We start from the raw sequence: 110,000 nt of genomic DNA, 5'->3' as shown, positions 1-110,000 counted from the left end.
GGATCTAGGCGTCTGTTTTGCAGGGTTCCTTCCTGAACGTCGTTGAGGTTAGTAGGAAAGCGTGGCTATTTTGTGTGTAACGAGCAAATGGAGGTGAATTGGGTAATCATTGCTCGCTGCGTTGGATGATTGCAGGCTCTGTTCATGCTGAGATAATGAGCACTGCTGCACTGCTTATTGTCTCTGGGTGTGTGTGTGTGTGTGTGTGTGTGTGTGTGTGTGTGTGTGTGTGTTTCAGGAAGCCGGCTGTTTCCACTTCACCCAGCACCGTACGGCCGGTTCTCTCAGGAAAACGTGGAGCCGAGAGTTTTTGTTTTGTTTTGTTTCCCAAAAACAGATTCAAACCGTTTGCCTGAAAAGGCTCGGAGATGAAGCAGCAGGATGTTGAGAGACTTAGCATTCTGAGAATGATTGAAAGGTGGAGCGTAAAGGACCGGGTTCTATAAATAGCCTCAAATCTGAAGCCAGAGGTCATGATTGTGCATTTTTGGCATTTTTGTGCGGAACGTTGGGAATCCGAGAGGCTCTCCGGGGCTCGTAAACGCTCGCTCCCTTTTCAACTCCGTCCCACTTAGCATTCCTGCAGTGTGTCCTGTGAAGGAACAGATAAGCGCCGGGTTCCTCCCTCCCTCACTTGGAAGTAAATTTAGCGTTCCTCCATATCACCCTCGAGGCACGGCGCTCAGGCTGAAGCGGTCAGACTGGTTCAGAGTTTAAACTCCCTCTCAGTATTACAGCTCAGACACGCATCGACAGGTTCATTTAAAACCAATCATTATTTCTGTCAACAGTATTGCTACTGATTTCATCATATCTATAACGGCGTGCACCACGGCACTGCTGGATTCTGATTGGTCAGGAGGTGCTGATTAGTTTTCTATAACAGCAGCTCTGACAGTAGTGCAGCTGCACATCACAGGTTTATACTGGTGTGCTTGTTCTAACTCTATCGTTTCTATAGTAACGGCTCAGTCACTTTGTTATTTGATCCAAACTTCAAACTCTGATCCAAACTTCAAACTCTGATCCAAACTCTGATCCAAACTCTGATCCAAACTCTGATCCAAACACTGATCCAAACTTCAAACACTGATCCAAACACTGATCCAAACTTCAAACTCTGATCCAAACTCTGATCCAAACTCTGATCCAAACACTGATCCAAACTCTGATCCAAACACTGATCCAAACTCTGATCCAAACTCTGATCCAAACACCGATCCAAACTTCAAACTCTGATCCAAACTCTGATCCAAACTCTGATCCAAACTTCAAACTCTGATCCAAACACCGATCCAAACTTCAAACTCTGATCCAAACTCTGATCCAAACTCTGATCCAAACTTCAAACTCTGATCCAAACTTCAAACACTGATCCAAACACTGATCCAAACTCTGATCCAAACTTCAAACTCTGATCCAAACTTCAAACACTGATCCAAACTTCAAACTCTGATCCAAACTCTGATCCAAACTTCAAACTCTGATCCAAACTTCAAACTCTGATCCAAACTCTGATCCAAACTTCAAACACTGATCCAAACACTGATCCAAACTTCAAACTCTGATCCAAACTCTGATCCAAACTCTGATCCAAACTTCAAACTCTGATCCAAACTCTGATCCAAACTCTGATCCAAACTTCAAACACTGATCCAAACTTCAAACACTGATCCAAACACTGATCCAAACTTCAAACACTGATCCAAACACTGATCCAAACTTCAAACTCTGATCCAAACTCTGATCCAAACTTCAAACTCTGATCCAAACTCTGATCCAAACTCTGATCCAAACTCTGATCCAAACTCTGATCCAAACTTCAAACTCTGATCCAAACTCTGATCCAAACTCTGATCCAAACTTCAAACTCTGATCCAAACTTCAAACACTGATCCAAACACTGATCCAAACTTCAAACTCTGATCCAAACTCTGATCCAAACTTCAAACTCTGATCCAAACTCTGATCCAAACTCTGATCCAAACTTCAAACTCTGATCCAAACTTCAAACTCCGATCCAAACTCTGATCCTCCTGTGCTGGGATTGGCTAGTTCTTCCTGTTAAGCAGTCTGTTGATTGGACAGTTCAGAAGCCAGTGTGAGACGAATGTAGAGCAGTAATTTGGTTTACATGGATTTTACTACACTAAGTCACAGTTCTCACTTAAAATGTAACTTTAATAATTGACACTATTGAATATGATTACGTTGGTGTTTGTCGCCACACCCTTCATTATTTATCCAGATAATTCAACATTAAAAAAAGATCCAGAATGGCAAAAGGAACCAAAGTCCACAGTTCTGTCAGAGTTCCTTAAATAGCAGCAGTATAACTACGCTGGATGTATGACAGTAAATTGTTGGGCTTGTCCAGTCTTGTTACGGTGAGCTGTGTTTAATTTGACTGAAGAATGCTGATTAGCGTTGTTAGCTTCCTGTTAAATCACATTCCAGCCCTCAGCCCAAGTCTCTGGAAAAATAAACACAACTCGAAATAATCTAAAATGATCATGTTATCTGAGAGGAAGAGTGAGGGAGCTGAGGCTTTAAAGACTGATGACTATTTTCACTACTTTCTTTTCACATTTATTTTATTTCTCCCCGAGTTCATCACTGTTTGGTTTGGGTTTGTTTGAGGTTTGTTTGGGGTTTGTTTGAGGTTTGTTCGAGGTTTGTTCGGGGTTTGTTCGGGGTTTGTTCGGGGTTTGTTCGGGGTTTGTTCGGGGTTTGTTCGGGGTTTGTTCGAGGTTTGTTTGAGGTTTGTTCGGGGTTTGTTCGGGGTTTGTTCGGGGTTTGTTCGGGGTTTGTTCGGGGTTTGTTCGAGGTTTGTTTGAGGTTTGTTCGGGGTTTGTTCGAGGTTTGTTCGGGGTTTGTTCGAGGTTTATTCGAGGTTTGTTCGAGGTTTGTTCGGGGTTTGTTCGGGGTTTGGCTAATTTCATGTGTTTGCTCACTAGTTAAGGCATTGCCCTACTGATCAGAAAGTCGTGAATTCACTGCTAAGCTACCACTGCTGGGTCCTTCAGCAAGACTTAACCACTCAGTTGTAAAAATGTAAAAGTATAACGCTCTTTCACTTCTGTAAATCGCTCTGGATACGGGAATCTGCCAAATTCCATAAATATTTTGATCAGTGTTTGGTTTAGTCCCCCCAAACACTGAACACCACTTGAACACTGACCCCAACCCCCATACACTAGTGCAAAGATCCAAACGCTTATTCAAACATTAGAACACAAAACCAACCAAGACACAACCACTAATGTAAAGAATTATAAACCGAACACTGACCCACACACCTCAACATCAAACTGAACCCCGACCCACACACCTCAACATCTAACTGAACCCCGACCCACACACCTCAACATCAAACTGAACCCCGACCCGAACACCTCAACATCAAACTGAACCCCGACCCGAACACCTCAACATCAAACTGAACCCCGACCCGAACACCTCAACATCAAACTGAACCCCGACCCGAACACCTCAACATCAAACTGAACCCCGACCCACACACCTCAACATCTAACTGAACCCCGACCCACACACCTCAACATCAAACTGAACCCCGACCCACACACCTCAACATCTAACTGAACCCCGACCCACACACCTCAACATCAAACTGAACCCCGACCCACACACCTCAACATCAAACTGAACCCCGACCCGAACACCTCAACATCAAACTGAACCCCGACCCACACACCTCAACATCGAACTGAACCCCGACCCGAACACCTCAACATCAAACTGAACCCCGACCCACACACCTCAACATCTAACTGAACCCCGACCCACACACCTCAACATCGAACTGAACCCCGACCCGAACACCTCAACATCGAACTGAACCCCGACCCGAACACCTCAACATCGAACTGAACCCCGACCCACACACCTCAACATCGAACTGAACCCCGACCCACACACCTCAACATCAAACTGAACCCCGACCCGAACACCTCAACATCAAACTGAACCCCGACCCACACACCTCAACATCGAACTGAACCCCGACCCACACACCTCAACATCAAACTGAACCCCGACCCGAACACCTCAACATCAAACTGAACCCCGACCCGAACACCTCAACATCAAACTGAACCCCGACCCACACACCTCAACATCGAACTGAACCCCGACCCACACACCTCAACATCAAACTGAACCCCGACCCGAACACCTCAACATCGAACTGAACCCCGACCCGAACACCTCAACATCAAACTGAACCCCGACCCGAACACCTCAACATCGAACTGAACCCCGACCCGAACACCTCAACATCAAACTGAACCCCGACCCGAACACCTCAACATCAAACTGAACCCCGACCCACACACCTCAACATCTAACTGAACCCCGACCCACACACCTCAACATCAAACTGAACCCCGACCCGAACACCTCAACATCAAACTGAACCCCGACCCGAACACCTCAACATCAAACTGAACCCCGACCCGAACACCTCAACATCAAACTGAACCCCGACCCGAACACCTCAACATCAAACTGAACCCCGACCCACACACCTCAACATCTAACTGAACCCCGACCCACACACCTCAACATCTAACTGAACCCCGACCCACACACCTCAACATCAAACTGAACCCCGACCCACACACCTCAACATCAAACTGAACCCCGACCCGAACACCTCAACATCAAACTGAACCCCGACCCACACACCTCAACATCGAACTGAACCCCGACCCGAACACCTCAACATCAAACTGAACCCCGACCCACACACCTCAACATCTAACTGAACCCCGACCCACACACCTCAACATCGAACTGAACCCCGACCCGAACACCTCAACATCGAACTGAACCCCGACCCGAACACCTCAACATCGAACTGAACCCCGACCCACACACCTCAACATCGAACTGAACCCCGACCCACACACCTCAACATCAAACTGAACCCCGACCCGAACACCTCAACATCAAACTGAACCCCGACCCACACACCTCAACATCAAACTGAACCCCGACCCACACACCTCAACATCAAACTGAACCCCGACCCACACACCTCAACATCGAACTGAACCCCGACCCACACACCTCAACATCAAACTGAACCCCGACCCGAACACCTCAACATCGAACTGAACCCCGACCCGAACACCTCAACATCAAACTGAACCCCGACCCGAACACCTCAACATCAAACTGAACCCCGACCCACACACCTCAACATCTAACTGAACCCCGACCCACACACCTCAACATCAAACTGAACCCCGACCCACACACCTCAACATCTAACTGAACCCCGACCCACACACCTCAACATCAAACTGAACCCCGACCCACACACCTCAACATCAAACTGAACCCCGACCCGAACACCTCAACATCAAACTGAACCCCGACCCACACACCTCAACATCGAACTGAACCCCGACCCGAACACCTCAACATCAAACTGAACCCCGACCCACACACCTCAACATCTAACTGAACCCCGACCCACACACCTCAACATCGAACTGAACCCCGACCCGAACACCTCAACATCGAACTGAACCCCGACCCGAACACCTCAACATCGAACTGAACCCCGACCCACACACCTCAACATCGAACTGAACCCCGACCCACACACCTCAACATCAAACTGAACCCCGACCCGAACACCTCAACATCAAACTGAACCCCGACCCACACACCTCAACATCAAACTGAACCCCGACCCACACACCTCAACATCAAACTGAACCCCGACCCACACACCTCAACATCGAACTGAACCCCGACCCACACACCTCAACATCAAACTGAACCCCGACCCGAACACCTCAACATCGAACTGAACCCCGACCCGAACACCTCAACATCAAACTGAACCCCGACCCGAACACCTCAACATCGAACTGAACCCCGACCCGAACACCTCAACATCAAACTGAACCCCGACCCGAACACCTCAACATCAAACTGAACCCCGACCCACACACCTCAACATCTAACTGAACCCCGACCCACACACCTCAACATCAAACTGAACCCCGACCCGAACACCTCAACATCAAACTGAACCCCGACCCGAACACCTCAACATCAAACTGAACCCCGACCCGAACACCTCAACATCAAACTGAACCCCGACCCGAACACCTCAACATCAAACTGAACCCCGACCCACACACCTCAACATCTAACTGAACCCCGACCCACACACCTCAACATCAAACTGAACCCCGACCCACACACCTCAACATCTAACTGAACCCCGACCCACACACCTCAACATCAAACTGAACCCCGACCCACACACCTCAACATCAAACTGAACCCCGACCCGAACACCTCAACATCAAACTGAACCCCGACCCACACACCTCAACATCGAACTGAACCCCGACCCGAACACCTCAACATCAAACTGAACCCCGACCCACACACCTCAACATCTAACTGAACCCCGACCCACACACCTCAACATCGAACTGAACCCCGACCCGAACACCTCAACATCGAACTGAACCCCGACCCGAACACCTCAACATCGAACTGAACCCCGACCCACACACCTCAACATCGAACTGAACCCCGACCCACACACCTCAACATCAAACTGAACCCCGACCCGAACACCTCAACATCAAACTGAACCCCGACCCACACACCTCAACATCAAACTGAACCCCGACCCACACACCTCAACATCGAACTGAACCCCGACCCGAACACCTCAACATCAAACTGAACCCCGACCCACACACCTCAACATCTAACTGAACCCCGACCCACACACCTCAACATCGAACTGAACCCCGACCCACACACCTCAACATCTAACTGAACCCCGACCCACACACCTCAACATCGAACTGAACCCCGACCCGAACACCTCAACATCAAACTGAACCCCGACCCACACACCTCAACATCGAACTGAACCCCGACCCACACACCTCAACATCAAACTGAACCCCGACCCGAACACCTCAACATCGAACTGAACCCCGACCCGAACACCTCAACATCAAACTGAACCCCGACCCGAACACCTCAACATCGAACTGAACCCCGACCCGAACACCTCAACATCAAACTGAACCCCGACCCACACACCTCAACATCGAACTGAACCCCGACCCGAACACCTCAACATCGAACTGAACCCCGACCCGAACACCTCAACATCGAACTGAAGTCACAAACACTGAATAAATACACAATTCCTTAAACTGTATTAGTCACGTATCCGACACGTGATATCCACAACACTGTTTACTGCGTAAACAAAAAGAATATTAATTGGTGTATAGTGCGCGTCAGTGTATTAGTGTATGTTTGTACTGCAGTGGATTGTGGGTATTAATATTCATCTTAATGAGATGTTTTCACGTCTAACAGACGCAGAGACACATTTGACTGATTTACAGAACAGGTATTGAAGTATTTTGAGATGAAAGAGGAGAGATTTGTGCTGGAAAAGATTCCGATCCAAACCTCCTGCAGGTGTTTATGGGTTTATTAGATAAACACTCAGCAGGTGTTTAACTCTGAATCAGCTCCAGTGTGCGCTGATCCTAACAGAAAGTGACTCGTGGTACGGTGTTTGTACCGTTTAATACGACACAGCCGAAAAATCCCACATTCCTGAGGAAGTCTGAGAGCCGACTCCGAGGGTTTATCCTCCTCGCTTCCACAAACACGACCCGAATCAGAGTAATTAAATCCGTTCACTTCTGCGAGTTTTCCTCCCTGAAATCTGGGCCGAGGTCCAGCCGATATTCTGCACATTGTCGTCGGGTGGGATTTCGGAGTTAGAGAGCTGGAGGAATGCTTTTATTTATAAATGAGAAGAAGGAAAAAAAGAGGAAAATGGAAAAGAAGGAGAGAAAAAAAGAAGAAAAGAAAAAAAAGAAGCAAATTCTGTTGCAAGACAGTCTGAGATTTACAGCCTCGGACCACGAGACGAGCTTGGCCTGCATGAGCAGTACAATCAGAGCAGAAGATTGTTGATAAATGGGCTTGGCAGGCAGGCAGGCACACACGCACACACGCACACACACGCACACACACACAGCCAGCCAAAACTACACACACACACACACACACACACACACACACTAAACCACTTACAGTCTGTTCCATGTTACATTAGATTTACGGGGACAAATATTTTAGAGACATTTACGTTATGTATAAATTCTGAGATTGTTATTATTTATGCACGGATATGCGATTATTTTGTCTGTGTGGAATTTTCTGCACTATTTGTGGCTTTATATAAATATAAACATTCACAGCAACGTTTCCGTTCACCATAGACGTACTGCATCATCTGAGACCAAAAAAAAAAAAAAGAATAAGGAAAAAAATGTCCCGTGTTAGATAAAACGTAACAGAAATTCAATATTCGTGTATATAAAAAAAAGGTCAGGGGACTGGGATGGTCATGGCAGGACCTTGATTTTGTGACCTTAACTCCTGCAGTTCTCCAGCTGTGATCCTTGGAGATGTTTTATCCACTCGAACCGTCCTCTTCACAGTGCGTTGACGATATAGACACACGTCCAGTTCCAGGTCGATTCATAACATTTCCAGTGGACTGGAACTTCTTAATTATTGCCCTGATGGTGAAATGGGCGTTTTCAATGCTTGTGCTATTTTCTTATAGACACGCCCCATCGTGTGAAGCTCAACAACCTTTTGCCGCACATCACAGCTATATTCCTCGCTCTTACCCATTGTTATGAATGACTAAGGGAATTTGGCCCGTGTGTTACCTCATATTTATACCCCTGTGAAACAGGAAGTCATGCTTGAACTTCCTGTTCCTGGTCACCCAGGTGTACTAAAATTTTTTTTAAAATATCAATGGGAGTATACTTCAAATATATTTCTCAGATGAATTCATTCTTGCACTCCAATAATTGTTGCACACCTATATTTATCTTATTTTATCTTTATTTATAGTTTAAAAAAAAAAAAAAAACATGTTGTGCTTGCAAATGTTTGATATCCATAAGAGCAGAGTATGATTATGAACAAAAGATCAAAAGGTTCAACAATAAAGACAATTTTCCACACTCAAAGCACATCGGGTACGAACAGCCACGCCCCAGTTAAAATTCGCAGACATCAAGACTTTTTCCTCATTCTGATGTTTGATGTGAACATGAACTGAAGCTCTTCACCTGAATCTGCATGAGTTTATGCATTGTGCCGCTGACACATGATTGGCTGATTGGATAACTGCATTAGGTGTTCCGACTTTATTACATATCAATTTAAACCAATGGGGGTGTGGCCTAACGGGGCAGAGATCCAAGATGGCCACCCCATAAATAACATCTCCGTGTTCAGCTACACACGATTTAATCACTTAATCTCTTTATTTAGCATTATTTTATCCATCATGTTCATGTGTCTGCTCTACCGTTGATCTGAAAACTTACACAAACAAAACAATTCACATCAAGCTGAAATCTGACCACATTTTGACATTTCTTTTTCTCGCTCAACTTCCCACCTTTCTCTGTGAAGCTCCTCAGTGCAGCTTAAACCCTCCTTCACTGTTTCTCCTTCCGTCTCCGAGGAACGTCTGTGTCTTTAAAAGACCACGGAGTGAATTTAAACTTCATTCTTTAAAGTTTTAACATTCATACAAATGGAAAACCACACGTGTAAGTGTTGAGGTGTACACCATAACGTCCAGTGTTTTATACAGTATATACATATAATAAATGCAGTAAAAGTGTTAAGCATTGAATAAAATACTTAAATATAAAACATTAAACAAACCAAAAACAGCCAATAATAATAATCTACTACTAATAATAAATAAAAGATAAACCCAGAAAACTAAAACAAATTGGAGTGCTAGATAAAATATAAAATAGATGATAAAAATAAAACTAATATATGTAAATAAAAAGAAGCAAAACTCAATGAAACGGAACAGAAAAAGTAAATAAGTATATAAACAAGAAATAAAATGGTAAACACAAAGATAAATCAAATTAATTTGCAAATAGAATAGATTAAAAAAAAAAAAGAAATTGGAAAACAATAACTAAAAATAACTTTTTTTAAAAACCCAATTTAAAATGTATAAATTCAGAACAAAAATAATAAAGTACAATATTAACAAACAATAAAGTAGCAATATATTTCAAAATATGTTAAGAAATTTTTAAAAAGTACATACCTATAATTATATATTTTGCCTGTTTTATAAAAAGAAAAAAAAAAAAAGATTGTGTACAGTTGGAATAAAATCTGCTGAATAAATGTAAAATAAATAAATAAATGAAGTAAATAATAAATAAATCCAGGCAGGAGACTGAGAGGAGTTTTTACAATGTACAACTTTATTTGAACTCTCAGTGGTTGGTAGTCACAGCACAGCTCGCATGTAGGAAGCCACACATCTATTATACAATGATGGGATATTTAAAATAAAAAAAGGAGGAAAAATAAACATTTAAAAAAAAAAAAAAAAATTAAAAACCTAAACCAAAGAGGAGAGTCCAACAGTCTTTTCCCCGCTCTTCTCTTTAAACTACAGCATTTTCATTTTAAAAGGCCACTGAAATGCATAAAATCTCTGATTCGCTCTGACTCTCGATAAAAAATAATGGACACGAGACTCCAGCCATGGCGTGGACAGTGCATGTAGATGTTTTTATTTAAAATGTAAAAAAAAAAAAAAAAAAAAAAAAGAAGAAGAATAAAGGAAGGACTGGGGTTAGCGGTATCTAGGCTTTAATTTTTTAGTGACGACACCTCGGCTAATACTAACAGCACTGAGGAGGAGGAGGAAAACAAAATAAAATACAGAAGAGCACTCAACGCGTGTGAAAAGTAGTGAAGTCGTATTATATTATTCTTATGTCACAATTACGGTGAATATTTATTTCTCTTAAAACTGAAAAAAGGATGCACTGGAGCCCCTCCCCTTATACCATACGAGGGGCGGCGGCACTACCGTTATTCAACAGCACTATAAAATAAAAAAAACAAAAGAAAAACAACAAAATATTTAAAACACACTTTCGTCCGCTGGAGCCGCGATGTTCGAACAGTAACCGACGGAGAAAAGCATCAACGCATGCCATGTGCTCGTCTCAAATACGATACGTACAGGTATATATACAGCTTCACTCAGTACCTGCTAAAAACACCGTGAGGATTAATTAAACACCGCCGCCTAAACACTACACACACTACTGACGGCCTGGGGGATGTAGAGAGGAGGAAGAGGATGGAGAGAGGAGGAGGAAGAGGATGGAGAGAGGAGGAGGAAGAGGATGGAGAGAGGAGGAGGAAGAGGATGGAGAGAGGAGGAGGAAGAGGATGAGAGGAGGAAGAGAGGAGGAGGAAGAGGATGGAGAGAGGAGGAGGAAGAGGATGAGAGGATGGAGAGAGGAGGAGGAAGAGGATGAGAGGATGGAGAGAGGAGGAGGATGGAGAGAGGAGGAAGAGGATGGAGAGAGGAGGAATAAAAGTAAAGGAGGAAGGAGGAAAAAGGAAGTGTGGTGAGGAAGATGGAAGAAAGGAGGAAGGAGGGAGGAGAAAAACAGAACAAAAAAAATAAAACTTGGGATTTTAAAAATAATGTACAGAGGGGAAAAAAGAATGAAGAGGGAAAGATTAAGAGCAGAGAACTGAGAAGAAAGTGGAAGAACGAAAAAAGGGGGAGGGACAAGCACTGAATCGAAGGGAACAAAGGAAGGAGAGAAAGAAGTGAACTTTTCTTCCTGCTGCCAGTTCAAGCGTTGTTTATAAAGGAGGCGTATTGCACATTCAGTGAAAGCTCAACATTCCACCAGAACTCACACAGAGGAGAGTGTGTGTGTGAGTGTGAGTGTGTGTGTGTGAGTGTGTGTGAGTGTGTGTGTGTGTGTGTGTGTGAGAGAGGAGGGTTGGCGGGGGTTCAGGTTTCGTGCACCAACACTGCTGAATCCTGGGAAATCCGCTGCTGAGAAGCAGTACCACAGAGGGAGAACAAATGGGGCGGGGCTTCTACATGAAAGGGAGGATAAAAGAGGGAAAAAGTGAGAGAGGGAGAAGGTGGGCGAGAGAGATACACTCAGTGTGCAGGAAGGAGAAGGAAAATAAAGGAAAATTTGTGGCACCAATAAACTGTTTTTCTTTATTTCCTTTTTTTCTGTACAAACGAAGGCGTGTGGGTTAAAGCCTTCTCTCTGCCCTGTAAACTGCCGACGTGTGTGTGTGTGTGTGCGCGAGTGAGTGTGTGTGTGTGCGCGAGTGAGTGAGTGTACTGCAGCAGCCAGACCAAACATCAAGAAAAGAAGTGAGCCATTAGAGGACAAGTAGAGTGAGCGAGTGATAGAGAGATAGAGGAGGATGGATGTGTTTTGTTGTGTGTTTGCTGTAACACGGCTCTCAGCCTGTAATACCCCACACTGAACACAGGGGGCACTGCTCTACTTAGAAAGTTTACTAATGACTCGGATCAGAGCGCCGTTCTCGTCCTTTAGCCTCTGGTTGTCTGCCTTCAAGTCGGGTAGCGTCTGAAAGACAAAAGAAAAAAGAAGAAGAGAAGTTAGAGACGTGAGCTGGTCAGTTGAGTGACGTTCAACACGTTTCTGTTAGAGAGCGCCGGTTCCACGTGTAGAACACGTTCCTCATTAACATCACTCATCAGTGTGCCCAACAAATCCTCTCCAGAGACACACATGCTTTCTGCCAGTTCTCCCTCTCTACTCTGTTCATCTTCTCTTCTTCACCCCGAGCCTATTTGCCCTTTCTCTACTTCCTCTCTCACCTTGACCTATTTTCCCCATCCCCTCTATTTCCATCCTCCTTTTCCCTTCTCTCTCTCTTTTCTTTGCTACTCATTTTTCCATTACTTTCCTTTCTCTCTTCCTCAATCATCCCATCTCTTAATTTCATTTCCTTCCTTCCCATCCAGACCTCCTTTTCCCCCTTCATCCATTCCTCAATTCTTTTCTTTTCCCTCCATCCTTTTCCTTAATTCCTTTCTTTCCTCTTTTCCATTTCCTACATTCCCCCTCTTTCCCTCTATATTTCCTTCCCGACTTCACCTCATCCCTACTTACCTTCCCATCTTTTCATCCATACTTTTTTCCCTGTCTTCCCTTCCCCGTTTTCTTTTCTTCTATACATCCTTCCCCAGTGTCTGTTCCCCCCTTTCATTTCCTTACTCCTTTCCTCCATTTCATTTTCCCCTTGCATCCTTACTCTACCCCCTTTTTGCTTATTTCCCCTTTTCCATCACCTACTTCTTTCTGCCCCTCCTTCCTTTCCTCCTTCCCTTCCTAAGTCTGTACTTGTGTTAACTTCCTGTTTCCAAACTTGCACACTTCCTGTTTCCCTCTCTTTATGGTTTAATTTTGCTTCTTCACTCCTATACTTTTCTTTTTTTTGTTGTTCTGTCATAACCACCAAGTCTTTACTTTTTTATTTGTCTGGAAACAAACAGTGCACCGGGATGAGCTGTATTTGATCTGGCCGGGGAGTGGGAGGAGTCAGAGGTGCACACTGATGACAGTAGAGCGCAGTGATTGGTTAAACGATGTCGGATCTTGTTCCAGGAATGTGTTCTACTTAAAGAAATCATGCGTATCTGTGCTCCGTTACTGTTTACACCCTTGTCGACTCTGAAGCAACTCTGCTTCTTTGTACAGGCTCGTATCGGCTCGCTAAGAGCTGAGCATGCTAGCTAACTGTGTGTAAACCTGTAATCCCGGTTTGTTCATGGAGTGGCTGGCCGCTTTCCGTCCCAGGGAGTCCTCCATGTTACCTTCTGGCTCTCCCTTTTACTTATGGGGGTATAACTAGTCTTGCTGGTGTCCCTGCTTGCACTCATACAAAGTACATTGTCCTTAACCATTACAGGACAATAAGCATACCAAATAATCTCTCTCTCTCTTTCTGTCAAGCTACACGATACTCCTGAGATGCCAGTGACCCTGACCCCTTCTGCTCTCCGGACCTGCCGGATCCATCCTGATGACCTACTTCTGTTTGTTGTTCTCATCAGTTGGAGTCACATGCTGCTGCTGAGGACGTCCCCACATGGTGCAGCCTAAAGATCAGTGAGATTACTGAGGATGGTTCCACTTAAAAACCATAAAGATGGCTTTGGACCCAATTCATATGAACAGTTTTGCTATGATGGATTTAGGACTGCAATTGCCACAAACCATTTTACACTCGAGTCTCCATCAGTGAACAGTGGAGAAGTTCAACAAAACAGACTTAATATAGAAACTGTAATGAATTTCCCTGTGTACACAACTGCACTATTTGAGCATATAGTATTAGCACATTTATAGACGGGTGTATTTATTTATAATCGCACTATTCATTGTTACCCAGATGAGGACGGGTTCCTTCTGAGTCTGGTTCCTCTCAAGGTTTCTTCCTCGTATCATCTCAGGGAGTTTTTCCTCACCACCGTCGCCTCTGGCTGCTCATTAGGGATAAATTCATACATTTAACATCTATATCCTGAGTTTATATATTTCTGTACCGCTGCTCTGGGACAACATCCACTGTTAAACGCGCTGAGGAAGTCGACAAGAGCAGGACGGTCACGTGATCTTGAACGCCTAAGCTACAGAATCCTCTCACGGCAGGCCAAAACTCCAAAACACCAGCCATGCGTTGGAGAATTAGCAAACAAATGCTAAAATTCTTCTCACACACACATACTTACTTATGGTAGTCCATTGTGTCCGATGATGACATTCCTCCTGATTAATGCTGTGCTCTCTGATGGCTATAGAGTCCAATCCATGACCTACAAATTTTATTGCATGTTGGACATGTGAAGTCTGGGTTAGTGGGTTATGTTTATTCATGTTTCTCTTTGACTCAATCTGCTCTAATCCTGTGTGGCAGAGCTGCTGCCAGATGGAACAATAAACAGCAGCTTCTTCCAGTCGTGAGGGGTCGATTTGACATTTCCTCAGTGATTTTTTAGCTGGTCTTTGTACCATTTATTCTGACCCCCGGTGGACCACTGGCCCAGAAGAAGTTGTCCATACAGAACTTGCCCTTGCAGGTGATCTGGAGGCAACCTAATAACATGCCCAAGCCAGCTCAGTTGGTGTTCAGTGACCGTGGCCTCCATGCTCTTGCAGTTTGTCCTCCCAAGCACTTCGGAATGTGGTACACGATCACAGCACGTGACCCCCAAGATTCGCTGTAGGCATCTTATATGATGCATTCTAGCATAATTAGGTAGTGCTGTATGTGTTCCAGGCTTCACAGGTATATAGGACAGTAGTTATACAGATGGCTTTATAGATGGAAACTTTGGTGTGCAGATGAAGATGCTTGTTTTGAAAGACCTTTTGTTGGCATTTGCTGAAAGCTGCAGAGGCTTGTTTTATCCTGTTGTGGATTTCGTGGTGAAGACGGGCATAGTGGGTGGGGGACTGGACCTTCATTGGCCTATCACCGCAGTCTTGGTAATGTTGACTGACAAGCCCAGTCTGCTGTAGGCCTTCACGGCCATGGTAAGGATGGTTTGCAGTTCCTCTGGGAACAGGCAATCAGCAGCATACTGCAACTCAAGGGCCTGCACTGCTGAGGCCTTAGTGGCTGCCCAGAGCCTTCGGGCCCGGAGCCCGGGAGCCTTCGGAGCCATATTCAAATGGAGCCTTCGGAACCATTAAAAAGGTTTCCATCTAGTCTGAAGTCTATAGTGATTCCACTAATGTTTTTCAGCTGGTCATGAAGAAGCTTCGTGACACATAGGAGGATGTTGAAAAGCACCAGTGCCAACACACACCCTTGTCTTACTCCAGTGTGTATATTAAAAGCAACCAATTTCTGTCCCCCTAGGTTCACATGAGCCACCATCCTGTCATGGAACTGTGACAGGATGTTCACAAATTTTCCAGGGCAGCCAAATTTGATCAGGAAGTCCCAGAGTAGCAATTGATTCAGTGTAGAAAGCTTTGGAGAGAACAAAAATGCCATGAAAAGGTCCTGATGATGTTCATAACACTTTTCTTGTAGCTGTCTTATTGTGAAAATGATGTCCACAGTGTCTCCGGTTCTTCTCGTAACCACACTATAACTCTGGCAACAGATGTTCTGTTAGGTTCTCCACCAGCCTGCATAGCATGACTTTTGCCAGGACCTTGCAACAGCTAGCAGTGAAATGCCACGACTGTTGACACAGATGGATGTGTCACCCTTGTTTTTGTAAAGAGTGACAATCCCTCCATTGTTGAGGGATATTCTCCTGGTCCCAGACCTGCAGGGTCTATTGGTGAATTATCCTGGCACATAAGTGTGAGAAGCTCTGCTGAGATACTGTCATCTGCCAGGGGACTTGTTATTTTTCATGGAGTTGATAGCTGCCAACACCTCTTGAAACGTTGGTGGGTGGTCAATGACTTGAATGGGTGGCCAATTAGGCAGCTCCTCCAGGATGGAGATCAGTTGGGGAGTACTGGTTGAGAAGTGCTTCAAAATGTTCAGTCCACCGTGCCAAAACCTTTTTTTGATCTTTTAAGACCATCAATCCATCCACCACTTTTAGAGGTGTGATTGAGCAGCTCCTAGGGCCACATATGGTCTTTATGGAGTTGTAGACATTGTGCATGTCTTTTCTATCAGCACATGATTGGATTTCTTGAGCTTTCTTTATCCACCATGTATTTGTAAAGTACATAAGGTTGTTTGTACCTCCTTGCTTGCTGTTTGCCACTGTTGCCGGAGGATAGTGGATGCAGGGCAGTTAAGAGTAGCCCTGTGTGCTCTGCACATGATTTCCAGCAGGGATATGATGGTATTGAAGTTCTCGTTGAACCGGTCCTGATGTTTTCTGGTTTTATAGCCTAAAGAGTCAACAGCAACTATATATAGCACTGAGGTTCTGGAGGTCCATTTCTGATCCATGGTGTTATCAGAGCACAAGATGGTCTTAAACTCTGGTGCCTTCATACCTACAGAATGATGGAACATGTTCCTTGCTGGAGCTGACTTTAGTTTAGCACAGTTCAGCTGCTTTTTAGTGGATTTCCTGAGGCGCTGTGGGTGAGGGACTTTGATGTGGAGCTTGGTCATAATCAGGTGGTGATCCTTCCAGCATTCTGCACCACTCATGGCCTAGGCCAACAAGACATCACTGGTGTCAACACGACTTGTTATGACAGTCAATCGGGTGCCAATGTTTTGATTGTGGATGCATTCAAGATGTTTCGTATTTAATCTTCTGCTGAAACAGTCCATTTGTAATGCTGAGGTCATGCTCTGCACAGTGTTAGCAACCTCAAGCCACTCAAGCATTGACCTGCCGGACCCGGTGTCTAGCCATTACTCCACGGCATAAATTGCTGTTTCCTCCCACACTACCCAGAATAAAAATTCTGTCATTCCTGTTGACACAGTGAAGGCTGTCATCTAACAGTTGATAGAAGCTATCCTTCACACTGTTGTCTGATGGTAGTGTGGGTGCATATGCACTTAGAGTAGCATAGCTTGACTTTGCTAGGGGGATACGGAGGGTCATCAGCCTCTCACTTATTCCAGTTGGTGTTTCAGTAGAAGGCTGTTCCTGATTGCCAGTCCCACACCATGCTGATGTTGGCCACCAGGGGGGTAGCCTCTCTGGAAGAAGGTTTACCCACTTCCCTCTCCTTTCGGAGAACCCTCATGCAGGAGCCTTGCCTCGCTAAGAGCACGTCGTTGCACCTCAGTTCCTCAGCAATCAGTATGGTACTTCTATGAGGTCTACTGCAATCACTATCCTGGAGGGTCCTGACAGTCCATGTTGCCAGTTTGAAAGTAATCATCTTATTTTGACCACAAGATGGAATTCCCAGTAGGCACAATAACCTACCCAGGACATTGTAGAATGGACAATTTTAGGCCACCTTTTCTAGGCCCTTCCCCTATTGGAGTGAGCAGTTCGGTCCCTAAATAGGGCTGCTCAGTTGCACAGGGGTCTACGAAAGCAGCTGCCGGTCAACCCCAGCTGCTAGCGACCTTTACCCTGTGCCGCTGACATGCAGGGTTCTAAATTAGGAGCTCTCAGTCCATTCTCCCCTGCTCCTGTCGCCAGATGCCCCAGTGCCACCAGACTTCAACCAGATGTAAGGACAGATATTGTGCACCGTGGTCAGAGGTGGAGACCTACACACACAGTTTAAATTTTTTTTTTTTTTTTTTTTTTTCTAAAAGAGTGCCACAGGGGGTGTTCAGTCCCCAGTAGCTCTATCTTTGTGACGATGAGATAAATCTCAGCAGCAAGGCGGGAAACAAAGGATGACCAGTCCCCCATCATGGCTGCAGGAGGCTGCTGGAGCTCCAGTCTGTCCAAGGACCACCTAATGTGTGCCACCGACACATGCTTTTCTCTCAGGGTGTGCTCCCCTAGCCTTTGTCTTAATAGACTTACCCACAAGGCAGCAGGGCAGTGGCTGGTCATAGACAACCTCTAGGGACCACTGCAGCTCCAAGATCCCCCACCGAAGTTATCCACAAAGCACCCAGTTACCGTGTGTGGCCACAGGGAGGCCTGGCAGGAGTCTTAGTGAAGGAGAGGCTATGTACTGGGAGGGGCAGATTTACGCAAAATGCTGCTTCCGTGTTCACCACAAGGGCTAGCCAGAGGCAGCAAGCTATAAGCAAGAGGTTACCAAGCAGGCGGGAAGCAAGCATGCAACTTCCCTCTAACTACGGCACTGCCGCAGTAGTTGCATCACCTGACCCTGCGGGCTAGGTCTCTCTCACTCTCACACACACACACACACACACACACACACACACACACAGTCTGAAGTACAAAGCATTAATCAGTTTAATTATGATAAGTATTTAGCTAGCAAAAGTAATCAGGATTAAACAGAATGTGTATGATGTGCATCACTACACAGGGTAGATTGCTAGCAAACTTGACTAGCCACCAAGCGTCAGACATAACGTCAGTAGCCGGCTAGCTAAGATAATCTTACTGTGGTTATGTAACTAGTGTATGATTGATGGATCTTAAGCTCCACCCCTTGCTGACCCAGGGACAACAGGATGCAACACACACTTGTTAAACGACCATGATAATTAACACTACCACCCGATGATCACGCGGTTCTACAGTCCTCGGCTCACGTCCAATCAGAAAACATGGCCAAGTTTCTGTTAGCGAGAATACTTTTGGATTTATTGGCGTAATCGTGTTTTATTCGTCCGGCTCTGTCCCGCAGTTACACACCTCGTTTATCTTACGGACAGGAAACATGGCAATAAAACAGTCCATAAAATCCACACACACACACACACACACACACTAAACACGAGTCCCACTGACCAAAAGTGAAACTAATAAACCGAGACACGAAATAAAGGCGGATAAATAAAGTCCACCTATATAAATGAGGAAAGTGAATGAAGTAAGCTGTAGAAGTATAATTTCTTTTTAAATATATATTTTAAGAAAAAAATTAATTTAAAAGAAATAAAAACATAATTCTTAAGTAAAAAGTTATTCATCCTTTTATATGCATATACTTATTTTATTAAAAATCTCTTTTGAAATGTTATAAAGAACTATGCTATATCAGAATATAAAGAGAATATTTACTAATATAAATATATTATAGAAAATATAATAATTTTATTAACTTTTAAGAAAAGAAAATTAAGAGAATTAAGATATTTCCATCTTAAACATTTTGGGGGAATTTTGATAAAATGGTATAATTGTATATTTTTGTTACAACTTTTATTAAAAATGTTTCATAAAAATTGAGGATGAAAATGAAAATATCTACAACTACAATACATTTTTAGTACTTTTAGTATTTTAAAAGTAAAAGGAAAAATAGTGTTTTCGTAATAAATAGTAGGTTATGAAAAATGTCTTGCAATAAGACTTAAATGCGTGTGTGTGTGTGTGTGTGTGTGTGTATTAGGATGCATGAGTGCAGAAGCCATGCAGTCCAGTAAAACCTCAGGCAACAGAACCAGAACCGGGGAAAAAATAAAATAAAAATCACAGAATTATTAAGAGTAAAATATAAAGCTCTGAAATGAGCAGAGAGCTGAAAGGCAGATCAGTTCATGCAGGAAGCCAGTCAGTCCACACGGAGCTCCACGTCACACCAACACACTCCAAACCCAAATCTCTCCAACAGCACTCACATTTATTACTGAGAAACCCACAAATAAAAACACTCCTCAATTATCCACCTCCAATACTCAACAATAAATACACAATACACACGAATAACACACCCGTAACACTACAGTCTCCTGCTTTCCACTTCATCACAATGCACGGGTTTATAAGAGTTATAACTAATAATACAAATATGCTTGTTGGATAAAATATTAATAAACACATTACAATAACGAACACGTAATGTATAATGGAAAAATAGGGAAAATATTCTTTCATTTCGTTTGTAATCATTTTAATTCTTTATATTATAATTATTATTATTATTATTATTATTATTACTCCATTTTCAGACAAAGATCTCACAATATCTCAAAAGAATAGTGTGATATAATTTATCACTATATCACCACATCTCGCCCAGCTCTTGGTCCCTTATAGCCACTTAAAACATCAAAGTGTATTGTGTATTCGTGTTTTTGATTTTGAAAAATAAATAAATTCACCTAAATGTTTCTGACTCGGATTATTTGCGTCGTAACGGATTACGAGGCTGACACGCGAGAGATTTCTCAGTAATAACATCGCTGTGTCAAGAAATGCAGGGAAATTCTGAAAAGGGGCGGAGCAACAGCAGGCAGCACCTGCCTGTCTACAGGAGAGGGCGGAGCCAAAACGGAACGTGTAAAACCGAGTGGGCGGGGCTTATAGATCAGCAGCGGGCAGTTTGTAGAGAACGCGGGCCAAAGCTCTGTTCTCCGCCTGCAATCGCTCATTATACTGCCTCAGAGCCTGAACCTGCTTTATCTCCGGGAGGTTCTACACACACACACACACACACACACACACACACACACACGATGGGGGGAGAGAGAGAGACAGATGGAAAAGAGAGAGGCAAGTAGAGAAGAAGGAAAAGGGGGAAAAAGAATGAGGAACAGGCGGAAGAGAGATTAAAGGAAAGAATAGTGGGGGAAAAACAGGAAAAGAAAGGGGGATGAGAGAGAGAGAGAGAGAGAGAACAGAAATTAGAGCAACAGAAACAAGTGCTTACAACATGAAAGGGGAAAGAACGTGAGATCAAAGTGTGATGTCTAACAGTGTAAAACACGTGTGGCTTTGGTTTAAACAAGTGTCATTACAGTCATAAACACACACACACACACACAAATATTCCTGGTATTCTTCTTTTATTAAAAAAGCGCTTTGTCTTGTGATATTTTAGGAAAACAATACTTATGTTCAGAGAATTTACGAAGAAAAGCAAAAAAATAAAATTCTTAAAGGACTAGTTCACAAAAGTCGTTTTTGTGTATTATGCAAATGAGCCGAATGTCGAGCGGACGGCAGTGCTTGGACCCCTAATAAATACAATTTACACAAAGCTAGCTGGCATTCGAAAATATAAACAAATTAATCTACACACCGGAGACCATCACCTCTCGCTCCTCGCTGTCGTTATACCTCTTTTCTTCATTTCTTATTTTTTCCTTTGTTTTGTCTATCCATCACCGAATTCAGGAACATCGCCCACGTTACATACCCGTCTAGCTACTATTTACTGCCATTAATATGAGGAGAGTCTCATCATTTGTATTACAGTCGCACAGAAACACACACACGCACCAAAATAAAATCATATTAAATAGCTTCACTCAAGGAAGATAAAAATCGTTTTTTAAAGTGTTTCAGGTTTATACAGGTCACTGTGTGTGTGTGTGTGTGTGTGTGTGTGTGTATAAATAAAAGTACCTTAAGCTCCTCCTCCATCTCAGAGATCTTTCTTTCTAGAGCTCGTCTTTCCTGCAAAAAAAAGTAAAATAAATTTATGAGGCATACACACATTAACACACAGATATGATAGACTACAGTACACTCACACATGGACGCTCACACAAACACACTCGCACGCAAGTACACTCATTCGTGAACACACTTGCGTACACAAACACTCACATGCAAGGACACTCGCATTTAATTACACACACACACACACACACACACACACACACACATAGATATGCATGTTAGTACACTTACACAAACACTCGCATGCAAGTACACTCACACAGAAAACACCTACACTTGCATGCAAGCACACATATACTCACATGTAAGTACAAACACACTCACATGCAAGTAAACTCAAATACACATACACTTGCATGTAATTACACATACACAAACACTCCTGTAACTACACTCGCATGCAAGCACACTCCTACACAAACACTCATGCAAGTACACTCGTGCACACACACACGCGTTACAGTTGCATGAACAAAATGCACGTGTATTCGCACGCACATGTATGTATGTGCACCCAGAGACACACAGTCGCATGCACATACGCACATTCACCCGCACACACGCCTACACACACTTGTAAACACATACACATGAATGCGCACACAGGTATGTACGATTGCATGCACTCACGCACACACACGTAAAACACAGAGGTGAAAGTGAAACACAAGTTGCTGTGTGGAAACCAATCAAAGCCAAACTTCTGAAATAAACAGTGTTGTGTACAGACATACACACAATGAATAAACAACATGATACACACTGAGTGTCCAGTTTATTAGGTACATACCTCACCTAAACACTTAGAATGTACGATGGACCAAACCATCACTCCGCTAAATCTCGCAGCTGGCAGTCCTAATTGTGTTTACTGGATAAAATGCGCTAGCTAACTTACAGAACACGTACATTTCCACCACACTTTCTAAAACGTGATTCTCTCTCTCTCTCTCACGCGCACACACAGTGTTTACGTGTAAAACAATCAAACACACAGTGATTAGTGTTTACTTGATCAGACACAGTGAATGCAAAACTTTACAATACACACACAGATGTAAAGGTGACCACTCAAACACACACGCATGTGTAACACAGGGCTTTTCGTGATTGGCTGACAGAGCTGGCACACGACCACCCCCCCGTTTTTTTTTTCTGGCAGTGACAGGCGTGTGGATCGGCCAATAGCAGAGCTGGATAAAGTTAATTTATATGGACGTTACCGAAAGCACCGAGCCGGTACTGAGACCTGGCAGCAACCTTCAGATATAAACCAGTGGAAGGAGTTAAGGGTCTCAAACACACACACACACACACACACACACACACACATTTTTGTGTTAAACAGAGTAATGTGTGTGTAAAGTGTTTACCCTTTTCTCCATCTCCAGCTGTGATCTATCAGCGAAGCGCTCCTGTCTCTGTAAACACACACACACACAGAATTAACTCATCAGCAGTGTGTTATGGATGTTTTTGAAAGTGAGTTAAAAGACAAGTATAAGTGCATTCATTGGAATATAAGTGTATATGTGAAAGCAGAGCAAATAAAATTTAAAAAAAACTTTTTTTTTTTTTTAACATTTTTAAACAATTTAATATTTTATGATTGTATATTATTTATGTTTTAAATACATTAAAGTCACATATACAAGCACAATGAACATCAGCAGCCGTACTGAACTGGAGATCAGGTGACCATGAGCCGTGTTCTGAAACTGTTCAGTCAGGAAAAAGCTTTTTAACCTGATATTTAATAATAGAAGGTTTTTAAAAAAATAAATTCTAAATTAAACAAAGTTAGAAATGAAAATTTTAAAAGTATTGCATATAATAAACAGTATCATTGAGAAGAAAAACTTTATAGTACAGTATACTTGAAAAAGTACAGTAGGTACTGCTTATTTTGTGACCAAAAAATTAAATAAAATATAATAAAAATTTAATACATGATTTCTAAATATTTTCAGTAAATTTTATTTAACTATAAATTATAAAAGTTATTTCTTTTATAAACTTTTTTTTTTTTTTAAAGAATAGCACATGAACAAAAAGTTTCATCATGAAAAGATATATAATTTGCTAGTGTATTTACCTGTGACCCCGCTCCACCCTCTAAACCGCCCCTCCACCTCTAACCCCCCCCTCACCTCTAACCTGTAACCCCCCCTCACCTCTAACCCCCCTCCACCTCTAACCTGTAACCCCCCCCTCACCTGTGGCCTAATCCCCTGTAACAATCGCACCTGTAACCCCCACTCAGCTGTAACCTTTCCACCCCCTCACCTGTAACTATAACCCCCCACTCACCTCTAAACTATAACCCCCCCGCCCCACCTGTGACTAAATTGAAACCCTCTAACTTGTAACCCCCCCTCACCTAACCTGTAACACTCAAACCCCGCTCTAACCTGTAACCCCCCCGTAAACCTCTAACCTGTAACCCCCCCATTCACCTGTAACCCTCTAACCTGTAACCCTGTAACCCCCTCACCTGTAACCCTCTAACCCCTCTCACCTGTAACCCCCTCACCTGTAACCCTCTAACCTGTAACCCTCTAACCCCTCTCACCTGTAAACCTCTAACCTGTAACCCCCCCATTCACCTGTAACCCTCTAAAGCCCCTCACCTGTAACCCTCTAACCTGTAAACCTCTAACCCCCTCACCTGTAACCCTCTAACCCCTCTCACCTGTAAACCTCTAACCCCCTCATCTGTAACCCTCTAACCCCCTCACCTGTAAACCTCTAACCCTCTAACCCTCTCACCTGTAAACCTCTAACCCCCTCACCTGTAACCCTCTAACCCCTCTCACCTGTAAACCTCTAACCCCCTCACCTGTAACCCTCTAACCCCTCTCACCTGTAAACCTCTAACCCCCTCACCTGTAAACCTCTAACCTGTAACCCTCTAACCCCTCTCACCTGTAAACCTCTAACCCCCTCACCTGTAAACCTCTAACCTGTAACCCTCTAACCCCTCTCACCTGTAAACCTCTAACCTGTAACCCTCTAACCCCTCTCACCTGTAAACCTCTAACCCCCTCACCTGTAACCCTCTAACCCCTCTCACCTGTAAACCTCTAACCCCCTCACCTGTAACCCTCTAACCCCTCTCACCTGTAAACCTCTAACCCCCTCACCTGTAAACCTCTAACCCCCTCACCTGTAAACCTCTAACCTCTAACCCCTCTCACCTGTAAACCTCTAACCTTTAACCCTCTAACCCCTCTCACCTGTAAACCTCTAACCTTTAACCCTCTAACCCCTCTCACCTGTAAACCTCTAACCTTTAACCCTCTAACCCCTCTCACCTGTAAACCTCTAACCTGTAACCCTCTAACCCCTCTCACCTGTAAACCTCTAACGCCCCCTCATCTGTAACCCTCTAACCCCCTCACCTGTAACCCTCTAACGCCCTCACCTGTAAACCTCTAACCCCCTCACCTGTAACCCTCTAACCTGTAAACCTCTAACCCCCTCACCTGTAAACCTCTAACCCCCTCACCTGTAACCCTCTAACCCCCTCACCTGTAACCCTCTAACCCCCTCACCTGTAAACCTCTAACCCCCTCACCTGTAACCCTCTAACCCCCTCACCTGTAAACCTCTAACGCCCCCTCATCTGTAACCCTCTAACCCCTCTCACCTGTAAACCTCTAACGCCCCCTCACCTGTAACCCTCTAACCCCCTCATCTGTAACCCTCTAACCCCCTCATCTGTAACCCTCTAACCCCCTCACCTGTAACCCTCTAACCCCTCTCACCTGTAAACCTCTAACCCCCTCACCTGTAAACCTCTAACCTGTAACCCTCTAACCCCTCTCACCTGTAAACCTCTAACGCCCCCTCACCTGTAACCCTCTAACCCCCTCATCTGTAACCCTCTAACCCCCTCATCTGTAACCCTCTAACCCCCTCACCTGTAACCCTCTAACCCCTCTCACCTGTAAACCTCTAACCCCCTCACCTGTAACCCTCTAACCTGTAACCCCCTCACCTGTAATTCTCTAACCCCCCCCTTCAACTATAAACCTCTAACACCCCCTCATCTGTAACCCCCCCTTCACTTGTAAACATCTAACCTTCCCTTACCTGTAACCCTCTAACCTGTAACCCCCCCTCACCTGTAAACCTCTAACCCCCCTCACCTGTAACCCTCTAACCTGTAACGCCCCCACCGCTGTAACCTTCTCACCTGTGAACTTTCCACCCCCTCACCTGTAGCCTAAGCACCTGTAACCCTCTCAGCTGTACCCTTTCCACCCCCCCTCACCCGTGAACCTCTCACCTGTAATCCCCTCACCTGTGTGGCCTTCTCCAGCTGCCGCTTCAGATCATCCAACTCAAGATGTGTGTCACGTAACTGAGACTTGAGCTTCTCATTTTCAGCTTGTATCTGTTCATAAAGCTGCACACACACACACACACACACACACACACACACACACATCAAACAAATAGAAACACATCCTTTCCTGGGAAGCTCAGTTCAGTTGCCTCTGGAACAGTGTTGCTAGCATGATACTGATACTACATGATACTATCTCGGGTGTGTGTGAGTGAGAGAGAGTGTGTGTCTGATTGAGGATATCCTGCATCCAAACCCTTCCGGTCTATTTATGTCCCCATAAATTGTACATCAGAACTCTTTTCCTCTGATTTCTTCTCTAAAGCGAAACACATTCCCGTTCTACACTGGAAACCTTTCCTGAACTCTCTAAAAAGCCACGCCCACTTAAAAAAACAAAAACACCTCGGTACCTTCTTGTAGTCAGTGTTGTCCTCTCGGTCGAGGCGCGAGTAGGAACGGCGGCTCTCTCTGTGATCGTAACGATCTGTGAGGGATGAACCGGAGGACACGCCATCATTTCTGACGAGACAAGTCACACATGAACATCACAACTATGTTTAAACAATCATAATGCTCTGAAAGTAAAAACAGCACAAATATTGTTACCAAGTTATTAATATACAGGTAGAACCTGTCGCTATTGTGTGCCTGTGTGTATTTAAAAGGTCACATACCGTAAGAGTCTTTCACTCTGGGGAACAAAGAACACAACTGAAGGTTATCAATTAAACCAATCTGGGTGTACAAAGACTTTGTCACTACATTCAGACAAGAAACACAATTATGTATAAGATAATAGCTGATGTAAGGCTGTGTAATGTCACAGTCCCAGGCTTAAGAGTGCTGACTCTTGGTTAGTCCCAGTATTTAGAGCTCTGACTCTTGGTTAGTCCCAGTCTGTAGAGCTCTGACTCTCGGTTAGTCCCAGTCTGTAGAGCTCTGACTCTCGGTTAGTCCCAGTCTGTAGAGCTCTGACTCTTGGTTAGTCCCAGTCTGTAGAGCTCTGACTCTCGGTTAGTCCCAGTCTGTAGAGCTCTGACTCTCGGTTAGTCCCAGTCTGTAGAGCTCTGACTCTCGGTTAGTCCCAGTCTGTAGAGCTCTGACTCTTGGTTAGTCCCAGTCTGTAGAGCTCTGACTCTTGGTTAGTCCCAGTCTGTAGAGCTCTGACTGTTGGTTAGTCCCAGTCTGTAGAGCTCTGACTCTTGGTTAGTCCCAGTCTGTAGAGCTCTGACTGTTGGTTAGTCCCAGTCTGTAGAGCTCTGACTCTCAGTTAGTCCCAGTATTTAGAGACCTGACTCTTGGTTAGTCCCAGTCTGTAGAGCTCTGACTCTCGGTTAGGCCCAGTCTGTAGAGCTGTGACTCTCGGTTAGTCCCAGTCTGTAGAGCTGTGACTCTCGGTTAGGCCCAGTCTGTAGAGCTCTGACTCTTGGTTAGTCCCAGTCTGTAGAGCTCTGACTCTCGGTTAGTCCCAGTCTGTAGAGCTCTGACTGTTGGTTAGTCCCAGTCTGTAGAGCTCTGACTCTCAGTTAGTCCCAGTCTGTAGAGCTCTGACTCTCGGTTAGTCCCAGTCTGTAGAGCTCTGACTCTCGGTTAGTCCCAGTCAGTGTGAATGTAGGATGATGGTACCTGAGGTTCTGCTTTAGTGCTTCCTTCCTCAGAGTCCGAGTGCTGTTCTGGGTCATTCTCATCACTCTGTAACACATATACAGTTTTAGTGGTTTTATACTTTAACAATACACTGCTGCATGTTACGTGTATGTGTAAAGGGATCGTGTGTGTGTGTGTGTGTGTGTGTGTGTGTATTAATATAGGGATCTGTACATCTTGGGTCCAGAACGGGACTCCGGTAGAGCGTCGTTTCTCTCGAGGGCGTCTGCGATCACGTATAGAGCGAGGCTGAGTTTTATCCTCTCCCTCCTTCTCCTCCTCTTTCTTATCTGAAAACACACACACCCCATCATCTAACACCAAGCCGCATCATGTGACTAGATTGAGGTACAGACAGGTTTTGATGCTTAAAAATATATATATACATTTTAGGTTTACTCAGCCAGTCGGGGTTAAATTTTATTCACTAGGATGTTTTTTTCATGCCTCGACTACTGAAAATTCAATACTGTACTATAGAATAGTTTCATTATACAATACAAGCAGCAGCCATTCAGGGCTAGTGTTTTCACACAGTCAGATTTACGTATTTAATTTTTACACGTTCTTGATTCTTAAGCGGTGTTTTTAAGCACGTCACCTTTCTCAGTGTCGCGGGCGGAGCTCCTGTAGCTGGGCGTGATTCCACTCAGACTGTCAGGGCGGTTCAGCGAGGAAGAGGAGGAGGAAGTGTAGAGAGAGGAAGAAGTGACAGAGGACGTTGGCACAGTAGTGGAAGTGGACGAGCTGAAGGAGGGGGTGCGGAATCGCTACACACAGACACACACTACAGTCAGACGTCTGTCTCATAACTAGGGAACGAGTTATTTAGTCACACCGGAATAAATTCATTATTATTAATACAGTAACTATAAGTAAAACTTGTAAAATGTGTTTTATTTAGAAATGTTATTTAAAAAAAAAAAAAACAGTTTACTGTTGAATAAGCAACGACCAGGTTGTACTGTGTCATGAAATTTAGCAACCAATCAGATTCCATTATGCAAATGATGCACAGGTACTCAAAGTAACAGTATGAAGTCTAGCAGGTTTAAGGTTTAAGGCGCGTCGCCTATTTGCATAATCGTTGCATATAAATTTCTTGGGGAAAAAAAAAAGGATTGGCACCTTTGCGCTAATTTAAATATAAACACCGCTCTCGATGACAGATCCTCCTCACCTCCTCGAAGCGATAGCGTGACCGATAGTCGTCCTCCTTTGTCTCCGCCTCCTTCTTCTCCTTATCCTGTTTTTCCTTCTCTTCTTTTTCCTTCTCTTCCTCTCGGGACCGGATTGGACGATTGCGTCCAATGGTCTTCTCCGCCTCCTGGAGGTCAGTTAAGGTCACGCCCTGAAAAAGAGCAGAAGTAAGGGGTCAAATATAGGTTAATATATAAACATACAGTATCTCGCAAGAGTACACCCCTCACATTTATTTGATTATATCTTTTCATGTGACGACACTGAAGAAGTGACACTTTGCTACAATGCAAAGTAGTGAGTGTACAGCTTGTGTAACAGTGTAAATTTGCCGTCCCCTCAAAATAACTCAACACACAGACATTAATGTCCAAACCGCTGGCAACAATAGTGAGTACACCCCTAAGTGAAAATGTACAAATTTGGCCCAATTAGACATTTTCCCTCCCCGGTGTCATGTGACTTGTTAGTGTTACAAGGTTTCAGGTGTATGGGGAGCAGGTGTGTTAAATTTGGTGTCATCGCTCTCACACTCCCTCATACTGGTCACTGGAAGTTCAACATGGCACCTCATGGTAAAGAACTCTCTGAGGATCTGAAAAAAAAGAATTGTTGCTCTACATAAAGATGGCCCAGGCTATAAGAAGATTGCCAAGACGCTGACACTGAGCTGCAGCACGGTGGCCAAGACCATACAGCAGTTTAACAGGACAGGATCCACTCAGAAGAGGCCTCGCCATGGTCCACCAAAGAAGTTGAGTGCATGTGCTCAGCGTCATATCCAGAGGTTGTTTTTGGGAAATAGACGTATGAGTGCTGCCAGCATTGCTGCAGAGGTTGAAGGGGTGGGGGGTCAGCCTGTCAGTGCTCAGACCATACGCCGCACACGGCATCAAATTGGTCAGCATGGCTCTCGTCCCAGAAAGAAGCCTCTTCTAAAGATGATGCACAAGAAAGCCCGCAAACAGTTTGCTGAAGACAAGCAGACTAAGGACATGGATTACTGGGACCATGTCCTGTGGTCTGATGAGACCAAGATAAACTTATTTGGTTCAGATGGTGTCAAGCGTGTGTGGTGGCAACCAGGTGAGGAGTACAAAGACAAGTGTGTCTTGCCTACAGTCGAGCATGGTGGTGGGAGTGTCATGGTCTGGGGCTGCATGAGTGCTGCCGGCACTGGGGAGCTACAGTTCATTGAGGGAACCATGAATGCCAACGTGTACTGTGACATACTGAAGCAGAGCATGATCAGTATGCAGTATTCCAGCATGATAACGACCCCAAACACACCTCCAAGACGACCACTGCCTTGCTAAAGAGGCTGAGGGTGAAAGTGATGGACTAAACCCTATTGAGCATCTGTGGGGCATCCTCAAATGAGAGTGGAAGAGGACTCCAGGGGCAACCTGTGAAGCTCTGGTGAACTCCATGCCCAAGAGGGTTAAGGCAGTGCTGGAAAATAATGGTGTTCACACAAAATATTGACATTTTGGGCCCAATTTGGACATTTTCCCTTAGGGGTGTACTCACTTTTGTTGCCAGCGGTTTAGACATTAATGGCTGTGTGTTGAGTTATTATGAGGGGACAGCAAATTGACACTGTTACACAAGCTGTACACTCACTACTTTACATTGTAGCACAGTGTCATTTCTTCAGTGCTGTCACATGAAAAGATATCAAATATTTACAGAAATGTGAGGGGTGTACACACTTTTGTGAGATACTGTACGTGACGAGTCAAATACAGCGAGTTAAAGAAAGAGGTGGTGAGACAGATGAATACCTGTGTGGACCTTCTGGACTGTCGAGCCTGTCGAGATCGAGCTTTCCTCTGAGACTCTGACTCCTCATCACGCACAGGAGTGAGGTATGATCTACACACACAATCATAATTAATGAACTTAACAGTAATACAGTTACGTTTAAGGCATAAAAACAGCTTAGAAAAGCAAAAGTGTCTCTTCATGAGTGTACCTGCGTCTCTCTCTGCCATCTCCTGCAGTAGTGTGTGTGGTGGTGGTGGTGGTGGTGGCTGCAGTGTTAATGGTGGGGATTACAGTCGCTGACTCCTTCTCTTTCTCAGCACCATCCTCGGACCAATACCTAGTGAGAAACACGCATTACTTTAATCAGGTGGCTGAAGGAAAGTAAAATGTGTAACATAAAACATTTCTGTATGGAAAAAAATCTCCGTATTCTTCCTTTAAAAATGCCAAAAGCAGAAAGGTATAAGATTCTGGAATGTCACCCTCTCTGGTAGAAAAACGGCATTGCAAGCATCTTAGAGAAGAACATTTCATAACCTCTGGGTGTCATTTTTCCATCTTCTAGAAAAGTAGAGTGTAAATGTTTTCATGGCTAAACCAAACTAAAGATTTACGCACGCATAAATCACAGCACAGCTGGTTTAGAATTAGCCACACCCACGTAACTGCATTACAGTCGAAGAGAAACCTGAACATAACAAAATGACGATTAAAGAACACCTCATAAGCGTGGCAAGCTCCAAATGTTCCAATAATACAGCTCAGTTATTGCAGCGCGCCGGACAGCAGGGACCCATACTAACTGCTCCTCCTTTTATAGGGTGCCATTACTTGTCCTAACTGAACGGTAATCTTGATGAAAGTCATCAATATGAAGTGACAGAGTTTCTCAATATGTTCATTAAAATGGTGTGTAACTAAAATTAAAAAATATTTAAACTGGACAGTGAAATCTGTGTATAAATTCACAGAAACTCATCGATTTGAAAACGATAAGATTTGAAGCCGACCCATCAAGACACACATTAACGAGATTTACACATAAATTTACAAAAACTCAGGAGAGAAATGTAGAATTCCAACTAACTGTTTCATGAACAGCACATTTCATGTGTAACTGTTCAGTTTGTGTCAAGAATCTGTCAAGTATCCCTCTAGTGGGTTCCACTGTCCATCCAGTATTCCCTAGTTCCCTTTGTCTTTTTGGGGTTTCCCTAGCTGCCGGTATTCCTTTCACCGTCTCCCTAGTTCACACTGTTCCTTCAATTTCCCCCTAATTCCTTTTGTCTTTTCAGCATCCCCTCAAATTTACACTGTCCCTCCAGTATCCCTCTAGTTCCCACCGGCCTTCTAGTATCCCCTTAGATCCGTCTGGCCTTCCAATATCCCCCTAGTTCCCTCGGGCATTCCAGTATCCCCCTAGTTTCCTCCAGCCTTCCAGTATCCCCCAGTTCCTTCTGTCCTTCCAGTAACCCGCTAGTTCCCTCTGGCTTTCCAGTATCCCCCTACTTCCCTCTGACCTTCCAGTATCCCCCTAGTTCCTTCTGTGCTTCCAGTATCCCACTAGTTCCCTCTGGCCTTCCAGTGTCCTGCTAGCTCCCTCTGGCCTACCAGTATACCCTAGTTTCTTCTGTCCTTCCAGTATACCCTAGTTTCTTCTGTCCTTCCAGTATACCCCTAGTTTCTTCTGTCCTTCCAGTATCCCACTAGTTCCCTCTGACCTTCCAGTATCCCCCTACTTCCCTCTGACCTTCCAGTATCCCCCTACTTCCCTCTGACCTTCCAGTATCCCCCTACTTCCCTCTGACCTTCCAGTATCCCCCTAGTTCCTTCTGTCCTTCCAGTATACCCCTAGTTCCTTCTGTCCTTCCAGTATACCCCTAGTTCCTTCTGTTCTTCCAGTATACCCCTAGTTTCTTCTGCGCTTCCAGTATACCCCTAGTTCCCACGGTTCCTTCAATATCCTCCTAATTCCTTTTCCCTTTCCAGTATTCCCTCAAATATCCTTCTGTCCTTCCAGTATCCTTCTAATTCCTTCTGTCCTTTCAGTAAATTTTATCTGTATCCAGTGTGAAAAATAAAAATCAGCACACATTCAGAGTCTGTTCATTGAATCTTGGTTGTTCTATTATAAAAATATCATGTGTTTTAGAATTGAAAATATTTGTAAATACTATTTGGGAACACTGTTTTTTGCACATGCTGTTGACATGGAACAAAATTAATAAATACGTATAGATATAAAATGGGCCAAATGTCTTAACGCCTTTATACTTTCCCAAGCCATATACATATTTGCACTTAGTAGTGTAATGTGAGAAACCCTTAGTTTTGGAGGGGGAAAAAAAAAAAAGTATTCTTAGAATAATTTTTTTTACTGTACATATTAACGAGAGGTAAAATCGCAAAACCTCTTGGCTGCTGTGCCTGATGTGAGCTAGCTTACTAAGAATGAGCTGAATAGGGATTGCATGCTAGCTAACAAACAAAGTAGTAAATATATACACCAAGGATAACTCACTCTCGCCTAATATAACAGTTTCAAACAGAAAAATACAGAAAAACTAAAAGATACTGGGTAAAGAAATAAATTCCATAACAAGGATAAATCAGTGTGTATGCGTTTGTGAACGTGTGTGTGTGTACCTGGACACACTGCGATGCCCTGTAGGTGAGGTAATAGTGGTAGTGGAGGTGGAACTTGTCGTCGTGGAAACAGTGGAGGAAGTGGAGCTCACAGCGTCGTCTTGCCTCCTTCCAAACGATCCGCTACACACAGAGAATTAACTTATCGCAATCCTAACACACACTAATCCCCCCCCATTTTTTATTTTAACAAAAAAAGAAAAAAACTTGTGGATGTAAAACTAAACACATTAATGATGTTTAATATACTATCACAAATAACGCAACTCACAGCCATCTCCAACATTTAATCTTCTCCAAACTTACACACACAACAACCACAGCAGGAGCCACATCATGCAGTGAGAGCGTGCATTTGTGTGTAACAGAAGTGTGTATTTAAATTCATCTGTTGTTGGCTGTAACATCTAACTCTCGACAAACCCCTTTTCTGTGATTGGGCCTTACCAATAATCACAAAGTGGTTTGGCTAAGAGAGTCTGCTGTAATTTGGATTTCACCGAAAGTAGCCCATTTGGGACCCCTGTCCTTCCAGTATCACCCTAGGACTCCCTTTTCCATCCAGTATTCCTCTAGTTCCAGTTATCCTTCAACTACACTAGTAGTTCCCACCATCCTATCCGATACCCCTCTAGTTCCCACCATCCTATCCGATACCCCTCTAGTTCCCGCCGTCCTATCCGATACCCCTCTAGTTTCCGCCATCCTATCTGAGAACCCTCTAGTTCCCGCCATCCTATCCGATACCCCTCTAGTTCCCACCATCCTATCCGATACCCCTCTAGTTCCCGCCGTCCTATCCGATACCCCTCTAGTTCCCGCCGTCCTATCCGATACCCCTCTAGTTCCCGCCGTCCTATCCGATACCCCTCTAGTTCCCGCCATCCTATACGATACCCCTCTAGTTCCCACCATCCTATCCGATACCCCTCTAGTTCCCGCCGTCCTATACGATACCCCTCTAGTTTCCGCCATCCTATCTGAGAACTTACCAGTTCCCGCCATCATATCCGATACCTGTCTAGTTCCCGCCATCCTCAGAACCCTCCAGTTCCTGCCATCCTATCCGATACCTGTCTAGTTCCCGCCGTCCTATACGATACCCCTCTAGTTCCCGCCGTCCTATCCGATACCCCTCTAGTTTCTGCCATCCTATCTGATAACCCTCTAGTTTCTGCCATCCTATCTGAGAACCCTCCAGTTCCCACCATCCTATCCGATACCCCTCTAGTTCCCGCAGTCCTATACGATACCCCTCTAGTTCCCGCCGTCCTATACGATACCCTTCTAGTTCCCGCCGTCCTATATGATACCCCTCTAGTTCCTGCCGTCCTATACGATACCCTTCTAGTTCCCGCCATCCTATCTGAGAACCCTCGAGTTCCTGCCATCATATCCGATACCTGTCTAGTTCCCGCCATCCTGAGAACCCTCCAGTTCCTGCCATCCTATCCGATACCCGTGTAGTTCCAGCCGTCCTATACGATACCCCTCTAGTTCCCGCCATCCTATCCGATACCCGTCTAGTTCCCACCATCCTATCCGATACCCGTCTAGTTCCCGCCATCCTGAGAACCCTCTAGTTCCGGCCGCCCTATCCGATACCCCTCTAGTTCCCGCCGCCCTATCCAATACCCCTCTAGTTCTCACTGTCCTTCAAAAATTCCTCTAGTACTCGCCATCCTTCAAAAAGTCCTCAATTTCCTGCTGTCCTTCCAAAACACTTGTAGTTCCTACTGTCCCGAATTGAGCTGACCTGGTGGTATCTCCTCAGTTCCCATTGTTATTCCAGAATCCCCTTTAATTCCCACTGCCCTTCCAGGATCCCTCCAATTCCCGGTGTCCTCCTGTATCCCCTTTGTTCCTGCTGTCTTTCCAGTATCCCCCTAGTTGCCACTGTCCTTTCAGTGTCCCCTGGCACAAGCTTTAACATTAAACTCTCTACAAACCCCTTCACTATGATTGGGCCAAATAATTGCAGTGCTTTTGGGTAAGAAAGTCTGCTTTAATTTGGACTTCACCAAAGTAGGCAGTAACGGCACATAGAGGTTCTCTTGAGCACCCTATAAAAGCCGAAAAATATAAACGGGAAAGCCTTGCGGTACACAATTTGGGACAGGGCCACTATTGGTGAGGTCACTATTTTAGATGATGATTAGAAGCATGTAAAATCCTGACATTAAGCTTTACATGTGCAAAGTGCTACTATGGTTCCTGACAATTGTTTTTTTTTTTTTTAAAGTACGTGACATCAAAGCTTTTCAGCTGCGATTGTGAACTCAACAATCGCATGATCTCAGACAACTGCAATTACTATCAACTCCTATCATACTATCAAATAAACTAAATTATCATAAATAATTTTTCACTTTCTTTTGACAAATGTTATGAAAGAATTAGTGAAACATTTGCATGAAAACACACCTACAGAAATAAAGAGTGTGTGTGTGTGAGACGGTGTGTGTGTACCTGCGGTGTATGCTGTAAGACTGGTAGTAGGACGATGAGGCTTTAGTGCTGGTAGGATCCAGACTGGAAGCCGAAGATGATTTTGCAGGAAGATCGCGAGAGCTGCTGCTTCGGCCGAGTGTTAAAGTGTGTGACGTGCTGCAGAGTGCGTGACTGTTAGCAAGACGTGAAGACACACATATATACACACACACACACACACACACCTCTACAGCCGGGTCCTATGAGTCCGAGTCCACAGCTGAAAACTGAATTTTTCATATAATCATAGTGCGTGTTTGATAACTAATAAAATAGCTACATGTTTTAGCAGTGAACTCAGACTGTGTACACAAAACTATCCACCCACACACACACACACACACACACACACACACACACACACACACACACACACACGTATGCATACACAATTTCAAAGAAATAATCAAACACAAACTTTGGCTCCTTTTAATCGCCAACTCAGAATAAGGATCAAGAGCTCCATCCCAAATCACACACTACAGTCCAAAAGAGCATTTACAAGAGTAGCCCAGTTTACGCTTCCCCTTAGTTGACCAGGAAACATTACACTAGGAACCAAGAAAACCAGTGAACACTATGCTCACAAAATTTCACTGTCCATCCGTTATCCTCTCGATCCTGCTGTCCTTCTGGTATACCTCCAGTATTCCCCTAGTTCCCACCGTCCTTCCAGTATCCCCCTAGTTCCCACCGTCCTTCCAGTATCCCCCTAGTTCCCACCGTCCTTCCAGTATCCCCCTAGTTCCTTCGGTCCTTCCAGTATCCCCCTAGTTCCCACTGTCCTTCCAGAATCCCCTAGTTCCTTCTGTCCTTCTAGTATCCACGACTAGGTCCCACTGCCCTTCCAGTATCCACCATTAGTTCCTTCAGTCCTTCCAGTATCCCCATTATCCCCTTATTCTAGAGTCCTTACGGTATCCCTCTAGACACCGCAGTATCACCCTACTTCTTCCGTCCTAGTTCCCTCTATTCCTCTGTTCTTCCAGTACACCCCAGGTTCCAGCTGTGTTCCCAGTGTCCCCCTACTTTCTGTTGTACTTGCAGCATTCTGAATATTTTAGCGAGATTTTTTCAGAAAAAAATTCTACTGCAAGACAGAAAGCAGGCATCAGAGGTGCAGCTAATGAAGGACGGGTAGACATCTTGATTATCAACACATCCTCAGAGTAACACATTTAAAAACATAAGCACATGCATAGCACTGCTGTGAGCACAAGCAATGGTGAAGGTAAACTAGGTTTAAAATGCTATTAACTGCTTAAATAATAGCATTTAATGTTAGCGGAGCCTAAAATGCTTTTACTTAATTAGTTATGCAAGAGGTACTCACGTCAAAGCATAAAACAGAATTATGAACATATAATTTTTTGGATTGAATGATTTTAATGATTAAATGGATTAAATGGTTGTATTAGTAAGAGGGCGTTTGAATGAAAGCTTTGGGTCCAGCATAAAGGCTAATTCACACCCATCTCCAGACAAAAACACAGAGACTGGTAGCTACTTTGCACATGTTCATGTTGAGCTCATTTCCAGACAACTAACACCTAATCCATATCCGGTTCCAGAAAGATTTAGACAAAAGCTAGCCTATATCTGGTTCTATATAAGTTAGGCTTTCAGTTCTAGATAAAGACCGGTGTGTACATGGTTCTAGATAAAGGCCGAGCTCAGTTCAAGATAAAGGCCGCGGTGAACTCGGTTCTAGATAAAGGCCGGTGTGAGCTCGGTTCTAGATAAAGGCCGAGCTCAGTTCAAGATAAAGGCCGCGGTGAACTCGGTTCTAGATAAAGGCCGGTGTGAACACGGTTCTAGATAAAGGCCGAGCTCAGTTCTAGATAAAGGCCGGGGTGAACTCGGTTCTAGATAAAGGCCGGTGTGAACACGGTTCTAGATAAAGGCCGAGCTCAGTTCTAGATAAAGGCCAGTGTGAACGCGGTTGTAGATAAAGGCCGGGGTGAACTCGGTTCTAGATAAAGGCCGGACGAACGCGGTTCTAGATAAAGGCCGGGGTGAACTCGGTTCTAGATAAAGGCCGGGGTGAACTCGGTTCTAGATAAAGGCCGAGCTCGGTTCTAGATAAAGGCCGAGCTCGGTTCGAGATAAAGGCCGAGCTCGGTTCGAGATAAAGGCCGAGCTCGGTTTGAGATAAAGGCCGAGCTCGGTTCTAGATAAAGGCCGAGCTCAGTTCTAGATAAAGGCTAACCTGCGCTGGTAGCTGGACATTCGGTTCAAGGAGGTTGTGTCGTTGTTCTTCAGATCTTCATCCCAGCGTCTCCGTGTGTAAGAACCGCTGCGCACCAGAGTAGCAGCCGAGTCCCTGAGAACCAGAGACTACAATAGAACCATGGCATGTACACACGCACACACACACACGCACAGTGCTCTGTGTGTGTCTGTGTGTAACAGCCATCTTAAAAACTAGGGTTCCTTAAAAGATTGTGTAATTTAACGTAATTGTGATCTAAAAACTCAATTTTCTAATAAAATTGTAATAAAACGAAAACAAATATTTTCCTGGTTAAAGTAAATGGTCTAAAGTAAAAAGGCATTCTTAAATTCATTTTCTTCCTTTTTTTTTTACCTTAATTCTAATTTATGCCGTCACCAAATGACTGACAAATAAATGGAAATACAAATAAAATATTTGCGGGTTTTGTGCAAAATCATTAAGCACCGTTTTAAATATCGGAAATAATCTACAATAAAATCATGAATTATTTATAATTAATTATAATTCTTGATTGATACTTTACTAAGCTGTTAATAATGAGAATACAATATTGCATATTACATAACATTTAGGTTTTATAATGTAAAATATATCTAATTTCTTCTTCAAACACACTGCATGCTGAGCTGCATTTCCATCTCACACTGCAACACACAGCAGTGAACAGCAGGGGGTGTGCTCAGCAACACACAGACACACACAGACACACACAGACACACACAGACACACACAGACACACACAGACACACACAGACACACACAGACACACACAGACACACACAGACACACACCTGTTTTCCTTCTCGTCCATGTCTGATACACTCAGGTGTCTTCTTGGGAAAGTGGGAGCCACATACACTAGAGACTTCTCTTTCTCCTGACCAAAATAAATAAATAAATAAATAAATAAATAAATAGATAGTTATAATAATAAAAATTACTATTATTATTATTAGTAGAAGTAGTCTCAGCGAAAGAGGCGTGGCCAGTGTCAGGGACAGTGAAGGAGACATGGCTGACATTTTGGTGTCATGTCTGACTCCCCGTTACAGCGTCCCCTCATATACTGTCACCGGTCTCACTGAAAGTGGGCGTGGCCTCTGTGTCACACACCTTCTCCTTGTCCTTGTTATCCAGTGAGGAGGTGAGGCGAGGCGAGGAGGCAGAGCGCATCACCCCGCTAGGGTCTTTCTCCTTCTGAGCCTCTTTAGTGGCGCTGATCTCCGCCAGCGCACCGTAACTTCCTGTCTTCCTCAGGCCCAGTCTCCATGACGCCGGCGACTCGTCCTTCCTCTCCTCCTCTTTAGGGGACACTTTACCTGCAGGTACACTCACCTGGTGGGAGAGAGAAAGAGAGAGAGAAGGGAGTAAAAAAAAAAAAAAAAAATGAGTCTGGAGGTTAACCGTGACCTCATGATATACACACACACACACACACACACACACAAATACGTGTATTAGTGTGTGAGAGTCTTTGTGCTTTTTGAAGTACCTTTGGACTTCACAAAAGCGCTGTGTACATAAATAAATAAGTAAATAAATAAATGATCAGCTTGATGTTTTTAATGGGTTGATGATCTCATTAGGATAAATAAACACAGCGGGATTAAACAGATCTACAGGAGTAATACTGAATAAACCCGGTTTAGTGACACTACACATCACCATGCAGAGAGGTTACGGGCTCGGGTTAACCAGCTCGCATTCTGATTGGTTAGGAACGTGGGTATGGGAGGTTTATTAATTTTTGGGGGTAGGAGCACACTCGAAGCCTCACCAACACTTTATTGGGCACAAGCGAAATGCCCGTTTTTCTCAAGCCCTGACGCCACAACGCAGGACCGGCCTCGCCCGGAGCAGATATACACTCACACTACGGCGCGCGCACACACACACGGGGTGGGGGTGAGAGGAGAGAGGGGCAGGAGAGAGAGAGAAAGGGGGTGGGGGGGGGGGAGTGAGAGGACGGGGGGGGGAGGTAGAGAAAGAGAGAGGGGGGAGAAAGAGTGAGGGGGGGAAAGGGAGAGAAAGAGTGAGAGGACAGGGGAGAAAGAGAGAGAGTGAGAGATGGGGAGAAAGAGAGAAAACAGGAGTAGAAAAGAGTGAACAGTTTGTGTGTTTCATTATTTGAGTAGCAAATTCAAATCTTCTGAAGATACCTTAGAGGGCCACACACACTCACGCACACTCACGCACACTCACGCACACTCACGCACACTCACGCACACTCACGCACACTCACGCACACTCACGCACACTCACGCACACTCACGCACACTCCAGACAGTAAAGATTTCCAGAGTAGAAAATAAAACACTAGTTCTGTGAAGTGGCTCAACACAATGACATCAACCCCAATCCCACACCAGCCAATCACACACAGCCGTGGTGCATCAGAGAGCAGTGCAGATGCTAAGCGCTACATTAGCTCAGAGGCAGTGTAGTGCTGCGGCAGAGCTTTAATGTCTACATGTGCAGGGGTTTTTATTCCACTGCACCAGTCCAGCAGTGTGTTCAGTGTGTGTACCTTTTTGACTGGTGAGGTGGGCGTGACTGGAGTGTTGCTGGAGGCGGAGACTGGGATGGTGGTGGGGGCGGGGACAGAGCTGGTGGAGTTACTGACCGGAACGGCTGATTTGGTCTTATCTGGAATAGAGAGAGAGAGAGAGAGAGAGAGAGAGAGAGAGAGAGAGAGGGAGGGAGAGAGAGAGAGGGAGATGTATAATATATAACACAGCAATATAATACAAATAAAACTCAATAAAAATATCATTCATTTAAAAAATGAAATAAAAAAATAAGCACAAATTAAACAAATACAAATAAAATTTACAATACATGAAAAATCCAATAAATCAATGAACACACAGGGGAAAAAAACCCCAACAAAAATAAATATAATAAACAATTATAAAACAATAAATATAAGAAAAAAATTTATAAATACATACACACACATAAAATCATAAAATAAAGTACATAAATATAATTAAATACTGAAGGGCAAATCAAATTAACTATAACAAACGCAGAAAAAAAAAGAATAAATAAGAACGTAAATATAAAAAACAACCAGTAATGTTTATAAGAATGAATAAAAGTAATAAATACCCTTATAATTATATTTGTAATATATATAATCATAATGTACAACAAACAAATAAATTAATGAAGGAAATACGTCTAGTCAGTGTATGTTAAATAAAATTAGAATGATAAGTGAGATCACATACAGAGTGACGTGTGTGTGTGTGTGTGTGTGTGTGTGAGTGTGTGTGTGTGTGTGCATGCACACGCGCCCCCCCACCTGCTTCATTCTCAGACTCCGAGTCATCTTCGTCCTCATCCTCACTGGAGCAGCTCGACTCGTCCTTCTTCACCTCCTCCACATCATCAGCTTTCTCCGACTCCAGGTTCTCGATGCGAGGAGTGTTCTTCTCCACCTCCAGTAACAGTGTCTCCTTACTGCACAATAAATACACTCAAATCAAATACATTATCAAATGGAGTGTGTGTGTGTGTGTGTGAGTGAGAGAGAAAAGGGGGGGGGGGGGGGGGGGGGGTCCTCACCTCTTCACGGCCGGTTTAGTGGACTGGTTATTATCCGCTGTAGTGGTAGTCTCTATCAAAGGGGATTTCTTAGCGTCTTTCTTCTCACTCATCAGCTGGAGGACGAGAACATTATCACCACCATCAGACTTTACCAACATTACACAACTCCGCATTTACATTAAACATGATCATCTGTAGAATCTGTACCACCTCCATCATTTACAAACTCCATTTCATCTACACTCTCAGGCACTTTATTAGGAACACCTGTACACCTCCTTATTCATGCGATCACCTGACCAGAAAACCGTGTGGCAGCAGCACAAAGCAGAACATCATCGGTGCCAGACTGAGTTCAACGGAGAACGTCCAGATCGAGCCGGCGCTGACAGGAAGGCTATAGTGACTCAGATAGCCACGCTATACAATCGTGGTGAGCAGAAAAGCATCTCGAACACTGAGGTGGATGGGCTACAGCTGGAAGACTGGGAAAAACGTGGCCTGGGCTGACAAGTCTGGATTTCTTCTGAGGCACACAGTCATGAATCCAATCCAGTAGAACACCTTTGAGATGTGGTAGAACGAGGGATTCGCTGCAGGGAAGCGCACCAGAAACATCTTCAGGAACATCTGCAGGAACTGCGTGATGCCATCATGGACCAGACTCTCAAAGGAATGTTTCCAACATCATGTGGAATCCACGCCATCATCTCCATAATCTGTATCATCTACGATGTTCTACAATGATGCTCTTCTACATCACTCTCCATACCTGCATGTCATACTATTACATTCACACTGGAGTCCTCACCAGATTCTGTTTCTTCTGTAACTCTTCTAAATATCCCAAGACATCTTCATCCGACACGTCGAACGCCGTCTGACCCTGAACACACACACACACAGAGACAAACAAAAAAGTTAATCACTACATGTTGTAAACGTTTGTTGATGTAACTGTGATAAAGTGTAAATAAATTACAGTAAAGTAACAATCATTTACTCACCCTCCATCTCCTCATCCAATCATCCATCTCCTCAACCAATCATCTACTCACCCTCCATCTCCTCATCCAATCATCCATCTCCTCAACCAATCATCTACTCACCCTCCATCTCCTCATCCAATCATCCATCTTCTCAACCAATCATCTACTCACCCATCCATCTCCTCAACCAGTCATCTATTCACCCATCCATCCTTATCCAATCATCTACTCACCCTCCATCTCCTCATCCAATCATCTACTCACCCTCCATCTCCTCAACCAATCATGTACTCACCCTCCATCTCCTCATCCAATCATGTACTCACCCTCCATCTCCTCAACCAATCATCTACTCACCCTCCATCTCCTCATCCAATCATCCATCTCCTCAACCAATCATCTACTCACCCTCCATCTCCTCATCCAATCAGCCATCTCCTCAACCAATCATCTACTCACCCTCCATCTCCTCATCCAATCATCCATCTCCTCAACCAATCATCTACTCACCCTCCATCTCCTCATCCAATCATCCATCTCCTCAACCAATCTTCTACTCATCCTCCATCTCCTCATCCAATCATCCATCTCCTCAACCAATCATCTATTCACCCATCCATCATTATCCAATCATCTAATCACCCTCCATCTCCTCATCCAATCATCTACTCACCCTCCATCTCCTCATCCAATCATCCATCTCCTCAACCAATCATCTATTCACCCATCCATCCTCATCCAACCATCTACTCATCCTCCATCTCCTCATCCAATCATCTACTCACCCATCCATCCTCATCCAATCATCTACTCACCCTCCATCTCCTCATGCAATCATCTACTCACCCTCCATCTCCTCATCCAATCATCCATCTCCTTATCCAATCATCTATTCACCCATCCATCTCCTCATCCAATCATCTACTCACCCATCCATCTCCTCATCCAATCTACTCACCCATCCATCTCCTCATCCAATCATCTACTCACCCATCCATTTCCTTATCCAATCATCTATTCACCCATCCATCTCCTCATCCAATCATCTACTCACCCATCCATCTCCTCATCCAATCATCTACTCACCCATCCATCTCCTCATCCAATCATCTATTCACCCATCCATCTCCTCATCCAATCATCCATCTCCTCAACCTCAACACACAAAGATTAATTACCACTTTATTAACGACGTCCATGTCACAGAGGTTCTCCACCAGGATCCTGCAGGCTTCATCCTTCCCCCAGTGAGCAGCAGCATGAAGAGGAGTCCAGCCGTCATAATCTTTAATATTTACATCATAACCTGCCTGGATTAAAAGCCTGAAACACACAAACACACACAGAGCATTAGACTTAAAATAAATAAATACAACAGTGTGTGAGAATCCTCAGGGTCCTAAAGCCCACCATCACAGGTCCCATTCTCTCATGCACTACATCGTTCTCACTCTATAATTAAAACTTTAACTAGACCTAAGAACCGGAACTGTTACTCACTTTAAAACCTCCGTGTAGCCTTTAGCAGCGGCGACGTGCAGCGCCGTTCCTCCTGACTTGGCGTGTCTGACATCGTTTATTTGCCCGCTATTTAGCCACTGACGTGCGTCACGTAGCATGATGCGCTCCTCCTCCTTCCTCGCCGCCTCTATATCCACACCTTCAGCAAAAAATTCAACATCACAAAACATTTTACCTCTGAGGTGCGCGTTATTTTATAATACAACAACAACAATAAATAATCATACATAAATAAAGGTTATGCGTTTGGAATCTTGACAAAGAGAAAAATTCACAAAACTAATACAATGCCAGAGCGTTGTTTCACACATTTCAAAATCAACACCATGAGGAAAAAACCCCACATTATTCAAGGAAGATAAATATTTAAAAAAAAAAAAAAAAAAAAAAAAACAAGAGAAATGCTTATTTATGCTATACTTAAATTTATAAAGCCATTATTCCTACTCCAGACTGCAGGAAAGAAATTCTACCAATCTACTAAAATAATCCAAACACAAGACATCTCAAACACAAACATGCAAAGAAAAGACAACCAAAAGGGGGGAAAAGCTCAAAGAAATAAACAAAAAGCAAACAAAAATGAAACAAACTGAAGAAGCAGAAAAGAAAGAAAAACAAATCAATAAAATAAATGAAGCAATAACAAAAATACAACAAAACCAAACAACTATAACAAAAACCCCAAATTAAACAAGTTTCTATAAAACTTCCTTATTAGACTTTTCACTCCTTCTCTATTTTTAGATTTCTGTGCATTGTGCTCCCTTCTTCTTTTTCGCTCAGTTTATTGATGGTTTTATTTCCTGTCTCCGCTCCACCTGCTGGAGAAGAATGAAATATACTGAAGAGCACCTTGTCGGTTGATTTCGTTTTTCAGCAGCTCCTCCATGGGTTCTTCCTCAGCGATGTCCAGCGGCGTCTCTCCCTCACTGTTAACCACGCCTACATTCGCACCCTGATTGATCAAATACCTGCAAATACACACACAGACACACAGACACACATTATTATAGAGAAGACAAAGAAAAAGAGAACCAGTAAAGCACATTCTTCTATCCTTAATAATAATCAGAAAATATCATCATTATGACATTTCTATGATACACCATATATACACACACACACACACCCTGTTTGTGTGTAGCAAGAGAGAAGTAAATAAATTGATTAGACAAAGACTGAAAGAGAGAGACAGTCAAAAATAACAGGTAGGTGGCAGCACAGACAGACAAAGACATACAGGTATGTGTACAGGTAGACAGAGACAGGCAGGTACGTGTACTGGTGGACAGACAGGTATGTGAACAGGTAGACAGACCCGGAGACAGACAGGTATGTGTACAGGTAGACAGACCCGGAGACAGACAGGTATGTGTACAGGTAGACAGACCCGGAGACAGACAGGTATGTGTACAGGTAGACAGACCCGGAGACAGACAGGTATGTGTACAGGTAGACAGACCCGGAGACAGACAGGTATGTGTACAGGTAGACAGACACGGAGACAGACAGGTATGTGTACAGGTAGACAGACATGGAGACAGACAGGTATGTGTACAGGTAGACAGACACGGAGACAGACAGGTATGTGTACAGGTAGACAGACAGATGTGTGTACAGGTAGACAGACCCGGAGACAGACAGGTGTGTGTACAGGTAGACAGACCCGGAGACAGACAGGTGTGTGTACAGGTAGACAGACCCGGAGACAAACAGGTGTGTGTACAGGTGTGTGTACAGGTAGACAGACCCGGAGACAGACAGGTGTGTGTACAGGTGTGTGTACAGGTAGACAGACCCGGAGACAGACCCGGAGACAGACAGGTGTGTGTACAGGTGTGTGTACAGGTAGACAGACCCGGAGACAGACAGGTGTGTGTACAGGTGTGTGTACAGGTAGACAGACCCGGAGACAGACAGGTGTGTGTACAGGTAGACAGACCCGGAGACAGACAGGTGTGTGTACAGGTAGACAGACCCGGAGACAGACAGGTATGTGTACAGGTAGACAGACGGGTATGTGTACAGGTAGACAGACACGGAGACAGACAGGTATGTGTACAGGTAGACAGACACGGAGACAGACAGGTATGTGTACAGGTAGACAGACAGGTATGTGTACAGGTAGACAGACACGGAGACAGACAGGTATGTGTACAGGTAGACAGACGGGTATGTGTACAGGTAGACAGACAGGTATGTGTACAGGTAGACAGACGGGTATGTGTACAGGTAGACAGACAGGTATGTGTACAGGTAGACAGACACGGAGACAGACAGCTGCATGTCATTGTGATGAGCTGATATAAGGTTATATTATTATTACTTTCTACAGCAATGACACCAAACATTTATTACTTTTACTGAGTTAACATTATATAGTATCACAGAGTAGCAGTCACTCTCTGTGTGTGTGTGCGTATATGTGTGTGTGTGTAAGGACGGCGAGGACGTTTAACTAGGACAATCTGGGAGCAGATTCTGTCCTCAATAACACCACCAACACACACAGACCTGCTCCAGCAAACTGTGTGTGTGTACGCCCATTATTCTGATTATTAATGTGTTCAGACAGGTGATGAGACAGACAGAGAGACAGACAAGTGATGAGACAACGACTCATTTTGTCCTAAGGGTGTACAAACTTTTGCGCAGACTGTATGCACACTGTTGAAAAGTATATTATAGTGAAATTAATATATTTTATAATCTAATAATTATATGAAGGTGATTTAATCCCCAAAGTATTGGCACCCCAGCGGGGGATGGGGGTGGTTGACCGTACGGAGTAAAAGTATTGGCACCCCGGGTTGTCGGGGTGGCCGTGTACTCACTCTGCGATGTCCATGTATCCGCAGGAAGCGGCGGCGTGCAGGGGGATCCATCCCTCGTTATCTGGCTGATTGATGCAGGCACCGTGTTCCACCAAGAATGTCACCATGTCCACGTTATCATCTATACACGCCTGGAGATAACACACACACGGACGTCAGCTCAAGGAGAAGCTTTAAAGAGTGTGTTCCATAATGATGATACAGAAAGAGGGGAGATTAGAGCCAAACTGGTTATAACATTAAAATGACCACTCAGGCAAAAATGAGGAAGTCATATACACACCAGTGCCTATACTACTGCAGCCCAAATACATCTCACTGCCTATGGGGGGTGGGGGGGGGGGGGGGGGGGGGGGGGGAGTAACATGGTGTTACTGATATAATGATTAAAGAAAAAAAAGAAAACAAAGGAGGAAGAAAAAAAAATAAGTAGTGAGGGACAGATAAAAGATCTCTCTCGACGTCTGCACAACCTCATATCAGCGTATTCGGTTGCTGTGACGATGGTGCCAACAAAACCATGGAACACACACACACACACACACACACACACACACACACACACACACACACACACAGGTGCTTGGCTGGAATCGGTGTCCAAATTTGGACAATACAAACTGTGTGTGTGTAGTAGCAACAAGTGGCTATCAGTGCTGCTACAAAAGTTACTAAATATACACACGTCTGAGAATCACATGAACACACAGCAGCCCTACCTCACACACACACACACACACACACACACACACACACACACAACGACTGTAGGTCTGACACACTTCAGCTTCCTCTTACTACAAATCTAGCTGTGTGTGTGTGTGTGTGTGTGTGTGTGTGTGTGTGTGTGTGTGTGTGTGTGTGTGTGTGTGTAATGAATCTCTCCTCCACTAGAGAGCGTGTGAGTGATAAAGAGGAGCTGTTGGCCAGTGTGCTGTAAACTACATCAAACCCCATCAACATTTATCCCCATACACAACATAAACTACACACAGACCGGTCCCTGCACTAATCAACTACAGCACACACCGGACCGGACCCTGCACTAATCAACTACAGCACACACCGGACCGGTCCCTGCACTAATCAACTACAGCACACACCGGACCGGTCCCTGCACTAATCAACTACAGCACACACCGGACCGGTCCCTGCACTAATCAACTACAGCACACACCGGACCGGTCCCTGCACTAATCAACTACAGCACACACCGGACCGGACCCTGCACTAATCAACTACAGCACACACCGGACCAGACCCTGCACTAATCAACTACAGCACACACCGGACCGGTCCCTGCACTAATCAACTACAGCACACACCGGACCGGTCCCTGCACTAATCAACTACAGCACACACCGGACCGGACCGGTCCCTGCACTAATCAACTACAGCACACACCGGACCGGTCCCTGCACTAATCAACTACAGCACACACCGGACCGGTCCCTGCACTAATCAACTACAGCACACACCGGACCGGACCGGTCCCTGCACTAATCAACTACAGCACACACCGGACCGGTCCCTGCACTAATCAACTACAGCACACACCGTACCGGTCCCTGCACTAATCAACTACAGCACACACCGGACCGGACCGGTCCCTGCACTAATCAACTACAGCACACACCAGTCCAGACCCTGCACTAATCAACTACAGCACACACCGGACCGGACCGGACCCTGCACTAATCAACTACAGCACACACCGGTCCAGACCCTGCACTAATCAACTACAGCACACACCGGACCAGACCCTGCACTAATCAACTACAGCACACACCGGACCGGACCGGACCCTGCACTAATCAACTACAGCACACACTGGACCGGACCGGACCCTGCACTAATCAACTACAGCACACACTGGACCAGACCCTGCACTAATCAACTACAGCACACACCGGACCAGACCCTGCACTAATCAACTACAGCACACACTGGACCGGACCGGACCCTGCACTAATCAACTACAGCACACACTGGACCAGACCCTGCACTAATCAACTACAGCACACACCGGTCCAGACCCTGCACTAATCAACTACAGCACACACCGGACCAGACCCTGCACTAATCAACTACAGCACACACCGGACCGGACCGGACCCTGCACTAATCAACTACAGCACACACTGGACCGGACCGGACCCTGCACTAATCAACTACAGCACACACCGGACCGGACCGGACCCTGCACTAATCAACTACAGCACACACTGGACCGGACCGGACCCTGCACTAATCAACTACAGCACACACCGGCCCGGACCCTGCACTAATCAACTACAGCACACACTACTCCTCTCTTCACTCCTCCTCTCTTCTCTCCACTCCTCCTCTACTCCTCTCTCTTCTTCTACTCCTCCTCTACTCCTCTCTCTTCTTCTACTCCTCTCTTCCTCTGCTCTCTCCTACTCTTCTCCTCGACTCCTCTCTGTTCTCTCCACTCCTTCTCCCTCTTCCCTCTTCTCCTCTCCCCTCTTCTCTCCCCCCTCCGCTCTACTCCTCTCTCCTCCCCAGATCTGATGAAGAGCGCGGGGTATCCTCATTGAGCCAGGGTTCAGACTTTTTGGCATTTTTGGGAGACAGTGTTAAATATTAGTGGAGATGGCAATGGACTGATTAAGATCATCCGCACCATTCGGATCATCACGAAGTAAATCAGATGGACACGGACAGTCGGCGTGATCGTAGTGGGTCTTGTAATGTTAAAACAAGTGAGGACTCATAGTATAGCAGGCTGGAGATGAGATAACACGGTCAGGTAATGTGAAAACACCAGATCAAGAGCGTGAGCAGGAACATGAGGAGAGCATTCACAAGCTGTACCAAGTCAAGGCTCAACAATTAGCTGGACAAGACACGAGTCTGCTGAAATCTCCAAGGATTACGAGTCTATCAAAGTGAGGGATAATTACCCATAAAAACATCTGGAAACTCCTTAATTAAGTATTTGTGTGGTTTCGGTGGTCGATAAATGACTGAAATCGTCACTGGATTATCACAGAGCTTTATAACCGTTATATAAGTACAGCGGGTAAACAGATAGAGCTCCTCAGCCAATCAGCACTCGGAATTGCGTCGAACTCGATTATCAATCAGGTCTAATATGAAAAGATTTGAATATTAAATAGGTGAAGGTGGTGAAAACTAGCGGTTTACACGCGGACGGTTTCACTCGCTCGCTCACTTATCCGAGACGCACACACGCGGTTTGTTTACCAGAATTTTTCATCATGCAAGTGAACAATTCCAGGTAGTGATCTGATCAGACACGCTCTCACTATCTCACAACCTCAAATCTGTGCGTGTGTGTTGAGGTGCTGAGGGTTCAGGTGTGGGAAGTTACTGTGGACGATGCTTTTGGGAAAGATTCCGCATCAGTGCTGAAGTCCATTTTAAAATTCCTTCAAATAAATAAATAAATAAATAAAATCTGATTCAGAGGTTTACATTCAAAATGAGAGCGAGAAATACAGAAAGAGATAGAGAGAGAGAAAGACAGACAGACAGACAGCAAGAGAGAGAGAGACAGACAGAAGCTTTGCGGTAAGAGTGTTTAAAGTGGAATCAGGGCTCTACAGTGCGACCATTTGACTCGCATTTACGATTGAAAAGTACTTTGTGGCGATTGTGAATAAATATTTATTCGCACCAATGCGAGAGACCTGTTCGGAGTTGTATAATACAATTGGAATAAAAACTACATGTCCAAAATGCATCTACACCGCACAACAGTTACTTTCACACTGTTTTTCATCTCCTCGGTCAACCGAACAAGTGTGTAAATACTGCAGAGAAGCCATTACGATGACGAGTAACTCTGTACATCATCTGCTTCAACTTCCCGATCTCACAACCGCCATCTTTTACTGATCCCGCAAAATGACCTGAACCTGCAGACACCGCGCCATCGGGCGGAGTAAATTAATAATAATCCTATCGCTACAAGATGGGTTTAATTCAAACTTCTTTATTAAATAATTCCTCACTAATCACAATCAAGATTAGCAACTGTTCAGTCTGTAAACATACAGTATGCTGGTGCTCTTCTACACTAACTAGAATTCACTTCATTTAAACTCACAGTTGCCAGATATCAACAGAAACGCCAACTCCAGTTTCCATGTTCTGATTTAAACCGCTAAAAACGCAATATCAGCAGACATGGCAACACTGTACTGGCGTCACCGATTTAAAACTGAAACAAACAAAAATAAAACTAGTAAAATGTAAAGACAGAAAATGTGCTTAGTTATAAATCAATCATTTAATATGAAAATAGATAAGAACTTCATAAAGTATAAATAAAATGCAGTTTAGTTCGCTATTTCCTTAGGAAGTGATTAGCCTTTTTCCTAACATGGATCATGTTTGTGTTAATCTACTATTAATTAGGACTCTTTATTGTTTAAGATATTTAAAAATCAATATTTTGTGATTATCAATTAACCAACAGTATATCTCATTGCTATTATTTTAACTCAATTAACAGTGACCATGAGCAAAGAGCTTACATTTAACTGTTGATGACCTCCGGATTAAAGTTTAAACAATAAAAGATTGGTATCTGGATCGGTATCGGCTGTAAAAATCCTGATCGGTGCGTCCCTAACGAACACCATTAAACTAAAGCGCTGTGCATCTGACGGGTAAATAATCTCACCCAATCACATCCTATATGAGATTATTCAGATATATACAGGAACAGGTTAACAGTTGTTTTGTGCATACAGTCTGTAGAATGAACTGAAAATATTACATTTAGTTTATCAGAAAGTAAATTAACGTGTCATGGCTCACACTATGTTCCTAAATTCCGTCATAATTGACCAGCTCAAGTTTTCTCAAGCCTCCTTGTGTGTTGTATTGTGGCACGTTCACGTTACCATCTCTAAAAATAAAGAAGAAAACTAAAACTTCAACCGTACTCCTAAATGTTTGTAAATATACGTTACACTTTATGGTTTCTATAGTAACAGATGACTCAGCGGGACTCGGACCGAGGACGCTCCACATGAACGTGAACTGTAAGACAGAGCAGTTTACGCGTGTTTGCGGTTTCTCACCAACATGACGCTGATATTTATAGCTGCTCTAAACACAAGTGAGAACAGGAAGTATCCCGTGACTACAGATGGTAAAGCAGTGGTGGTGTAAGAGGAATAAAACACTCGGGGACGTAATGCTTTAGGAAACTAAACGCTTGTTTCTGTAATGATTCAGCAGAGTCTACAGCCGGACTGGAGGACTTCTGATAAAGTGCACACTTCCTTATAAAGGAAGAGGAGAGAGAGTGAGTGAGTGAGTGAGTGAGTGAGTGTGTGTGTGTGTGTGTGTGTGTGTGGCTGTGACCCGATCCCTCTCTTCTTCTGTTCTGTGTAGGCCACCTAGAGAGGCACTAGCAGGCTAACAGGAGCATTCCAGAGAGAAAATTCCCAGATAAGTAAGTGTGTGAAGCTCCCACCTCTTCCTCCTCCTCCAAGCCGAGGACGTCGGGGGGAGAACACCACTACTTCCACAAAAGGAATTCCTTCATGCTTGTGCGAGTGTGTGTGTGTACGCACGCGAGTGTGTGTATAGGACAGAGAATAGGATGAGAGAAGAGAATGTAGAAGTCTCCACTGACGGCCATATATGGACTTGGGATTCCCATGGAAAATGAAAAAGGGCACAACAGAGGGATATGAGAATAAGAGAGAGACAGAGAGAGGAAAATGAAATGAAAGAAAGAAACAAATACTAAAAGAATATAGCTGCAAGCAGCGATCTGCGGGGTCCAAGCACTCTTCCTGAACAGCTCCTGCAGTGCTGCACATAAAATAAAACTAGCACACATGCACGTGCACGCACACACACAGCTCAAGGTTTGTGATGATGGCTCAATGCCGGTTGTGTGAAATGCCTGCTGGAAGCTGATTGGCTGAAATGTTTTTTTTAGTAATTCAGTAATGATTAAAGATCCCGGTACGGATTAGCAGATAGATGCAGCACACCGTATTTCAGCTCAAACAGACTTTTACTCTCTGAGAAACAGCTATCTGGACTTAACTCCGCCCCATCAATGACCACACCACCTACAAAAGTAGGATTAGCATATTATGCAAATTACCTGAAGTTTTACAAAAAAGACAATATTGTATGGTTTGAGCAGATAGGAACACAAAATGTGACGAATATGAACAGAGCCCCCAGAGGCCAGGCTGAGTGAGACCACATCAATCAGACAGTAACCAGAGACTCGAACCTCCCATTCAATTCTCATGACAATAGCTCAATGTTAACACTGCTAAGTACCTGCTGAAATCTGATTGGCTGATGGCAGCCATGTTTTTCCCCCCCCCCTAAAGTAATTAGAGCTCATCAAAAATCCACATACAGATTTGCTCAGTGATGCAGCAGGTCAAACTTCTGGTTCCTAAGAAACAGGTGCCCGACACAACAGCTAGCCCCACCCAACACTGATGGCCACACCCCAAACTTTGCATATGTCCCCAGAAACTTCTCATGTAAGCTATGAAGCCTCTGAAACCTATGAAGTGAGTTATGGCTGTTTGAGTAAAATTAGGCTCCGCCTCCTTAAATCTGATTGACATGTGGTGGCCATATTGTTTATAAATCACGACATGGTTTTGAGGATTAGAGGTTCTCACTGACGAGTGGTTTGAAACCAAATTTATGCACATTGAGTAAAAATCCTAGTATCTATAACATCTATCTAATGACCAAGCTTCAGGTCTCTACGACTTTCATTTTTCAAGCGGAAGGAAGAAAGGAGGAGGAGGAAAAGAAGAAGGAGGACATGAGAACGAAGAAAGAAGAAGAATAAGGACGAAAAGATGAAGGAAAGAAGGATGAGGAGGAAAAGGAAGAAAAAAAGAAGAGGAAGCGTAGTAGGAGGAAAAGAAGAAGGAGGAGGAGGAGGAAGAGAAAAAGCAGTAAAATAAGCAGAAGAAGGAGGGGGAGGAAGAGATGGAGAAGAATGAAGAAGAAGCAAGAAAAGGAGGAAGACGACGACCAAGAGGAACATAGCGAGAAGGTGAGGAGCACAACGAGGAGGTGGGGCACACAGTTAGGAGAAGTGTAACGATAAGGAATGTAGCAAGAAGATTAGTAACACAGCGACAAGGTGAGGAACAAAGCAAAGAACATGGCAAATAGGTCTACACAGAGAGACAAACAATGAGGAACATTAGCAAGGAGGTAACATGGTGAGTGGACCAGAGAAGGTTCATCGATTCCAGGCAGAGCTGCGATGGTGCAATCACTAAACTTTATTTAAAATAAATAAATAAATAAATAAATAAAATTTTTAAAAATCCATTTCAGGTCCAGATTGTAACATTACAAAATGGTGGAAAGTTCACAGCCATGATAAATACTTATGCACAGAGGAGTGTGTGCCCTACAGAGTGTGGAGCAAGTGTGTACACAACTTAGTGAGAAATGTAAACACATCGGCGTGAGATCATCCAGCAAACATCTCACAGAGCCTCAGAACACAACATCCACTTCATTAGCCCCATTAACTCCTCAGGGATAATCAGGGGACACCGCGAAGAGGTGAGGAACACGGAGGAACACAGTGAGGAGACGTGAACACACAGTGAGAAACCGTGTGGAACCCAGAGAGGAACACTGAGGAATGTGACGAGGAACACTGCAAGGAACGCTGTGAGGAGACATGGTGAGCAGCACAGCGAGGAGACACCATGAGCGATGTTATGAGGAACAGCGTGAGGAATGTTATGAGGATCACTGCTTTCTCTTGTTTTCACCTGCTCATCCAGGAGGCGGGGTTTATTAGTCATGATCCCCTCATCCTGTCTTCTAGCCCGTCTACCCATTCATTATTCCAATCTACCATTCATCTGTCCATCCATTATATTAATACTGCTGTTTAAACTTTGTCCTCCGCTCATAGAAAACTCTGCTGCAGATCGAATCACACACTTCCTACACTTACAGCCAATCACCATACAGTTTACACCCCCGAATGGTTACAGTGAAACTGAACTCTCCCTTCACTGTGACAATTTATACGTGTGAACGTGTGTGCGCGTGTGTGTACCCATGTGTGTTTATGTGACATGTATTTTATTGGACAGATGTTGGGAAAGGTGGGTCCTCATAAACCATGCTGGTTATTAAATGTCCTGATAAACACTTCATACTGAATGTGTGTTTTCTTGAATCAGAGCATGGGTTTATTTCTGTGTGTGTGTGTGTGTGTGTGTGTGTGTGTGTGTTTGGGTGTGAGGAGAAAGTGTTTATGTAGTTTGTGTAGTGTTTAAGCCCTCGGGCATCACGTCAAATACTCTACATTCTCAACACACACACACACACGTTTTCTAGAACTCTGAACTCGGCTCTAACGCACACGGCTCGGGTCAGAAAATACATACATGAACAATATTTTAATATACGTTATAAATATAACGCAGGTCTGAGGTGATTTCTCAAGCGTAAAAACACGTCAGTGCATTAGTGTCTTGAAGTGCTATAAAAAATGTAAGGGTGAAAAAAGCAGCTCATCAAAATTATAAACAAAAATAAATAAATTATAAATTGAGTGCAAATTTACATTTAAAAAAAGAACTGTTCGGTGATGTTTACCAAACAGAATCAAAAAGAAAAACTTTTTTTTTTTAATTATTACATCATATAAGGATTTTTTTTCCTTATATGATGTAATAATTAAAAAAAAAGTTTTTCTTTTTGATGTTTGATATGATGTTAAAAATGTAGACAAAAAGGAGATTTAAAAAAAAAAAATTTACACTTTCAAAAATTCTGTACGAAATTATATACATTGTTTTTGTTGTTTATTTTTCAAACTTGATATAATTAAAAAAGTAAGAAAACGTTTCAAGTTAAACGGCATTTATTAATTGGCTACAAAAAAAAAAGTACTAAAAGGAGGGAAAAAATTAACTGTTGGAAAAACATTACACACATTGTAAAGACTCTGTAACGACAAAATCAAATAAACTCAGTTGAAAATTCGTTTTAAAAAAATTAAATACGAATTAAAAATAAATGTGAAATAAATTGACATTGCTCAGCTCTCGTCTGTTTTATGTCGAAAGGTGTGAAAGAAAACGCTGAAGTTTTTAAAAAAGTAATTTTACAGTAAAGTTTACAAAAAAGATGAGAAGACGATGACCAAAGTGTCCAAACTTCTTATTATATAAAACAAAGCCATAATCAGTATAAATATCTTATTATTACTATTATTAATATTAATATTATTATTAGTAGTAGTAGTAGTAATAATAATGTTGTGTTTAATTCTACCGGAAAGTGAATGAATTTGTTTATAAAGAAACCGTTTACGCTTACAGAAGGTTTGCACGAAGATTTGCACACTTCGTTAAGATCTCGTGTGCAAATAAATCTTTAAGACACAAACAAACAAACAAACAAACAAACAAATAATTAAAGTCGTACAGACTTAGTAATATTTCTGTACACCTTCCCTGCGTGTGGCGTGTGAACAGGGCAATGACGTGCTGCAGCGTTTCTGGGGTTAAAAATGTTGACACACTTCCTGCTGATGATTACAGGTTTAACACACACACACACACACACACACACACACACACACACACACACACACCTTTCAGGAGCAACGTGCCAATTACGTGTCGCACGCTCGGCTAGTTTCTAATACGAGCGCGTCACTCGACTAGCACGCACTCTGCGAACTGCTCACCACCGCGTTGATCCATTTCCTATAAAGTCCTGCAGCTGCACATCATCGCACTACTATGAACCGTTTCCATAGTAACAGCCGGCTCACAGAGACATTTATATTCGCCGCACCGCCCCCCGCCCTTCTACCCGCGCCGCCCCCGCCCCCCGCCCTTCTACCCGCGCCGCCCCCGCCCCCCGCCCTTCTACCCGCGCCGCCCCCCGTCCTTCTACCCGCGCCGCCCCCCCGCCCCTCTACCCGCACCGCCCCCCCGCCCCTCTACCCGCACCGCCCCCCCGCCCCTCTACCCGCACCGCCCCCCCGCCCCTCTACCCGATACTTCGGTACCAACATTCTTAGAGCGTGACGGTACTGGTTTTTCTGCAGTACAGTCGGTACCATTGGTAATGAATGTACCGAGGTTGCAATTCTTCCAGAACTGATGGGGGCAGCAAATACGCACAAGTGTTTTAGTTGGTGCACAAGTGGTGAACAACAACAACAACAACAAGCACACGGGAAACACTACAAAAGTTTAGCTCCGCCCCGACTCGTTGAGAGGAAAAGAGAGGAAAGCTAGTATCGGTTTCCGGTGTGTAACCGCTGCTAGCGTTCATCTCAAACGAATCGAGGAAACACCTGGAATCTGGCGAAGCACCTGAAAGACGGTGCTATATTATGTGTGTTTGAGGCAGCTGCATTGTGGGCGTGAAACCAGCTAACGCTACGCTCCGTGTAATGTTAGCGAAAGCCGGTTATTTGTTAACGACGCTAACGCATTGCAGTGTTATAAACTTCCTCCTGATGTTCCTCCGTGCATCGCCATTCAGCCCGGGTCCTGTCGGATACACGTAGCCTCATGTCACTAATAATTATTCACATGTTCATGCTTTTAATAAATCTTTTTGGTCGCCACCATATGAGTGAATTTAAATGAATGCATTCAGAGTATAAGGTGTGTGTGTGTGCGTTTGTGTGCGCACACATTTAGGAGTGCACCTTAGCACTTATTAGTCATTGTCAGACAGTGTTTGATAACTAAAACATCCCCCTCTCTCTGTGCCAGTATCAGCCAGAGGAGGATGTCCTCCAGGAGAGATTCTAATTTCAATATAAAAAATTATTTATTTGACCACACCCTGGTATCGACTTTGGTATCGTGTACCTTTGGTGGTATCGGTACCGATTACTAGATTTTTGGTACCGTGACATCCCTATTTCCAACCCCACTGTGGACTTCCACAAGCACAAGACAAACACACCCAGGTTAATCTCCTGTAGCGTGTGTGTGTGTGTGTGTGCAGGCGCACTGAAAACACACCTCAGTCACATTGTACCCACTTTACACAGGACAAACAACACACAATACAGACAACGAGGATCATTACACAGGTATGTATGAGTCAGAGACAGGCGTGTGTGTGTAGGGTGCCAGCTGAAGAGACTAATCCCACAACAACAGACAGCGGAACTGTTGCTTGAGTAGTGGAGTATACTGTGTGTGTGTGTGTGTGTGTGTGTGTGTGTGTGTGTGTTTGGGGGTGGTATTTTTCAGAAGAAAAACGTCTAACTGTTGTTTTCATGGTATGCGGCCCATACATGGCGTCTGGTTAAACGAGTACGGAGACGTTACGGAGAGATCTGGATCTAGTTAGGACGTAGTGGAGGTCGTCGGCGTGTCCGGAGGTGCGAGTGCGCGTAGCTAGAACTGTTAGATCACTGTGCCAATCTAATCGGAGGACGTGGCTAGTATCTAGTTTGCGTTTTAGAACACTGCAGCGCTGCACCTTTTGGTTTTAGAATAAAAAGCTTGACTTAACATAACGTATGGTACCGAGGGTTTACGTTGCTGTACGTAAATTAACTAAAACTGACAAACGTGCGTTCTGTAAAAAAAAAAAAAAGATGTAAATCTCGTTTCTACGCATCAGCTAGAACGTATCCGGAGAGCGCATCGTCGCCGGGTGAAGTGGTAGACCTTTGTACATTTTTGGTAGAAACTCGTCGGTGGGATAAATAACATAAATCTGAATAAACGATGTTAGCAATATAAACGTTTAATGCTAGCTACGCGGGATCGGTTTGATCTCACGTCAGGGAGCTGTCTCGAGACTTTCAAGCAGGAAAATCGAGTTTAAACGAGAGTGGAAACGTTATAAATATGCGATAGGAGTGAAGGGGGCGGAGCTTTTGGGAAGGGGGGGTGTACCAGTTCATATCAAATAGTTTAATGCTGGATTGGAATGAGCTAGATTCGTGTGAAGAGGGAACAGATACATCACACCTCCAGAGAAGACGGTCTCTCTCACTCTCTCTCACACACACAGCAAATTCTTTCCCGACTCCTGCCTGAACGCCGGTCCAAAAAAAGGCAAGAGTTCTTCTTCAAACACGGAGTCCAGCTGGTAAATAAAGTTTATCCAAAACCTAGGAAAAGGAGTGGGAGAAAGATCACGTGATGTACAAATCCGTCCAAAACCAGGATGGAGAACACGACTGATTTTTTTTTATTGTTCTTGCTGTATACTGGTTTCTAATTGGCTGTCAAGTTATTACATCATAACACGCATTAAAATTAGATTCAGTAAAAAAAATTTCGATCAAGTTTCCTGCTTTTGTAAACATTAAAACACGCAAACACGACATAACGTAAATGAACTACAACCACACTACGTTCCTGTTTTTTTTTTAACACCGTACCAGGATAAAGCTCGTACACATCCGATTGTTTCCCCGTTTCATGGCTAATTTCACGGCACTGATTAGTTTGTTTGCAAAACAAAATGGCCGCCAGTGACTCGGCGTTAAAGAGAAACAGAAATAAACAGTATGAAGGCAAAAAAGCAAGACGTCGTACAGTTTAACGCCACACTTCACCGTAAACAGCTGATTCTTACGAGGAAAAAAATCCAACAAAAAATGAAGACGATAAACTGAAAGCCGAAACACATTTATATCTCCGTTAACCACGGGGTAACACAATGGACGAGGAGTTAAACAGCTATTAATAAATCTACATTGGGAGTATTATTAATTTATTTTAGAAGTACAATGATTCAGAAATAATAAATTAAAAGTTAAATGAATCTAAAATCTCAGCTTCAATACTCAAAACACACAAAGGCACCTATTTTCATTTCAACAATTCAGAAAAGCTCTTGAATATTATAACTTGATTGTTTGAATAATTTAAAAACTCGCTGGTTGGTTAAATGTGTTATTTTTTATTAATATAATTAAATTATGCAAAATCGTAACTCAGAAGACGTTATATTAATCAAAACAAAGGCAAATTTATAAAAATGTATGAATTTTTTACTAAATAGTTCACAGATCAGCATTTTATTGAATTTTTTGTGCTAAACAAAACGTATATTTACATGAAACATTTCACCTCACTAAAAAAAACAAAAACAGATTTTCCATTAAAATTACGCAAAGACATATTTCCTAAAGTGTTCTAAACTAGAAATATTCAATAGAATTAAGTTAGTATTAAAGATTAAGTTTACAACTGTAGCATTTTTAAAAAATTCTTAATTTTTTTTTACATTTAATTAATTTAAATTTGAAAAAATTTATTTAAGATGTAAAAATCATAATGGTTTAAGAGTTTTTTTTTTTAATCAAACAAATTAGGAACATGAATTAGTATTAAAGAACATTTCATTTAATAGATTCTAAACAGCAAAACAATTCTATCAAAATGATTTTACTGAAAGGTTTTTATGAATTTGAAAGGATGGCATAACGTTAGCCAAGAAAAATAATCAAATTATTATATTTTTATAATACAAGATTAATATTCTATACTGTAATATTACAATCAAAATTGCAAAGCTGCAACTGAAATGATGCAGAAATGATTAAACCATGGTTGTAAATCAGGTTTAGTGTCAGAATGTACAGACTTCAAGCTGTTTGCGATGAACAACTCGGACGAAAGCAGCTGAAATAGTTCGACACGACGAACGCTTCAAGCGGTTTCCCCAAATTCAACTGAAAATGAAACTTATAATGATTTCTCCAGTCTCAAAATTATTCACCCCCCTGAACAGAATCCCTCACACCAGCACAGATATGCAGAACAGGTGTTTTCTCGAGCACACCTGATACAACTGATCAAGGGCTTCATTACTTACACCAGGTGCGCTTGAGCTGGAACACATGAAACACCTGAACTGGATTGGGGCAGAAATTATATGAAATACCTGGACGGGGCAGAAAAGGGAAACGATCGACAGCTGCAAGTGTGTGGAAGATGAGATGGAGTCAGTGAAGTATCAGGGAATCCCAGGAGAAAACCTCATGCCGTCTGTGAGGAAGCTGAAGCTCGGGCGTCATCGGACCTTCCACCAGGACAACGATCCCAAGCGTACCTCAAATTCCACCAAGGCTGGGTTACAGAAGAAGTTCTGGAAGATTCTACAGGGCCGTCACAGTCACCTGACTTGAACCCCGTAGAGAATCTCTGGTGGGATGTGAAGAAGGCGGCTGCAGCACAAACCCGAGAACATTACTGAACTGGAGGCCGCTGCTCATGAGGAACGGGAGAAGATTCCTCAGGAACGCTGCAGAAGATCTGCATCTCGTCTACAGCAGGTCAGAACAGTAAAAGGAGCTCTACTGAGTACTAAAGACGCTCATCATGAAGGGGGTGAATAATTCTGAAACTGGAGAAGTCATTATAAGTTTCATTTTCAGTTGAATTTGGGGAAAACACTTGAAGCATTCGTCGTGTCGAACTATTTCAATCACTTTTGTTTGATTTGTTCATCGCAAACAGCTGAAAGTCTGTAAAGTTAGACAATAAACCTCATTTGCACTGGGGGTGAATAATTTTTATTGCGACTGTATTTCAATGAAATATAATTTGCATATTTAAATAAGCACCTGTATTGTCAGTGTCACAACCGCAATTTCAGCCAAACTCCGAACGATTCAGTTTTCAGACACTAAACGCTGCTAATGAACGACTCGAGGGAAAGAATTTAACGTTTTAACGTCATTTCAGTGTTTAATTCTTTAAAAAATAAAAATCCTCAGGACTCTGACTGGCTGTAACTCCACTGCAGCGCACAGGCTAAAAATAAAACCGAGATATAACCGAACGCTCGCTAACCCATATGCAACACACAGGAAACCTATTCCTGACTGTGTGCGTGTGAGTGTACGGGTGTATACGGGGTGTGTGTACGGTGTGGAGGAGCCGGAGTGAAGCCCAGGCACCTACACGTTCAGCTCAGCGAGTGACGCATTCTTTACATTCCTGTGCATCTACACACGGAGCCGTCATTACCATTTGTAGACATATACACAGCTGAGGAGATTACAGAGCACTGCTACACACACACACTATACGCACACACACTATACACCACTCGCACACCATTTATTTACCCTGCCAGGACCCAAGGTTTCCCAGCAGAACATTGCCCAGAGCATCACACCGCCTCCTTCTTTCCCAGAGAGCATCCAGGTAAGCCACACACGCTGTCCCGTGTTAAAGTCACTCACATCCTTACACTCCAACACGTCAACTTACAGAACCGACTGTTCACTTGCTGCTTAATATCTCCCAGACCTCAACAGGTGCCACGGTAACGAGACAGTCAATGTTATTCACTTCACCGGTCAGTGGTCTTAATGTTATGGCTGATCGGTCTACAGGGTGGGTGTTAGAGTTTTGAGAAGAGGTGCTGTGGTGTCGTTTGTTCTGCGCAGAGCCGCACATTCATGCAGATGAACATTAGAATGGTCCAGGTGAGCTAGTCCGGTACAAATTCAGCACATTTAGAAAAAAAAAAAAGTCAGTCAATGAGTGAATCAGTGAATCATTCGGTCAGAAAATCATTCGGTCAGAGAGTCAGTGAATCAGTCAGTGAATTATTCAGTCAGAGAGTCAGTGAATCAGTCAGTGAATTATTCAGTCAGAGAGTCAGTGAATCAGTCAGTGAATTATTCAGTCAGAGAGTCAGTGAATCAGTCAGTCAGTCTATAGCACACACACACACTCCATATACAATCTATAGCACACTAACACACACACACACACTCCATATAGAATGTATAGCACACTAACACACACACACTCCATATACAATCTATAGCACACTAACACACACACACTCCATATACAATCTATAGCACACTAACACACACACACTCCATATAGAATCTATAGCACACTAACACACACACACTCCATATACAATCTATAGCACACTAACACACACACACACTCCATATAGAATCTATAGCACACTAACACACACACACTCCATATACAATCTATAGCACACTAACACACACACACACTCCACATACAATCTATAGCACACTAACACACACACACTCCATATACAATCTATAGCACACTAACACACACACACTCCATATACAATCTATAGCACACTAACACACACACACACTCCACATACAATCTATAGCACACTAACACACACACACTCCATATACAATCTATAGCACACTAACACACACACACACTCCATATACAATCTATAGCACACTAACACACACACACACACACTCCATATACAATCTATAGCACACTAACACACACACACTCCACATACAATCTATAGCACACTAACACACACACACTCCATATACAATCTATAGCACACTAACACACACACACACACTCCATACAGAATCTATAGCACACTAACACACACACACTCCATGTAGAATCTATAACACACTAACACACACACACACTCCATATACAATCTATAGCACACTAACACACACACACTCCATATAGAATCTATAGCACACTAACACACACACTCCATATACAATCTATAGCACACTAACACACACACACTCCATATAGAATCTATAGCACACTAACACACACACTCCATATAGAATCTATAGCACACTAACACACACACACTCCATATAGAATCTATAGCACACTAACACACTCCATATACAATCTATAACACACTAACACACACACACTCCATATAGAATCTAACACACACAAACCCCATATAGAATCTATATCACACACACACACACACTCCATATACAAACTATATCACACACACACCCCATATAGAATCTATATCACACACACACACACCATATAGAATCTATATCACACACACACACCCATATAGAATCTATATCACACACACACACACACACCCCATATACAAACTATATCACACACACCCCATATACAAACTATATCACACACACACACACCCCATATAGAATCTATATCACACACACACACACCCCATATAGAATCTATATCACACACACACCCCATATACAAACTATATCACACACACACACCCCATATAGAATCTATATCACACACACACCCCATATAGAATCTATATCACACACACACACACCCCATATAGAATCTATATCACACACACCCCATATACAAACTATATCACACACACACCCCATATAGAATCTATATCACACACACCCCATATACAAACTATATCACACACACACACACCCCATATACAAACTATATCACACACACCCCATATACAAACTATATCACACACACACACCTAATATAGAACCTATATCACACACACACACCCATATAGAATCTATATCACACACACACCCCATATAGAATCTATATCACACACACACACACCCCATATACAAACTATATCACACACACACACACACACCCCATATACAAACTATATCACACACACCCCATATAGAATCTAACACACACACCCCATATAGAATCTAACACACACACCCCATATAGAATCTATATCACACACACACTCCATGTAGAATCTATAGCACACTAACACACACTCCATATAGAATCTATAACACACTAACACACACACACACTCCATATAGAATCTATAGCACACTAACACACACTCCATATAGAATCTATAGCACACACACAAACCCCATATAGAATCTATATCACACACACACACACACACTCCATATAGAATCTAGATCACACACACACACCCCATATAGAATCTAGATCACACACACACACCCCATATAGAATCTAGATCACACACACACACCCCATATACAAACTATATCACACACACACACCCCATATACAAACTATATCACACACACACACACCCCATATAGAATCTATATCACACACACACACCCCATATAGAATCTATATCACACACACCCCCCATATACAAACTATATCACACACACACACACACACCTAATATAGAACCTATATCACACACACACACACCCCATATAGAATCTATATCACACACACACACCCCATATAGAATCTATATCACACACACCCCCCATATACAAACTATATCACACACACACACACACACCTAATATAGAACCTATATCACACACACACACACCCCATATAGAATCTATATCACACACACACCCCATATAGAATCTATATCACACACACACACCATATAGAATCTATATCACACACACACACCATATAGAATCTATATCACACACACACCCCATATACAAACTATATCACACACACACACCCCATATAGAATCTATATCACACACACACACCCCATATAGAATCTATATCACACACACACCCCATATACAAACTATATCACACACACACACACACCCCATATACAAACTATATCACACACACACACACACCCCATATACAAACTATATCACACACACACACCCCATATAGAATCTATATCACACACACACACCTAATATAGAACCTATATCACACACACACCCACCCCATATAGAATCTATATCACACACACACCTAATATAGAACCTATATCACACACACACCCACCCCATATAGAATCTATATCACACACACACACACACACACACCCCATATACAAACTATATCACACACACACACCTAATATAGAACCTATATCACACACACACACACCCCATATAGAACCTATATCACACACACACCCCATATAGAATCTATATCACACACACACCCCATATAGAATCTATATCACACACACACACCCCATATAGAATCTATATCACACACACACACCCCATATAGAATCTATATCACACACACCCCATATAGAATCTATATCACACACACCCCATATAGAATCTATATCACACACACACACACCCCATATAGAATCTATATCACACACACACACACCCCATATAGAATCTATATCACACACACCCCATATAGAATCTATATCACACACACACCCCATATAGAATCTATATCACACACACACCCCATATAGAATCTAACACACACACACACACCCCATATAGAATCTAACACACACACACACACCCCATATAGAATCTAACACACACACACACCCCATATAGAATCTAGATCACACACACACACCCCATATACAAACTATATCACACACACACACCCCATATACAAACTATATCACACACACACACACCCCATATAGAATCTATATCACACACACACACCCCATATAGAATCTATATCACACACACCCCCCATATACAAACTATATCACACACACACACACACACACCTAATATAGAACCTATATCACACACACACACACCCCATATAGAATCTATATCACACACACACACCCCATATAGAATCTATATCACACACACCCCCCATATACAAACTATATCACACACACACACCTAATATAGAACCTATATCACACACACACACACCCCATATAGAATCTATATCACACACACACCCCATATAGAATCTATATCACACACACACACCATATAGAATCTATATCACACACACACACCATATAGAATCTATATCACACACACACCCCATATACAAACTATATCACACACACACACCCCATATAGAATCTATATCACACACACACACCCCATATAGAATCTATATCACACACACACCCCATATACAAACTATATCACACACACACACACACCCCATATACAAACTATATCACACACACACACACACCCCATATACAAACTATATCACACACACACACCCCATATAGAATCTATATCACACACACACACCTAATATAGAACCTATATCACACACACACCCACCCCATATAGAATCTATATCACACACACACACCTAATATAGAACCTATATCACACACACACCCACCCCATATAGAATCTATATCACACACACACACACACACACACCCCATATACAAACTATATCACACACACACACCTAATATAGAACCTATATCACACACACACACACCCCATATAGAACCTATATCACACACACACCCCATATAGAATCTATATCACACACACACCCCATATAGAATCTATATCACACACACACACCCCATATAGAATCTATATCACACACACACACCCCATATAGAATCTATATCACACACACCCCATATAGAATCTATATCACACACACACCCCATATAGAATCTATATCACACACACACACCCCATATAGAATCTATATCACACACACACACCCCATATAGAATCTATATCACACACACCCCATATAGAATCTATATCACACACACCCCATATAGAATCTATATCACACACACACACACCCCATATAGAATCTATATCACACACACACACACCCCATATAGAATCTATATCACACACACCCCATATAGAATCTATATCACACACACACCCCATATAGAATCTATATCACACACACACCCCATATAGAATCTAACACACACACACCCCATATAGAATCTAACACACACACACACACCCCATATAGAATCTAACACACACACACACACACCCCATATAGAATCTATACCACACACACACACCCCATATAGAATCTATATCACACACACACCCCATATAGAATCTATATCACACACACACCCCATATAGAATCTAACACACACACACCCCATATAGAATCTAACACACACACACCCCATATAGAATCTATTTCACACACACCCCATATAGAATCTATATCTCACACACCCCATATAGAATCTATATCACACACACCCCATATAGAATCTATATCACACACACCCCCCATATAGAATCTATATCACACACACACACCCCATATAGAATCTATATCACACACACACCCCATATACAAACTATATCACACACACACACACCCCATATACAAACTATATCACACACACACACACACCCCATATACAAACTATATCACACACACACACCCCATATAGAATCTATATCACACACACACACCTAATATAGAACCTATATCACACACACACCCACCCCATATAGAATCTATATCACACACACACACACCTAATATAGAACCTATATCACACACACACCCACCCCATATAGAATCTATATCACACACACACACACACACACCCCATATACAAACTATATCACACACACATACCTAATATAGAACCTATATCACACACACACACACCCCATATAGAATCTATATCACACACACACCCCATATAGAATCTATATCACACACACACACCCCATATAGAATCTATATCACACACACACACCCCATATAGAATCTATATCACACACACACACCCCATATAGAATCTATATCACACACACACCCCATATACAAACTATATCACACACACACACCCCATATAGAATCTATATCACACACACACACCCCATATAGAATCTATATCACACACACACCCCATATACAAACTATATCACACACACACACACACCCCATATACAAACTATATCACACACACACACACACCCCATATACAAACTATATCACACACACACACCCCATATAGAATCTATATCACACACACACACCTAATATAGAACCTATATCACACACACACCCACCCCATATAGAATCTATATCACACACACACACCTAATATAGAACCTATATCACACACACACCCACCCCATATAGAATCTATATCACACACACACACACACACACCCCATATACAAACTATAATCACACACACACACCTAATATAGAACCTATATCACACACACACACACCCCATATACAAACTATATCACACACACACACCTAATATAGAACCTATATCACACACACACACACCCCATATAGAATCTATATCACACACACACCCCATATAGAATCTATATCACACACACACCCCATATAGAATCTATATCACACACACACACCCCATATAGAATCTATATCACACACACACACACCCCATATAGAATCTATATCACACACACACACACCCCATATAGAATCTATATCACACACACCCCATATAGAATCTATATCACACACACACCCCATATAGAATCTATATCACACACACACCCCATATAGAATCTAACACACACACACCCCATATAGAATCTAACACACACACACACACCCCATATAGAATCTAACACACACACACACACCCCATATAGAATCTATACCACACACACACACCCCATATAGAATCTATATCACACACACACCCCATATAGAATCTATATCACACACACACCCCATATAGAATCTAACACACACACACCCCATATAGAATCTAACACACACACACCCCATATAGAATCTATTTCACACACACCCCATATAGAATCTATATCTCACACACCCCATATAGAATCTATATCACACACACCCCATATAGAATCTATATCACACACACCCCCCATATAGAATCTATATCACACACACACACCCCATATACAAACTATATCACACACACACCCCATATACAAACTATATCACACACACACACACCCCATATACAAACTATATCACACACACACACACACCCCATATACAAACTATATCACACACACACACCTAATATAGAACCTATATCACACACACACCCACCCCATATAGAATCTATATCACACACACACACCTAATATAGAACCTATATCACACACACACCCACCCCATATAGAATCTATATCACACACACACACACACACACCCCATATACAAACTATATCACACACACACACCTAATATAGAACCTATATCACACACACACACACCCCATATAGAATCTATATCACACACACACCCCATATAGAATCTATATCACACACACACCCCATATAGAATCTATATCACACACACACACCCCATATAGAATCTATATCACACACACACACCCCATATAGAATCTATATCACACACACCCCATATAGAATCTATATCACACACACCCCATATAGAATCTATATCACACACACACCCCATATAGAATCTATATCACACACACCCCATATAGAATCTATATCACACACACACCCCATATAGAATCTATATCACACACACACCCCATATAGAATCTATATCACACACACACCCCATATAGAATCTAACACACACACACCCCATATAGAATCTAACACACACACACCCCATATAGAATCTATTTCACACACACCCCATATAGAATCTATATCACACACACACACCCCATATAGAATCTATATCACACACACACACCCCATATAGAATCTATATCACACACACCCCATATAGAATCTATATCACACACACCCCATATAGAATCTATATCACACACACACCCCATATAGAATCTATATCACACACACACACCCCATATAGAATCTATATCACACACACACCCCATATAGAATCTATATCACACACACACCCCATATAGAATCTATATCACACACACACCCCATATAGAATCTCTCACACACACCTCCATATAGAATCTATATCACACACACACACCCCATATAGAATCTATATCACACACACACACACCCCCATATAGAATCTATATCACACACACACCCCATATAGAATCTATATCACACACACACCCCATATACAAACTATATCACACACACACACCCCATATACAAACTATATCACACACACACCCCATATAGAATCTATATCACACACACACCCCATATACAAACTATATCACACACACACCCCATATAGAATCTATATCACACACACACACCCCATATAGAATCTATATCACACACACACACAAACCCCATATAGAATCTATATCACACACACACCCCATATACAAACTATATCACACACACCCCATATACAAACTATATCACACACACACACCCCATATACAAACTATATCACACACACACACACACCCCATATAGAATCTATATCACACACACACCCCATATACAAACTATATCACACACACACCCCATATACAAACTATATCACACACACACCCCATATACAAACTATATCACACACACACACCCCATATAGAATCTATATCACACACACACCCCATATACAAACTATATCACACACACACACACACCCCATATAGAATCTATATCACACACACACCCCATATACAAACTATATCACACACACACCCCATATACAAACTATATCACACACACACCCCATATACAAACTATATCACACACACACACCCCATATAGAATCTATATCACACACACACCCCATATACAAACTATATCACACACACACCCCATATAGAATCTATATCACACACACACACCCCATATAGAATCTATATCACACACACACACACCCCATATAGAATCTATATCACACACACACACCCCATATAGAATCTATATCACACACACACCCCATATACAAACTATATCACACACACACCCCCCATATACAAACTATATCACACACACACACACCCCATATACAAACTATATCACACACACACCCTCATATAGAATCTATATCACACACACACCCCATATAGAATCTATATCACACACACACACACACCCCATATAGAATCTATATCACACACACACACACACCCCATATAGAATCTATATCACACACACACACACACCCCATATAGAATCTATATCACACACACACACACCCCATATAGAATCTATATCACACACACACCCCATATACAAACTATATCACACACACACCCCATATAGAATCTATATCACACACACCCCATATAGAATCTATATCACACACACACCATATAGAATCTATATCACACACACACCATATAGAATCTATATCACACACACACACACCCCATATACAAACTATATCACACACACCCCATATAGAATCTATATCACACACACACACACCCCATATACAAACTATAATCACACACACCCCATATAGAATCTATATCACACACACACACACCCCATACAGAATATTACACACACACACACACACACTCCATATAGAATCTATATCACTAGAGCTGCACAATTAATTGAACATTGATCTTGATAAGGATTTTGACGGCCCGCGATTACGTGAACATGATGGACTGCGATACTGATATCGTTTAAAGTTTGTCCTCCGCTCAGAGAAAACATCACTGCAGATCAAATCACACGCTTCCTACACTTACAGCCAATCACCATGCAGTGGCGCAGGGACAACGTCATTGTGTACGCCAAAACTGAGTCGTCATCGCGCTGCCAGCTTCGCCGAGAGCTCCAGCACTTGAGCGAGGGGAAATCATGACACTAACATGTCACTAAACCTGACTACAGACGCTGTCAGGGACATTAAACATCACGCCAAACAGGAAAAGTCTGTGCAGATAAACTGGTTCAGGTGTGCAGTGCACAATTCCCCAAAAACGTGGATGAAGATTCATCCACAGAGTAAATCCGTATTCTGGAGAATGTTTTAAATAAAGTTTGGAGAGGTTGTGGGAAGCTCGGTGACGGAGACGTTGAAGTGGAGTGACCGTGGTGTAGAGCGTTTATAGCGTACGGTTAGATGTTTATTTCTGGAGATTGTATTCAGGCTTCAAACTTCATAAACGTTGTTGATTTGTGAAAATGATCTTGATGGACAGAACGTGTTAGTGTTGTACACTGGTGTTGATCACAGATTATTTTTTGCAATAATCCAAAAGTCTACGTGAAAATCCGACTGGGTTTTTGTGGAGGGAACCGGTGTGGTGCGAACTTCCGGGTTGCGGTACACCGTGACGTCGTCCCTGCACCGCTGTATTGGGAGATTTGTCTGCGTCTCTGCTCCTGTAAACACTGTTACTGACTTTTCTGCATTCGCCCGAATTGTTTTCATTTAGTTACACTTCGTATCATTTTATTGATATTTCGCTTCTACGAGGCGATGCACTTTAAGGATCAGTCTAATCTGATGTAAAGATTTGTACACAAGCAGGAGTGTAGCGCGACATGGAGGTGAAAGCAGCGGTCTGTTTATTTAAATGTGGAAGTGCAATAAAAATATGTTGTCACTAAAATCAATCAATAATCATGCGACCCTACCCCACACACTCCACCAACACACACTCCTCCACCGCCCCGGCACACGCTCCTCCTCCACCATCACCCCAACACGCGCTCCTCCTCCACCACCACCCCAAAACGTGCTCCTCCACCCCAACACGCGCTCCTCCACCACCCCGACCACCCCGGCACGCGCTCCTCCACCCAAACACATGCTCCTCCACCCCAACACGTGCTCCTCCACCCCAACACGCGCTCCTCCACCACCCCGACCACCCCGGCACGCGCTCCTCCACCCCAACACGCTCCTCCTCCACCACCACCACCCCCCCACCAAACGCTCCTCCACCCCAACACGCTCCTCCTCCACCACCACCACCCCCCCAACACGCGCTCCTCCACCTCGGCATGCGCTCCACCTCCACCCCAAAACGTGCTCCTCCACCCCAACACGTGCTCCTCCACCCTCACCACCCCAACACGCGCTCCTCCCTCACCACCCCAACACGCGCTCCTCCTCCTCCTCCACCCCAACACGCGCTCCTCCTCCTCCTCCACCCCAACACGCGCTCCTCCTCCTCCTCCACCCCAACACGCGCTCCTCCTCCTCCTCCACCCCAACACGCGCTCCTCCTCCTCTTCCACCCCAACACGCGCTCCTCCTCCTCCTCCACCCCAACACGCGCTCCTCCTCCTCCTCCACCCCAACACGCGCTCCTCCCTCACCACCCCAACACGCGCTCCACCCTCACCACCCCAACACGCGCTCCACCCTCACCACCCCAACACGCGCTCCTCCCTCACCACCCCAACACGCGCTCCACCCTCACCACCCCAACACGCGCTCCACCCTCACCACCCCAACACGCGCTCCTCCCTCACCACCCCAACACGCGCTCCTCCCTCACCACCCCAACACGCGCTCCACCCTCACCACCCCAACACGCGCTCCTCCCTCACCACCCCAACACGCGCTCCTCCCTCACCACCCCAACACGCGCTCCACCCTCACCACCCCAACACGCGCTCCACCCTCACCACCCCAACACGCGCTCCTCCCTCACCACCCCAACACGCGCTCCTCCTCCTCCTCCACCCCAACACACGCTCCTCCCTCACCACCCCAACACGCGCTCCTCCTCCTCCTCCACCCCAACACACACACACAATCATGTGTTAATAAGCTGAAGTAAGGAGGTAATATATGTAGTTATGTTACACAGTAATGTTAATGTATGAAATGAATAAACACCGGTCTACAGAAACACCCACGAATCTGCTGAATCAGGAACAAACCCTGTACTGAGTGAAGTGTGTAAAGTGTCACTCACTCACTCACTCACTCCTCCACCCCGAGTCTCTTCCTGTCTCTGCACTGCTAATATTAGCTAAATAACTCCACAAATAGGCCAGCTGCTGATGAGGGAGAGAGAGGGAGAGAGAGAGGGAGAGAGAGAGAGAGAGAGAGAGAGAGAGAGGGAGAGAGACTGATAGAGTCACATCACAAATTACTATTTAGTTCATTAAAAAGTGAACACTTCTTTAAACCGAGGCCTGTTTCAGTGCCTGTATATGTACACATATATACGTGTGTGTGTGTGTGTGTGTGTGTGTGTAAGCGTGTGTGTTTACAGACTCCAGGCTAAGCTAACCGAGCTAGCTGTGTTTTTCCCTCTAACACTGGACAGGAATGAGGTGATGATTAGGTGTGGTGCAGGAAAACACAGCCGGTTATAAGAGAAAGAGACAGAGGAAGTGAGGAGTGTAAATATATAAATACAGGTCTAAACATAAACATAAACACAAACATAAACATAAAGCAGGGAGAGACCTGGTGCAGAGCGGTTAGCCCGTCCACATTAGCGTAGTTGATGTCGGCTCCGCGCTCCAGCAGCCGCAGCACCTCCTCGGTGTCTCCGCTCGAGCAGGCGGCCAGGAACACGGCGCCCTCGTCGAACTTCACCTTCGTCTTCTTCTTCTTCAGTACCGGCGGCTCGAGGTCCGTCTCCGAACCCAGCCATCGCTTCAACTGCTCGTTCCGCTTCTGCTTGGCGTCCGCCATATCTTCATTCCCCCAAGAGTTTTTTTTCCCTGCCCTGCTTTATAATCTCTCTCTCTCTCCCTCTCTCTCTCTCAGTACTTTATACCGCCACTAAACGCACAACAGCGTCCCCCTCAAATTCTCGCGATATCTCCCTACAAACAACCCTCAAACTACCCTACATTCTCCGACATCTCGCGAGATTATGCCAAACGTCCTCATCGTCATCGTTCATCCAGACCCGTTTAACGCACACACACAATCTCGCGAGATCACATATAGAAACTGCAGTATAACTTTTTTTTAAAATGTATATTCTCGCGAGATTACAGTAGCAAACACCAAGACGGTAATCCTTCCCCGGTCCGGATCTGCAGTATGACGTAATCATCAACAACAACTGCCATTAAAGATGGGGGGGGTTATTCATAAAATATGTAAATATAAATATAAATAACCGTAAAATGTTTATATTGATCTATTTTAGGAACAGTCCCTATCCCTAACTTGGGAATTATTGTGCAATCACAGAGATTATTCGTAGATCTTGCATCAGATCACAACTGAGAATGATATAAATGAATAAATAGAATTTAACAAAGATTATCTTTTTATATTAAATATACAGCATATAAAAGTTCGTTTTATAGTTAGTATATATATATATATATATATATATATATATATATATATATATATATATATATATATATATATATATATAATGCTATCACTTATTATTTAATTTTAATGTATTGTATTTGACTAGAATATTTTCAGTTGTTAATATTTGGAATAAAATTAATGGAATGGGATTAAAAATTGAATTTTCTATTAATTCTATGTGAATTTATATATATATATATATATATATATATATATATATATATATATATATATATATATATATATATATATATATAGGTTAACATAACATGAATGTGTGACATATAAAAATATGTACATATAATTATGTGTATATCAAATTATATAATCTATTCTATATAAAAAAAATCATATAGTATGCAAAATTTCATATTATGTAATACATACTTGTAATACATACTTCTGTTCTACTGATCATTTTTTAAATGATAAAATGTTGTTTGAGGATATTTTTAGTTTATTTATATTTTTTATGTTTTTTGTATGTTCATGTGCATTTAATAATAGTTATTTTGCTTGTAGTTTCTCATTTGCAAGACGCTTTGGATAAAAGCGTCTGCTAAATGAATAAATGTAAATGTAGTTTTATTATTATTACTACTACTACTACTACTACTACTACTAATAATAATAATAATAATAATAATATATTAGTGTATGCACAGTTTAATAGTACAATTATTAATATAATTATCAATCTAAATTAAGTAAACAAACAAACACCATTTTTATTTTTTTATTATATCAATTTAATATCTCTACATTAATTATATATCATACAATAATTATATATAGTAAACGCCATCACTCTGTGCCCTGTGTATATTATGTAATACATGACAAAAAAATGTATGCAATATAATACATACTTATAACATATAATTCTGTTTAATTTATCATTTTTAAAATGATAAAATACTTGTTTAGGATCTTTTAAAATAATTATTAATATAATTATAAATCTATATTGGTAAACAAACAATTGTCATTTTAATTGTTTTATTGTTCTATAATGATTTAATTATGTATCATACAATAATTATATATATAGTAACCTCTATCACTCTGTGCATTGTGTACAGCAGGGGCGTCCAATCTTATCGGGAAAGGGCCGGTGTGGGTGCAGGTTTTCATTCCAACAGAGCAGGAGCCACACCTGAGTCCGCCTGTTTAATCAGTTGAATTTGGCTTTCAGTAGACTCGGGTGTGGCTTCTGCCTGGTTGGACTGAAAACCTGCACCCACACCGGCCCCGTCCGGATAAGACTGGACGCCCCTGGTGTATAGTATATAAAAACCTTATAAAAAGTATAATTTATTCATTTTGTATTCAGCAGTTACATTATACAGATATTGCAATCTATTCTATATTTAATATTTAATTATAAGAAATAAAAAGTATACATTATATATGTCATTACCGGGCACGTCGGTGGTGATTGTAGGATTTTTCTCAGTAAAGTCAGGATGATACGATCTCTTACAGGTCTGTATGGAAGTCAGACACTCGTTCAGTTTCATTTCCACTGTGCTCATTTAATTCACCACCGATTAGCTTATAGTCACGCCAGGTCTGTCCGTTACCTGCTGTAAGCCCCGCCCACACACTGAAGCATGATGGGACAGGTGTACATGGGTTCACCAATCATTTTCCTCCATTACATTTGTTCATGTTTCCGAGTTTGATCTTCTCACTCATTCAGTTAAACACACCGTATGAGATTTCTCTCACAGACCAAAATGTATATTTTCTTGTTTGTTTTTTTTTTTTTTTCTATTTCTGTCCTTTTCGTTAAAGCTTCTGTTGCGGTTCTGCACAGCTGGGTGGTCTCCCGTCCTGGTGAGTGTGTTTTGGCGTGTTGTTCTTGGCTCCAAATCAACGGTGTGTGTACAAGAGAGAGTTGTTTTTTTTCCATCAGCTGTCTGTAGCAGCTCGAACGTTTTACAGAAACAAGTGGGTTCTTGTTTCCATCAGGATTGGTTATATTGATGATTACGGGGATGAAGACATGACCGGCTGTGGATTTTAAAAATAAAAAGCAGAGTTCTGTAAAATACAGAATTAAACTGCGACAGTGAACATAAATGTTCCCAACGTTACCAAGCGCTCATCTGGATGTGTAGCTAATATAATGTTGAGACAGTTAAGTTCATAAATATATTGTATACAGCCCCCTGAGTGGCGATGTGAGGGGTCCAAGCACTCTTTACAATTAGAGCCCCAAGTGTTACAGGCAGAAAATATTTTCTGGAGTCTTTTATGCCCATGAAAAACAAGCTGGAACACACTAACACACATATTTCAACATTAATAACCTGCGTTTTCAGCGTTAGCTCCCCCAGCGGCTAGTCCTCGCCATGTTACATAGAACACTGAAGATAAAAATAGCTCAATATTCACAATAATTCAATTTGAAGTCTTCTGAAAGCTGACAGGTTTGGTGATGTCCATGTTCGATTCATTTACAAATGAGGACAATGATGCAGAACACCGAATTTGAGCTCAGTCAGACTTACCGTTCCTAAGAAACAAAGATCTGTTTCTAAGCTCCGCCTCCTATGGATGACCACACCCCAACCTGAGCAGACATCCTCAGAATATTATCCTAAACATCATATAAACATTTTTGTGCAAATTCATGCAACGATTCTCAAGTTATCGCTGTTTGAGTGAGTTAAGCTCTGGATTGATTGGCATGTGGCGGCCATATTGTTTATAGCATTTTTGTTAATTATTGAAGTTTAGACTCTTGAATAGTTTGAAACCAATTCTATAAAGACAGGACAAAAATCCTAGGAATATTTCGTAAAAGTAGGCTTAGCATATTATGCAAATTAACTTAGATTTAAGTGGGCGGAGCTAAATAATCCAAAAGGCAACTTTTTATGCCTTGAGCTTAAAGTGTAATTCTCCGTTATCTCATCATGTCCAGATTCAGCTGCTTGTGCTCATTTACACTATATCTAATCCAATCAAACTAAATCAAATGCTAATCGCTAATTAGCCCAGTAGCTAGCAACTTACAAATACCTTATGACAGTTAGCACACCAGATATTATGTCAGATACATTACAGCTATGTAAGTCGATAAGCATAAAGTTATGAACTCTTTGAACTTGTTTATGGATAAAACTACATACTATAAAACACTCACATTTAAGGCTAGCATTTGGAACACAGCCTTTGAAATCAAATGAGCCTCCTGTTTTTTCCAACTTGACCAATTTATGAAAATATACTTCTTATAAACACTCGGGTTGCTAATTAGCATGCTAGTTTTTCATCACAATGTGTCTTTCTTATACGCTTTTTCCTCATATGGAATTTTAACAATCAAAAATAACCCAAGTAGCATAATAAACAGTTTTATCCCAACAAAGCTAATCTATTCGGCTAATCAACAACAACTAGACATGAGTGTGATTTCAGTATGAGTCTCAAATTACTTTGTTATTTTCTCATTGATTTATTTAAACCGGTAAGAATATATCATCGCCATGACAACAGCCATCTGTTTCTCACTGAGATTAGCTAAGTTAGCAAGCTACCCATCTTAGCATGCAGGATTCATGGCTAAAAGTTCATCGCATTTTTATTCTCTGAAATGTGATTGGTTCTATTAGTGACATCACAGTCTGAGCTCACAGATAGCCCCACCCCCAAATATGACTTTTTATACAGAAATACAGAAAGAAGTCTGTTTTTAAATGGGAAAAATGTAACTTTAGCAGGTGTTAAGACTCAAAAAGAGACGTTTTTGAAGGTTATTTTAGCATGTCTTGGCTTTTTAATCATTACTTAATCATCACATTTTTCTCAAATTGGACAGAAACTCATTATCAGTTGTTCCGCTCGTCTGACGGTGTACTATCAGCACGCATCTGGTACAAATAACAGTTCACAGCTCGCTAACGCTAATGTGTGCTGTGATTACAGGCTTTTGAGCAAACCTTGACAGGAAGATGAGTGGGGGAAAAAATCACAGACGTAAACTGTAACACACGATTAACAACCTGACGTCAAAGAGGCTGAGAACGAACGAGAAGTCCACTTTTTCCCCTTTGTTTTGTAAAGTAGTTGGAGTGTGAAAAGGCGACTTTACATAAATAAAATGAAGAATCTTCCTCATCTCCATGCTGGACGTTTTCATTGCTGATGGATTTGCACCGAAGTCCATCCGTCAGGACGAGTGAGAGCGCTTACACTAATGGATTTCAGCACACTCAGCACATGAATCAGCTCCTGGCAACCGTGTGTGTGTGTGTGTGCGTGTGTGTGTGTGTGTGTGTGTGTGTGTGTGTGTGTTAGTAGGAGTATGATGGTAAATGATTGTTTTCTGGATCAGCCAAAATCAAAACATACACACAGGGCCGGATTAGTCAGATTTCTCAGATATGACGCATCTAGACTGACCGTATAAAAGACGTTATACACAATTCCTGCGTTCCAGCTCTGTTCCAGTACACATGTGACTTTCTAGTAGGTTCTATCTCCTGTAGGCCGACTATCATGCTAATAAGCTAACCTTTCTAACTTGCTAGCAGAGTCAATTTTAGCCGCTCAATACAGTATTTCAAATATTTTCAAAACCTTTCAACTCAAACGCAGAATAGTTTACGTACAGTGTACTTCTGTGTGTATAAAATTATAGAAAACAACGAATTATACATGGTTCTCATCAGAAAACTCAAAAGGTCTCACGTAATATAAGCATTAAAAGGTTCTCAGATATTGTAAAGCACATGTAACATGCACTATATCAACTAAAGCTGAATGCCAGATTATCACTTATGACTTCTTTTTTATCATTATACATTACCCTAGCTAGGATTGTTATGGTTGAACGTTACAATAACTGGGATTTTAATCGTTGTAAGTTACACTAACTACAACCCCGATTCCAAAAAAAGTTGGGACGCTGTGTAAGACGTAAATAAAAACAGAATGCAATGATTCGCGAATCTCATCAACCCTCGTAAATCATACATCTCACGTGTATGTTATTCAGAATAGAACATAGGAAACATATCGAATGTTTAAGCTGAGGAAGTGTAACGTTTTAAGCAAAAAAAAAAAAGGTAATTTTGAATTCAATGGCCGCAACACGTCTGAAAAAAGTTGGGACGGGGGCAACAAAAGGCTGTAAATGTAAGTGTTAGTAAAAAGAAACAGCTGGAGGAACATTTTGCAACTAATTAGTTTGACTGGCGACAGGTCAGTAAGATGATAGGGTATAAAAAGTATCTTAGAGAGGTGGAGTCTGAGAAGTAAAGATGGGATGGAACCTGGATGGAATCAGATGTTGCTCTAAAACCAGTATGTACCTTTCAGCACTGATGGGGCCTTTCCAGATGTGCAAGCTGCCCATTCCATAGACCCTAATGCACCCCATAGCTTCAGAGATGCAGGCTTCTGAACTGAGCGCTGATAAAAAGCCGGCCGGTCCCTCTCCTCTTTAGTCCTCTTTAGGTTACAGGACGCAGAATCCATGGTTTCTTTTTTATTGTCGAAATTTACATTAACTAGGATTTTATTAATTAACGTTCACTAATGAGGATGTTTATTAAATGGGACCTAGTTTCATTGTACTTGTGCAATGACAATAAAGATATTCTTTTCTATTCTATTTGTATTGTTTAAAGTTACACTCACTAGGATTTTTATTGTTGATACTTACAGTAATAATGAAATTTACATAACATAATCATAACAAAATAGAGAGCATTGTCTTGTTGAAACATCCATCTTCTCCCTACAGTCAGTTTATAGGATAAAACTTTTCTCTATTAAGTCTCGGTACATTGCTCCATTCATGTTTCCTTCAATGACGTGTAGTGCCCCAGTACTGTCTGCAGAGAAGCAGCCCCAAATCACCGTGCCTCTATCTGCATGCCTCCATCACCGTGCCTCCATCACCGTGCCTCCATCACCGTGCCTCCATCATCGTGCCTCCATCACCGTGCCTCCATCTGCATGCTTCCATCACCGTGCCTCCATCACCGTGCCTCCATCACCGTGCCTCCATCTGCATGCTTCCATCACGATGCCTTCATCACCGTGCCTCCATCAGCATGCTTCCATCACCGTGCCTCCATCACCGTGCCTCCTTCTGCGTGCCTCCATCAGCGTGCCTCCATCACCGTGCCTCCATCACCGTGCCTCCATCACCATGCCTCCATCACCGTGCCTCCATCTGCATGCCTCCATCACCGTGCCTCGATCACTGTGCCTCCATCTGCATGCTTCCATCACCATGCCTTCATCACCATGCCTCCATCACCGTGCCTCCATCTGTATGCTTCCATCACCATGCCTCCATCACCGTGCCTCCATCTGCATGCCTCCATCACCATGCCTCCATCACCATGCCTCCATCACCATGCCTCCATCAGCATGCTTCCATCACCGTGCCTCCATCACCGTGCCTCCATCACCGTGCCTCCATCACCATGCCTCCATCACCATGCCTCCATCTGCATGCCTCCATCACCGTGCCTCCATCACCGTGCCTCCATCACCGTGCCTCCATCACCGTGCCTCCATCTGCATGCCTCCATCACCGTGCCTCCATCACCGTGCCTCCATCACCGTGCCTCCATCACCGTGCCTCCATCAGCATGGCTCCATCACCGTGCCTCCATCTGCATGCCTCCATCAGCATGGCTCCATCACCGTGCCTCCATCACCATGCCTCCATCACCATGCCTCCATCTGCATGCCTCCATCAGCATGCCTCCATCTGCATGCCTCCATCACCATGCCTCCATCTGCATGCCTCCATCACCGTGCCTCCATCTGCATGCCTCCATCACCGTGCCTCCATCTGCATGCCTCCATCACCATGCCTCCATCTGCATGCCTCCATCACCGTGCCTCCATCTGCATGCCTCCATCACCGTGCCTCCATCACCGTGCCTCCATCTGCATGCTTCACTGTTGGTATGGGGGTATGCACAACCCTTCTTTCTCCACACAGGACGAGCTGAGTGTCACCTGAGCTGCGAGTGGGATGTAGGAACAGAGATGATTGTGAGCAGTTCATTGTTTATTGTTCTCTGTGTAACTGTTGTTCCTGCTGCTTTCAGGTCATCCTGCAACTCACTGAGTGACCGCTAGTTGTCCTGACTGGGCTGTTTAAGGTCTTTGCTATGACTCCGTAGCTTTCTCCACTCGACTGCTGTTTAATAACGTAGTCTCTGAGCTCCTTAACCTTCACCGTGATTACTACTCGTGTGAAATCTTCCCAACCAATAACAGCGTCTTTTCTAGAACTCAGTTTGATTTTTTAAATCATTTGTGCCAAAATACGTTTTCCCCTATCCGTTTTGTAATTATAAGAGGCGTATCAATTGATTGATATATCTTTGTTTATGCTTATGAATACGCACCTTCTTGGTCCTATTTATAAGTACAAAGTCAAAAGACATTGTGTGTGAAAATGTGAAGTGCATATGCACTAGAAGAATACTAAATAACAAAAACAAAAGTGTCTGAATATTTATTTCCCCTCACTGGAGAAAACCACAGGCTGGAACATGTAGTTAACATTTAGGACACATTAGTTACTGGAGTTGCCGAACAAACAAATTTGCATTAATTAACTAAGACTTTTTCCCCATCATCCAAATCATACATTCAGCCAGGTACGGGTTGATCGGTGCTGCATATAATAAAGATTCAGTTAAGCACTGCTGAACACATACAACACATACAACACATACAGCAAACCTCCAAGTGGTACAGACAATAAAATGGAATGAAATCATATTTCTAAAAATGAAATAAACAGATCATATATAACAAGACAACAACAATCTGCTTGCTACTATTCTGTCATTATTAAAGGCCGAGGTGAGAGGTCTCTTTTCATCCCAGTGTGGCCTCTTCTCTCCTCTCACACTGCCGGATAATTCCCTCGTTTCCTCAACAACCACCGCTTCACTGTTTGTCTAATAGCATCTCCCTTCCTCTCTCTCGCTCTCTCTCTCTCTCTCACTATCTCACACATTTTCCACTTCCAACTCTATCTTTCCTGTAAATGTTTGGGCAGATCTCCTTACAAATTTGTGGGCAGGATTTACAACATTGCGAGTGTAGTATAGTGTTTTCAGAGTAGCTCTGATCTTTATCTTAAAGGATAGCAATGAAAATGTCACGTGGATATCGCTACTCTTCCAATAAACTCAGTGGAAACTTAGCTGTGCGTTAAAGACGCTGCATGTGGACATATATTGAGTTACAGAAAGACAGCCTTAATACCTACAGTAAAGAAATCTTACAAATATTTGTAAAATAAAAAAAATAATAATAATGTAAAAAAATAATTATACATACTAATATTTTTAATATTTACACGCTCGCTGCTTGAATGACAAATTCTACATTCACATCCTTAAACTACAGGTCTTGCCTAGAGAAAGAAGGTATATGTCTTTGTAAGTTAATATTTTACAGTCACTGTCAATAATAATAATACATTCATAGTCCTGTCAGTAATAAACAGTCAATAATAAATAACTAAATAGGATTATTTTCAACAATATACTGTAAATAAAATAAATGATTAATGATGCCCAGTTTTTTAACAAACTTCTAGGTATAATTTTACTGATACAAAAATTCCAGTCATTATAACCTTTAATAATCAATCCTTTATAGTGTAACTTTCAATAATAAATGTAGATATAAAACTTAGTAAAAATACGTAGCCTTTAGCGATTCCAAACAGTAAACTTTAAATGATAGATACTGTCAAAACAAATGTAACTCTAAAAGTAACAGTTTATTAAGTTTCATTCTGTGGTTAAGCATTTTATTTATTGTTACAGTCAGCGTTACAAAAATCTAATGAGTATTACTTTAAATAAAAATTTAAAAAAAGAAAATTCTTGTAACTTTTAATAATAGAAAGATCTGTAAGTTGAATTTACACAATTTGACAAAAAAAAATCTAGATAATGTAACTTATAATGATTTTTAAAAAATTCTAGTTAGTTTTTATTTTCAATAAAATATTTTACTTTGTGTAACTTTCATGACTGAAATTGTTGTTGTTGTTGTTGTTTTTAAATAACAAACTTTCAATGATAATTTCCTCCTTAAATGCTTATGGTAAATTTCAATAAAAAGTTAACTGTAAAAGTAATACTTATATAGTTATAATAAACTTTCATTTGCCTGCAATTTTCAATGTTTTAATGTATGTTTAATTTCCAGTGACAAAAGCTTTAGTTACTGTAACTTTCTATGATCCAGATTCTAGTGTCATTTCCAATGATATTATATAAGTTATATAGGTTGGTGTGTATCCAGGGTCGGCAGGGTTACTGTAAAAATGTAATCCATTACAGTTGCAAATGACTTCATATCAAATGTCGTCAGTAACGTAATCCACATATCACAATATGAAAGGAATGTAATCGGATTATTTCTACTTTAAGGCCACATATGTAAATGAAGTCAAGAGAAAAGCAATGTGACCTAAAAGACTTTTACTGAGAGCTTATTTTAGAGCTTTAAAACATGTTCAGTGTTTGGATTTGTTTTAAAATAAATTAATAAGTTAAAGATCACTGTCCATGATGCGGGTAGCATTACATCAGGAAAGCTAGCGTGAACACGTTCTGGTTTTCTAAAAAAGAGGGACATGTTTTTAACACTGGTGGAAAAGACACACTATTAGCGTCACGTAAATATTTATAAATAAAATTTCACTCGGCCCACGTTTTACATTTTTTCCTACGTTCCTTTGAATGTCCGTGGAATAAAATTAAATATCAGATGCCACGAGTGAACCGTCTGCCATCATTTACACATCCGAATGGCGATGTAATGAAATTTAAAAATGACCTTATATGGTCATGGGCGTTGTTTCGACTCAGGACAGCTGGCGTCCGCTGCTATTTTCAGGAAACTGTTTAACACCGATCACAACATGGCTTCACCTTCACACGCTCGCTGACAGGAGGATAACGGTCCAGAGGCAGGAATTTAACCAATAGTTGCTACAGGCCTTTTATGATCGACCAATCGGTGTGTGAGGAGGCGGGACTTACAGAGAGGGGTTAAAGCAATGCAAACATGCGCACACATGACGCAGTATTAGACCATAAACACATCATGATGAAACTAAAGACGAACCCCTGATATTTACTCACATTTAGACGCTTTTTTAAGCTCCGAAAAAGAGGACGTATGGTCACCCTAACAAAAGCATTTCAGAGAACAATCTGTGTTCATTTCTACCAGATTAACTTTAATAAAGTTTTTTAAATTTTAGATTAGTTTTTTTTTTATTTTAAATTAAAATTGAAAAAAAAATTGAATCCTGACAGTACTCCCATTTTTTACAAAATGTACCCGTAATCTGATTACTTTGTTTTTACCAGTGTTTTGTATCCTGATCACGTAAGTTTTAATGATAAACACTGTTTAGTCAGTGTCATTTTTAATGCGAAGAAAGATCTACTTAGTATCATTTTAACATCCAGAATTAGAATCAGAGGAATGACCCGAGAACTGCTGAAGATGACTAAAGATGGTTTGAGAAAATCCAGATGCTCGATGCTGGTTACCATAGAGAGAGAGTGGAGCTTCAAACATTCTTAAACACACACACACACACACACACACACACACACACACACACACACACACACACACTCAGACTGTACAGTTATCACACAGATACACAGAGCCAGGCTTTGATCTTCTATAGGACATGAGAGAGAGCCAAGTGAAGACACACACGGATAAAATATACATATTATGTAACATATTAAAGCCTTCATGATGGATTCGAAACTCCCCGATACAGAATTTTCACAGATCTCTTTCCATGAAGTTTCGATCTGGTCCATAAGTTTGAGACAGCTTCAAAGAACTTTTATTTCCTGGAGTTACGAAAATACGAGGCGATGTTTACTGTAACAAATGTTTATTAGCGTTTATAACAGTGAAGTATTTAATAGCTGATGAATTAACGTACAGGAAAACTGTTCCATCTTGCGTCATTAAGAGATTTTTTTCTTCTGGTAAGTAAACCCTTAAAGGTTCCGTGTAGAACCCAAAACAGATCTTTAACCGTACGCGTAAGAACCCTTAACCAGCCAAAGAACACTTGAGGAACCGTGATTTCTAAGAAGGTAAATATAGGGATGAGTACTGCACACTGGTAGTGATTGAGCTTAGAGTGTGTGTGTGTGTGTGTGTGTGTGTGTGTGTGTGTGTGTGTGTGTGTGTGTGTGTGTGTTTCAATCAGTCACGGATTTCTGCTCTTCAGCAGTGGAGCAATAATAGAAACCTGATCTCTGCAGATCACATGCCTTGAGCATCACAGCTGTGAATTCAGATGCCTTTCTTCTGTGAGTGTGTGTGTGTGCGTGTGTGTGTGTGTGTGTGTGTGTGTGTGTGTGTGTGTGTGTGTGTGTGTGTGTTGGGTCAAGTTTGGTTCTCAATATTCATTTAAAAGATGCTCTTTCAAATCAAATCCTGAGATGATGATATTTACATTATGGCGATAATAATAATAATAATAATAATAATAATAATTATTATTATTATTATTATTATTATTATTATTGTTATTGATTGTTATTTTTGTGTTTATTTAATTTATTCAGCTTTTTATAGCCCATCCTTTGGCCTTTTTGGTATTTTTCCTGCACTCTACACACACATTAAAACTTATACCCGCTCGGCGTAAGTCCTAACTCCTGAAATAGTGTGTGAGAGAGACATGAGGGTTTAAATCTGACAGGCCGGGGTCAAAGGTCAAATAAATCCGTGTTAGCTTCCTCATCAAACCCACAGCTGTTCCCGAGACCCATCATTCTTCCCCAGAGTAGACCATACCATTACAACCATCCATAGGGGTTTCAAAAATGATTTTTACTATCAAGAAATGAAGTTCCCACAGTGGGCTGTACCATAACAACACATCATGGGGGAGTCAACGTACAGTATATTTCATCTTACTATTTATTATCATTTATTATATCATTACTTCTCATGAGATTCTTACTGGAAAGGCTCAACGGTGGACTGTACCATAGCAGAGATTTCAGAAGGGGATAATACTGCTATGTTGCTACATCTCCCTAGAAGTACTTGTTGTTATATTATTACATATTTTCTATAGTGGACCATACCATGATTACCATGAATGGGGGTGTCATTTTTCTTGGAAGAATTTCAGAACGCTCTCGCTAAAGGCTCTCCGGAATATCCCGATTCAGACATGCTAATGTGCGTCTAGCCATGTAAGCCCTCAAATGCTAATACATTATTTTACACCCAAAGCCAAAAGCAGAATAAATCCCACAGAGCGGAGGGAACGAGGGGACGACCCGCACTCAGACAACAGCTGGGCTACGACTGAAGCCAGAAATAGTGCAACAATTTTCACTATTTATATATGAGACTGAAGGTCCTGTCTGAGTGCGAGGCCTCGTTTAGGATTATTTTTAACGTTTAATCCCCAATCTGTCGTCTCTTCATCTCACTGATGATCAATATAAACAACCCTGATGAAAGCAGAGCCACAAAGTTCCTCCCCCGGGGTTACAGCCCTCCTGATGGCAGGTGGGAGTGGGAATGAGAGATGAAGGCAATTGAGACACCAACATTGGCTTCGTAGCTCATGTTTACAAACAGTTTGGGCCAAACTCACACCAACTCACCAACACACAGATACGATCTGAACTAGTGTCCTTAACATGCTAATATACTCATCTCATTACCAACATGGTTACTACAGATATCCGTCTTGGACAGTGTGGGTCTTGTCCTGGTTCTGATAAGTATGGTTGGTCTATTGTTTTGTCTTGTCTTAGTCTTGGTTAATATGGATCTTGTTATGTATTGGTCCTCGTTAGTATGGATCTCCAGTCTTGGTCTTTAGTCTGGGTCTTGGTTAGTATTGGCTTGTTTTTGTTTTGGCCTCTGGTCTTGGCTTGTTCTTGGTTAGTAAAAGTCTTGATATTATCTTGGTTGATGTGGGTTTTGGTCTTGTTTAATAAGAGTCTTGGCTTTGTTCTGGTTAGTGTATGTCTTGGTCTTGGTTTTGATTAGTCTTGATGTTTTATTGGTCTTGTTCTTGGTCAGTATGGGTCTTGGTTTTGGATAATGGTGTCTTCGCCTTTGTTGGTCTTGGTTTATGGATCATGGTCTTGGTTTTCATTAATATGGGTCTTGGTCTTGGTTTGGTTTTATCTCGGTCTCTGGTCCCATCTTGTTCTGGGTCCTGTATTGTTAGTAGGGGTCATTGTCTTGTCTAGCATGGGTCTTTGTCTTGTTTTGGTCTTTGGTCTTGGTCTTTAATCTTATCTTAATCTTAGTTATCTATTGTATGGGACTTGATGGTGTCCTGATTTTGGCCAGTATGGATCCTGGTCTTGTTTATTACAGATCTTGGTGTTGTCTTAGCCTTGGTATTGTTTAGTATTATTTTTGACGTCGTCTTGGTGGAACCTAAAACACTCCACACTAAACTGGAACAGAGCTGCTCAGCTTCACCCTTTGTTTTTGGTTTCACATCTGAATATCTAAAAGTCACATGTTCTTTCTATTGTTGTGAATTTCACGTTGGCATTAGAGCCGGAATGAACCAGGAACTACAGCCTTTCTGTTTCAGTTCCACACCACAGCTACATGGCAGAGGGAAAAAAACTATTTCTGAGCTGATTCTCACTTCCTTTATTATTTGGCTCCTGACACAGATGATGGTGTTTGGTAACAACAAGAGTTTAACAAAATAAGCTTCAACAAGAGTTTAACAAAAAGGGTAAAATAAACTGATTCTCCTTCTCGACTAGCATGAAAAACACACACACTTAGCAGTGTGTAAAAGCACATTCTGAGTGTGTAGGAGGACAATAGCTTATTTTTCGACACATTTCAGATGCAAGTCCCCACTCGTTACCATGGTAACTATGGTGAACCAGACAGTACAGCAGGTTATGTGAGATGCAAACACACTCAGTCGTATTGACCTTCTCCTTTATAGCCCACTTCGGAGTAAGCACATGCTAAAGCTAATGCTAAGCTTAATTTTTAAAAAGACACAGAGCGTTAAACAAACAGAGGTTTGACTATGGCTAGTTCAGCATGAACCAGTTTGTGCAAACCTTGATAGTATCGACCAATTACAGTCTTGGTGACATAGTATGTTGGCATGTGGAATACGTCCAGCTGCCGATGAGCAAAGGCCAAAGGTGAAATGTATCATCCTGGCCATTAGAGGGCGATAGAGAGAGTAAATGGTTTAAGAAGGTTTCCCATAATAGAGAGGAAAGTAAATTGTAAATTTACTAATCAGCAAATCTGATGACTTTTTAAGCATGCATTAGACTCTTACATTACTGTTAATGTGTATTATATGATGGAGGAGGGTGATGTGGTGAGAGGCAAAGAGAAAGAATGAAAGAGAGATGGAGGGAGGAAGAGCTAGAGAATGCTGGATTGATCGATATATAGAGAGAAAGCAGAGAGAAAGCTCTTTCCTTCGCAGATCAATCTGTATAAAGTGCTTTCTCCAACACACACACACACACACACACACACACACACACACACACACACACACACACAGAGAAAGAGATAAATCGAAATAGAATGAGAGTTGGACAGAGTTCTCTTTGCTTCTCAGACAGATTTCCGTCACATGTTTTCTTCCAACATGTACACTTTAACTCAACAAGTCCTGGTCATGCGTCACTAAGATGTACACTGTGTACATACACTGCGGTTAATGCGTTTCATCACTAACACCTTGTAATAATATACTGTAATAACATATGCATTCATTCACAGACAACAAACGACAGGAACATAAAAGCCATGGAAGTCTGTGTGGACAAGAATTAACGAGCTGTAAAGTGTGTAACTGCAATAATAATAAACAATGTGAGTCACTTGTCTGCAGTGTTACAGCCGGGCAATAGCAGGAATACAGTCAAGAGCGAGTAATGACGAAAAACAGATATAACATCAGCATTACGGTGAGGAATGGGATTGCGGTTGGGAACGGGGTTATGGGGAGAAACAGGATTGTGGTAAGGAACGGGATTATGGGGGAACAGGGTTATGGTTTGGAACAGGATTATGGGGGAACAGGGTTATGGTGAGGAGCAGGATTATGGTGAGGAATTGGATTATGGTGTGGAATGGGGTTATGGGGTGGATCAGGATTATGGTGGTGAACGGGGTTATGGGGTGGATCAGGATTATGGTGGTGAACGGGGTTATGGGGAGGAGCAGGATTATGGTGGTGAACGGGGTTATGGTGTGGAGCAGGATTATGGTGGTGAACGGGGTTATGGGGTGGAGCAGGATTATGGTGGTGAACGGGGTTATGGGGAGGAGCAGGATTATGGTGGGGAACAGGGTTATGGTGTGGAGCAGGATAATGGTGGGGAACGGGGTTATGGGGAGGAGCAGGATTATGATGGGGAATGGGGTTATGGTGTGGAGCAGGATAATGGTGGGGAACGGGGTTATGGGGAGGAGCAGGATTATGATGGGGAACGGGGTTATGGTGTGGAGCAGGATTATGGTGGTGAACGGGGTTATGGGGAGGAGCAGGATTATGATGGGGAATGGGGTTATGGTGTGGAACAGGATTATGGTGGTGAACGGGGTTATGGGGAGGAGCAGGATTATGATGGGGAATGGGGTTATGGTGTGGAACAGGATTATGGTGGTGAACGGGGTTATGGGGAGGAGCAGGATTATGGTGGTGAACGGGGTTATGGTGTGGAGCAGGATTATGGTGGTGAATGGGGTTATGGGGAGGAGCAGGATTATGGTGGTGAACGGGGTTATGGGGTGGAGCAGGATTATGGTGGTGAACGGGGTTATGGGGAGGAGCAGGATTATGGTGGGGAACGGGGTTATGGTGTGGAGCAGGATTATGGTGGGGAATGGGGTTATGGGGAGGAGCAGGATTATGGTGGGGAACGGGGTTATGGTTTGGAACAGGATTATGGTGGTGAACGGGGTTATGGGGTGGAGCAGGATTATGGTGGTGAACGGGGTTATGGGGTGGAGCAGGATTATGGTGGGGAACAGGGTTATGGTGTGGAGCAGGATTATGGTGGGGAATGGGGTTATGGGGAGGAGCAGGATTATGGTGGGGAACGGGGTTATGGTGTGGAACAGGATTATGGTGGTGAACGGGGTTATGGTGTGGAGCAGGATTATGGTGGTGAACGGGGTTATGGGGAGGAGCAGGATTATGGTGGTGAACGGGGTTATGGTGTGGAGCAGGATTATGGTGGTGAACGGGGTTATGGGGAGGAGCAGGATTATGGTGGTGAACGGGGTTATGGTGTGGAGCAGGATTATGGTGGTGAACGGGGTTATGGGGAGGAGCAGGATTATGGTGGTGAACGGGGTTATGGGGAGGAGCAGGATTATGGTGGTGAACGGGGTTATGGTGTGGAGCAGGATTATGGTGGTGAACGGGGTTATGGTGTGGAGCAGGATTATGGTGGTGAACGGGGTTATGGGGAGGAGCAGGATTATGGTGGTGAACGGGGTTATGGTGTGGAGCAGGATTATGGTGGTGAACGGGGTTATGGTGTGGAGCAGGATTATGGTGGTGAACGGGGTTATGGGGAGGAGCAGGATTATGGTGGTGAACGGGGTTATGGTGTGGAGCAGGATTATGGTGGTGAACGGGGTTATGGGGAGGAGCAGGATTATGGTGGTGAACGGGGTTATGGTGTGGAGCAGGATTATGGTGGTGAACGGGGTTATGGGGAGGAGCAGGATTATGGTGGTGAACGGGGTTATGGGGAGGAGCAGGATTATGGTGGTGAACGGGGTTATGGTTATGGTGGGGAACGGAGTTATGGTGTGGAGCAGGATTACGGTGGGGAACAGAGTTATGGTGTGGAGCAGGATTACGGTGGGGAACAGAGTTATGGTGTGGAACAGGATTATGGTGGGGAACAGGATTATGGGGAGGTTATGATAAGGAAAGGTGTTATAGTGATGAAAAGGAACGCGGTGAGTTAAAGGATTATGGTGAGTAACGAGAGTACTGTGGGATAAATTGGGTTAAAGCAAGAAAAGGGATTACAGTGAGGTGTTTATTACAGTGTGGAATGGGATTATGAGGGGAGGAATTACAGTGAAGAAAAGAATTATAGTGAGTGATGGGATAGCGGTGAAGATTATGGTAAGGAACGGAATCACGGTGAGGAACAGGATTACACATCGTCCTTCTTCGCTGTCTACTGACCATCTTCCTGCACCACTTGGTCATGCCTCCTTTAAACTGCTAATCCTTTCCATCTGTAGTCAGCCTAAGTATATGATTTGCGTTATATCCCGGGGGCACACATTCCCACCTTCAGTAGTTCAACTTCCCAAGCATTTCACCTGCACCACACTGTCACTCTGGGAGATACCTGCTGTTCTCCACAGAGGAGCTGACTGATGTGCTCCATCGTCCAACTCAGCGCTGTGATATTCTGTTCATCAATACATCATACCATCTGCAGGTAAGGGTTAACAACTACAGTCAGGGCAGTAGAGATCAACCACATCTGGTGTTGTGTTGAAGGGGTGTGTGTGTGTGTGTGTGTGTGTGTGTGTGTGTGTGTGTGTGTGTGTGTGTAGTCCAAGATATAACTTGAGATGACTGACAGAGCTCATCTTCTGTGGAATCTATTAGCAACCTCAGACAAGTCCTGATTCGCTCATCACTGATGCTCTGTATGTGTGTGTGTGTGTGTGTGTGTGTGTGTGTGTGTGTGTGTGTGTGTGTGTGTGAAACACACGTGTACAGCCAGTCGCAGCGTTACTCTTTTCCACCCTCAAGCACTTTCACTGTTAACACTGTAAATCAGATGTGCAAACTAAACACACACACACACACACACACACACACACACACACACACATTACATTACAATGGCCTATGTGATAGTTGTTCATCACACACATTCCAATATAAACAGACAGACACTTCTCATAGACACAACACACACACACACACACACACACACACACACACACACACACACACACCTGTATGTTTCTTACACTCAAGCTCATGATGTTACAGTTTTTTAAAAAACTGCTTACACAGTAAAAGGCGAAGTCGAGGCACACTCAGTGAAACCAGTCAATCATGTACCTAACGGGGCGGCTGTGGATCAGGTGGTAGCGCGGGTTGTCCACTAATCGTAGGGTTGGTGGTTCTATTCCCGGCCCACATGACTCCACATATCCAAGTGTTCTTGAGCAAGATGCCGCTCCCGAAGGCAAGTTAGCACCTTGCATGGCATCTCTGCTACCATTGGTATGTATGTGTGTGTGAGAGAGAGAATGAGTGAATGAGAACCAGTGTAAATCGCTTTGTAGAACCGCTAAAGTTTAAAAAGTGCTGTGTAATCTTCTGACCAAGTCTGCAAAACTGCTAGCATGTTATCTGCGTTACACTCAGTTTGGAATTGTAAGACAAAACCCTAAATCTACAATCATTCGACGAATCATTCAAAACACTGCCATTCAAAATGCCACGCTCATTTAGCGGTTCCCTGCACCCAGTGCTCACGCGTGGAAACACTTACAGATCATATGTTCACTTAGAAATCAGAGCTTGGGCACTGTAAATAGGCTTCCGGTTGGCTTTCTAGGTTTGGAAAACAGTGGAGGCCACATTTGGAGAGAGAGCAAGAGGGGGACGAGGACAAGGAAAAATAGGAGGAGGATTAGGGTGAGGATTGGGACAAGGATGAGGAGAAAGGAGAACAAGCACAGATCCGGGTCACCTTGGTCGACCGTGGTTTGAGTTTCAGGGAGGCTGGGCAGAAGGTCCAGCTTAATCTGAGTCACTACAGTGTAGCCAGTGTCATCTGGACATATCGAAATGAGAACGGGTAAGTAAACCTACCCTCTATACCACCCTCTTACATCACTGTACTTACAGTACATCACTGCAGTAACATTTCATTTCATACTGAAAGAAATCTTGCACCCTAACCATTCACATCATATTTTTTGCAGAGTTGCTAGACGGCCCTTCACTGGAGGAAGATAACGGCTGTTCACAGCGGAGCAGGAACTACACAAAGTGAATGTGGTCACAGCAAACAACAGCAACACCACATCATCAGTGACATCACAACATTCAGTAACGTAAATAGGGTGAGTTTATCCGCACTATCTCCTGAAACACCATCAGAGTCGTATGAAGCAGTTCTGCAGAGGACCATTTGAATCAAATTCTGACAGAGTGAAACAACATGTACATGTAAGCTGTACTGTCCTGTCATTGGTACTGTATTCCAGAGTTAGACGCTGCTGCAGAACATCATGGTTTTGTCTATGTTGATGTTTATCAACAATGTCCTTTGCTTTATCCTAGACAAAGCAAGACACAGGGGAAGAAACCTCATAGGACACAGCGGGATCATCAACGTCCCTGGACAGCATCACGTAACATCACAATGTTGTGCAGCCGTTAATCAGAATGGTGTCCTATATCATCATGCCACGCTTGGTCCTTATAATACTGCCTACATTATCACCTTCCTTGATACCCTAAATAATATCCTCATTCCCAGCCACCAGAGGAATGGGCCAGAACAGTCCCAGTTTGTTGTCATCTGGGACAACGCAAGTTTCCACCGGACTGCTCTGGTACACAATTGTTCACTGACCATCTGCAAATTTTGATGCTCAACCTGTCACCATATTCTCCATTTCTAACCCCAATAGAAGAGTGCTTTTCAGCATGAAGGTATATGATCGCCATCCCCACCAATGCGTACCCCAATACGTACTCCAGGCAATGGAGGAGGCCTTGGTGACGTAGATGGGGGGGCATGTCAGAGCTGGATACGCCACTCCAGACACGACTGTTGTGGCCAGACCCAAATAGGAGACAGGGTGCACCTTAATGTATTTCTTTACAGTATCTTAAAACGTATTTGTTTTGTCTCTTACTGTTCTCCCTGAAGTCGAATACAATGAAAATACAATGTTTTAAAAAAGAAAAAAATTCCCTCCGCCTTACGTCTCTGTCCCTAGTGTAAATAGATACAGAAGTACTTGTGTACGTACATGTACAAGCTGCTGTGCCCTCTGCTGCTCACTGAACGCGCTAAAGACACAGTAGTGTTTTACATTTGTCACATCCATGTGTAGTTGGCGTGTACATGGCTGCATACATGTTCTCACAGCTTGCCTTGGACCTCTGCCCAACTTTTCTAAAACATGATGAGACAAAGGATCTTCAGTGGCTCTCACCGGCCTCGGTGAATCATCTTCGTGGTAAAAACAAAACAAAAAAAGCAGAACAGTCATAAACAAAGGTGAGACCATATATGGGCATTTCCTCTGCCTTCCCCAGCGCTATGGAAACACACCACCTGATGATGCTGTTGACCTCGACCTGTTGTCACGACGATCTGTGCAGATTTATCCTCGCCCGCTCCATATCACCTCGTTTTACCATAATAGGCTCTGAGAGATGAGAAAAAGCGTGTCCTGGTACTGACGTTTCCCTGCATGTCCACATGGGCTGCCAAGTGTGGGAAACTGTGTGTGTGTGTGTGTGTGTGTCCCTTCTGTGATGGATATATTAATATGGTTGGCATGGTGACGGATTTGGGGCTTTGCTTAGTTAGCAGGATAATGCAGAGTAGGATTAACACATTACAGCATTAAACTCACTTCTGAAGAGTTACCAACACTTTTAAACTAGCCAGTGTATTTAACGCTTACAGTGTTTATTTGTGTTCAGTTGGACTTTTATGAACAGTGTAGTGCAAGAACGACGGCAACAGCCACGCCACATCATCGTTTATTCCACGTTACTTTCAGTCGGTCACTGAGCTACGGCTAAACCTGCGTACTTACACACTAAATAACGTGTCACGTCAACATCACCTGTTCTGCACAGTCTACAGCGAGCTCGTTAGCGCTCGGTCGGACTTTATTTGCATCTAAAAAAACACTCTTTCTGACTACAGTGTAGACTTTATATCTTCTGGACTTTATATCTTCTAGAATGGGAATTAGCAGACAGACATGCGCAAAGAAATCCCAGAGAAATCTCTTTAATACTTGGTTTAGAGCATCTTCTGTAAACTAGGTAAGACTGGGGATCAGGAAACAGTGGAAACTAGAGCACACTTTGAAAGTGTAAGAGACAGATTGGAGACTAGAGGAACACGAAGATCTACAGGACACACTGATAACAAGAGGAACATCAGCACCAATAAATTATTCATTCGTTTATCACATCTTCTGTTTATCCACGCCGAGCTCCCTCAGATATAAAGAAACTCTGCGCTGAGGGGTTTTACATGTTTACACGAATGTCCGGGGATTTTCCATTCAGAATTTCTTTTGAAAATAATTCAGCGGGTCTCGGTCTCTCTCTTTCACTCTCCCTCCCTCTCTTTCTTTCGATCTTTGTCCGCTTCTATCATTCTTTGTCATCGCTCTCTTTCTCTCTCTCTGTACGTGTGTCTCACTCTCTCTGTTTGTCTCTTTCTGTCTGTCTCACTCTCTGTCTCTCTCTCTGTCTTTGCCTCATACTGATTCACTCTCTCTTTTTTGGTGTCTCTCTCTTTCTCTCTCTCTGTATATCTTTATATTTATGTCTGTCCACATCTCTCATTCTTCGTCATTGCTCTCTTTCTCTCTCTCTCTCTGTACGTGTCTCACTCACTCTCTCTCTGTCTCTCTCTCTCTCTCTCTCTCTGTACATGTCTCACTCACTCTCTCTCTGTCTCTCTCTCTCTCTGTATGTCTTTCTCTGCTTCACTCTTTCTCTGTATATCTCTTTCTTTTGATCTCTGCCCCTTCTCTCATTCTTTCCATCACTCTCTCTCTCTGTCTCACTCTGTCTCATTCTTTATCTCTTTCTGACTCTCTCAATCTCTGTCTGTCTTTCTCTCTACCTTGGTATATCTCCCACTCTTTTGCTTTCTGTCATTCTTTCTTTCTTTCTCACTCTCTCTCTCTCTCTGTTTCATACTTTATCTCTTTCTGACTCTCTCTCACCTTCTCACTCTCTCTTTCTCTGTATATCTCTCTATCCCCCTCTCTTGCTTTACATCATTCTCTCTCTCTCTCTCTCTCTCTCTCTCTCTCTCTCTCTCTCTCTCTCTCTCTCTCTCTCTCTCTCTCTCTCTCTGTCTCTCTCTCTCTCTCTCTCTCTCTGTTCTTTATCTGATATGCAGTAGAACAGTAGAGGCTTTTGAGGTGATTCATGTGTTCCGTCACCTCAGTGTGAAAATCTGTAAATGAATCCTTCATAACAGCTGTAAAGAGAACAATAAGAGTGATTAAGGGGTCCAAGCATTTTCCAATGGACCGTGCTTGTGCACTAGTTGATCCTTTTCGTTTGGTTTCATGGTGAAACTCCGATTCATGCGATAGACCATTTCATTTAGTGATAAATATGTTTTCATGAAATGCTGTTTAAAATAAAGTTCTAGACAACATTCCCAGGTTACCACAATGCTAATCTCTGCTAGCGAATCCATGAGCGTTTCAGTGTTTTGTTTGCACCAAGCCAAGTGTAACAGTCCTGTAAAACACACGCAGGTAGGCTCATGGTAAATAATCAACAACTACATAACTGTCACTTCACTGTTTCAGTCAGAGAAAAAGTGTGTTATAGTCATGAAAATAGAGAACATGATGAGGTGTGTGTGTGTGTGTGTGTGTGTGTGTGTGTGTGTGAAACTAGGCCAGCTCCTCAGGAGAGCTCCTTAAAAGGCCAGGATGGATGATGTCGTGGAAGCGTCCTCTTTTTTCATTCCCCTCTCTCTCTTTTCTCCTTTCTGTTTTTCTCTCACTAAGCTGAAGCTTCACACACATCAGATGCACCAGATTAAAAAAGCAGACAGATATTAGATTAGATAAAACACAACTGTTATTAGAGCAATAATAATTAAAATAGAAAACTTTATGGATATAGTAGCATCATTTCCAATAAACTCTCAAAGTGCTGTGCATAGATGAATAAATAAAAATGTAAAGTAAATAACGGAAAGAATAATAATAACTATTATATTATGATGATGATTATGTTGATGATGATAATTATCAGTGAAACAATATAAACAATAATAATTGAAAAAAGCACAAGTGTGTGTGTGGTTAGAGTTGAATTTATTTAAGGTGATCTTAAGGAGAAGGAGGTTTAACGAGAACCACGGTAGAGTTCTCCACAGGGACAATCCATATTCAAAACACAGATCCCAGAATCGATAACAAATATACAAGACAAATATACAAGCCCACAGGACCACACCGAGATTATAAATACACAGAGGATTTAAGGGGAAGCTATGAGCAGGTCAATATAATAAGGGAATTTACAACAAAAGAAAAAAAAAAAAAAAGCAAAATTGTGAAACAAAAATTGGGGATTGTGAAACCAGGACGAAATACATGCATGTAAAAGAAAGAGATGAAGATGCTTTGTATAAATTCAAAGGTTAAAATGTTTTAATCTACAAACTAATCGACAGCCTGAAACTATCGTTTAACAATGACCCGAGACTCATGTTCAACTATGACATGAAACTCTCTTTTAACTATGACATCAAACTCTCTTTTAACTATGACATCAAACTCTCTTTTAACTATGACATCAAACTCTCTTTTAACTATGACATGAAACTCACTTTAAACTATGGCAAGGAACCAGAAACTAGACAGGACATGGAAACTTTACCGCGTGGCGCATTACACATTGAACTTCTTTACACCTAATACTGCCCAAAGTGTGCAGCAACATGAGGGGTTTAAATAACTCACATCATTTACCTTAAGCGCTGACAGCTGGTAACAATTGAGACGTGCCCTCGCATATCCACCAATAACTAAACAGGGAGGGGACATAGAGCATTACACAGTGTTACAGTTACAGTGATAGAGCATTACACAGTGTTACAGTTACAGTGATAGAGTATTACAGTGTTACAGTTACAGTGATAGAGTATTACACAGTGTTACAGTTACAGTGATAGAGTATTACAGTGTTACAGTTACAGTGATAGAGCATTAAACAGTGATACAGTTACAGTGATAGAGTATTACACAGTGTTACAGTTACAGTGATAGAGCATTACACAGTGTTACAGTTACAGTGATAGAGCATTACACAGTGTTACAGTTACAGTGATAGAGTATTACAGTGTTACAGTTACAGTGATAGAGTATTACAGTGTTACAGTTACAGTGATAGAGCATTAAACAGTGATACAGTTACAGTGATAGAGTATTACAGTGTTACAGTTACAGTGATAGAGTATTGCACAGTGTTACAGTTACAGTGATAGAGTATTACAGTGTTACAGTTACAGTGATAGAGTATTACAGTGCTACAGTTACAGTGATAGAGTATTACAGTGATACAGTTACAGTGATAGAGCATTACACAGTGTTACAGTTACAGTGATAGAGTATTACAGTGTTACAGTTACAGTGATAGAGTATTGCACAGTGTTACAGTTACAGTGATAGAGTATTACACAGTGTTACAGTTACAGTGATAGAGTATTACAGTCATACAGTTACAGTGATAGAGTATTACACAGTGATACAGTTACAGTGATAGAGTATTACAGTGTTACAGTTACAGTGATAGAGCATTACACAGTGTTACAGTTACAGTGATAGAGTATTACAGTGTTACAGTTACAGTGATAGAGTATTACAGTGTTACAGTATCAGTGATAGAGTATTACACAGTGTTACAGTTACAGTGATAGAGCATTACACAGTGTTACAGTTACAGTGATAGAGTATTACACAGTGTTACAGTTACAGTGATAGAGCATTACACAGTGTTACAGTTACAGTGATAGAGCATTACACAGTGTTACAGTTACAGTGATAGAGTATTACACAGTGTTACAGTTACAGTGATAGAGTATTACAGTGTTACAGTTACAGTGATAGAGTATTACACAGTGTTACAGTTACAGTGATAGAGTATTACACAGTGTTACAGTTACAGTGATAGAGTATTACAGTGTTACAGTTACAGTGATAGAGTATTACAGTGTTACAGTATCAGTGATAGAGTATTACACAGTGTTACAGTTACAGTGATAGAGCATTACACAGTGTTACAGTTACAGTGATAGAGTATTACAGTGTTACAGTTACAGTGATAGAGCATTACACAGTGTTACAGTTACAGTGATAGAGCATTACACAGTGTTACAGTATCAGTGATAGAGTATTACACAGTGTTACAGTTACAGTGATAGAGCATTACACAGTGTTACAGTTACAGTGATAGAGTATTACAGTGTTACAGTTACAGTGATAGAGCATTAAACAGTGATACAGTTACAGTGATAGAGTATTACAGTGTTACAGTTACAGTGATAGAGTATTGCACAGTGTTACAGTTACAGTGATAGAGTATTACAGTGTTACAGTTACAGTGATAGAGTATTACAGTGCTACAGTTACAGTGATAGAGTATTACAGTGATACAGTTACAGTGATAGAGCATTACACAGTGTTACAGTTACAGTGATAGAGTATTACAGTGTTACAGTTACAGTGATAGAGTATTGCACAGTGTTACAGTTACAGTGATAGAGTATTACACAGTGTTACAGTTACAGTGATAGAGTATTACAGTCATACAGTTACAGTGATAGAGTATTACACAGTGATACAGTTACAGTGATAGAGTATTACAGTGTTACAGTTACAGTGATAGAGCATTACACAGTGTTACAGTTACAGTGATAGAGTATTACAGTGTTACAGTTACAGTGATAGAGTATTACAGTGTTACAGTATCAGTGATAGAGTATTACACAGTGTTACAGTTACAGTGATAGAGCATTACACAGTGTTACAGTTACAGTGATAGAGTATTACACAGTGTTACAGTTACAGTGATAGAGCATTACACAGTGTTACAGTTACAGTGATAGAGCATTACACAGTGTTACAGTTACAGTGATAGAGTATTACACAGTGTTACAGTTACAGTGATAGAGTATTACAGTGTTACAGTTACAGTGATAGAGTATTACACAGTGTTACAGTTACAGTGATAGAGTATTACACAGTGTTACAGTTACAGTGATAGAGTATTACAGTGTTACAGTTACAGTGATAGAGTATTACAGTGTTACAGTATCAGTGATAGAGTATTACACAGTGTTACAGTTACAGTGATAGAGCATTACACAGTGTTACAGTTACAGTGATAGAGTATTACAGTGTTACAGTTACAGTGATAGAGCATTACACAGTGTTACAGTTACAGTGATAGAGCATTACACAGTGTTACAGTTACAGTGATAGAGTATTACACAGTGTTACAGTTACAGTGATAGAGTATTACAGTCATACAGTTACAGTGATAGAGTATTACACAGTGATACAGTTACAGTGATAGAGTATTACAGTGATACAGTTACAGTGATAGAGTATTACAGTGATACAGTTACAGTGATAGAGTATTACAGTGTTACAGTTACAGTGATAGAGTATTACACAGTGTTACAGTTACAGTGATAGAGCATTACAGTGTTACAGTTACAGTGATAGAGTATTACAGTGTTACAGTTACAGTGATAGAGTATTGCACAGTGTTACAGTTACAGTGATAGAGTATTACAGTGATACAGTTACAGTGATAGAGTATTACACAGTGTTACAGTTACAGTGATAGAGTATTACAGTGATACAGTTACAGTGATAGAGTATTACAGTGTTACAGTTACAGTGATAGAGTATTACAGTGTTACAGTTACAGTGATAGAGTATTACACAGTGTTACAGTGATAGAGTATTACACAGTGTTACAGTTACAGTGATAGAGTATTACAGTGTTACAGTTACAGTGATAGAGTATTACAGTGTTACAGTTACAGTGATAGAGTATTGCACAGTGTTACAGTTACAGTGATAGAGTATTACAGTGATACAGTTACAGTGATAGAGCATTACACAGTGTTACAGTTACAGTGATAGAGTATTACACAGTGTTACAGTTACAGTGATAGAGCATTACACAGTGTTACAGTTACAGTGATAGAGCATTACACAGTGTTACAGTTACAGTGATAGAGTATTACACAGTGTTACAGTTACAGTGATAGAGTATTACACAGTGTTACAGTTACAGTGATAGAGTATTACAGTCATACAGTTACAGTGATAGAGTATTACACAGTGATACAGTTACAGTGATAGAGTATTACAGTGTTACAGTTACAGTGATAGAGTATTACACAGTGTTACAGTTACAGTGATAGAGCATTACACAGTGTTACAGTTACAGTGATAGAGTATTACACAGTGTTACAGTTACAGTGATAGAGTATTACAGTGTTACAGTTACAGTGATAGAGCATTAAACAGTGTTACAGTTACAGTGATAGAGCATTAAACAGTGTTACAGTTACAGTGATAGAGTATTACAGTGTTACAGTTACAGTGATAGAGTATTACACAGTGTTACAGTTACAGTGATAGAGTATTACAGTGTTACAGTTACAGTGATAGAGTATTGCACAGTGATACAGTTACAGTGATAGAGTATTACAGTGTTACAGTTACAGTGATAGAGCATTACACAGTGTTACAGTTACAGTGATAGAGTATTACAGTGTTACAGTTACAGTGATAGAGCATTACACAGTGTTACAGTTACAGTGATAGAGTATTACAGTGATACAGTTACAGTGATAGAGTATTACAGTGTTACAGTTACAGTGATAGAGTATTACAGTGTTACAGTTACAGTGATAGAGTATTACACAGTGTTACAGTTACAGTGATAGAGTATTACAGTGTTACAGTTACAGTGATAGAGTATTACACAGTGTTACGGTTACAGTGATAGAGTATTACACAGTGTTACGGTTACAGTGATAGAGTATTACAGTTTTACAGTTACAGTGATAGAGTATTACAGTGTTACAGTTACAGTGATAGAGTATTACACAGTGTTACAGTTACAGTGATAGAGTATTACACAGTGTTACAGTTACAGTGATAGAGTATTACAGTGTTATAGTATCAGTGATAGAGTATTACAGTGTTACAGTTACAGTGATAGAGTATTACAGTGATACAGTTACAGTGATAGAGTATTACACAGTGTTACAGTTACAGTGATAGAGTATTACAGTGTTACAGTTACAGTGATAGAGTATTACAGTGATACAGTTACAGTGATAGAGTATTACACAGTGTTACAGTTACAGTGATAGAGTATTACAGTGTTATAGTATCAGTGATAGAGTATTACAGTGTTACAGTTACAGTGATAGAGTATTACAGTGTTACAGTTACAGTGATAGAGTATTACACAGTGTTACAGTTACAGTGATAGAGTATTACAGTGTTACAGTGATAGAGTATTACAGTGTTACAGTTACAGTGATAGAGTATTACACAGTGTTACAGTTACAGTGATAGAGTATTACACAGTGTTACAGTTACAGTGATAGAGTATTACAGTGTTACAGTTACAGTGATAGAGTATTACACAGTGTTACAGTTACAGTGATAGAGTATTACAGTGTTACAGTTACAGTGATAGAGCATTAAACAGTGATACAGTTACAGTGATAGAGTATTACACAGTGTTACAGTTACAGTGATAGAGCATTACACAGTGTTACAGTTACAGTGATAGAGCATTACACAGTGTTACAGTTACAGTGATAGAGTATTACAGTGTTACAGTTACAGTGATAGAGTATTACAGTGTTACAGTTACAGTGATAGAGCATTAAACAGTGATACAGTTACAGTGATAGAGTATTACAGTGTTACAGTTACAGTGATAGAGTATTGCACAGTGTTACAGTTACAGTGATAGAGTATTACAGTGTTACAGTTACAGTGATAGAGTATTACAGTGCTACAGTTACAGTGATAGAGTATTACAGTGATACAGTTACAGTGATAGAGCATTACACAGTGTTACAGTTACAGTGATAGAGTATTACAGTGTTACAGTTACAGTGATAGAGTATTACAGTGTTACAGTTACAGTGATAGAGTATTGCACAGTGTTACAGTTACAGTGATAGAGTATTACACAGTGTTACAGTTACAGTGATAGAGTATTACAGTCATACAGTTACAGTGATAGAGTATTACACAGTGATACAGTTACAGTGATAGAGTATTACAGTGTTACAGTTACAGTGATAGAGCATTACACAGTGTTACAGTTACAGTGATAGAGTATTACAGTGTTACAGTTACAGTGATAGAGTATTACAGTGTTACAGTATCAGTGATAGAGTATTACACAGTGTTACAGTTACAGTGATAGAGCATTACACAGTGTTACAGTTACAGTGATAGAGTATTACACAGTGTTACAGTTACAGTGATAGAGCATTACACAGTGTTACAGTTACAGTGATAGAGCATTACACAGTGTTACAGTTACAGTGATAGAGTATTACACAGTGTTACAGTTACAGTGATAGAGTATTACAGTGTTACAGTTACAGTGATAGAGTATTACACAGTGTTACAGTTACAGTGATAGAGTATTACACAGTGTTACAGTTACAGTGATAGAGTATTACAGTGTTACAGTTACAGTGATAGAGTATTACAGTGTTACAGTATCAGTGATAGAGTATTACACAGTGTTACAGTTACAGTGATAGAGCATTACACAGTGTTACAGTTACAGTGATAGAGTATTACACAGTGTTACAGTTACAGTGATAGAGCATTACACAGTGTTACAGTTACAGTGATAGAGCATTACACAGTGTTACAGTTACAGTGATAGAGTATTACACAGTGTTACAGTTACAGTGATAGAGTATTACAGTCATACAGTTACAGTGATAGAGTATTACACAGTGATACAGTTACAGTGATAGAGTATTACAGTGATACAGTTACAGTGATAGAGTATTACAGTGATACAGTTACAGTGATAGAGTATTACAGTGTTACAGTTACAGTGATAGAGTATTACACAGTGTTACAGTTACAGTGATAGAGCATTACAGTGTTACAGTTACAGTGATAGAGTATTACAGTGTTACAGTTACAGTGATAGAGTATTGCACAGTGTTACAGTTACAGTGATAGAGTATTACAGTGATACAGTTACAGTGATAGAGTATTACACAGTGTTACAGTTACAGTGATAGAGTATTACAGTGATACAGTTACAGTGATAGAGTATTACAGTGTTACAGTTACAGTGATAGAGTATTACAGTGTTACAGTTACAGTGATAGAGTATTACACAGTGTTACAGTGATAGAGTATTACACAGTGTTACAGTTACAGTGATAGAGTATTACAGTGTTACAGTTACAGTGATAGAGTATTACAGTGTTACAGTTACAGTGATAGAGTATTGCACAGTGTTACAGTTACAGTGATAGAGTATTACAGTGATACAGTTACAGTGATAGAGCATTACACAGTGTTACAGTTACAGTGATAGAGTATTACACAGTGTTACAGTTACAGTGATAGAGCATTACACAGTGTTACAGTTACAGTGATAGAGCATTACACAGTGTTACAGTTACAGTGATAGAGTATTACACAGTGTTACAGTTACAGTGATAGAGTATTACACAGTGTTACAGTTACAGTGATAGAGTATTACAGTCATACAGTTACAGTGATAGAGTATTACACAGTGATACAGTTACAGTGATAGAGTATTACAGTGTTACAGTTACAGTGATAGAGTATTACACAGTGTTACAGTTACAGTGATAGAGCATTACACAGTGTTACAGTTACAGTGATAGAGTATTACACAGTGTTACAGTTACAGTGATAGAGTATTACAGTGTTACAGTTACAGTGATAGAGCATTAAACAGTGTTACAGTTACAGTGATAGAGCATTAAACAGTGTTACAGTTACAGTGATAGAGTATTACAGTGTTACAGTTACAGTGATAGAGTATTACACAGTGTTACAGTTACAGTGATAGAGTATTACAGTGTTACAGTTACAGTGATAGAGTATTGCACAGTGATACAGTTACAGTGATAGAGTATTACAGTGTTACAGTTACAGTGATAGAGCATTACACAGTGTTACAGTTACAGTGATAGAGTATTACAGTGTTACAGTTACAGTGATAGAGCATTACACAGTGTTACAGTTACAGTGATAGAGTATTACAGTGATACAGTTACAGTGATAGAGTATTACAGTGTTACAGTTACAGTGATAGAGTATTACAGTGTTACAGTTACAGTGATAGAGTATTACACAGTGTTACAGTTACAGTGATAGAGTATTACAGTGTTACAGTTACAGTGATAGAGTATTACACAGTGTTACGGTTACAGTGATAGAGTATTACACAGTGTTACGGTTACAGTGATAGAGTATTACAGTTTTACAGTTACAGTGATAGAGTATTACAGTGTTACAGTTACAGTGATAGAGTATTACACAGTGTTACAGTTACAGTGATAGAGTATTACACAGTGTTACAGTTACAGTGATAGAGTATTACAGTGTTATAGTATCAGTGATAGAGTATTACAGTGTTACAGTTACAGTGATAGAGTATTACAGTGATACAGTTACAGTGATAGAGTATTACACAGTGTTACAGTTACAGTGATAGAGTATTACAGTGTTACAGTTACAGTGATAGAGTATTACAGTGATACAGTTACAGTGATAGAGTATTACACAGTGTTACAGTTACAGTGATAGAGTATTACAGTGTTATAGTATCAGTGATAGAGTATTACAGTGTTACAGTTACAGTGATAGAGTATTACAGTGTTACAGTTACAGTGATAGAGTATTACACAGTGTTACAGTTACAGTGATAGAGTATTACAGTGTTACAGTGATAGAGTATTACAGTGTTACAGTTACAGTGATAGAGTATTACACAGTGTTACAGTTACAGTGATAGAGTATTACACAGTGTTACAGTTACAGTGATAGAGTATTACAGTGTTACAGTTACAGTGATAGAGTATTACACAGTGTTACAGTTACAGTGATAGAGTATTACAGTGTTACAGTTACAGTGATAGAGCATTAAACAGTGATACAGTTACAGTGATAGAGTATTACACAGTGTTACAGTTACAGTGATAGAGCATTACACAGTGTTACAGTTACAGTGATAGAGCATTACACAGTGTTACAGTTACAGTGATAGAGTATTACAGTGTTACAGTTACAGTGATAGAGTATTACAGTGTTACAGTTACAGTGATAGAGCATTAAACAGTGATACAGTTACAGTGATAGAGTATTACAGTGTTACAGTTACAGTGATAGAGTATTGCACAGTGTTACAGTTACAGTGATAGAGTATTACAGTGTTACAGTTACAGTGATAGAGTATTACAGTGCTACAGTTACAGTGATAGAGTATTACAGTGATACAGTTACAGTGATAGAGCATTACACAGTGTTACAGTTACAGTGATAGAGTATTACAGTGTTACAGTTACAGTGATAGAGTATTACAGTGTTACAGTTACAGTGATAGAGTATTGCACAGTGTTACAGTTACAGTGATAGAGTATTACACAGTGTTACAGTTACAGTGATAGAGTATTACAGTGTTACAGTTACAGTGATAGAGTATTACAGTGATACAGTTACAGTGATAGAGTATTACAGTGTTACAGTTACAGTGATAGAGTATTACACAGTGTTACAGTTACAGTGATAGAGTATTACAGTGTTACAGTTACAGTGATAGAGTATTACAGTGATACAGTTACAGTGATAGAGTATTACACAGTGTTACAGTTACAGTGATAGAGTATTACAGTGTTACAGTTACAGTGATAGAGTATTACACAGTGTTACAGTTACAGTGATAGAGTATTACAGTGTTACAGTTACAGTGATAGAGTATTACAGTGATACAGTTACAGTGATAGAGTATTACAGTGTTACAGTTACAGTGATAGAGTATTACACAGTGTTACAGTTACAGTGATAGAGTATTACAGTGTTACAGTTACAGTGATAGAGTATTACAGTGATACAGTTACAGTGATAGAGTATTACACAGTGTTACAGTTACAGTGATAGAGTATTACAGTGTTATAGTATCAGTGATAGAGTATTACACAGTGTTACAGTTACAGTGATAGAGTATTACAGTGTTACAGTTACAGTGATAGAGTATTACAGTGATACAGTTACAGTGATAGAGTATTACAGTGTTACAGTTACAATGATAGAGTATTACACAGTGTTACAGTTACAGTGATAGAGTATTACAGTGTTACAGTTACAGTGATAGAGTATTACAGTGTTACAGTTACAGTGATAGAGTATTACACAGTGATACAGTTACAGTGATAGAGTATTACAGTGTTACAGTTACAGTGATAGAGTATTACAGTGATACAGTTACAGTGATAGAGTATTACACAGTGTTACAGTTACAGTGATAGAGTATTACAGTGTTATAGTATCAGTGATAGAGTATTACAGTGTTACAGTTACAGTGATAGAGTATTACAGTGATACAGTTACAGTGATAGAGTATTACACAGTGTTACAGTTACAGTGATAGAGTATTACAGTGTTACAGTTACAGTGATAGAGTATTACAGTGTTATAGTATCAGTGATAGAGTATTACACAGTGTTACAGTTACAGTGATAGAGTATTACAGTGTTACAGTTACAGTGATAGAGTATTACAGTGTTACAGTTACAGTGATAGAGTATTACACAGTGTTACAGTTACAGTGATAGAGTATTACAGTGTTACAGTTACAGTGATAGAGTATTACAGTGTTATAGTTACAGTGATAGAGCATTACAGTGTTATAGTATCAGTGATAGAGTATTACACAGTGTTACAGTTACAGTGATAGAGTATTACAGTGTTACAGTTACAGTGATAGAGTATTACAGTGTTACAGTTACAGTGATAGAGTATTACACAGTGTTACAGTTACAGTGATAGAGTATTACAGTGTTACAGTTACAGTGATAGAGTATTACAGTGTTACAGTTACAGTGATAGAGCATTACACAGTGTTACAGTTACAGTGATAGAGTATTACAGTGTTATAGTTACAGTGATAGAGTATTACAGTGTTACAGTTACAGTGATAGAGTATTACAGTGATACAGTTACAGTGATAGAGTATTACACAGTGTTACAGTTACAGTGATAGAGTATTACAGTGTTACAGTTACAGTGATAGAGTATTACAGTGTTATAGTATCAGTGATAGAGTA

The 110,000-nt window shown here is 42.0% G+C and overlaps 2 protein-coding genes across 12 annotated transcripts; one reads left to right on the top strand and one right to left on the bottom strand.

Annotated features, from left to right (window-relative positions):
• Positions 1 to 10,337: 10,337 nt before the first annotated feature.
• Positions 10,338 to 75,240, bottom strand: ppp1r12a (protein phosphatase 1, regulatory subunit 12A). 11 transcript variants are annotated; one of them, XR_006984168.2, is made up of 27 exons: positions 74,914 to 75,240; positions 47,159 to 47,289; positions 45,177 to 45,295; positions 44,301 to 44,460; positions 43,979 to 44,123; positions 42,623 to 42,697; positions 41,830 to 41,924; positions 41,567 to 41,724; positions 40,787 to 40,905; positions 39,373 to 39,594; positions 39,051 to 39,136; positions 38,233 to 38,346; positions 36,003 to 36,140; positions 33,534 to 33,656; positions 31,096 to 31,224; positions 30,905 to 30,995; positions 29,101 to 29,271; positions 28,522 to 28,690; positions 28,095 to 28,210; positions 27,900 to 27,965; positions 26,948 to 26,964; positions 26,684 to 26,792; positions 26,211 to 26,330; positions 23,293 to 23,340; positions 21,863 to 21,913; positions 20,759 to 20,929; positions 10,338 to 12,524 (listed from the first exon to the last, which is right to left on the bottom strand). XR_006984168.2 is itself a non-coding variant. In XM_017493749.3 (27 exons), the coding sequence occupies exons 1-26, from the start codon at positions 75,142 to 75,144 to the stop codon at positions 21,882 to 21,884; spliced, it is 3,021 nt and encodes a 1,006-aa protein (XP_017349238.1). In that variant the 5' UTR covers positions 75,145 to 75,239; the 3' UTR covers positions 10,338 to 12,524; positions 21,863 to 21,881. The 11 variants fall into 11 exon arrangements, 6 of the variants coding, with proteins under 6 accessions (XP_017349238.1, XP_017349239.1, XP_017349236.1 ...); XR_006984169.2 differs by having other exon boundaries at positions 26,226 to 26,330; XM_017493749.3 differs by lacking the exon at positions 20,759 to 20,929 and adding an exon at positions 23,143 to 23,179 and having other exon boundaries at positions 74,914 to 75,239.
• Positions 75,241 to 81,678: 6,438 nt separating this feature from the next.
• Positions 81,679 to 82,898, top strand: LOC128635381 (putative proline-rich protein 21). Its single transcript, XM_053688128.1, has 2 exons — positions 81,679 to 82,728; positions 82,875 to 82,898. Exons 1-2 carry the CDS (start codon positions 81,679 to 81,681, stop codon positions 82,896 to 82,898), a joined length of 1,074 nt encoding a protein of 357 aa, XP_053544103.1.
• The last annotated feature ends 27,102 nt before the right edge of the window (positions 82,899 to 110,000 follow it).

The sequence above is a fragment of the Ictalurus punctatus genome, chromosome 19 (genome assembly GCF_001660625.3).
Source record: "Ictalurus punctatus breed USDA103 chromosome 19, Coco_2.0, whole genome shotgun sequence".
NCBI classification, from domain to species: Eukaryota; Metazoa; Chordata; class Actinopteri; order Siluriformes; family Ictaluridae; genus Ictalurus; species Ictalurus punctatus.
Note: the sequence above shows the minus strand (reverse complement) of the source record. Positions and strands in the feature narration are given on the sequence as shown.

Coding starts and splice junctions, on each gene's coding strand:
- ppp1r12a (XM_017493747.3), bottom strand. CDS start 75,144: ATGGCGGACGCCAAGCAGAAGCGGAACGAGCAGTTGAAGCGATGGCTG. Junction 30,996..31,095: donor GATGGCAGAGAGAGACGCAG/GTACACTCATGA, acceptor TTGTGTGTGTAG/ATCATACCTCACTCCTGTGC. Junction 27,966..28,094: donor TCCCGTTCTGGACCCAAGAT/GTACAGATCCCT, acceptor TATGTGTTACAG/AGTGATGAGAATGACCCAGA.
- LOC128635381 (XM_053688128.1), top strand. CDS start 81,679: ATGCCTCCATCACCGTGCCTCCATCACCGTGCCTCCATCACCGTGCCT. Junction 82,729..82,874: donor ATCTGCATGCTTCACTGTTG/GTATGGGGGTAT, acceptor TGCTGCTTTCAG/GTCATCCTGCAACTCACTGA.